This window comes from Aulonocara sp. 'chitande type north' Nkhata Bay, linkage group LG8 (assembly GCF_057382095.1).
Source record: "Aulonocara sp. 'chitande type north' Nkhata Bay isolate Kocher_YH1m ecotype deep benthic linkage group LG8, A_spYH_male_GT1.1, whole genome shotgun sequence".
In the NCBI taxonomy this organism is placed as follows: domain Eukaryota; kingdom Metazoa; phylum Chordata; class Actinopteri; order Cichliformes; family Cichlidae; genus Aulonocara; species Aulonocara sp. 'chitande type north' Nkhata Bay.
The window spans coordinates 16,868,631-17,004,647 of record NC_141351.1 but is presented as its reverse complement, the minus strand read 5'-3'; the positions used below and the strand labels follow the sequence as shown (position 1 = coordinate 17,004,647).

The 136,017-nt window shown below is 42.0% G+C and overlaps 4 protein-coding genes across 6 annotated transcripts; 3 read left to right on the top strand and 1 right to left on the bottom strand.

The window, feature by feature from the left end:
- The first annotated feature begins 41,937 nt into the window (after window positions 1–41,937).
- On the top strand, window positions 41,938–92,090 carry LOC147323531 (uncharacterized). 2 transcript variants are annotated; one of them, XM_086303934.1, is made up of 10 exons: window positions 41,938–43,762; window positions 67,938–68,092; window positions 71,810–71,954; window positions 74,451–74,657; window positions 80,485–80,699; window positions 83,702–83,832; window positions 85,468–85,595; window positions 86,043–86,160; window positions 86,462–86,536; window positions 87,851–87,988. In XM_086303934.1, the coding sequence occupies exons 1-9, from the start codon at window positions 41,938–41,940 to the stop codon at window positions 86,523–86,525; spliced, it is 2,988 nt and encodes a 995-aa protein (XP_086160060.1). In that variant the 3' UTR covers window positions 86,526–86,536; window positions 87,851–87,988. The 2 variants fall into 2 exon arrangements, with proteins under 2 accessions (XP_086160060.1, XP_086160059.1); XM_086303933.1 differs by lacking the exon at window positions 86,462–86,536 and having other exon boundaries at window positions 87,851–92,090.
- Window positions 91,847–107,374, bottom strand: zranb1a (zinc finger, RAN-binding domain containing 1a). The gene is made up of 10 exons (XM_086303935.1): window positions 107,044–107,374; window positions 105,735–106,587; window positions 100,316–100,503; window positions 99,163–99,316; window positions 98,203–98,274; window positions 97,319–97,517; window positions 96,519–96,639; window positions 94,942–95,071; window positions 93,780–94,009; window positions 91,847–92,753 (listed from the first exon to the last, which is right to left on the bottom strand). The coding sequence occupies exons 2-10, from the start codon at window positions 106,561–106,563 to the stop codon at window positions 92,538–92,540; spliced, it is 2,139 nt and encodes a 712-aa protein (XP_086160061.1). The 5' UTR covers window positions 106,564–106,587; window positions 107,044–107,374; the 3' UTR covers window positions 91,847–92,537.
- Window positions 107,375–107,502: 128 nt separating this feature from the next.
- On the top strand, window positions 107,503–111,029 carry hpdl (4-hydroxyphenylpyruvate dioxygenase-like). The gene is made up of 5 exons (XM_086303937.1): window positions 107,503–108,592; window positions 108,680–108,846; window positions 108,924–109,075; window positions 109,580–109,707; window positions 110,125–111,029. The coding sequence occupies exons 1-5, from the start codon at window positions 107,838–107,840 to the stop codon at window positions 110,327–110,329; spliced, it is 1,407 nt and encodes a 468-aa protein (XP_086160063.1). The 5' UTR covers window positions 107,503–107,837; the 3' UTR covers window positions 110,330–111,029.
- Window positions 111,030–113,537: 2,508 nt separating this feature from the next.
- fam53b (family with sequence similarity 53 member B) lies at window positions 113,538–130,808 on the top strand. 2 transcript variants are annotated; one of them, XM_086303932.1, is made up of 5 exons: window positions 113,538–113,706; window positions 121,702–121,933; window positions 122,619–122,673; window positions 125,680–126,443; window positions 129,714–130,808. In XM_086303932.1, the coding sequence occupies exons 2-5, from the start codon at window positions 121,844–121,846 to the stop codon at window positions 130,062–130,064; spliced, it is 1,260 nt and encodes a 419-aa protein (XP_086160058.1). In that variant the 5' UTR covers window positions 113,538–113,706; window positions 121,702–121,843; the 3' UTR covers window positions 130,065–130,808. The 2 variants fall into 2 exon arrangements, with proteins under 2 accessions (XP_086160058.1, XP_086160057.1); XM_086303931.1 differs by having other exon boundaries at window positions 122,619–122,679.
- Window positions 130,809–136,017: the final 5,209 nt, after the last annotated feature.

The following is a 136,017-nucleotide window of genomic DNA, read 5'->3' as shown; positions in this document are numbered from 1 at the left end:
TCTGTTATTGAAGGAAGTATTTTTTGTTACTTTTTTCTTGTATTTCCTCCAAATGTTTTGACCCTGAACAAACTGCAGGCTTTATGAAGATTGTCCAACCTCCCCATTTTGTTTAGTTTTGGTCAGTTGCTGAAAAGAAGCTTCAGCGATGTGTAATTACATGGTTATTATTATTTTTATTATGGGATTTGGGGAATTGTTTCTAAATATTTTCTTTTTTCTACTTTTCCTAAATGGCATGCAGTGCACATGTGCTTTTATACACATGTAAGACTTAGTCTCTGAGGGTAATCACATATTTTTCTGGGCTTCTAGCGTAGCCACTGGAGACTGGAGTCAAAACTGCCTTTTTGCCCCCCTATCATTGTTTCCAAAAAATTCGAATGAATTTTTAAAAAGTTAATAAAAAATAATAATACGATTCCGAGCCTTTAAAGGGCAAAGGTACCAAAATTCCAGATATTAAAAAGCCTTCCCTGGTGAGAAATTAGAAGTGGTTGACAAAGAGGACAAAAGACTCAGCTATTTTAATAATCTCTGCAAAAGACAGACCTCGGATCATTTTGTCTTATCATGTAGAAAAGTTACAAAAAAGAGAAATGCATATATTTCTATCACATAACACAGATTCATTGCAGGGCAAATACCACGTATAGTCACCCACCAAGGGCACATTGTGAGCCAGGAAAAACCCCGCTGGCCTGAGAAAAAAATAAATAAAATCCTAGTATTTTCTCAACTGTGACACAGAACGAGCACAAAACCCGAGCAATACTTGTAAAATGTGGAGTCAAGTGACTGTCAGATCAGTAGCTCTGTCCCATCCCTGCTCTGGTAACTCTGCGAGGAGTGAATTTGTGAATGCCCATAAATATGCATACGTACTTGAACTCTGCTGCTTCTTTTTTCTGTTGTTTTTTTTCTTTTTTTCTTGACAAAAGTTTCCGCGGGTCTGATTCTTGAAGGCCGTCATGGAGCTTGACGAAAACCTGACATTTGGAAAGGTCTGCGAGAGGGATTTGTTTGTGACAGCTTCAAATTACAGTGGCACGGAGGGAGCAGGAGAAAGGGGAGGGATGCAGAAATTGATGAAGAAAATGGCTCCTGCTTATTTAAATGTCAGTTCAGCAAGGTGAATGCCTAAGCTTCTTTTTTCCCCCGCAAGCATTACATGTGTATTCCTCACAATGGAAAAACATTTCTTGCCATCTTTTATTCTGTGTGTGTTTCTCACCGTCTTTCTGTTTGGCTCAGGCGGTGTTATTGGCAGGAGGCTTTATGCCTTGTGAAGCTTTGCCAGCATCTTGACAGTAACCACAAACCATTTAGTTGTTTGTTTTGTGTAGGTAGTGACTGAAGGACCAGTCACTCAGGTCCTATTTAGACTGGAGGTTTATTCTGGACCATATATGCAGCAGTATAAAATACATATTAATTTTCCGACTCTTGCGCTCTCTCTGCAAGTGCAGAAACAAAGCAAAAGTAAGAAAGACATCACTGCGAGTACAATCTGGGGGAAGAAAGCACACAAGGAAAATAACTGATAAGTATGCTGCAGTTTCTGTATATCCAGAGTGATTTCTGTTATGTAACAGCAGTTTTTTTCCCCCCAACAAAGGCTGTTACTTCTTGTCAGCCCTCAGCGCACTTACGAGTGCACAGGGAGCTCTGCCTGTCACTGACCTTTTTAATAAGGATGAGATGACGGAAATACACCAAGTGTCCCTCGGTGATGATAGCCAAATGTCACTCAAACTAAAGGACTGTAGCCAGACTTTCACATTGAGATTCCAACAATAGTACAGAGGAGGGAATGCAGAGCCCCCTATCTCTTTTCCTTGACAAATAGCTGATGACACTGTTGGATTAAGTCCTCACAAGTCATGCCAGCTGCTGGAATCAGATGACAAGTACCTCCATGTCTACGTGTCTTAATCTTTTTCAGACACTTCCAGCCGTCGTGTATAACTGGAATATTTATCACACAGGTTGCAAAAGCCAGTAAATTATGTGACTTAAGTAATGCCTGAGTTTGACAACTGCTTTCCTGAAAGGCATGTGCCCTTTTGCCTACTTTTTCATTGTGTCCTCCTGCCATGACACATTTTATTGAAGAGCTGTCTGCGGGCGTACCACAAGAACTCTATGCTGTCTCTAAACTGCAGCCTGCACAAGTTCCCACAGTAGAAAATAGACTTTTCGAATCAGCTACTGCAAACAGAACCTGTTTTAACAGAAGCATTGCCCATAATTAAACTAACGCATAGGAAAGTATGCTGGGGTGGCTCCCGTGATTAATGGAGCAATTACATAATCCATTACACTGAATTATGAATGTGCTAATGATGAGCTCATGTTGGGTAATGATTCCTGGAGTTTGCTTGTGTAAAATATGAAGAGGGAAGCAGAGAGGACTGTCGGTGTTTGCAGATGTTCCTCTAATCACTAGGAGGTAAGGCTAAGGAGGAAAAAGAAAATGTGCGACTTCCTACAGAGAGTGGCACCTCCACCATCACGGGTCATTGCTTCCTGTTCTAGAAAGAACGCCTCCTACTGTTCCCACTTGGATTAGATGGCGTAGATTTGAGTGTCTCCTGCTATGAAATACTAAGGCCATACTAATCTAAATTAGTGTTTTATGTAATTTTTATGATGGGAGCATGAAGTATGCAATTAAGGAGGCAAAAAGACAACATAAAGGATGACAGCTGGTGACTAAGCCCTGTCATAATTTTCTCGCCTAAAACAGTGACTGGCTGCAAAGCATTAATTTGTTGTTTACATTCTTGTGTCTTTGCTATGCTTGCTTTGGTGCAGGAAATGCCTCAAATATCTTGTATCATGTTAACAGAATTCTAGTTATATATTAAGTAAAATCAACAGTTTTTACTTTATTTGCGAATTCTGGTGTTTTTTGGTAAAGATGCACTGATCGACCGGCCAGGGGTCGGGATCGGCCGATTTTCCGTGTGCTTGGCCCAGATTGCCTGGTGAGTCTCACATATGTCCAATTATGAGCTGGTCTGTTTCATGCATGTCGTTTTCATGCAGAAAATAGCTGCTCACACAGTTACGGCTATATGCTAACATATTGTTTGTGTGCTGTAGCCATGAAGCAACCTTATTGAGAGACTTAAACACCCTCACCCAATTGAACATGCCCAGTTTGAACATGATAGCAAAAGGAAAGTGGCTAAATCTGAAGTAGCCAAAGCTCGATATGAGCCTTGGTATAAGCAGTGAAAAGACCAATGCAGTTGCAAGGAAAATTGCGGAGATGGGTCAAAACAGGGTCAATGTCAATGCAAATAACTGTTGTACCTGCTTTTGTTTGTTAAGCTAAAATATGTCAGGTAAAGTCGGGTGTACAGCTAGTTTTATTTTCAATTATGTAAGTGAGAGTAGATCCTGCAACTTACTGCAGTGTGTGGGAAATTGTAAAGTTGAATCATTTCTTTTATCATGAAAACCATTAGAACTGAAGAAAAGTTGGGTTTTCTTTGTATATGCTGTCAGTTATAGTGCTTCGAACTGAAAAGAAAATTGCAGCGGATAGATCTCTATCCTTCAGTCCAGCTGCTACAGGTGTATAAGATCAAGCACCGAGCCATTCAGTCTGCCTTTAGGAACATTTGTGAAAAAATAGTTTTGAAGAGCTTACTGAATTTAAGTGTGGTACTATAAAAGGATGCCATCGTTGTAATAAGTAAATATAAATAAGTCAACTGTGAGTGGTATTATTGCAAAGTCGAAGCCTTTAGCAACCACAGCAACTCAGACGCAAAGTGTCAGACCACATAAAGTTACAGATTGGGGTCTGTAAGCGCTGAAGGGTGTGGTGCGTCAAAGTTGCCAACACGCTGCTGACTGAATAACTGCAAGGTTTGAAACCTTTTCTGGTGTTAACATCAGCACAAAAACTGTGCACGGGGAACTTCATAGCATATGTTCCCATTGGTGATGAATAGTTGTGTCCAGATAGCGTAACTTTAATTTGCTAGCAATAGCCAGAATAAGCTCATATTGGACCAACTCTGAATAAAAGTGTACTAAATTGATAAAAGATGCAACAGTGAATGCAAGATGAAGGTTTTGCTGTTTTCCCTGGTATTAATTTTTAATGTATGAGTAAGAGCACTTTATCTATGCAAATTGCATTTACAATCAAACATAGTTCTTATGACACTGTGAATGAATGATTTGGTATTGTCAGAAGATTTGAAGACTTGTTTTGTTTTCTTTGTTTCTTAGTTATTTTTTCTGTGACCTTATTCAGCTTCACATCTTATTACTAGATAATCTTGAAAGTACATGCAGCGTATCTGATGTTGAAATTGTCATCTGGCATTTCTTGTGTTTAGTTTCTTTAAAGCACTTAAAGCAGTGTAGGAGGGTTTCAGTTTGTTTTTTCTATGTAATGCCTCATCCTTATTTTTCTTGTTAAATAAAAAGACTTCAATTAAGGGTTTGAATAATAGTGCATTTCAGACTTAACAGACATAACAGCTACTATTTAAATGCAATAACAACTTTAAATAATAATAACTTTAAACCCTCCTAATGACTTTTCATGAGGTTTATTTCTTATAGCTCCTTCAGGGTTTTTACAGACAGTGCAGATACCTCAGTAGTACATTCTTATGAATATACTTCATAACGTTCTCATGAATCTTAGCTTAGGTCACCTTCTTCTTTTGGTTCTGCAACAGCCTAACCACAGAGATACCACCAAATGCAAAAAGCACGTGTTTGGTCTTTGCATCTGGCAGACAACTCGCTGCAGATATGTATGTAAATATTGCATCTGAGATAATAAGAAACACATCACAAGACAATAAACTAAAAATGGATCTGAGTAAATATTTTAGTAGAACTATTGAATATCTCTCATCGATATGGATGAAACCATGGCTGATGGCTGGATTAACTTCACGATGGATGCCTGGTGATTCTGTCTGTGGATGCCAGTCTTTGTAATTGTCGGTTGAGGTCTTACAATTCTCTTACAAATAGCATTGCTGTGGAGTTTCTGTGTCTTATTTACTTGACAAGCAAATAAAAGTACTTTACTGTCTGAAAGTACACAGTTTATCTTGTTTAATTAATAAATGCTGTTAAACCATGAATTTACTATATATATTGTTGTGAACATTCATGAATCTTCACACAGCATCTCCAGAGAACAAAAGTTCATTGCAAAAACAAGTTTTAATGGGGCTTGTGTTTACCAAGCTATGACCTCCATGCCCTGAATCCACATAAATGGGCTTCCTTTTTTCCTCCAATTATATTCTTTTTATGTGTACAAATAACAGAATCTGTTTGTTGATGTAGCTCAACCTGCTTCAGCGTGTTAGTGGACCTCTTTAGCTGGGATGATTGACGTCCATTATTTTTCAGCATACCTTGTCTGTTATAAACTTGCTGTGGGTGCGTCTGCATTAGATCTGGTTCATTTGAAGTTCACCGTGAGTCCATTTTCTTAGGTAAACAAAACAGCCTGACTGTCAGCTTCCAGCTGAGGACAGTTATCTGCTTATCTGTGACTGAAAATTTATTTCTTCTTCCTAGTGGGAAATTCCTCTTTGCATTCTGTCAAGGTAACAGTGTTTGTCATCTTTGAGCGAGAAGTGTACTCCGTGCTATCTGCTGTAAGGGAGTCGCTTCGGCGTTGGAAGCTGGTAAATGAATTTTGTCTGTTAATTTTATGGGGAAACAATTGCTAGGCAAAAAGACGAAAAAAAAACTTTAATGGTTTCAAATATCGCAGTAAAAGTTTGTAACTGTTGAGAAGCGTGTCTCCTCTCCAGAAATTGCCTGTATTGTTTATTGCTATGGTCAGAATTGCAAAGAGGAAACATTATGAGAGTTTTGATGAGGTTGTTAGTTTGTGTATACTAGCACGTGTATGCGCAGGAGTCCATCCGAGCATCTGTTGGCTGTTTTCTCTCTGCGTGTGCTGCTGAGTGGAGCCACCTTTTTTATATATGCAATTATTATGTAAACATGCCATTTTGGTCTCAGAGCCACTTTGTCTCACATTGGCTCTGACTGTGTTGCAGCTCAAGACTGAATTGAATGCCACTGAATGCCATGATTTCTTATACTTAAAATACTTAAAATAAAATCATACACACATTGTGAGCTGTTACGGTTATATTTGTTTTTTCTGATTCAGTGTGTGTTTGTGTGTTTTTTTTCTTTGTTGTGTTGTGTTTGTTTTTTTGTCTGATTCTTAGCAGGATTATTAAAAAAGGTCCGGATGGATTTGCATGGAAAGTTTTCAGAGAGGTGTGGCATCGTCCAGCTTGGAAGAGATAAACAATTGGACCATTAAAAGATAGGGCAATGCTGAATATGTCATGTCATATCTTCAAATTTGTATTTTTATTAACCCGTTTTTCCCATGACAATACTCATGCATGACGTCTACGCAAAGGGCGTTTGGATACAGACACATTCAGTGACAGTTTATTTCTGCAAGCTGCAAAACTGTGACTTAAATGAATACTTAAAGCTAGTTACAGTGTCTGAAAGAGGTTTGTGTGCAGTTAGGGTCCCTTCCTGCCCTCCCTGCTCTCCAGGCCGCAGGCAGCACAGTGTCCTTTGGTCTTTATAGTGGGCCTCTGGGCTCTGGGCCACTAGCTCTGCCTTGTTCAGGTCCTTGTTCTGCTCTGCTGGTTGCATTGGCCCTGTTGTGAAATGTGATCAGTCAGCTCCATTAGGGCCTGGACTGGGTGCTTTTGGAAACCAAATGGCCCAATTCCTGGTTGTACCACCCAGGAGTTGATCTCAGGGATTGGTCGGAGCGAGTAGTGTCTGTTGCTTCGTAGTAAGTCTGCTGGGAATGCAGCCACACTGCCTTGTTGTTGTGGTATCGCGGGCTTGTTTACCACGTTCTGCCTTTGTTTGGACTCTTTTACATGTTAGGTAACAGTGGATTATGTATTTTCTTGTGGACACACAGTATGCCCAGATATGTTTCAGGTTAGTTTAATAACTTTTCTTATTAGTTATTTTAGGGCTGCTGTTGAAGTCAGTCGTAAGTACCCTGAACTCCCACCAGTATTTTTAAAGCCACCTTTCAAGTTTACAAAAGGTGAGTGTTAGACCCTTATTAGATATTTATAAGCTATATATTTGTTAAAAAATCATTTTAACCCATCACATCGTCTTTGTTGTTTCCATCTGTGTCAAAGATAGAGCAGCTTTGTTGACTTTTTGCCATTTGTTGTGCTGATTTGTGACTGTCTGACATGCTCAAGCTGAGTGACCCATTCCACTTTAACCTTCTTGTTCATGTTTTTCCAGCTGTGAAGTGAATGTCCCCGCCTTTTTTTATGTTCCTTGAAAACTTGAACATCAAATTTGTGGCTTTTGCTGAAAATATGAACAAATACAAACTCTAAATTTGGCATCCTGTTTATTAGACTGACATCCTCTAATGTGTGTTAGTAGTTCATTTGAGGAGGGTCACAAATGCACAGAAAAATCTGATACTTTACACGAGTCCTGACTTGGAGCGACCTGTTAGGTGGATACATGGGAAGTCTGACAAGCACGCTTTCACTGCAGCGCAACTTTTCTAAACCAGTCTGCTTTGCATAACATCAACTTGGCTGCCTGTCATTATTGCTTTGTAATTAACCTGCAGAGGCTCAAAACGGGCGCCCTCTGAATGGCTTAATTAACCTGTGCCTAAGAGGCGGCTATTGTCCTCTTTGCTTCCATGACCTGCACTAAGCAGCCTCAGTACCTCGTATTCTTTCTGCTCTCATGTAGAGCTATAATGGCTGAGAAAAAAGCGTGCCTGCATTTGTACTGAGATGATATAAAATCGTGCATGGATAACATTCGGGTCTTAGCTTTTAATTGGCGCCATCAAACACTTGATTTTTGGAGTCAATACTGATTTTAACAATAAAGCACAAATTAATATGAATATGCCAATTTACTTTATATACTTAGAAATGCTAAGGAGACTTTTAATTAGGTTTAATGCTAACAAACTATTTGGCATCTTATCATAAAGATAAAACAAACGCTGCATGCTACTGTCTGCTCAGCTGTGATACTACTCTGTCTACAAGACCTCTACTGGGCCACTGTTAATACTGCAGTAGTTTTGAAATTAAAGCATGCATCTGAGTTACAGTATGTTCTGTTTTTTATTGGGTCATTTCAGATGACAGATACAAATAATCTCCAATATACAAATCATCCTCCTTATGTATGGAGAAGGTCAGGAGAGAGAGATAGAATAGGGAGTGTCTACAGCCATAAAAACTGATGGAACACAGAAACGTACTGTCAAATTTTGGTCCATCTTCAATGTGTCTGACTGGCAACAGCTTAATTTTTCAGCATGACAATGAACCCAGACTCACTGCCTTTGTAGTAAAAGCATAATGGATAGACTTTCAAGCCCTCTAGAATTATACAAACTCTATTTCTGCCATATACGCTGTATTTCCATCTATGTTTGCACATGTTTCTATAAATTGCTGCTCCTATTTTTTCCAATAAAATATCTAAAAAAAAGAAAGGTGAGTCAAAACTTTTGCACGGTACTGTTTGTGGATGCTATGATAGGCTGATTTTCACCAGTGTTATCACTGAAAGTATTTACTATTCTGGCTTTTAATTACCAGGCAGGGGATTGGTCAAATGGCAGGAAAATAATTATCACTAGTTTGGCTGGTTGTTTGTTGTTTATGCTAACTGGCATTAAGGCAGTCTGTAAAGCTATTAGCGAGTTTACTGACTTTTTCAAGGCTGCTTCAGGGTTTTCAGTTTAGTCAGAGGATATATGATGGATATAAGCTGTTTTGTTCACAGTTTATTGTTGACAAAGGCAGATACATTAAAAAATGTTTTTTAAAAAAAGCTAATATGTGTATGTTAATACCAAATGCATTCTCATTTAAGCCCAAGAACAAGTACAAATTGCTTACTTTAATGTAAATAAAGACTGCTCAAGTGTGATTGGTCAGTACAACCCACACAGCAAGCATGCTGCAAATGGAAACCAGAAAGCCTCCGCTATTATAAATCGTCTCCCTTGTCTAAAGATTTGCATAATCATATGCAGATATCTGTTTATAGATATTAGCATTTAGCAAGCAAATGTGCCTAACACTTTGTTACTCTGCAAAAAGGGAAGATTTTCTGCTTCTTTTTAAATAATATGCATATTAATGTGCACTAGTGAAGCTTAAATAATAGTTTTCTTTTGTTGTCTACTTCTTATTGAATAATTAATGAGAGATTTGTTGATAATAAAAGCAGGCTAGTTGGTTTCATCCCTGGGCTCCCGCTTAGCTGAGGAAGCAAAAGTTGGGATAGCTTTGTCAGATAAGAGCATATAATTTCATGGCATCACCCTGTGGCATGGCACACCTTTTCTCATCCCACCTAAATTGAGTTGTCTCCTTGTTTAGTCAGCTTGATTTTTCTCAACATCAGCATGGAGCCCTGAAAACCCTTGGGATTTGAAATCTGTAGATGTGCGTTTGTATAAGGGAAAAAGAAAAAGGAAGAGGTAGACTGCAAGGCTTGTCTCTAGTCAGTTGGAGCAGTCTGTATGTGTGTCATCTCACGAGTGGAACACCAGCTTGGCCCACTTCTGCCTGACCGACTATACTCTACGGCTCATCTGGGCTCTTCTCTCCTGTCTCTTTTGTTTAATTTGCTCTCTCTTCTACACTCCGTCCGTCTCTTCCCTGCGTGGGGTCCACTTCTCATGTCTCTTCTCGATATTCAGAACAGACCAACCAAGGCTCGCAGAAGATGTAGAACGTCCCAGGTGAATCGGACAGAAAGTATTAGCTCACAGTCAGCGTGTACAACGAAATCAGACTGGACCACCCAGTGCAGATTCACACACATACAGTTCCACACCAGTGCATGCATACATACACATCTAGGTCAGACAGTGAAAGGGGAAGAAAGGGGGGAACCTTTAGCTTACATCATGCCAGCTCTGTTTTCACAGACAGCAGGGGCTCTGAGGCTGTGTGAGATGATATGGCCTCCCCGTCATCTATAACTAAAGCTCAGACACAAGTGGTACGTTAAGCCAGAGAAGCTGTAAATGATTCAACCTTTGTATTTGGCTCCATTTTATCTCACTACCAAGGATGGAGATTACATCAACAAGTAGAGTGAATACTTGACAGAATACCTGCTGTCAAATGTCAAGTAGGCCATTAGGCTGCTAAACGCTACACTAGGTTCAACATCTCTAATTGTGCACCTCTGTTTGGTCATATAATGTAACTCACATATTTAAAGCTGTATTCTTTACGGAAAATGACGATAAAACCAAAATAAAGTACTAACAGATATTTTCATTTGCCACGTTTCATTCTAAAAATTACAGTAAGTTAAATAAATGTGGCGAATGAATGTCAATGATTATGTATTCAGAGATTTCAATGCTGGTATTATTAATATTTGACATGTCAAAAACATGTGAAGGTTATTACAATGACAGCTCAGCAGGATACGATGTGTTCATTTTGAGCAGGTGCTAGAAGGGTTTGTGTTGATGTCTCAGTAAAGTAGAACACTTGTCAATCATTTATTGTACAGCAGAGCTGAGAATGAACCAGGTCCCAATAAAATGCACTTCAACTTTGAAAGGATGTTGAGCAAAGCAGCATTTTTTTTCTTTCGCTTTTGGTTTTGGCAGACTATATATTATCAGTCTCTTGCTGTCTACATTTTATCTCTTAGATCACAAAATTATATAAATGGTCTCCAATTAGGTGTAATTTAAATGCTTAATCTTAAGCTTTCTTGTAGATTTGACTTATATTATGAATTAAATCAATTTTATACAGATATTTACAGATCGTTTGTATCAGGGGTTACGTTTGGATTTCATTCCAGTTTCAGCTGTTTTGTGGTGAGGGTATCTATTTGACATCATAGCCAAGATGCAGATTCTTGGCTTTCTGTTATGAAAATTTGTAATATTTATCACGTTGGCACTCTGGATTGAAAGGCCAAAAAAAGCTTCTTTTTTTCATGCAGTCTTTATGTTCTGGCTCTTTCCCAGTTCGTTAGATACAAGCTTCAAAATAACTGCATCACCAAGACAGACAGGCTGAGCAAATCATCTCCAACCTGTGGTTTACTGTTTATACGTGAGAGTTGAGATGCCCTTCTCTTTTAACAAAATGTCAAAATATTCCCCTATTTACTAAATGACGGAAAATGTGAACATTTTTTATACTTGGAATTTTTTTTATTTTAATATCGTGGCTAAAGCTCTTCTATAAAACATGATAAAATTTTAAGCCTTGAGACCGAATTAGGAGTCAGCTAATACACTAGGAGAGTGCCAGAATGATGGATACTACAGACACGTCATCATCCTTTGTGTGCGTGTGTGTTTGCACACTCATTGCCTCCATCTAAGACCTTCTCGCCGCCCATGGCCAAAAATGTCACTCCAGGCTGCTGTGGGTTCATTATGCCATTATCTACCTCAGGCCACAGTCCATTTGCCGGGCAGAGAGTGATGAAGCTTTTTCACGGGGTCACCCCTCCTGCTGGAGGCCGGTCAGCTGAGGTGTGTGTGCGTGCATGTGATGAGAAAGACCAAAAGACAGATTGTTCACCTGTATTTGACACTAATCATGATTTAGCACAGGATGAGGAATGTGTTTTGTATTGTAACCACTCCATACATATGATTTGCTCTGATTCACATTGTCTGTAGCTGATAATATCTATCACTGACAATGTACAGCTCAAGATGATGGATTCATTATTGGCTTTGCTGCAAAGCAGTAAAAGCAGTAAGTACACTTTGTAAATGCAGCACAGCAAACAACCTAAATCAAATCTAATGGTGTATCTGTCTGTCATTTGGAGTTACGCACACTCAGTCCCAGCTAGGTAATTTTCAGACACTGCTTCATATCTCAGCGTGGGAAGGGTTAATCCATCAGAAGCGAGTGTTCTTGTGTAGCTGAACCATATTCCCTAGGCCTTTCACCCATCCGTTGCCTGAAGAGAACGGCCAGCTTATTTTCTCTGCATATTAAAAACTGCCTGGAGAGGTGGCAGGCAGGGCCTCAGGAGGATGCAGATAGCAGGGGAAAAATGAGTGGTAAGACAGAAACTGCATGGGCGAGAAGGGGTGGGGTCTTTTTTTTCCTTTCTTTTTTTTTTTTAAATCAAATAAATGATTAACTAAATACATCTCCCATTCCTGTCCAGGTCCAAAAAAAAAGGACCAGCTTTGATCTGCGTGGCCCTTTGAAATGATCTAAGGAATGAGGGAGAGGGATATGAGGGAGGGGCAGGGGTAAGTAGGTGAGACAGGGACAGGAAATGCCACGCCTCTCTGGGTTTAGAGGGGAGATATCACAGGTATACTTGCACAGAGTGCAGCAAAAGCAGAGCTGTAGAGAAGGGGGAAGTCTGCAGTGGTAAGCTTTTGGATAGTAACTGAGGTTGTGGGAGTTGTTCGGCAGCTACTGTGTAAAGTGAGCACAGCTTTAAAATGCCTTAGGATAGATTAGCCTCCCAGGATCCCCAGAGATCAATGGGGCAGCGTATGCCTCTTCCCCATTCAATAGTAAATTTGGCTTCACTTTCTCATCACAGGAGGCTGAAGTACTTCTAGATGTAAGTCTCATATCTGCCATGCTTGGCGGCCCCTGTAAAGAGCACGATGCCGACTTAGGCGGAAAGGTGCACCCTGACTTACTCCTGTAAATGTTTAAAGTACTTCTCTTCCCCTGCAGCTATTCAGCTTTCTTAACTTTCACAGCTGCGCTCTGTGACTAGTTGCATGGGCATTAAATCATCTGGTAGGTCTACTTAGTCTGTTTTGTTAGTTTTAAACCTCTCTTTAAATCACTTCAGACAGCAGGGTGCAGATTACATTCATTATCAGCAAGAATATTGCTATAAACAATGGCACAATAGTGTGTTTGTTTTATGCCATTGAGTGTACAGAAGAAGGGTAACTTTGTGTTGTGCTGCGGCAATTTAAAAAAAAGCTTTTGTTAATGCAGAATGTGTTGTAGCATTAAAGCCATCTGGAATTCCCAACTGCAGTGGTGGAGAGAGCAAGTGATGACTTGTACTTGTCTCTGTGACTGTGGACTGACTGTGCTGGAACGTAAGCTGTATAGCTATACCTCCATCCGTTTTCCTCAGCTTATCTAATTCAGGGTTTTAGGGGGTAAGAGCCTGTCACACCTATTACAGGGCAAGAAGTGGGGTAGACCACAGACAGAACACCAGTCTAACGCAGGGGTAACACACAGAAACAGGCACTGACTCAAACTCACATTCACACCTAAGGCCATCTTGGAATCTAACATGTATGTCTTTGGACTGTGTGAGGAAGCAGGAGTAACTGGAGAGAACCCAGGAATTCCTCCAGAGGGAAAACATCCAAACTCCACAGAGAAAGGACCCAGCCGGCTGGCAGATTTAAATCTTGTACCCTCTTGCTGTGAGGCGGTATTGATAACCACTGCACCACCATGCAATATATCGTTTTTTCCGAAATTTGAGAAATGTAGTCTCCTATGTTAAAATGCCCAACTAAAGCCAAAGAAACATCAGCTAACTTATATCAAATGCTTTCTTTGAGCATTTAATGCAACTACTTAGATATCTGTGTCTGTTAATTGCATCCATATAGTTATAGGATGTGCCTTGCTAACTGCTAATCAAGCTAGCTAGCATTACCTGAAAACATATCACTCCTATCGCTCTTTCAAACATGGTGACTTTCGATAAAAACAGGGAAAAAAGGTAGTCAAGGCTGACATCGGTCCATAAATAATAGGATGACATCACGGTAGTACTGGCCATTTTTATAAACAGTGTATATGCTGAAGCTGCACTTTATGCTAACTGCTAGTCTTGTAGCAGCTCTTTAGCTTATCTTCAAAAACATTTAGAATTCCAAAAGTTTGTAGTTGCTGTCTTTTTCACTCGTTCCTCCCTATGTTTGCTTCCTTATGTAACAACAAAATCGTGGGAGGAGTGGGTGGAGGCCTACATTTTTTTACATTTCCATATAACTCTACCACTTTATATAGCTTAGCACTCAGTAACTCTTAGAATCATCCAAATGTGATGGATATAATTTAAGTACCTCTCGTAAGTACGTCTTAGCTGCCTATTCTGTTTCATTATGGGTACTAAAGATGCATCAGCTGCAGTTTTTCTATGATTACAAGGAGTATATTTCCTTTTTTGCTAAGGAAATGCCTGAATAAGGTACATGTGTATATCAGCGTGTGTGCTACACAAAGAATGTTTTGTGATAATTTCACATTATTATGCAGAAATGTTTAACACACTTCACATTTATCTAATTATAAACGTGCAAAATAGCCAGGAGCCACGCTGAGTGAAACACAGGTGTTGAAAACAGAACAGCCACCATGTTTAAACAAGGATTGACGTTGATTACCTCATCTAGAGATGTTTATTATTGAGCCAGCCTAGCATTTCACTGAAAGGCTACTGCTTTGTATCAGTGACTCTGTCTGTCCTTGTTGTTTTTTCAAAGCCAGGAAACTTGGGTATTTTCCTGAAGTCACCTGATGCTTTTAATTTCGCAGTGCGTCGGTTATTCTGTAGGAGTTCTTTCTTAGCGCTTTTGTTCCCACGAGACCGCTGGATCCTCACTTTCATTAAAGTTGTTTGGAGAGTCTCTCAGCTTCGGTGCCTCGTAAAACAAACTATGATGAAAACAACTAAAAAAAGCCCCACACAAGCCAACGCTACCCCTCTGTTTTATTAGTACATGCACACAGAAGCAGACACACATACACAACAAAATACTGTTTGTTGAGGTTCTAATGAGTCCCAGTAGCAGTGGTTTGATTTTTTTTTTCCCTCTCTTCCTAATTTGACATGCTTCAATTGGGCTGGGTCCCTCTCGCTCCGCAGACCTCAAATCCTCCATGCAGAGGCCTAATGAATCTTCTCCATGTACACAAACAAAGGACAAACAAAACAAGCAGGAAACGCTCACTTCCTTAAGCTTGTAATTGTCCTAAACATGTCAGTCAATCACAGCAGCTTGCTCGAGTCTACTTTCTATGCAGACAAAAGGGTTATTAGTCACCCATGTGAACACACAAATCTTCTGATTTCCGAGAGGTATGCTCGTGTCTTGGGTTACAACTGGCGGAGTTTTCTTTCATTTCTCTTCAGCCGAGTTGGAGCATTCAGCATTGTACTTTCTGCTTAGGAAGGTGACACGAAGAACAATGAGTCGAGCCTCACCGGTCTCTTAGGGCTCTCCGTGTTGAGGTTCAGCAGTAATTGAATCGGGGCTTTTGCTGCCCACAGAAGACAGTGTGAGTGAATTGTCTCAGATAGTTTATAGGGTAATAAACTCCCTCCACACCAACACCTGCCAGCTGCGCTCAGCTTTGACCAGTTCTATTTAATACCTCTTGCTGTGCACCTGCAGCCCACCCATAACGGTCAACTCGGATCGCACCAATCGACACAGCCAGTAGGCGGTTGTCTCTTTTTGGATATTCCTGAAAGTTATGATTAGGGCAATTAAAATCTTGACTCAATTAGCCCTGCGCTGTTGACCTTGTTTGCAGGTTAGGATGCTGTACAGTATCTCTGGCCAAATGCAATTACTGCAATCTTTTTTATCTTATCTGATCCCCTCATTATCTTACCTCTTATAAATAGTGACATTTTTTTCTTTTTTTTTCCTGGACTTCCCTTGACATCTGCTCACAGCTAAATCAAATCCCTCTCTGTTAAGAGGAGCAGCTGAGTGGGTGAAGAGTAGGTGGGCAAATGGATGCAGCGCTGATGGCATCTAGAATTGTATTTGTCACAAAGGAGTCTTTCATACATTACACTCCGTGTTTACTTAAGCCAGTTTGAATTTTTGGTCAGTCTGCAGTGTTCAGATGTAAAAAACTAAATAAATGTTGCAGTGAATAATGCTAATTACATCCCTGACAAAACTGCACCTTTAAAATGCTATTACTGGGTGAGCATGAATCTTCTCTCTGCTTTTGCGGCCAGCTTTCGGTATTATTAAGGAATTGTGCATTAACAGGAGTCAGCAGTTTCCAGTGCTGCAATCTCATTACATTTACAAGGAAGGGATGAAGAGCAACAAAAAAAAAATTAATTGGAGGCTTGCGATAGTTAGGACAGGAGCCTGGGCAAGGGCAGAATAAATCAGAGATCCATTTGACAGCTTTATGGCACTGGAGAGGGAGAAGTGGTTGACTTTAATGGGTGGAGATAGAAATGTTGAGTTACTTTATTTTTTCCTCTTTCTCCCTATGACACGCACTCCCCTCCCCCCCTCATCAGCTTAGGCACACAGCCCCTCACCCCTGAACTATTTGGCCTGGCTTGATATATTGAGTTAATTCAACCCGCTCTGTGCAATAATTCATGCGTTTCATGCATTCACTGCGATGCAGATGCAGTGTGGGGTGGATTTGTTCATTTTCTCTGTAGAGATTGCGAGCCTCTTTCCTCACTCTCACACACACACACACACACACACACACACACACACACACACACACACACACACACACACACACACACACTTCTGTTCTGCCTGTCACCTACTCTACAAACTGTCCCCACCCCCAGCTCCTCTCCTCAGCTCTTTGGAAGTTAATTTAGGTGAAAGAGTGTCCGTCTTCAGCAAGTAATTCTTGCAGTTTCAACAGTTTGTGTCCCTTTTCAGCGAGGAAAAAAACCCACTAAGCTTGGTCGATGCCAGCACAACAGCCCAGTACGCTCAAACGCTCCATCTTTCTCCCTACCTCCATTCTAAAGTCTCCTGGTCCTCGCCCTGCGGTCACATCCTGCCATCACCCCCCATCACCAAGTTCACTAAGGTCATCCCCACAAGGGGCCAACCCCTCCCCAACCTCCCTGCTGACTTAAGCCTTGTGCTTTTATAATTCGGGGGGAAATGCTGGCTACTAAAGCAACCGGTGAAGTGGCTTCTGCAGGGCAATGGGGCCCTGCTCTGTGTGCACTTATTTATTCTGGGCAGACCTCTGTGTGTGGTGTGTGGGGGTGGCATGTGTTAGTGCTCTAGGATTGTTGTATGCTTTTGTGAGCAGATGGATAAGGTCACACCTCAGAAGGCATTGTTTGCATATTATACCACATAGTGTATACAGAAGTACCTGAAATGTAGAGCTGCAGTTAACATGTGAAATACGTTGAGCACAAGGTTGCAGAATAATGTAATGTGTTTAACTTGCATGTTTTGTCAGAGAAGATGTTCTCTGTGTTGGTAGGAAGTGAAAAGAAAATGACGAAAAGCAGCAAATGTTCACATTTGGGAAGCTGGAACCAATGAATGTTTGGTATGTGTGCTTGATAAATGACTGGAACAATTAAGTGAATAGCTGAACCCTGCTAAAATCATTTGATTATGAGCGTGTATGAAGAAAAACAACTGTAGTTAACAAACTACACTAACAGGCATTTTGCTCTGACATTTCAATTAAGTCATCTGAAATTACAAGTGCAGCTCAAGCAGAAAGGTCTAATTAATCTCAATCTGGTACAAAAACCCAAAACAAATGTTTTGCACATTTGTAACTCTGTGTTCAAAGGCATGCCATCACTTTGCAAGCTCTGCTTTGTTTTCCTTCAGGTTTGAGCAGTGGCAGCGTTGGGTTTCTGCAGTGTTTCAGAGGCCTTGGCTAAGACCAGCCAGCCAAAGATAAACACTGAAAAGCATTTCCCCCCAGGCCTTGAACACAACTCAATATAAAGTCGAAGCCGTCACCTTCACTCTTACATGGAAACTCTCGAGCTGGAGTTAGCAGAAAGAGAAAAAAAACCTACTTCTTTACGTGGTCTGGCAGAGTTGCAGAGCACATTGTTTTCATTTATTTTATTTCAGTTGGCAAGGTAGGGGTGAGTTAAGTTTTTTTTTTCTGTTTTACTTTAGCAGTGGGAGGGAAAAAGGAGGTCACATTTGTTGGCAGTGCTGTGGGAGTGCACTGATACGAGTGCGAGGGCTTTGTGTCAGGAGACATTTTGTGGCAGACAGGAGAGAAACCTAGCGCAGTGACAAGGGCTTTTCTGCACTTTAAAAGGCGTGACGACCCCCGTGACCCAGTGAGTTGAAATGGAGGCCACTGTCAACTCTCATGCCTGATTAAGAAAAAAAAATCTCTGACAGCAATGGTTTCCTTATAAAAAAAAATACCAACAAAAAACCCAAACATCTGTGGGATGGCGATTTAGATTTTAAACAGTGTAAAAATTGTTTTTGTGTATGTTTTCATGAGGTCTGTGTCACTGCTGCTCAGACAGCACAACTGACCTAAATGATGAGGTGGTCAGTGTGACTTTAGTGTAAATACAATGCCATGATTCGTGTCCTCGTCCGTTGTGTTAGGGACTGTGTACTCTCAGGAGATCTCATTGACTTTTTCCTGCACTAATACAGAGATATGCACATCTTTATGTACCCTTTTCATCCTACACTTGATGCGTTTAAAATGCGGAACACTAATACTAAATTTGTAGATAAAGCTTATGACATTATATTGATAATAATGGTTTACTGGCCGCCTTTGATGTGTTGATGGTTGATAAATTATGCTTTGATTGGTCTTTCAAAGGCGACTCTTAACTGTAACAGATGGCAGCTTGCAGTGTAAAGTTTGCCAAACTTCTCTTCAGTTTATGTTAGTGCCTAGAAAATTAGTCAAGTAGCTGAAGCATCTATGAATAAGCCTTTATTTGTCACTTGTAGTTGTCCGCAGCGAAATAATTGTGAGTGGTTTAGAGAGTGGTGTACAACATTTTAATATATTATAGAAACTAGTAGACTGACAAGTTCCTTGAAAGGATTCCTCTGGTTATATAAATACATTCATATTTTTTATACATGTGTTTAAATATATTGTGTAATAGCAGCATGTAGAGCCCCTGCCCTGGCATTGTAGTAGTGTTCATTGCCCCAACTTTAGTCTTGTGGCTGCTTATTCTTTAGCATTTACCCCTAGATTTAAACTTATATTTATTTATTGGGTTGAATAAATTGAAGCTTGTGCAAGTGCTTTGGATCTCCTTCACAAAGACGGGACGTACTAGTTCTTTTCTACAAGGTTGACTTGAAGCATTTACCACTTTGATTAAGCTCTCTCTCTAGCTGTTTCAGCTGAGTGGCTGGCCTGCTTTTCCATCAAGCACTTGCTTGTTATCTGTCTTTGTTATTTCTCTTTATTTTAGAGGTGGTTATATGGATTGAGGTTAAGGTTTGGTGTTTGGTTATGGAATATATGATTTAAGTTTCTCACATGTCAGCTTCAGAGAAATGCAGGAACAGCAGAAACGCGACAACACCGTAGAGATTGCATTTGTTCGTGAGAGCTCCTACAATGCAGCCACATGTTTGATGATTCCTAAAAGCAGTCACACAAAGTAAAAAAAACCAAATCCCACACTATCTATTAAATGCATTTTAACTGATTTCTCGCACTTTAGTATTGAGGAGATGCAGAGACATGCTCCATCTTTGGAAAGAGTGGATGCTTCTGCACTCTAATCAATTCAGGTAGGGCAGCTTTATCTGTGGAGCTGCCACCAGAGCCACGCTGTACAATAACTCAAGGCGGGCATTTGAGAAGTGTGTGAGTTTGATCCTGTGCCAGGGTGATGAATAGCTGTTTTTTCTCTTTTGTTGCCCATCAGCACTTTTATTCTGCAGTTAATCCGCCAGGCCATGCGTACCTCCCCGCTGTAATTTTTCACCTTGCTGCGTGAGATTGTGTTTGTGCATTTGTGTGTGTTTCCCTATCCTGCTGTCAGTGGTTGGACTCATGCTCCCACACAAACACAACACCTGCATGTGCTCCGCCCTGCTGGGATTGGAGGTTGATTTAAAAGTGTGTGTGTGTGTGTGTGTGTGTGTGTGTGTGTGTGTGTGTGTGTGTGTGTGTGCATTGATAGGATTGGCATCTTGTGAAAAGTTAGTGGGGAGTGAGAGCCATATATAACATGTCAGCATGCACTAGTTGGGGGGAAACGCCTGTTACTGAGATGGGTCGGGTCTTAAAAGGATTGTAATCTTGTTACAGATAATGCAGCTTATCCACCTGTTTTACTACATCAGTGGATACTGGACTTTCTGCTCAGGCTCACCTCCCACTGAGACCATGTCCGCACTAAAATAATTACAGCTAACAACCCATTTTTTCCATTTATCGTGCCCTTCTGCATGCACCAATCGTTCTTCTCATTCAGACATGGATATTTTACCAAACATTCTGCAGATTGGATACATTGAAAAACTTTTTTTTCCATCTGGCTCCAGCTTGGCTGCTTGAGACAATCTCCTGCTGTTATTCCCAACACGAACGTCTCCAGTGGGTCCATGGAAAGCTCAGAAGCTTGAATTTCACATGAGAATTTAGGAAGTCCTGTAGTCTGTGGTCACCTGTGTTTTTGAAAGTCAACACACATGGTGTTCCTATTGTCACATGTTTGAGCTATTGTGATTGGTAATATTTAAACATTCCTGTGACTCCATCTGACTGCAGAGCTCCCTTTCAAGGTTGTCTCTTTGTGCACTTCTGGACCACTTCCAGCATAGCTGTTATTTTTAAATCTCTCTGTTCTTACCACTTGCATATGTGAATCTGTGGATTTATCTCTGACCTTGCACAGAGAGACAACATTAACTTTCATGCCAGCCAACCAGACAGCACTGTTCAGTGTCCCAGCCCTAAAGAGGCACGAACAGGAGATCAGGGTCGTGCATCATGAATGTGTCTGTCAACACAGACTTCTGCTGTAACATCGGCAGCCTCTAAGGGAAAATTGCACACCTGTTAACAACACAACATTAAGTCACAACTTGCCAAATTTGGCTTCTTGGACCTTCTTCCTTAAACGAAATTCAATGTCAGCATTTGACATAATGGAGGAGATCCAGTATGTGTTGGAGATGCACAAATGTGGTGGTCAGAACTGTACTTTAAAGGAATGTCTGAAAAATGGCAGCCATCGTTAACGAGGAATGGTGGCAGGGGGTTATTCATAATACTAACAAAGTCTTATCTTTTGCTTGCCTTCCACTCATTCAGTTTACAGTTTACATAAGGTTCATTATTCTCCATCAAGACTTTGATATTTACGCAGATATAGAAGTTTGTCTTTTTCCTGTCCACAACTGCATAACATTTGAACTGGTTATTTTAATGCATCTTTAATCCTTGACACTCCATTCCTCTGATTGGTTGATTACCATGTTTGGGACCCTTAGTCCGCCTTTTACACAGGAAGAGTTTTTTGGCTTCACTGGCCAGATGTTGCCTTCTTCTAGAATGAAAGTCTTCTAATCCTACTTCTGTAGCTCACTGGATTAAGGACACTGTTTTTTTCTTAAACACAAAAAATGAAATACACATTAGGGGCATGTATTGACAAATTTTGTGCAGAAATGGCAATCTTTATTTCTTATTTGAGAGTCCTTCTGGACTGAGTGCTGCTATGAAGATTTGTGTATGTGGTTGAGCCGGGGTGAGAAAGGTGTTTGTGTATAGAAAAAAAAGAATGATAAAATTGATCAAATGATGTCAGCAGTTTTGAAATGCCCAAGAAATAATTTTAAATGGGGGATCAACCACTCAAAAGTGCTATGGTTTTTTAATGAGCTGACTAAAACTTGCTATGACCACAGCTCAAAACGGGCATCTGTAAGCAGTAGCTGTGGTGTGAGATCAGCTATGTTAAAATGATCTGATGACATAAAGCCTGTTGGAAATTTTCAATGGTAAAGTGTGGCTACTGAAGAACAGATGATCCCCACCTGATAGTTTCAAGATTACACCGAAACTGTGGTGGAGCTTTCAGTTAGATGAAGCTGGACCCCACAGACTTCACATTTCTTCAAGACAGGAAAAGCGGATTTTCCTGTCCTCACTGAAGAAAATCGTAAATCTGATGTTTGATTGATGCAATGCAGCAGAGCAGGGACAGCTTTTACGAACCCTTAATAAACTTACAATTTTATTCTCGATGAGCTCTCGCTACAGAAGATGGGAATATATGTAAATGAGAACAATGAGATGAGGAGAGCAGAATTTCTTTACTAGATGATGGCTGGGATTTGTGTATTTACTAAAAAAAAGAACAAATGTAGATGTTACCTTGTTTGCATGCGTTATGTGGACAAAAAACCCACTATTACACACGCTAAACAGCATTTTCAGATTTAGCTGGCTCAGTGTAAATGCAGTCTGAGTTGCCGTCTTCATCCCCACTCCACCCCCCAAAAAACATCTTGGTCACTTACATTAGATCTCTTGCAGTAGACGGGTTATAAGCATACTGCACATAAAAATGGTTAATGAGGTGTAAGTGGAATGACCTGAAATTCTGTACAGAGCTTTACACCCCAACAGAAAACCTCACCACCTCTAATTTCTCTAGCTTTTCAGACTAGCTCTGATTAGGGAGTTCAGAATCCTTGTGGTCATATATTAATACAAGCCTGAGCACTTTGAGGCCCTCCTCAGCCTTGCGCTTGCCGCATCGCTTCATGGCGTTGCGGCTAGCCTGCCTCCAGAGAGCTGTTCTACATACGGCGGACAAGGAGCACAGCTTCACGCAAAAGCCTGCTGAGACTCTACACCATTTATCTCTCAGCTGCAAGGTTGGGCCAGTACTAATTGACTGAGCCGTGTGTGTCTGTATGTGTGTCTGTCAGTCTTGGTCCCTTGAAGCATGGCATATTAGTAGAGCTTGAAATGATAGGATGTGGTGGTAAAGAGAGAGGTAGGCCAACCTTGTGTTGCAAGCCCTTCCAAGGGGGCTCGGATGAAAAGCTCTCCTGTTAGTCAATTATTGGCTGTGGTTCTCCAAAATGTAGCCAGTAAAACTGCTGTGGGAGCAGACAAACCACACTGCTGATGCTGCATTTAAAGGAAAATATCCGTTAATTACAATGCATGAGTTTTTTTGTAGTTATGAGCATCACTGATGTTAGTTATATAACGTATAACATCAGTCAGATGATATAATAAATGGCAAGCAAACCCACTTAATCAGTGGGTGAAAACTGTGTGCGCCAAATACATCAGATGGCAGGTGAACTAGGGAGTCAGTATTTATACAGTGGTGGATGTTTGCAGTGCACAGGGTTTGTAGTAATGTTACAGTTAGCGTGAATGACTGAGTTGATTTAAAACATGAATTTCCTGGCCACACATATCACGTTACCACGTTTCAGCAATTAGGTTTTCCTTTTTCTTTGAACACATTACCAAACAAATTGATTGTCAAAACTACAAAAAGTTCGACAATCTGGAATCATCCGTAAATGTTCATGGCAGTGTGAATCTCATGTCTGCTGCAGCACACCCTTCACTCTCTTTCTCTGTGTTCCTCTCACCACTCTGCTCTGGACTTTATCAACATGTTGTTTGACTTGGCTTCCACCCAATGTAAGCCCAAGAACAGCACGGAGTTGGCCGTTTCATCGTCCACAGGGAGAAGGGTGTGTGTGTGTGTGTGTGTGGGTGTGTGGCGTGTTCATGGGCACGTTCTTGGGGGAGTGGAAGAACCTCGTTCTCCTGGATCAGGAAGCTCTGAATCATGCTGGCTCTTCCTGGAAGGACCCAGAGGGAGCCAGGCTGAGCTGGACTCTGGCAGGCTGTCTGAGCCGGAGCCTGGCCTCTCACTGACACCAGGCTGGTGGTGAGTGCAGTTCTTACCTCACCCTCACAAGGCAGGCCACACCTTCCCTCTGCTCACCAGGTTGGCACGCTGCAGGCGTTTTCCTGTACTGGGAAGTGTTTTCAGCTTTGGCTCTGGCTGTGCTGTGTGCTGATAACCCCAGCCTTTGGAACACTGAGAAACAAGATTTTATTGATTGGACGTAAATAGCACAAGGTGGGCTACAGTGGAATACATTTTGAGACTAAATTTTCATTACTGATAGCAGTAGTTCAACAATTCTGGAGTCTGAAGGCATTCACTTTAGCATGCTTACCAAGCTAAATATAAGTGTGTCAAGCTGTCACCTGCCTACGCTGTCACAGGCCTTGTTTGGTTCATGGAAATCACACTCTCCACAGCCTGAGGTGCTGAGGATAGGCATGAAAGTTGATATTAATAGTTGAGCCGGGTTGGTGCTGGAGGGTGTCCACACCTTCCTGTTTTCTCTTTCTTTGTTTTGGCCCACTGCTGACAGATTTACCTCTAGAGGAACTCCAGCATTTGAAAGGGAAAAATGGTCTCCATTGTTCAAAGGGGGCTCTAGTGGAAGGAAAACACAGGCCTTTTTTGAAGAAAATAACAAGGGGGTAATAATGGTTTGAGATTTCAATAGTAAACAACCTTGTCATTGAGACTAGTGTTTGTTATTTCTAAAGGAAATTGAGAGGATAGAGGTATTTTTCCAAGTGAAGTGTGCCTCTTTGGCTGGAAGTGTGAACTTTAGCTCGCTTTGAGGAGGTTTTCATTTCGGAGTCTCTGAAGAGGCTTGCTGAGCTTCAGCTTTTGATAGGAATCAGCAGTAAGAGGGATGGATATTGCTGTGCGTTTTCCTGCTGCACACTGTCAGATAACCTGAACCGGTTGTCTCGTCTCACAATTTTCCTGTCAAACTCCACAGGGAAATTAAGTCAGGAGAAGTAACTGGATAAGTTGTCCAACTCTATCTTAAAGCTGCTATTTTGTGCTTTTACTGTTTTGGCAAAGATCCTCGCAGAGCTCAAATTGAGACATTGCATTGAAATTGTAGCGTCAGCTGGGAAAGAAACTAAGATAAATACAGACTTTAAATTGTATTTGACATGTCTTTTGAAAGATCACATAAAGCTTTTCTGTATGAGACATAATTTGGCAACTTACTAAAAATAACCAGTTAGATAATCTAACTTTCTAACCATCCTTTCAATACAGATAAAATACACTGTCTCTCACTGCTGTTTTTTTTTACTCAGAAACTCATTCATCATCAAAAGTAAATCAATACCCCATTGTCCGGATTCATTCCATTTGAAGATTGATAAAATCCTTGTTGTTTCACTGTGGTTTCTGTGTTTTTGCCAGATACTGAAAATGTGTATCGATTGACTATAAAAGATTGCCAAACAGTGGATGGGTTCGTAGTTACATAATGCAATTCAAACAACTCTAAATCAAGAGACTATTCCCATCTAATCCTGTAGTACCTCATTTTAATCATTGAAGATCTGCACCACGCGTCTTATTATTTTATATTTTAAAAAAACCGCAGCAGCTGTTGAAGATTTTTCGTCATAATTACTAAACAAATATTGAAATCAGCTCAAACTAGAAAGAGCTACGAGCGTGTACCTGTGCCAAGCCTCAGCAGTCTCCACATTTGTTTTTCCTAATAGAAAATGTTCACAAGTTTGTAATCTGGATCTTTATCGGATTAGACATGATAAACAATTGTGGGATGTATGTGCCAGGCTCATTTCTTGTTTCAATCAAGTAAGTGCAGTAGCTCGTGTGAGAAAACGAGTGCCATATGAAGGGAATCCTTTTAAAGCAATTACAAATACTATGAGCTGCGATCTCCATTTGTTTTCATTATCAGAAGATTTGAATTAATATTCTGTTCCTGTTTGTCATTCATTTTTATTTAATAATGGTTTCAGGTCTAATAGATAAGCACCGAAAACTAATCGCTGATTGGTTTGTTACTAGAGCAACTTTTTGTTATAATTCTGACATATGCAATACCACACATTGCTAGTTCTGGCCTGGAGCTCCTTTTCCCTTCAGAGCTGTCTTAATCCTTCATTGCAGAGATTCAGCAAGTTGCTGGAGTTTTTGGTCCATATTGACATGATAGCATCACATGCTCTATTGAGATCTGGTGACTGGGGAGGCCATTTGAAAACAGTGACCTCATTGTCATATTCAGTTAGCCATTTTGAAATGATTGGAGTTTTGTGACATGGTGTGTTATCTTGTTGGAAGCAGCCATCAGAGGATGGGTACTGTGTGGTCATGTTCAGCAGCGATACTTAGGAAGGCTGTTGCAGTTATATGTTGATTGATTGATAGTAAGGAGGCTGTGGTTTCCCAAGAAATGATCCCCCACAACATTACACGCTCGTCTGCATAGTCTGGTTGTAGCGAATGATTATTTGAGTAGCTGTTTCCTTCATGTTAGCTTGAAGCAGTCTGGGTATTCTTCCCAATCTGATGCTCAGTTTGAACTAAAGCATGTCATCTTTGTCATGTCTACATGCGTAAAGCCATCAAGCTGCTGCCATTGATTGGCTGATTAGATAATCTGCATTAACAAACAGTTAAACAGGTACAACTGTTATATCTGAAGTAGGGCTGTGCGATATGACCAAAATCTCATATCCCGATATAAGAATTCTATCATCCCGATAACGATATAAAAATGTAACATTTTCTGTAAATTATGTGAATCTCGGGCAGCTCGTCTTGTGGGAAGTGTTTCCAGCTGCGCGTCATGTAGCTGGAGTAGAGTGTTTTAACCGATGCATGAAACTATACATTTTTAGACATAAGTTGTAACAGCCGCGGTTTTCTTTGTGAGTATTTATTACACGGCGTGCTGCGGGGAAAAGCCTGTTCTAACGTTTGAGTCTAAGGTTTATTTTTTAGCACCTGACGGCTCTTTTTTTTTACTTCTTATCCATAAATAATCTGCTCTTTCACGTGATTCAGTTTATTTTGAAAAGTCTCAACAGGATCTTGAGCTTTATTGTGAAAGGTTTATGTGGTACATAAACAAGCGGACGCGATGGTGTTACCGTCGTTGTTGCTAACGACAAAACATAAAAACAGGTGCTTGTCCATCCATAGTGTGGTTATAATAAATATAAGAGAAATAGAGAACTTTAAGAAATTAATATAGCCACTACAGTGACCATCAAAACTGAGAAAAAATATTGCCGTAAACAGTTTATTTTGAGACACCGCGAAACAAACGATATATCATTATAACAGCCCTAATCTGAAGCATCCAGTGAGTTATATTGACCGACAAATTAGACAAAAAGTGCAACTTGTTGTTTTAGAATAATCAAGCAGAAGTCTCAGCAGCTATCATATTTTAGTCTAAGCATTAAGAGTCAGTGTATGCAATTGTCAGTGGCTGAAAACTCTCATGTTTTGACCCTGAGAAATAAAACCTAGGCCTGTTTGCTTTTGATGTGGATTGGAAACATGCTGAGTGTGGATTTTCTGGATTTATCTATCACTTAAATGTTTCATTGAGAAAATCCCCAATAAATGAATCCCCACGCTGTCGGGCATTAACTGACGTTTGTGGAAATGTATCACCGTTAGATATATAAATGTCAGAACCTGTCTGGTGAAGAAAAAAGAGACTCCCCCTTCAGCAGCAAGCCCAGGGCTTCACTAGCACTTGCTCAAATCCTTAGAAAGTAAAGCCTTACTGGAGCAGACCCCAAGGCTTAATGTCAGCAAATTAATTATGGATTCACCCAATTAGTTCACAAACTGCACTGTGTTCTAGGGAAAATGATCATTCCCCCAAATGATGTCTCTCTTCAGTCTTTGTCCTACTGTGCGTTGCGTCTCTCTTAGAACCGCGAGTGTGCATGCCGGCGTGTGTGAAGCGACACGCAGCAGGCAGGTAGCCTGACCTTTTTAATTATTCAATCTCCCAAACTCATCCTCAGACACTCTCATACCGTCCAACCTTCAGTTTAGCTTTCAGTTTAGCTTTTTAACTACTCCCGCCTGTCTAAATATATTTCTGTCTTTCTTAAAATAAAACATCCTGTGTGCTCTGTTTTTAAAGCTTTTCTAATCACACTGATCTGTGTCAACACATGAAGTGATGCTGTAACTCGAGTGACTCATTTGACAGTGTGAGATTGCCTTTGCTCAGTCTGTACACCCCCACCCTGTCTGATAAAGCATGTAATTATTGCTATCTAATGAAAGTCGGTCAGGGACGTTGCTCATATCTATTTACCAAAGCAAAATTATTTTCTTATTTCATCATCATTAAATTTCATCGCATTACAAGATGATGCTGCAACAAATAAATTTAATTTGGATTATTATTATTTTTTCACATCCTCCTATGGTTAAAATCACAATGTTGGGTGGAGAATAACCAGGACAGAATAGAATTAATGCTTTCATTATTGATGACTGTATACGTTGGGTTTTTGATGTGTTAATTAATTGTTCGGTGAATAAAAGATCAAAGTAGAGCGCAAAATGCCAATCACAAGATCACCTAACAGTTTCTTCTGCCTTAAAAAAAGGTCAAACAAAGCCACAAAACCAAATGATGTCATTTACTTTATGTCTCAGCCTTGTGGTCTTCCTCAGTACATTAAAGGAAATAGAGGTCATATGTTTGGCAGACGATTGGCTTAGAGAGTCACATGGCTATTGACTTCCTGATCTGATATACATCTTTCTGATAACTAAAACCAGAATTGCACAGATCCGAATCTCCATTATACCACCTGCATTATTGCTCAATTCAATGACTTGTCATCAGCAACATGCGGTGTCTATAAACTGTTCACCTGCTCTCTGTTGTAACCTCACATATGCCTCCATATAAATGTGAAGGTTAATAGCCACACGAGGACCAAAGAGTCCTTCTAGGAAGATGATCAGAGTTATTGACTTCACATGTCTGTGTCTTTAACGTTGTGCTTGATCGCTGCACCGCTGCACATAGATTAAGCTTAGACACGCCCCCTATGTCAGTGCCAACTCAGGAAGTTAAATGGTATTAAAACCACTAAACATATCTATGGCAGCATATGTGTTACTTTTTTATTCACATATGTGTGATAAAAACACGTAACCTTTAACTTTGTTAAACCGATACATTAATAAATTAATATAACATGAGCCAGATAAAAGAATAACATTGAATAAAAATTTTAATTTAAGTCGAGAAAATAATAATGGATTATAGGTTAAAACTTCAAAAGTTCAGCACCCAGCAGCTGCATAAAACTTTAAAAATATGCTTAAGCTTAGCAAACAATCTCCCTATTTCAGTTGTAATAATACTAGGAGGTGTGAAAAAATGAAGGGGTCCTGAGACGGCCTTTTCTTATTGATTTGTTGGTGTTTTCTTCTGTCATAAATCACTTTACAACGAGATCAGTCATTTGAGACTGTTTGTCTTTGTGCTGTATTCGAAACCCCCGCTAACTGACTGCCCTTCCCCCACATCTGCGTACCATACATACTCTGACAGGGATCTCTGTGTGCCCCTGACATTGAGCAGAGTTTGCAGACTGTGATTGTGCTCACGGGTGAAGCCATCCTTGGGAGACAGAGCCGGCTGTCACAGATATGGATTCGTTCATTTAATGTTTTGGTGTCTCGCGCGCAAATGTTTCCCTTTCAGTGAGCTGTGGCCACGCAAGCGGGGGAGTTTTATCGATCATCTGATTTTTAATAGCTCTTAAATATTAAGATTCATGTATATGACCTTTGTGTTTGAATTGAGTGTGCAAAATTCCTGCCTAAATACCCTCTCATGCACTGCTGGCTGCACTGTCAGGCTTGTTTCACTTTTTCTTTTATAGTATTGAGAAATTGAACTCTTGATTCATGTGAGTTTTTCTTCTTTTTTTTTTTTGGAAAATGAAACAGTTCTCAAACCACAGCTTATAGTTGATTGTCTAACAGAAAAGAAACAGGCATATAGATGGGGAAGGTTTGGCCTCTGTGCGGGTCTTGTTAGCTTCTGTGAATCCTCCTCTTCTCAACTTCCCACCCTCTCTGTCGCTCTCACTCTTTATGTCACACACACACACAAGTGGATGGCCCTGGAACAAGGGCCGGTGATTGATAACTCTGTGCGAGAGACCTCAGAGGCAGCGGCACTACAGAGAGATGGACAGATGAAAGGGGAGAGGGAGGAGAGACTGAGAGGAGACTGAAATGAAGTAACAGGGTGAGGCCTTCCAGCAGCAGTTAACATACTCCAGCCGGGGTACCATATTGTTAAAAAGGCACCCTGGAAGTAACCTTGTGTGCGGCTTCCTCTCGTCAAAATCATTCTTTTCTCTGCCATGACAGTAACTTAAAGATTACTCAGCTGAACAGGAAAATGATTAGCCTTTTCCACCTCTGCAGGGATTATTTTTAATGGACCCTTCTTTATCCAGGTTGTATGTTGTTGCATTTATGACCTGCTAAAGATCTTTAAGCATTTAGGTTTCCCATAAGTCCATAAAGGGAAAGAACTGAAATCATTAAAGGAGGCTTATAAACAGAAAACGGTTTTAGAGGGGACAAAATGGTGTGGCAATGTACGCTTAAATAGGAACATGTGGAGGATTTTTTCCTCAAGGAAAGGCTGCATACAAGTCTTTATACCTCCTGGTGTGATAGCTCTGCATGGTCCCATATGTGCAGAGGTGTCCTGATAATGTCACATTTCAGCACCACCCACAGTAGCATGTAGTTTCACATTTGAATAGCCAGTTCTGATGAATAGCACAGGTCGGCTCAGATCCACAACATATGAAATCTTTACCTTCTCACCCTTCTCGTGTTTTTTACCCTCGATATTTGACCACACAGGACCGATGAAGACTTTGTGTAATGACTTTGCTGTGATGCTTTCTGACACAAAGAGATATTTCAGTGATCTCAGCACTTTGTGAGAGCAAAGGCGCCTCAGGCTCTGGTCCTGGATGAGCACAATGTGGGATATGAGTGTTTTGAGAGAGAGAACGTTTAATCCCTGTTGTGCTGCAATAATTTAGTTCCATTTGACTCAGATGCTTTTCCCCGCTTTCCTTTGTAACAAAGATGCAATTGTACAAATAATTGCCTGCATGTCTGTGAGTGATAGCGAATTAAAAAGGCTTTGTCGGGTTACATTTTCAGACAGCTCAAAGTTACAAACTTCTCTTTATCTGAAATGGCAACTGTGATTATGTGTGCAAGGCCAAATCGTGGCCAAGCTAAAGTTATTTGAAGTTCAGTAATCATCTGGCTTCATATTGTGTGGATGTGAACATGTGTTTCTCTCTGGGTAGATTCTAACTACCCTCTATTGGTCTGAACGTGTCATTACATGACAGTCCATCTTCAGGTTCGACACATCACTTTATCAGATGATAAATTTCCCCTCTCCAGTCTTATCAGCTTCCTTCACATCGACTGTCGTCAGACTGAGCATTTCTGCGCTTGCTTTGTTTTGAAAAACTTTCACGGCAAAAAAAGGGAAGAAGTAGACTGAGTTGAGATACCTCAAATGTCACAGTGATCAATAAGAAATGTGATGAGTGACAAGTTAGATGGAGCTTCACATGAGTATTTGTCAAGGAAAGAAAACACACTTCAAACAGGGGAAAAGTGGAGCTTTTAGAGCACTGAAGTTTTGTCACTTTTTAGAGCAAATGGAGCACTTTGTCACCAGCAGTGTCTGAGTGCATGTGTGTGAAGCTGTGTGATTCACTGATTTCCTGTATATCTATTGCCTGCAGCTTCCCAGACTCTTTGTGAAGAAGACTGTGGGACTTTGTAGTCAAGGCCTCTTTAATGCATTCCTGTGTCAGAGATTTTTTTGGTGCTTTTACATCAATGATGTGTGTATATACAGTAACTACGTGTGTGTGTGTGTCTGTGTGCGCCCGCGTTGCTTTAAGCCAAGTTTCTTTGTGTTTGTGCCTTTTGTGTAGGTGTATGTGCCGAGGCGGTATGCCCCGGGGAGTAGTGCTGACAGTGCACTAGGAGTCTGAACCTTGTCAGTATTGGTGGCTCAGGAGGAGAGATACCCTGCTGTGCGGAGCAGAGCCCTGCCGTCCTGTGCTGTGCCGCGTTTGACGCCATGTCCCTGACTGACAAACACAAAGTGAAGAGACAGCGACTGGACCGAATCTGTGAAGGTAAAGTTTTGTGTATGTACCCATCTTAAACTTTTTTTGCACTCCCGACTCACATTTTCCTGCACTGCTCTTCTCTCTACCTTCGCGCCAGTTTTTGTTGTTTCAAGAGCTACTTTCAGTACGTACAAGCAGGCCTCCAGATTTTGCTGTAAATTAACTTTGACTGGGTGTCAACTGGGTGTGATGATGATTCTTTATATTTGGAGCTGCGCTGAACCAAAATCCTGGTTTGATGGTCTACATATTGAGGTTTAAAGTGACCTCAATTTGGTCAAAAGTGAGCATTTTTAGAATACAGGTTTAGCCTGGGTTTAACCTCAAAATCTGCATTTCTTTTGACCTGCAGAGAAGGGAATTCTTGCTAAGTGCATCTCCTTGTTGTTTTCCTTTGGAAAATAAATCCTCACTTTTATGTTTTTCCTTCTGTCTTCATTGACCGCCTATTCTTGCTGTTCTTAGCAAAACCCTAGCACCTATCGGCGATCAGTGCCTATTGATTGCTATAATTTTCTGCTGGCACGCCGCACATGTCAGATACTACAGTAACCAGTCTATGAATGTTGACCTCAGCAGCAAACATTCATCTAGTGGATGTAAATGAAATTACTGCTTTACTCTGGCCTCTCTGCGAGCTGTGGTTGGTTTGTGTAGGAGTGTCTGTTATGTGACTTATGGTTAAGGAGAATCTCTAAACATCTGAACTCAAGTTAGATTACCGCAGGGGATTGAATGGTTTCCATCCTGTCACGCCTGTTAAAAAGCAGCCAATTTTACAGCATGAACTGCAGTGATTATTAAGCTTTAGGTGGTGGATTATAGAGCTGTGGTGTTGTATTGAAAGGCCTGAACATACAAGAGGAACCCCCTGCTGCACGCATAGCTACAAAGTAAGCCTAGGCAACAAGGAATATGAGTTTTTGTGTGGGTGTATAAACTGTATCTGAAGCCTTGTGAATGTGCATTTTTAAATCCACTTGTTTGACTGCCCAGCGTGTGTTTTGTGTTGTGTGTATGTGTGTGTGCATGCGTGTTTGTGCGTATGGGTCTGTCAGACTGTGTCCTGAGGTAAAATCATCTCCTCTCTGCTGTCTGGGTCCCCAAGAGGCTTGTTAAGCTGCTAGGCCCTCCTGGAGCCAGCGCAGAGAGAGGCAGACATGACTGCAGTGCTGGAAAATGAAGCTAGACGCACCATTACCCCCAGTGCCAGTATATTTGTTTTGCAGCATGATGTAACCACCTCAGCTTTATGCACATGAAATGAAGGACATATGCCACACTTCCAGCATATAGTCAGGACCAAGAAACCTTGTCTGTGATGTAGCATTTGGAAATATATACTGGCATTAGGAAATTACCTTACAACCCTGAACCAATAAAAGCAAATCTTTAAGTTCAGCATTTCTCGAGTGTAATCAAGCTTTTTTTGGGAAAAAAAAGTTGTCTGAATAACTAGTCATCACGAAATCAACCCCTTCATTATTTATTTAGTCAGTTTTACAAGTTTAATAATAATAGTATTGTTTTTATAGCTTTGACTACACTAACAGGTATGCAGTTCTGTATTATCTTGACAGCTAAAATTTAATGAGAGAGAAAGAAATAGGGAGAACCTGAGTTTTAAAACAACATTTTAAATGCCATGAGGTGCAATCATAACGTTTTTTGACTACACAACACCTGACTTAAATTTGGCTAATTGCTCTTAGGGCAGTGCTTGCCCACTTCCACTACAGCTGCTGACCACTCGCACTCTGGACCTCCTTTAGCGTGTTAAAACCTGGGGCGTCAAACTTGAATTTTTATTTTTGGGAAAAGACAGTCACAGGGAGGCATATCTGATATATAGGGCAGCTGATGAGCAAAGGTATTTTTTGGCTACAATACTGTGTTTTTCAAAGCACCCAATAGAAAATAACTCAGTCCTTTGGGTAGAACTCCATATTGACCGTTTGACCCTGGGGGATGAAATAACAGTGCATGTCTTAATAAGCACGCTCCCGGCTGTGCTTTTAATCTTATGCACCAGATATCCGGCTTTTCTAGTAAAGAAGTCTGCTGTTTGGTCTCATGGTTGTAGCAGGAGAACCAGCGCTGATCACCAGTGATGATCCCTGACGTGACAGGTGGGTTAGTTTTACCCAGACGTTGATGTCTGTTGTGTTGTGCGCAAGTTGTAGATCCATGATGAAATCCCTGACAGAGAAGTGAAAAGTGTTTAATAGGGGACTTTCACAGGGAGATCTGAAAATAGCAGGGTAAAATGGTAAATGCCTGTATTTATATAGCGCTTTTCTAGTCCCTAAGGACCCCAAAGCGCTTTACACATCCAGTCATCCACCCATACATTCACACACTGGTGATTGTACATTGTAGCCACAGCCACCCTGAGGTGCACTGACAGAGGCGAGGCTGCCAGACACTGGCGCCACCGGGCCCTCTGACCACCACCAGTAGGCAACGGGTGAAGTGTCTCGCCCAGGGACACAACGACCGAGACTGTCCAAGCCGGGGCTCGAACCGGCAGCCTTCCAATTACAAGGCGAACTCCCAACTCTTGAGCCACGATCACCCCGAAAGCATCAACGTTATACATGGTGCAGTGCTGCCCAAGAAGATGACCTTGAATTGGAGAACAGGCAAATCATTTTAATTAATTTATATTTTTGTTTTTTTGGTGGGGGGGAGGTGTCAATAGCAAGTTTATTCCCTTTGCACTCAGAGTTACATGAGAAGATTCATACCACATGCTACATGCTTTACCACATGCTTTATTTAAACAGCAGAACCAAGCTCAACGGGGCCATCATCTGCCATGGCTGAATGGGGGGTTAAGCAGAAAGAGAAGTGGGGGGAAAGGGAGAACAAATGGAGACTGAGACAAAAAAAACTAACTTTAGGAGAGAGAAGACAAAATGTAATGACAAGCAGTGGTGGCATATAAATACATGCCTGAAGCAGCATTCTTAAGGGATAAGGGAAGGTGGAGAGGGAGTCTCTGCCTTCCAAAATCCAAACTGGGAAGCTGCCCCCAGAAGCTGGATAGCTTAGCTAAGCATAAAGATTGGAAAGGGGGGAAAGCTGCTTTTGCTTTGCCCAAATCAACTTTCACCACCTGTAAAACTTGCGGAGATTTCTTGGCCAGGACTATTTGCCAGTCAACATGCAAAGACTCCAGGAAGTCACTTATCCCAGCCAAGAAACAATACAGTACATAACCCCCTGCTGAACTGTTGTTTTAACATGGAGGTTTTTCACTACCTAGGATTGCTGCTGATCACAAGCTGTTTCCTTTGGACAAAGCAGTGATAGCAGTTTTCTTAGTGCTGCTCAGCAAACCAACATGACAGCCTTATGAATCTTTTTTTTAACTAATAAATGAATGAAGCAATGAAATTTCCAAGATTTCCTTAAAGTTTTTTTTATGGGCTATAATTACAAATAAATTTTATAATACACAGCACAACAAGGAGATTTCCTTATAAAAGTTCTCTCTCCCCCCCCCCCCCCCCAAAAAAAATAAATAAAATTGAACAATAGTTCTTTAATAATCACCTGACCTTAAAGGTGAGTCGTAAGTAACAGGAGGATTTTTTCTATTGGTTGAAATAACTTCCTGATTACCATTGCAGTCCAGATCCAGCTGCTGAATTTGCATGAATCAGACAGCTGAGGTAGTTAGTCATTCCTGAGGGAACAACAGTTTGTCTGCTTGGCTTGAGCGCAAAGCCCACAGGAGACGCATAGAGAGACGGTAACAGGTGTTGCTGTGATGCATGCAGAGCTGCTTCATGGTGAGCTTACCTGCCGACGTTCCTTCTCGCACACTCGCAAACACAAGCACGCCGGCGTGAAAACTCACACAAGATCTCCAGATGGCCGTCATACAGGATCAGTGCATCAGTCCCCTGGTTGCTATTGTGAGGGCATAAAGGGGGGGGGGGGGAGACAGCTTGTGATTTGTTCACGAGCCAGTGACCAGGCCGAGTTGTCCCACTGATTGCATGTAGTGGAGTGATAAGGCTGCTATGGCGATTGTCTCTGAGCAAGGAGAAAGCGTACATGAAGCGATCTGCTGCTTTTGGTTTCACACGCAGGTAAAAGCCTCACAGGACCTATTTGGCTACTGTCTGGAGTAACTCATCTTAATCCAGGTTCACACTTCAACCAGACTCGCAGTTGGCAAACAGATACAGACCAGATGAAGCCATGATTTGCGCTGTCTCTTCTCAATCTCTTTCAAGTGAAAATCTGGAACGTCCTCTTTGGAAAACGTCTGCTGAGACTACACTCTCTCTGCACTGTCCAACAGAGCCTTTGCCTTTGTTTCCATTGTTTTCCCAACATTAAAATACACCTCTTGTCATATCCAAGTCAGCTCTCGTTGCCACGCAAGGTGCAAATTGTAATTTTTTTTATATTATAGCATTTCCCAAATTGTTCATCCTGGCTGTCTTATATTTATATTTATGGCAGTGGGATCACATATGCTGTATCTCTGAAAACCCGGTGGCTAGATGACAAGGCTGATTAAGCCATTAAAGTCCTTGATATGTATTTAGCATAATCTGGCCTGTCTGCAAATAAGAAGGCAGGGAGCTGGTTGCAAATGTTTTATCAAAAGCTGCTAGTTAGCTCAATCAAAGCAGCTGCTGGGAAGCATCAGCCTTAATTCGGCTTTATGAGAAATAGAGAGATGCTTTCTATCTCTCTTTCTCACTCTTTCTCTTGTTCTGTTTCTTTCTCTCTCAGGGGTGGAGAGATTCATTTCTGTCATCTGAAGAGATGAGGAGTGATCTGCCACGGCCCATGTTCCTCCCAGCCTCAGGTCCTTTCATGTTCTCGGCTTAATTTGAGCTGAACCAATGTTTATCATTCTGCAGCAACTGGGCCGAGTGGCTGGGAGGGAGGACAGTTTTGCTCCTGATCCATTTTTTTTTCTTTGCAAAGATTGTTGTTTTTCTTGTAGACTGCATTACTCTTTTCCCTCTGGGTTAGATTAGTGCCGCTCTAATCTAGTCAGATAATGTTTTTATCAGCATCTGCATTTTATTCATGTTGTGCAACATGATGGCACTTTATGGTGGAATAATTAGGAATATAATTTATCCTTATTAGATGCAAAACAAAAGTAGTACTGCAGACACAGAAGCAGAATTGTTCTTTCTAGTTTCTGATTGCATTTGCTCATAACTGTTATAGTGAATCTGTTTAGTGTGAACTTTGAACTGGATTGAGCACTTGAGGAAAAATAACGTGAGTCATGTAACTAGCTGTTTGGGTGTTCTTACCAGCTTTACTGATTCAGAGAAGCTTAGAGTCACCAGTTAAGAAAACTATATTTTTGGTGATCTTTTATTTAACTGATTATTCAATGAAGCTTATTTTGTGGCCGTTTTCTTTAAACTAGAACCCGATCGATACAGCTTGAATGAAAGGTTTAAAAATATATCTGTTGGCTGATTCATAATGAATGAATCAATGAATTTATAGCATTGAGGATTGAGGACTGCCATCCCAGGAATGGTGTCAAAATCGTTTCTTATATTTTATTGCCAGTTTATTGCCAGTTGATTACTCTAAATTAATTTTGAACTTAGAATATGTTTCCTTTTAGACTACAGCTGTGGCATGCTTTCAAGTAGTACAGTATATATGCTATATAGTTTCTCACTTAGTACATTAATTGAACAGGATAGTCCATATTTATTACCCATTATCCAGTTCAGGGTTAAGATAAGATAAGATAAGATAACCTTTATTAGTCCCACACGTGGGAAATTTGTTTTGTCACAGCAGGAAGTGGACAGTGCAAGGCTGTTGTAGCGAGGCTGGAGCCTGTCAGTGGATTTATATTTGTTAAATGTTGAATTTACACTGTAGGTACATCGCAGACATCTCTGAAATCCTACATGGTAGCATGCACCTCCCTGGAAATGTAAGTACATGTTGCTTCGACTGGCCTGTTCAGTACCGTCGATTCATTCTGTGCATTTCCAAGTAATTTTTTGCTGCAGTTTTTGAATTTGTCAGTGAGAGAACAGGAATGATTATCTCAATATAAGGACTCAAATATGTCCTGGAGAAGGATTGCAGAAATTGCAATTATTGGAATGTACGTAAGGGAATGACCCCCCAAAAAAGAGTGGTGGACCCAGGAGGGAAAAGCATCTTATTTGTTCCTATTGTGGCTGGTACCACATATAAAACACTGTGACACAACCATGAGGTAATTAACAGATTAAAAACCACACAAAGTCCTGAATGCCGGTAATGGTGTCGTGAACTGTTGGTGCTATAGGCTCGACAAAGATTTACCGCAGAAGTCTCTTTTAGCTAGCACTGGCATCACTTGCAGCACTGACAACACATCCACTGGCTGAAAATTGCTGTAATTCTTATGTCCTTCTCCTTTTGCTTTATAGCTAAAATTTTAATCACTAAGGGTAAGAAATCTGTTGCATTATATTTCTTTATAGGTGTTTTATCAGGATTACGTGCAGCTGCTTGTCTAAGACACTGATGAATGAGTAGTCTAGCTTATCTTGGGAGATGAAACATAGATTGCGGCTATTCTTAAATAAAAAGTGCCAGAAGACGTACTGACCTTTATACACTATGCATTAACACTACAGAAAATAAATAACGTTCGCCTTCTATAGCGTTCAGCGCATACGAATATTGCCACCCTTCCCCCACATCTCTGCTTTTAACTACAAAAAGCGCTCTTTCATTTAGCCGAACTCCAAATCATTTTTCACCAACGGCTTAGAGAAAAATTACATTTTCTCTCCTTTCCTCTCTCTCTTGCTCTCTCCTTCCCTCCCTCTTCTTTCACTCAGCTGCAGCTCCAAAATGCAAGCGGGCTGTCGTCTCTCCCTTCTGTCTGCCCCATCTGTGATGCAGTATGGGCCACTGGCTTGATAATGATAGGCAGGCGGAGCGTGGGGCTGTGCACAAGGCAAAGATGGAAAATACCAACCTGCTAAAATGGAAGACAAAACTCTAATCAGTTGCTTCACCAAGTCTACTTGAGGTCTTGCCCTGTAGCGGCTCTCTCTCTGCCCTGCGTTCCTCCCATCCTTGAAATCTGTAACATGCTGAGCCGTGCACTGCAGAGATGCGAGGTGGTAAAGAGGCAGAGGACAGCGTCTTGATAACACAGCAGATGTAAACCCTCTGAAAGCCATCAGACCAGAATTGGTACCATGTGTTTTTCTTTCCTCATCGCCCCTCCTTCCTGCCTGCACTTGTGTTTGAGTGAGAAAAGGCCCAGAGGCTCGTTAAAACTTTAATATACTGTACAATCACAGTAATTGAGTAGAATTTTCAAGTTCTTCCAGTCATGGTTTTAATTTATGAAGTCCCTATGAAAGTTTAATGGATCAGCAGTTGTAGAGTCGCAGCTATCTAAATCATTCTGCAGCTATCTCTGCCTGCACTGCCTGCCAAGTCCCGCCGTTAGCGTCCTGTGCCCTAGAAAGATGGCCAGATTGCTCCAAAGGCACGACTGTTGCTGGACGTCTGTTCAACACATTGTACCTAGAGATCTTTCACAGAGCCGCATGACTGGCTGTGAGCTAGCAAGCCGAGGTTTTGGCATTAATTTTGATGCCGTTCACCACATATCCAGTGTTTAAATTTGGAGTTTCCCTTTATTGTATTATTCATACAAGCAAACACAGGATCCCTGTTGCTTGATGAGTGCAGTGTAGTATGCTCACTTAATTATGGAGCAACTCTCGTGAGAGAAAGGCTTGTCAGGGAAAATGCACAAGATGAATTTGCTACCACAGCTTCTTTTGCTAATAGATTGCGGGAGATATGATAAGCCACGTCCTTGTTTCGTTGTAAGCAACACCAGTCCGACCGTACTTGAGATGTTTATTATTGTTATTAATATTTTGTCAGGAAGCGGGAACTGAGTGACACACAGCCCTGAAAGGGGCTTATTAAAAGAAGTTATTGTCTGCGATCGCCGCAGAGAGATACAACACAGTGATTAATGGTGTGTTTTACAGTTGACAAAAAGGCGCAGGGAGACTCAGACCTGAGAGTACAGGACTGAGAAATCACTGCACGGAAATTGCTAGGTATGGGTTACCTCTAATAAAAGAAAGCATTCTTCAGATGTGCGACATCATGCGCTGCACAGAGCTGCAGGCAGAAACAAAACTGTTCTGATTTCTTCTTTGTTTGACCTACTTAATGCTCTCTGATTCAGATGTTCCATAATTAAAAATTCTCTTGTTGTTTTTTTGGTTTTGTTTAGATATTTTATCACTATTGCATCATTTAAGCCTGGAGTCGAAAACAAGGCGGTTCTAGCATTTGGCTCTGCGGTTTGACAGGTAGTGGGACAACATAAAGAGACACAGCATTATAGCAGTTTCTTGTTAGTCTTAAACTGGAATAAATTTAGCCCGTCTCAGTCACGCTGTCTCAGTGTCTTAGCTTCAGAAGCATCCAGATGATGTCACTAGAGACTTGCAGCAAAAGGTATTCCTTTAAACCCGAGGTGTCTATTTCATTGATGGGTAAAACGCAGAACAGAAACAATCCTATAGACATTTAGATGTGACAATCTATTCGGTATAGTCCAGTCATTTTCCCTTCCTTTCCTTCCTTGTCCTATTTCACATTATCTGTTTTCGAGGTAAAGTCAAAACTGGCAGCCTCTCACTTTATCGGCCTTTTTTCCTATCAGACACTTATCAAAGCTCCTTTCTTCTCCTCCTGCCACTGTTTGCATTGCTCTTATCACAGCAAGTAAACACTGGCAGTTATCTCGCATCTGGTGTGCAGTAGCAAAGTGTAAGTTCTGTGAGTGGATAAAAATGACGCGCACAGATGATATTGTGATGGCTCACATTGACCAGAATGCCTGCTGACAAACTGATAGATATAGTGGCTTAGTACCATGTAATAATGCACTAATTCAGTTCACACGTATTTAGATTTCTGCTACACACCTGTAATGTTCTTTCAGTGCCTTGTGCACAGTTGAGATACTATTATGTTGACACACCAGCCTACTGCAGTAGGTGTCTCTAGGATCATGCATTACAAGGACCATATAGACACTACTCATCGTAGTATAAATCAGTCATGACGAAAACAATCATTAGAACACGGCTGATTATAGGCATTCATATATGTCAACTTGCCCAGTGGTTTCCTGTCGTTTTCTACCAGTCACTAAATAAAATGTGGCCCACAGTAGTACTTGTGTGACTGGACACTGTAACCATCTCCTCCCCCTCTCTTAAGGGAAATACACCATGTCAATCCCCAACCTCCTCTGTCCCTTTGGGAAGATCCATTAATGCCCAGAGGGATACCGGCTGCAAGCCAATGGAGAGGTGAGCGGTAAACACTCGAGCTTTACTCTCTATAAACACATCCAGAGGTATCAGCAGTATGTTGGCTGTGTATACTATCTAGTTCAAGTGATGTCACAAGGGGCAGTGGATTTAAGCAGGTTTTAGTTTGATGCTAATCCCCTTGTGGCAAACGCAGTGGACAAGAAGACTACGCCTGCCAATGGCGTGCATCAACCCCCAGTGGATTAGTTCGCCTTGTCCCCTCCTCCATTCTGCTGCCATTGTCCAGCATGTGTTTTTTAACCCCAATTTCTCACCCTCAGTCTTAGCTTGGAAAGTAACCGTGATACCCAGCACAAGCATGACCTCTGCAGTAGAATGGAGCAGAGCTGCAACCTAAAGGTGTGTTAATTTTCTGTGTGTTTGTATTCTTTCTGTGTTTTTATCATGTTGGGCCTCTCTCCCCACAGATTTCTCATGTTTCCAGGACTGAATTATTTAAATAGGTTGCCAGCAGGGAGCTACATGATAGCATAGACTGAGAAGTGAGGGGAGGGGAGGGGGGCTTTCGGTTGCACATCAGGTAAAAGGGTACCTCCTGCTTCACCTTTCCTTTTTTCCTCTCTGTTCCTCTCTTTTGATTGGGGCTGAGTGTAACTGGAGAGTTGAAATACAACACCTGGCTCTATTTTCCGCCTTAATAGCTGCCCTCTTTATTGTCTTCACTGATGCCTAACTCAAGTGAACAGTCGTATTTTGGTGGCTCTCTGAGCCAGCGTGGTCCTGAATGGAGTGAAGGCCAGAACGATAGGGCTGCAAGTCGCTGTCACTACTGCGGTAACATTGCAGGGTGTAGAAATTCTTCTGCACTGTGTGGGGAAGACGGAGACGTTTGGTTTCACGGTCACCTAGATCTTGGGGAAAAACGGGATCCAGTCCTCCACTCCTCTCTATACAGACAGATCCAGCAGGACCAGCATGGGCAGCCACCACTGAAGAAAACCTCTGTACCTGACCTAAGCAGCAGTCTCTACCTCAAGGAGCTAATGGCAGGCCGGGCCTCAGCACCACCTCAGGATTATTACCTCACTGACGCCACCTTATCTGGTCATCCACCTAAGGAGTCTGGGTTTTACAGGGATAACCAGCACTTGCTCACCAGATCAGCCTTGCATTATGGGCCCAGCGTTGGGGGGGTTAGGTCTTCCTGGGATCAAGGACAAGCAAGAGCCACACCCTCTTTACTGGCCTCTGCTTCTACACCTACACCCGCGCCTCTTCCTCCTCCCCCTCCTCCCCCGCCTCCTCCGCCACCACCTCCCCCTCCGCTTCATGAGCTGAGCCGTTTGTACAGGGAAACTCTGGGATCTAAGATGATCCCAGACGTCCAGCGTATTGGTGGCAGCTCTCCCGCTACTGCGATCTTCGGGGCTCAGCCCCCGCTTCCTGTTTACGCTGCTGAACCGCTGTCTGCTCGTCAAACTTACAACAGTATCAACAGCTTGCACCTGGATCCCCTTCAGCCAGCTGCCACCAGTTCATTGGTGGATCCAGCTTCTCAGGGAATGGACGCAGCTTTCCCCAGGGCTTACGGAGCTGTAGCCTCCCAGAGGCTGCCTTATGATCCAAACTATGACCCCAGCTCAGCCATGGTGGCTGCCACAGCTGGAATGGTCTCCACCTTGCCTCCTCACCAACCCAGTGCTGCAGACCCTAAGAAGATGGTGGACCCTGCTTTCTTGGCTTTCTTAAGAGGGGAAGGCTTGGCTGAAAGCACAATTACACTTCTGCTGCAACATGGCTTTGATTCCCTTTCCACACTGGGGATGATGGAGGACCATGATGTTAGGTCTGTGGCCCCTAATTTGGCCCAGGCCCGTGTTCTGTCACGAGTGGTGCTCAGTTGCAAGACAGTTGGGACGGCAACACGTGCCCGATCTAATAGCTTCAGCCATCGCAATGACCTCTACGTGCAGCCCCAGGGTTTGACTATGGACCCCAACCTGATGCAGCAACCTCCCACCACTGTCCAGACAGTTTCCCCTAGAATGGGAGAATTTCTGGGTACAAGACCGAGCAGCGCACCCTCCCAACATCTCCTGGAAACCACCACCTACCCAGGAGCACGGCCGCTGGCACCTGGAGCTTTTCCAGTCAGCCCTGGAGGATATAGCAGTGCTGTGACTCAGGGAAGACCCTTCTCCATGTATAATGCCCACACCGGTCTTGCCATGTCTGCTCTCGGAAACCAGCCTCCACCTGCTCCAGGCACCCCTGGAGCTGCACCTAAAACCTTCTCTGGCTCCTATTCCCCGATGGAACTGATGAAGAGAGCCCCCAACTTTCCCCCAGCATCACCTGTAGGAGCAGCAAGCCCCCTTCACAGCCCACAACTTCTCCGCAAGGGGATCAATGCTGCTCCTGAGAGTACCATAGTTCCCGTCAGCTCTGCCACCACTCTTCAAGCGCAAAACCTTAACAACAACAAGATGGTGGGACGCCGCACCGGTCCACCTGTCATAGTCTCAACCATGGTCACTACGCCTGACACAAGTAATGTCCAACCTCACTTTTCTCATTAATTTATGCAAACCTTCCATCCTTATTGCTGAATAACCTTTTTTTTTTGTAAGTTGGTAATAATTTTCTTCTGTATATTAGTTCTACATATTTTGACATGGATTTTGGCATACTAGGAAAAAAATCACACTGACAGTGTTTTTGAATGGAGGAGTAGCATGCAAGATGCATCTGACAAGTTAAGTAGCTATGCTCGGAGGGGTCTATTTATACATGTATTGCAAGAGAGTTGTGTCATTTGCCAGAGGGGATCCTGTCTCATCATCAAGTTGAAATATTTCTTTTGAGCAGCACTGCTTTTATTGAGGTCAACATTTTTTCCATCTATTTCTTTTTAAAATTGTTGGTCAGAATTATTTTCAGGCACGAATGTGCTTTTGGAGTGGTTTGCAGCTCCGTTTTGCTTTTCAAGGTTGCCTGCACTTGATTTGGTGAAGTTAGAAAGCACATTTTAAACACTTTTGATTATTTAAGTGTAAGATATTAGACAGAGTGAGTTAAGTGACAGAATTGCATCAATGTTAAGCTTGTCTTATATGTAAAAGTTTATTTCCTTGATACAGAGCTACTGTCATTCTATTTTACGCTGCACTCTCTCCTAATCTGGGGCTTAACCGCCTCAAATCCAATTACACTAATTGGATGTATATTTGCGTCGACTATAGGAGGTAACTGTTTTTATAGACTCCACGCTTCCACTCAAATCCTGCTTCCAGTGCAGCGCAACTAAAAGAGTGTTTCTTTTGTTATAAACTCAAATTTAACTAATATATTGAGTTTATTAAGTAAATGTCCACTGATCTGCATTGTACACGTTTTCCAACATGCTCCAAGAAGCAGTATACAGTTTAGATTGTAAAATCACTGCTAATAAACAGCAGTTGATGTTCATTTCGAAATTTCATTATAGCTTTTTTCATAGTGACAGAGCCATTAAGGAAATAACTACTAAATTAATATGTTTTTGGAGCTTTCCTAAGTGTGCTTTTATATTTAGATCTGCGGAAATACAGTTATTAATGGGCCTCAAAGGCCCATTAATAACAAAGGCTAACACAAGTAGTGAGGTAGCGTTTTATGTCCAGATACTGCAAGTGAATTCTCCAATGAGGCATCATCTCAGCTTATTTTGATTTCTCCTTCTAACTAGTTGATATATTTCCCGGCTGATGAGAGCTGATGAGCTTAGGGAGGAATTAAATCTTTTAACCTTGTTTTCAGCCGTGTAACCCTGTATCTTGCCGGCCTCTCTAATGGGTCCGTGGGCCGCTGCACTTGTTATAGAGTAATGACTTTTATGAAGTGGCTTCCCTTCATGTGTTGTCAAGGAAATAAGAAGCGAGGTGTGAGAATCAGAAGAGGGAGAAGGAGATGTGGGGGAGGCAGGAGGGTTCCTCTCGCAGTTTCGCGGAAATGTACGCGTCTCTCCAAGGTCACGGCGACGGCCGAACGTACCCATAACACTTTTAGCAAACAAACTCATTTGCATGGCGCTGACATTTGTTGCTTCACTAATTTCATCTGATAATGGGCGGCCCTTGCTGCTGATCGGAAAGCGTACTTCTTAATTGTGTGTTGCCAGGCAACATAGGTTTCAGTGGTAATCAGAGGCAGATACACATTTAGTTTTTTTTAAACTTGTTACTTTTTTGCAGAGATAATTGAGTGAAAACAATAAGACGGTGTAGGCCATTTCTTTTACCCACCCGCTCCCCCTGAGCAGTGTACATCTCAAGAAATTGCTAGTCACTTTTCTGCAGAGGCGCTTGTATATCTGTGAAGAGCCTCTCGCATTACATGCATGGCGTTTTATGTTAAAACATGCATATTGATGAAAAGTTGACACGTAATTCCTTTTACACGTCCTGAATAAATCCTCCCAATACGAAGCACTGTCCTTTTCATCGTCTCACATTAAAGTGGACGTTCACACATAGCGTGAAGGCATCTACATTATCGTACCATTAAATTTAAATTTATTCTCCAAGGAGAGTTGTAAAAACAAAGACGTGAGCAGAAGTGAAATCGGTGCTTTCTTAAAATATTTATGTAGATGTAGGTGCAGGTGGGAGGGCCCTGCCTCCTCTCCGCTGGGCGCTGTCTTGGTTGGCTAAAGCTGTAAGTAGTGTTAATAATGGCATTAAACGGTTGAGTCAAGCTCTGTTGCACCATTTCCTTCAACCTTAAGTAGGGAGAGGGCCTCGAAGCACTTGCATTGGCCATGGAGTTGTCCGTCAGTGGCATCCCACAGAGCGGCACAGGTGGGTGAAACTTTCAGTGTCACGTGAAGCAGAAGAGCCATTTCCCTGGCTGTATGTGCGATTGGCTTGTAGCCTGAATTGTGTGCGTGCTCAGTAGATTAACAAAGGTGGACACTTGCACGTGGTTTCCTTGTGGAGATAATCCGCAGAACATCTTCAGCTGTACTTTTCTGGGCTGGAGAATTAGCAGGCAGTGTGGGGAGGAGATGGGGTATATTTTGGGAGCAGAGCTTGTAACTTACAGGGAGGAGTGAGACCAGAACTTGGCAGCAGCGCCTCATAGCCATATGGGATGTGTCAGTTGATGTGTTTACCTGAATAAGTCTGTTCTCTTGGTGACACACTCGGTGCCCAGGTTGTAGTCAAAACACAGCAGATCACCTTTTTTTTTGCCTCTGAGAGGAAACCATTGCTGTTTGTGGCTGACAGTTATGCAACCTTCCAGTGCATGGTTCCCATGGGGGGCCTGAATGGGATTTTAATTTCCCTGCCTGTGTTTGGAAGGACATTCACGAGGATGCATGCCTAATGTGCACTCAGCTGTCCTTGGCTAAACGTTGATTTCACTGTGCACTCGTACATGTTTTTCCCCCTAGCTAGGTGGAAAGAAACAACTCCCTGTGTGTCATTTTGGCCCTAGACTAGTACTTGCAAATGCTTTAGCAACAAGGTAGCGTCTGTCTTCCTGCGTAGCCACTCTGGTTTTGATTCTATGGGAGCAAAGCGCTTTGATTTATAGCTAACATGGTCACACATGCATAACTCCAGATATTCATGCATTACGATATATGGCTGTGTGTGTGCGCGCTGGTGGAACAATGAACGAGGTTGGCACAATCCACCATGCTGCCACACATGCACACAGACAACAGATGCCCGTCTCTCAACAGCAGGAAGTGCTCATTTTCATCAGGATGGCTGAATGTGATGAAGCTGACAGCAGGACACAGAGACAAGACCTTAAGTTTCCTCTATTTGTCTCTCTCTTCCTTTTACTAGCACTATCTACTATACATATAAAGTGCCGTCAGGAAGTGTTGCAGTAGAATTGTTTTAGCTCTGCTTTAAAAAAAATATCAGCTAACTTAAAAACTAGGCACATCACGAGCTACTGGAGCACAGCTGAAAACGTCTGTTTTTCTGATGTGTATGTGTATGTGCAAACATGTATGATCCAGGCTCCGTTTTCTTTAAATTCAAATGCCCTGCGGTGTTAAGGCAACACAAAAATAACTTTCCTAATACTTCCTGGCTGAACTGCATGTTTACCCTTTCCTTACTTGTTCTTAATGCAATTATGGGTTACACATTATTATTGTGGAGGGCTAATAGCTTAAGGCAGGAATAGGCGCAGAATTAGAGAGGTGGAAGCCTGCTGTCCACATGTATGTGTTTGTGCATGCTACTATACAAGCATCACGTGTTGCTGACAGTGTGTCATCCTCGCTAATCCCACTGATATGAATGAAGGGAGACAGACAAGAAGGTTCAGCTCACACATCGTCGGTACGGAGTTATTATGTGGAGCTGTAATAAGCATCTATATGTGCTTTTGTATTAACGCCTTATAATCACGCACATGCAAAACCCTCACTACTTTAAAGCTGCAGAGCAATTTATTCAGTGCTAACTCTTCGTTTTTTCCCTTTTTTGTTCACATAAAAGAGTAAATGTGTAGTAATTGTAGCCTTTGTGCTTATTACCTGTAATTTTATTGAAAATAATTGTGCAACAAACTGAATGAACTCATAACATTTGGACAATTTGTTCTGTAGTAAGTAAAACACATGATCGGTGGTAATCGGTAAGAAACTTTCCTACCCCGTGTGCTTCACAGTAACTTTGGGATTCTTAGACACTTGCCTGTTTGCAGTCTCTCTGTCATGTATCTCCAGTTTCCTTTAAAACCTGGTAGATGTTACATGAACTGTCTGCTGCTCCATCTCCATTAAAAATCCGTATTGTTTGTATCCCCGAGGAAATACGACAAATCTATTTTTCCACTTCAGTATTTATTTCAGAGAGAAAAAAAAATTGAAGGAAAAAAAAAGTGTTTTCGAGCCCCATCCTCACTCACCCCTCCCTCTGTGTTTTCTCATGGTTGATCTTTCCAAACCATCGGTTGCGTTCACAGAGGGATTAATGGTTTCTGCAAAGCCAGCCAACCCGTGGAGGGAATGGAGCCTTCGAGCGAATGAGGAACAGCTGGTCTCCCCCTGCTTGTGACAGCTTGAGTGTTTGAGTGTGTGTTTGTGCGTATATGTGCGATAGTTGCAGCTGACCTCTGCGCAGGGTCAGAGGTGTTCCTGCTCCGAAATAACACAAAGTTTATGTTGCCGCTCTTCTGCATTGCTGATAAATGCCAGTCAGTACTGTCAATAGGCCTATTTAAGTATTACGGGTTTGCAACACAAGTTTTTGTTTATACTCTGCAATTACCCTGTAATTACCCTTCAAGTTTGTGTGTTTTTCATTATTGAGAGAATTTTCTGTTATTTTGTGGTGATCAATTTGCTGTCGTCCTCAGTGCTAAAGGTAACTGCGATGGTGCGATGCATACAGTGTGAGTATGTGCGGGGGGTTTTCTCCAGCTTTTGTGGGTCTTCGTCTGATGACTTGTTATGATTGGTGGGAAGAATAATTTGGCTATTTCGAGAGACTGCATTGTCATGTTTATTCTACTAGTCTCCCCATCCCATGGCAGTTTTGTTTACAGGATAGCAACGGCGTGCGCTTGCTGCTCGTGCTGCAAGAATGGCAGCGCTTTGATATAATCTCCCCAATTATCTGTCGTCAATTCCGCTGTATATTATTCCTCTCTCCACAGCAGCTGGGGAGGAGACTGGTTTTGTGCTTGTCACAGAAGAACAGCTGCATCCACTAAAGCAGACAACTACCTCTGCATACCTCCCCAGTTATTCTCTCCTTTTTTCTTTTTTTCTTTTTTTTTTATCCCTCCCCCTCTTTCTCTCTCACTCAGTGGTGGGCAGGTCACCCTGAATTATTCATCAGTGTGAAATGAAAAAGCTCATGGATATTGAATATCCCCTCTGAAGTGGTGGCCAACATTGTGTTTTTTTTTCTCCTCTTCTTCGATTTTTTTTTTTTTTTGCAACTGAAAAGAGTAAAGAGAGGCAGATCTCATTGCCAGGGTATTTCAAAGGTTAACCGATTGCTTTACCTCGTGCACATATTTACTTCTTTCATGGTCTGTGGTCAGGGAGGAGGGAGGAGGAGAGACACTGAGAAATACAGAGGATGAAGAATAAAACCTAGGAAGACAGATGAAAGCAACAGGATTTTTTTAAAGGTGTAACAGTAATCTCTGTTCTTTTTTTTCCTGGAAGAACTTGTTTCTCTGACCACCATATAGTGGGTGATCTCATTGCCTAGCTGATGTACTAACCTTTTTTGTTGTGAGGCCTATTTTCTTCCAGTAAAAATTGCACTTCGGCCGGTTGTGGTCATCCTGATCGATCAGTTGTCATTCGTTCCCCATGTGGTCCTCTGTGCTTCTCTATTGTCTTCCGGGCTAGTCTTTTGTCCTGTGGTTTGATCTCCTGCCCGTGTTGCAAATCCATGTTACCGGTTGCCATTCATCCAGCACAATTGCCAGTAAACACAGCAGAGGCTCTCAGAACATTTCCCATGTGAGTTTATTTGTAATGGGCAGGGATAATGGGTAGAAATTAAAAATTCGGTCGAATATTTTTGTTTCCCATTTGCCGTCCTAAAAAGTAAGTGAATACTGATTTTCCAGAGGACAAAGATGTGAAACATCCTCCTTACTGCCATAGAGCAAATGCTAAAATAACAAATAAACCAAAATAATCTGCTCAGCAGCGAATCCCTCATCCCTTGTTTCCTATGTTGTACACACTAATAGGAGATGGAGTGCTTTATTTGTTCAATAATACCTGAGAGAACAGGCAGCGCTGACCCTGCATTGCTCCCATTGGCTGCTACCTTTGCTTCCTTTCATTTTGGTCCATTTTCCTCCATTCCTGATTTCTACTGCAGCACAGACAATTACGCAGGAATGCTTTTAAAGGTATTCTCAAGCTTTACAAATGTTCCTACAGGAAACAGCCAGGGGTTCAAACGGCTTTTATTTATTTATTTATTTTTTATGAGCAACAGTTCTTAACAGAGTCATAATGACTGACAACTGGAGAGAAGAAAGATATTTTATTTTCCCATGAAAAAAAGAGAAAGTCAAATTGTTTGTCTTCCAGGAAAGCCTCTTTTTTTTTTTTTTTTTTGCTTTAAACTCATATTTGGGAACACGCCGTTACCTCTGGGTAATTGTGTTTTAGCTTGAGTGAAATGCATCAATTGTGACGGCGTACAAGTTGCGTGGGAACGTCGTTGTGGCTTTAAGGTGTCAGGTTTTCCAGGTGTCAAATTGTGCGCCCAAAATGCGAACTCCGGTTACAGTAGGTTTCAGGGTATTATATTTTGTGGGGAAGAGGTCTGTGCTGCCACAGGAAGTGTAAAATATCATTTGCCATGGTAGAGGGAGGTGGATGAGTAGGTGGGTGGGAGTTTCTTTTCAGAGGGTGTAGTGCGATGAAGCGGGGGGGGGGGGGCTATGATGATGAAAATGGCTGTAACTCTTTAGCAAAGTGAGCTTTAAAAGGCTGTAAGTGGACACCTCATAGTATCTGATGGCTGACTCCTGGTTGACAGGACCCCCATGACCCCAGTGTATTTATCGTAATGGAGCACAGCTGGGCTGCAGCTTCGATGGGTTAATAGCCATGTGACAGCTTTTGGGGGTTGGGGGGAGGTAGGCAGGAGGTATTTTGTGCACGTATGTGCATGCATTTTATTTACTCGTGCACTCCGTTGAGTGGCACACAGGGGCCACACTTGGGAGGGTTGGGACTTTGTGCTCCACTCTCTCTGCCAGGCCAGATGGCTCCTGTCACTGAAAGGGGAGGAGGAGCGATGGAAGGAAAAAGGGGAAGGATGGAGCTCTGAGTCGCCCTTAACAGCGCTAGAGTGGCCTGTCCCCAGAGCCACCACATCTGGAGACCACCTGCTGCTGGCTCAGCCTGCTTCCTCCATCCTCATCGCTCTTGCACACGCTCACTTTTCTCACTCTGTTTTTCCAGATGGGGGAGGTGGCGGTGGTGGCAGTGGTGTGTTTGGTCAGGCTGCGTGCCTATATTTCAGCAACTTTAGTGTCTGTGCTTTGGGTGGAGGAGGTGCAGGAAGGAGTGAGCTGAGGAGGGATGGGAAGAGGAGGTGGCGTGAGAGCATAGAAAAATATCATTTTATTTTATGACTGCACCAGCCTCTGAGAGTTGTGGGTTTTGTATTTGTTGTATTTCTTCTTTTATTCCTCCCCAAGTAAAGAGACAGAGTGAGAATGTTCGTTTTTCTTCTCTTAGCCGTTGCTGCAACTGATCCACAGGCCACGGGGGGGCTGTTCCTGCCTGGAAAATAAAGCCTGCTTGCCCTCGTTGGCTCCCCCCAAATAAAATACACTCATTTGCATTCCCATGCTGTAATTTAGCCCTTCTCTCTCACACATACACTCTCTCTCTGCCTTTGCTCTCTCTTTCACTATCTCTGTCCCTCATCCCTGCACCTTTTCAGCCCCGGTCCTTGCAGTTCCGCAGGGACTTGAACGTGGGAGGGGAAGAGAGGAAGGGAGGCAGAGAAAACAAAGGCGAAGAGGCAGTGTTGACTCGGGGTTGTTATCTGGACCGCCGGTGAGGGGGTGGGGGGTCTTGTGGGTATCTGTGTGTCTGCATACATGCCTGGGGGGTTATTTACCCTGGCTGCCACTGTCACGGCAGGTGCCTCCCAGTGGATAAACCTGGGCCTCCTAAATAAATATTCACTGCAGTGAAATTAGACTTGCATCACCAAAAATTAAACTAATACTGCCCTCTTTCCCTCCCTCTGAAGAATGTCCAGACCGCTAAAGATCACCCATATATTGATGTTGCATGGTGACTGGCTTTACGATCATCCTGATATTTTGGTTGGGTGGGATCAGAGGTTTCAGCTCTCATTTTAAGTTGTGAAGTGAACAAACATGATCTTTGGCTAAAGTTATTTTGCATTGCTGATTCCCTGTGAATGAGGGTTGAAATTGTTTTATTGGTCTGAACGGAAGACTTAGTTTGTTTGCTTTGGTCTTTTTCCCCCACATAATAAATTCAAGCAGACAATGCGTTCATAAGGGACAGATTTACTAAAGGTTTGTGGCAGTGCCAGCTCATTTCTGGAATAAAAAAACATGTTGGGATTTACTAAAGACATGCAGTGTAAAGTTAGCAATGGAAAGGTGTGGACTTTTTTTTAAGCCATGTTTGTAGGGCTTCGTTTTTCAGATTTACAATTTTGGGAAGTGGAGTCTGCTGAGGTTTGCAGTAGTCAGTTTACTGCCAAAAACATTCCTGATGCACTGAGAGTGTATGCTAGAAGGAAGAGCATTTTATTCGCTTGTGCTAATTTATTTTGAATGTGTTATCAGAACATATTAATTGCCAAGGCACGCTGTTCTTGCTGGAGGAACTCAAAGACTGCCCAACTAGAAAAAGTCACACAATTCCCGCTGCACCAAAAATCTTGCAACCCGTAATTCTCTTTTTTTTCCTTTTGTCCTCTTGTTATTTAAGTCAAGCAGGGCTTTATAATAAAACTTTTACTTTCACAAAACTGCCTTCAGCCTTTATTTCACTGAGTCTTTCCAAGTGAAAAAGTAATGACACAAAAAATTCGCATAGTTTTTCATGTTTCGGGACAAAACTGCATACAATGTTGCCACTTGTTAGACTATAACAGCCTAGCAGTCATTTATTCTATAGGTAGAATCAATCAGAATGTAGTGCTGTTGTAGCCTACACATGTGAGTTCTCATTTGTGTGTCTTCCTTACTCCATGAAGAACACCTTTCCCTACTATTGCAGTTACCTTGGCCACAAAGCTGTTCCAGATGTTCATTTTGGAAACATATTGAATATTGTGATTTGGAGGTATTTTATAATAACGATTGCATTCCTCCACTGGTCCCCAGAAGATTTCTTCTTCCACTGTTTGTGTAACTAATAGATTCTCTTGCTTATTAGATCTTTTTTTTAGGTGGATTTTCTGATTATTGGAATGAATTGGCTACATCTGAACTCACGAATGTGCACAGTGACTGTAATTACCTGCAGAGCTTGTAGTTGTAGTTGAACCTGTAGCTGAAATGAAAAGAAAAAAAGGTCTTGTCTGCTTCATTAACATTGCATTCCAGCGAGAATCAAGATATGCAATTTGTAAACTTAAAAGTCACAGTGTTTTTGGGATACTCGTGGCTATATTAGTACAGATTTTGAAATAAATCTCTTCACCCCACTGGTATGGTAAATTAAATTTGTGATGCTCAGCACTCTGTGGTAGGGCTGCTCGATTATGGCAAAAATGATAATCACAATTATTTTCACTGAAATTGAGATCTCGATTATTTGACGATATTTATTTAACCCTTTAAGACCTACCATAGAACCAAGTCCGCCAGAGCTTATATTATTTTTTTACATGTTGTAGTGCCATTTGTGGGAGCATTTCAAGTTGCTATACATCAATACAACTGTTATATCCCATATTTTAATAATATAGTTTTATTTTGGAGATACAGCAATTTTTATATACTGCAGGAAAAACGAAAAACAATCCTATGATGCAAATTTGCAAAGAAAACAGCAGGTGCATCAAAATAAACTATTTCCAGCAGTGCAATTCGAGTTCTAAGTATCCCAGAAACTATTCAGAAAAGTCAAACATGACTTATAAAAACACCAGTATAGGCTTTTAAGGCCTACAAGTAAAAAAACTACATTTTCTGCGAAAATGACGTCACTTCCGGTTTCGGGCAGGAAATGGCGGACATGCAATGCTGACTCTGTTTCAATGTGGGAAGTGTTACGAACAGCTGATCGGATGGCAGCGTGTTTCTGGAATATTATGTTTTTGTTGCTGCAAGCGCTTTTTATGCAATTTTTGCAAAGCTATATGTGGAAGGAAACCGTGACCCAGGACAAGCTGATGGCATAAGATGTAAGTACAACTCCTCCGGTTTCATATGCAAAAAATTTTATTGCGCTAGCTTACAGGGTTCAGGTTCTACAGGGATTTAAAAATAGTTCTGCTCTGACCGGCTTTAAAGGGTTAACAATAACAATGTATTGAATAATGACTTTAAAAAATAATATAAAATAGTGTGCAAATACTGATAACAGTGCAAATGTTTGCAATATAAGAAATAAATGAAAAATGTCAACATCTATGTTTAGTGAACTTTGCAGTGTTGCTCTGTGGTGCAGCTACTTGATCCACGTCTGACTCCGCAAACCCATAATGTTTCCACACCACTGAAGTTTTTTTTTTTTTTTTTTACCTCTTTTCAACCAACGGCAGTCACTCTCCTCTCCAAATAACTTCTGCTTAGCTTTCCGAGCATCCCTCGGGTCCTCTTAATTGTTGTGACTCGTGTTCGAAATGCAGAGAGGTGCGCTCGATTTGCCACACGGAGCAGCACGAGAGTAAAGCAAGAGGGAGGAGCTGATAATCGGCTCAGTCATTTTTAATGATCGTTGAAAGCCCAGATCGTAATCGTGATTAAAATTCGATTAATTGAGCAGCCCTACTCTGTGGAAGCCAGCAGTATTCATTGGGAAAACTGTTCCGTAAAGTCTGCGGACATTTTTTGAGCAGATCAAGCATAAGTAGAAGTACAGTACAGGAGAAAATCATGGTCTTACAGTGTGCTAGAAAAAAATTGCATTAAAGAATGCACAAACTCTTGATACCACTAAAACTAAAATAAAAAATAGAACACCAACACTTAGCTCTTAAAAAGGAGAAAAAAATCAAAGCAAGAAAAACGTACTGTAAAAGCTGTCTGGTGATATTCTCTGGGGTTTAACTGCTGTGGAGCTGAACCTCTTTTTGACCCAAGTCCAGCATCTGAAATGAACCCCTGAACCTCTGGTCATAATGTGGTCAGCTCAAGCCTCGTCTCCAAGCGGCAGGTTGGCTCGCTCTACCACTTAATTTCTTAAAATCCCTTTAACTGCTTTAGGGGGATTTAACGGGCCTCTACATCCACTGTGCTCTCAGAAGCCAAGTTCTAGCGCTTACATTAAAAGGGCGCACACAGTATAATTAGGCTGGTTAAAGAAGAAGGCTCCCTCTCATGGACTGTAAGAAGGCTTGGAACATTTGTTGGGTCTTCCAGAGCGTGAACGCTGCCCTTGATGTCTTACTATGCTAAAGGTTGGCGCTCAGAGAAACCATGCAGCAGGAAGGAGTGTAGACTGAAAACCTCAAGTATTATTATGCATCCCAGGAAAAGCAGCACTATTGCTTTTCTTGTAAGTGTGGTTGATTTAAAATTTAACAGATTTCTTTTTTTTTTTTCCGTAGAAAGCCACACTAATTTTTTAAAGAGGCAGCTAATATAAAAACCCAGATTTACATCCTTGTGCAACTCAAAGCACCTGAGAGTAGGTTGATCACTTATGTTTACACAAAGACTGTGTTTACTATGTGTAAAGTGAAGAGAAAAATGAAAGGCTAAAATAAAGATCGGTAGACATTAGAGCTGGGCGATAGAACGATAACGATATGTATCGCGATATAACTTTTACTCGATAGAGAAATTACGCTATCGCGATAGACCTCGCCGCTCTTGTCCTCAAAAAAAAAAAAAAAAAAAAGGTCAGCCAATCCAAATTAAGTAGCGCAGAGCCGAACCAATCACAGCCGCAGCGTCACGTAGCGTGACTTGTACAGCACAAGTGCCAAGCCGCACGTGTGTTTGTTTGGGAAGCAGCCAGCGGGTAATGGAGGAAATGAGTGTGCCGACTAGAAAAATCAACCGAGCGTGACCGAAGAGAAAACAGATGATGGTTCCAGTGCCGGAGAGATTGTCAAACGGAAGAGCCATAGAAGTTCCGTAGTGTGAAGGTATTTCGGCTATTTCAAGTCTGACAAAAAACAGAGTAGCGTGCACTGTAAATTGTGCCGAAAACAAGTCTGGAAATACAATAAACTGGTGCATGCGTCACACTGTGCGCCACGTTATTGTTTCGGTGAAATGAATTTCTACAATACTGTTACTGTTAATTCTACTCTCTGCAGTGTTTAAATGCTTACATATACACACAGTTACTGTCCCTCCACACATACGACTCGGTTCTGCTTCTATGCCCCAGCTTTGTTTACTTTTTCCCACCGAGGCTTCTAGACTTCTGATTGGCCAACATTTCGGCACGGTTAGGAATCTAGCGCCACCTGCTGCTTTGGCATGTTCATAGCAGCGTTTTCCTTCATTTCTGCCTTTATGTGTGGACGGGATTTTTTTTTAAAACGAAAACGGAAAATCTCCGTTTTCAAAAATACCCGTGTACGTGTGGACGTAGCCTCAGTCTCTGACTGGAAGCGCTAATTCGTCATTCGGCTTTTGTCAGACTAAAGTAACTGTTAAAACTGTTTGAAAAGCTCAGCTATACAACAAGGAGAGATTGAGAATTTCCTTTTAGTTCTCAGTTTATTTGATATTGACAAAAGTTAGTCAGTTTTGTCTGTTCTTCTGTAAAACAAACTAAGATTTATTTTTAGAATTAATATTTTGTTTCTAAGTGGAATTGACAATTTAGTCTGTTTCGTTTGTTCTATTTTGAAACTTAAACGCTTTAGCGGCTGCCTTGTGTGTAGTTTGCAATATTTGCCTTTATTTATCTGAAAAAGTCTCATGTTCCTTAAGTACATCTACCCTGTTGAACTTATTATGGGAAATAAATATTTAAATAAAAACAAGCTGCTGATTATTTCACATTTTACTTGTGAGCAACGGCACATTTAAATCTTACAAATAGTTATTTGGCTCATATCGTGATAGATATCGTTATCGCCTGAAATGAAAAAAACATATCGTGATATGAAAAAATCTCATATCGCCCAGCTCTAGTAGACATTAAAAAAATTGGATTTCAAATGGAATTGATTAAATCTGACTTTAAGATTTTTATCGCACTGAATATTTCAGAAATTCAGCGCTAAGGTTTTTTTTGGTCAGAATTTCAATTAAATACATTTTGGGCAGCAAAACTGAAATGGTGTGGGGAGCAGGGATGGGATGCTGCAGTGCCAATCTGTCGTCACTAGTCTTCACTCGCCTCTTCCAAATAAGCATGTCGTTACATGCTCGTCAGCTTTTGGACGAGTGCTGGAGCACATCTCGCTTTCTTTGAACTGGGCCAGTGGTTCCCCATGCATAGCCTATTGCTTCTGTGCAGCTGCATCTTCCCTGCTTTAACCCAAAATTTTCTGCACAGAAAAATCGAATGAGAATTTTTGACCTTTGCGAGAATGAATGTAAATTCATCCACGTTTTCATTCACTAAAAACCAGGGGAGCTCAATGCAATTATTAGCATTCTGTCTTGGGGTGTTATTCTTAAAATACCCCCCTCACAGAATGCCTGCATCTTCTGGGATTCTGTGATATTCTTGTGTTAATATACTGCTGTCAGACAGACAACCCCCACCCCAGCTTTTTTAATATTATTAAAGAGAGAAAGATCAGAGGGGCAGCCATATCCCCACACTTTATAAGGAGTGTGAGCATGTCTGGCCGGCTGGCAGGAAGTGGGTTGCTACTGCCTTTGATGGTCAAACTCTCTCAGATGTGTCATTGCTGCAGACTGTAGCTCGGATGACAGGTCATGTCTCCGCTTGTTGGGCTCTTGCAGCTGAGATACAACAGCCCCAATAATTACCTGAGCAAGCACACACACTTTAAGCGGATATACATCATGGTCCTACACACAGACAAAAAAAGAGAAGTAGCTTTACACTTAGATGGACACTGCTTGTGCTGTTTCACCTTTCTGCTTTCACTGTGAGTGATGATCAGTTCTGGCGCGTGACCGTGCCGGACTCTTGCTGTATTGGTCACGCTTGTCACGCAGCTGACGGTGTGCGTGCACGTGTGTTTATGTGTATGTTCGTCGCCGTGCTCTGGCGAGTAGCAGGGAGGCTCCGATTGCTTTGTTATTCCAAACAGGGTGTTTACAGCCACTCATCCTCACAGTCATTCAGCAAGGCGATCTGTCAGCTCTCCCCTACAGGGACCAAACTGTGAACTTAACACGCTCGGCTCTGATGACTTCCCTGATGGTGTGAAGAACAGCAAAGTCTACAGCTGTAATGTTGTTGCTGGAGTGGCTTGAATGTTGCATTGTTCTTGCAGTTTGTGTGTGTGTGTGTGTGTGTGTGTGTGTGTGTGTGTGTGTGTGTGTGTGTGTGTGTGTGCATTTTCAAAGGGAGGTAGGCGGTATGAGTGTGTATGTCACTTCCCCAATGTTTTTCCAGTAAGCCCCCAAAATATCAGGGTGGAGTGAGTTTGTGTGCATGTTCAGTATTTTTGGTGGGGAGTGGGGAGAAGGTCTAGATGAAAGTAGAAAAGAAGAAAAGGAAACCAAATAATCAGCAGGGAAAGGGAGGTGAGGCTTAGGCTGGGAGCAAACCAGTGTGTGTGTCTGTGCGTGTGAGGGGGGGGAAAAGGGGCAGGCATTCTCAAAACACCATGGAGTCCAGATCAGAAATAAAACATAAAAAAGTGGAGAGGCAGGAGGAGGGAAAAAAGGGAGGAGGAATTGTGCTTGAGTGTGTTATGCGTGTGGATCCTGTGAAGTGAACTGAACACAGCCGTAAATTGTGCAAGCCCAGAGAGTCCAGCTCTGTATGTCCAAGCTGGCACGTCTGATTTAGACAGATCTTTTTTTTTTTCCTCTCTTTTCCCCGATGCAAGGTCTTTTTTTCTGCAGCTTCTGGTTTATTATCTGCTAAGACAAAGGCAGGAGAAAAAAAGCTAAGGAGAGAGAGCGATAGAGAGACACGCAAAGCGAATAAATGTTGCGCAGCTGACAGCAGAGGAAGCAGCGAGAGAGTTTCCAGCTACTGCGTTCCCCGACCGCAGCAGCCTTTTCTTCCTGGGAGATTTAAAAAAGGAAAAGAGAAAAGGACAAAAGCTCCTGCCCCCGTCTTTCTCCGTCCTGCTACCATCCGATCATCAGCTCTGACCTCAGCGTGTGTGAGTAAGCGTGCATATAAGGACGCCGCGGGTGTATGGTGCTTTTCTCCCTGCCCTCAAAGGCATGGACTAAAGATGATGCAGCCAGGGGCTTAGTGAGAGCCCGCACCGCAGAGACCCCTTCCCCTCACCAACAGGGCCAGACCGAGAGGAGCAACTCCAGGGGAAGGGGGAGGGGGGTTAGAGGAGTGGAGGAGGAGGAGAAGAGGAAGAAGTGGAGGGGGGGGGGGGGTACCCTCCATGGATGATTGCAGAGGGTCCTTCACTTTCCTTTTTTTGTGTTTTTTGTTTTTTCCACTCCCTACTCGCCTCAGTCATCTCCTGCTTTCGCTGTGATGCATAGCCTTTAAAAACGAATAATGTGGAGACAACATTTTCCAGGCAAGCAGCATGTTTCCTGTTTTCTCTTCTGGATGTCTAATAAAGTCTGGCATGTGGGAGGTGGGAGGGAAGTAGGTGAATGGGGAGGGGTAGAGGGAGTATGGGTAAGAGGAGAGGAGGGGAGCAGTGTTTTAGAGTGTGTGTGTATGTGTGTGGATGCATTGCGTGCCCGGTAAGGAGTAGTCATTTCGGGGTCTGTTACTTGTGCTGCTGAACTGGGCTTACTAGGTTTTTGCTGCCTCTGCAGTCTTGGGCTCAGAGTTGCACTTTGTAGCTCAGGGCAACGCCGAAGAATAAAAGAGCGGGAAAAAGAGAGAGGAAGGGGAGGTAATGGGAGGTCCGGCGTGGTTCTGCCATGGATGCTGTTGACACTCGCTTTTGTCCCGCAGTGGAGTGCGAGCTCCGGCCCGCCAGTGCACACAGAGGGTACCATTTAAAACAGCCGTGCGCTCATTTTCTTGGCAGGGGATGGATTGGTGTGGCGGGCAGCCGGGTGGTGACAGGGGTGGGGCACTGGCAGCGGAGGACAAGTGGCCTTTGTGTGCTACTTTTGGGGAAGTGAAGGGAGGGAAGGGCAGGGAGGAGGCTGCCAACAAAGGGTGCTTATGCCCGCCCTCCACACCCGCTCTCTTCAACTACTACAACTCATGCAATGACCTCGTGCTGTCACGGGCAGACTTTGGGTCTGCGTGTGTTCTAGACAGGTTTTATGTGCACACGTAAGTAAAAGTACAAGCGCCATGTGAAATGGAGGGAAACTTAAGTGAGGAACACAAAGTGTTGTTTGACCTAACAGCACTGTAACCTGTGCACAGCAAGCTTCTCCTTTACCTCGCAGCAACCTCCTGGCTGTTCACCAAGGTTTGCTGTCCCATTCATTACCTCCCAGTTACATACTATCGACCCTCATGTCAACGTTTTCATAAAAATCTCACTTTGCCTTTGCAACCTTTTCCTCTACAAGAACATTTACAGCATGGAAATGTGGTTTGAAGGCCTTTTGTTGAACATGAATGTGGTTTAGAATCTTCTTCCTAATTAATTTGTTACCAATTAAAGTGCATCTGGTACACAGCAGACCATCCTATGTGCTCTGGCTTTCCTCTGTAGAGTTTTCTCATGTGACATCACATTGCTCAAGAATTGCCCACCTTAACTATCAGTCATGAGGGAAAAATGTGTATTGCCCAACTGGCTGCAACTGCAACCTCCTTTTAGTTGCTTTGGTTTCTAGCAGATCACCTCAGTTGCTTGTATAAATGCAGAGTGGTATAAAAGTGAAAAGAGGTGAGTGAAGAAGAAAGGCTCAGTTCATCATAGGAAGCACTCAGCAGCCTAGGTCTATTACAGTGTAACTGAGGGGTAAGCATCACCTGATCCAGCCATAACTATAAGATTTATCAAAAAGAAAAGTAGTATTTATAGTCAGGTATAGGGTATACATGCTGGCCTCTCGGTGCCTGTAAAACATTTGTAACATAAAGTTGGCCTACATAGTGTGTGCACCACTGTAGGCCTCTATTTTGGTTGATGCTGTTTTGCACTCTGTGGGTGATTTGGCATGTACTGTTAGGAAATGCAAGCAGCGGGGTTGTGACTAAAGTCAGGTTATGTAGGGAATCAGTAAATTATTAATATGATTTGCATGAAAATTTTAACCGGAACGTCAAACCTGAGAGACAATCGTGACAAGATTGTTCCACTAATATAAAAAAAAAAAAAGATTCAACTTTCTTCTCAGAGTTGTCTAAAACTTTTTCATTTTTTCCCTAACTCACAGTAGAGATGCCAATTTGCAGTGAGGACGTGAGATTTAGTACAGCAGTAGGCTTTTGTTTGGCCTTTTTGGCAAGTTTCTGGGAGAATTATCTTTAATTAAGAACAGCTGAAGCAATCCACTGCGAGTGACATGTTTCTTTTATAATAGCCAAAAAAGGCATTCAGTCTTGATTTATTGTGTGGCGCATGTGACCTGAATGATTTGTAGAATCGTTTTTGCCAAGAAAATCAGCAATGATTTGATTGTAATTTGAATTTAAATCAAAACGAAATCCTTGTCAAAATGGCTCCATATTTTCTTTAGAGTGTTTAAATTATTTAAACGGCAACTGTTTCCGCTAAACGTAAAGGTAGATTGTCAACTATTTTGCCAGCCTGGGAAAGTCCAAATGAAACCACATGTTCATATGGTTTGGAACTGAATTTCCCGGAGGAACCCACCCGAGGGATTAATAAAGTTTCATCTAATCTCTAATATCAAAGCGCGCATGTAAAGCAGGCGTTACGTGACCATTTTATAACCCTTCTCTCGCCACCATCGACATGCCCCACCTCTCACACGCAGCCTGCTCCTTTTGGGCTTAGCAGGGAAAGTATATGGGTCATGTGTTAGCTCAGGGTGGCACAGTAAATGGCTGTAACAGTTAGCGGTCAGCAGCAACCCCCACCCAACCTTGTTGTTGAGATGGAGCCACCTGCAAACAGCAGCTTGGGGTTGCTAGGTAACCTGTGGCAGAAGATGATTATAGTATGGCGGAGGGCTTGTCTCTCATTAGCACTAAAGTGACTTCTGTTTCTCTGCTCTTCTCTTGATTTTAATTTCTCATTTCCCCGTTGCCCCTCTAGTCCCCCTTCCCCTCACTGGAGGCAACATAGCACCAGCAGCAGAGGCCAGTGGTAGGATAAGACTCCTAGCTCCCTTCACCACATAATGGAAACACTGGCCTCATCTCCCGGTACGCCGCTCTGCTACTTCCTGCTGCCAGACTCTGACTAAGTGTTTCTGGCTCAGAAACCGCAGCCTTCAGCCCGGACTGAGTTAGGGTTGTATTTGTCTAAAGGAATGATTAGAATTTAAATACAGATTTAAATACTGAGTAAGATTACTGGAAAAAAAGAAAGAGGAAAAACACTGATCTTATGAAGTTTGGTAATCTACATCAAGTGGTTTTAAGCTTTTTTACTGGAGGCCTAGATTTCCAAAATAATTTCCATTGTGACCCAGTTCTCATTTTCCACAACTGGTGTGCAATCTAATTGAGAAAAATGTTCTGTTTTTAGACCGCTAACTGAGCCCCCACATTTTATTACAGGGAATTAAAAAGACTTTAGTAACATAATATCTAGCAGCCATGGATGTCTTTAAAAAAAAATCATTTCAAGGCTCGTCTTTCAGCGTCTTGGAGCCCTCATGATAAATATGTCTGTGCTTTTAGCAGGGAGAATTATTTTAGATGTGTTTGTGTGTTAGTTTCATTCCAAAAGTATAGTAATCACAAAGCAGAGGTATTTAATTGAATAATATAACCAGCAGATAAACCATGGATACCTGTACAGAACAGTGTCGTATCTATCAGGCTGTAAATTAAATGTTTTTAGATTAGTGGTTAAATTAAATAAGAAAATGTCACTTATGTCGCTAATTTTTGACATGTCGAAGATTTGCAATTAATTAAATAGTTGAAGAAAATCAAATAATTAATCACCAATGAAGAAAATCATTAGTTACAGCCCCAAATCTATCATTACACATATTACACCACAGCAGGAGGTGTGTATGCGTGTGAACATGCATCACATGCATTATTTCCTTTGGCAGGTAAACCCACAACAGCAGCTGCCCCCCTCAAAGAAAATTAATTCATCCCTAAACATCTCACGCGCATGCATTTGCAGCCTGGCAACAGTTAAGCGGCAAGCAGAGGACGCAAGAACTAGGAGGAAAGGAAATGAGGGAGATTAATTAATGGAGGAGTGAGTGAAATTAAGAGCACTCTGCCTCCTGCGGCTCTGACATTACCTCCAATACTCCACAATCCCCTGCCCTTCACTTAACACATTTGTTGAGATTTGGTGCACCGTATGAAAGTCTGTGCTCATGCTTCAGTTCAAATCCTCTGGCTGTTTGCAGTCAGGTGGCCAGCGGCCGCGTTTGACAAGGCGCCAGGATGTAAACCTGCAGAGAACATGGTAGACCTGCTGAAAATGCTGTTTTACTCCTGCCTGTTGCCTCTGAAAAGGTGTTGCACAGCTGTTAAAACAAGTGAGCTTAGAGAGTGCTTGTCACAGTGGAGGTTAAAGCTTGTTTCCAAGGCTTGCAGTGCCTCTCACTGAGATTGTCTTGTTCCAAAGAGTTAAATTCATGCTGAGATAAAAGATAAATTGGAGGTTGACAGTAAATCGTAATCTTGAGAAAACTGCTGGTGGCTTCAAAGCACAAAATTATTCTAGTTTATGGCACTTTAGAGGGGATTTTTACTACCTTTTCACCCATAATTTGCAAGCCAAAAAGCCTTTAGATCGATGTTAAGTTTTTTAAACCCCGACTATTTGCATAGTTTGTATATAAATGATAGTCACTCCATTCCATCCCTCATTGGTTGATGAAATCCCATTATGAATTCTCAGGACCAGACTTCTTGAATGTACTTTCAAATGTACATTAACTGAAAAATAAGAAGGTTACATGAAAAATACCCCGTAAGGCACCACTCAGGCAGTAAAAAGAGACCCTTTACAAACTGCCGCCACCAGGTGGCGATACCTGTAGATTGAGTAAAAAATTATTCCTATTTTGAACATCTTTTTCATGTCACATTTCAAAATGGCATGAAACCACATTGGCTATCATCTTGTCAATCCCACGTCGGTAGCTAATGGGTGCCAGACCCGTCCCTCCTCATCACATCCATTTTTTGCAACCAAGATGGCGAAACAGAAACCCTCATATCAAGGATGTTACGAAGGAGAAAATTAACTATTGACGTGAAAACTGTCTTTTGAAACAGCCTGTGAACATGTTTATTTTAACACGAGAGTTTATTAGCGCTTTTGAAGCCAGCCTCGAGTGGACACTCGAGGAAGTGGATACTTTCAGGCACTTCTGCGTTGCCCTCATTTTCTAGCCCCGGGCGTTGTTGCCTGGTTACGAGACTATTACTCCCCATCCATTATTGTGACTTAAATATGAAGCTTTAAATTGTCAGATGTATGAACACATCTAAACACACACAATTCTATATTCTACTTAATTTAGATTGGTACAGACTTGTTATAGATGCACAGAGCACAGGGATGCTGTTGAGTATCACCACGGAGAAAAGAGGTGGTGAGAAAGGTGTCATGAACGCATCACCTATCAGAAACGGGTGTTGTGGTGTTGTGCAGCTGACAAACCCAGCGGTTCCGGTTGAGACTGGTTTGATGTACTTGCTGTCAATTTAACACAGAGGGAGTGTTGCCTGTCACCTCCCTGCTTTCCCTGCCTGAATATATCATATCCTCTCCATCAAAATCAACAGTGTAAGAATCAATCTGTCACACAGGAGGACATGCGCGCTTCGGCTTATAGACAGACAGACCAACTGGAATTGAGGGTCGGAATAGAAAATGGAGGAAAAGAAATGACAGTTGAGGTGAAAGAATGACAGAGAAAGGAGGGGCAGTGATTACTGAAAGACAGCTGAGGAATGATAGCAGAGGTCGGGGAGGAATTTATGTGAAAAGGGAGAAAAAGAAAATGAGATGCGCAGTGAGCAAACAGTCACTCAGGGCTAGACATCGGCAGCAAAGAGGAGCTGTCAGAAGATGCTATCATACAGGGAGAGATCTGCGAAAATACAACAGTGCCAACGATACTTTAAAATGTAGCAGAGGAAGAAGTCGACAAGAGGGAGATTAAGAGACTGAGTAAGAGACTGAAAGGTCAGAGGAACCCGGTGGATGATTCATGGAGTTCAGCCTATCTAACTTCTGCCTAAGGGTTTCACACAGCCTGTCAACCACTCCTCTCTCCTACTGCTTCATCTACAGCTTCTCTAACGTGCACACACACTGTGCGCCAATAATTGTTAGATACAAGTACACACTGGTAGGATGAAGCAGGGAGAAGCCATAATCAGTATTTTTCTTCATATCTCTGAATCAGTGACAAGTAACAAGTGGCATTTAGTTTTTAGCCTGTTTTAGGTTATTGTTTTTACTTTAGTGCACATTTGCACCTTGACTCTGAGCAAGAATAAAAGCTCATCAGCAACTAAATACATCTGCTGAATCCTAATGTTGCCACCTATGATAGACTATTTGTTAACAACTTTTATTGATAGTTGTGAGATGTTTTCTTCTGCCCTCTAGTGGACATGTAAGAAAATCTTGAATAGAATAAGCTTGAATAGAGTTTGTGTGATTTTTGGGAAGAAAAATAAGCCAAAGTATTTGGAAATGACTTATTACTGGCCTCTTACATAACTTTCAACAGTCCAAAACCCAGACGTGTTCAGTTTACAATGACATTACAAACAATCCAGTCATTTGTTTCACTCGATCGATCAACCACCATTCGTGGAGTGTTTCTGACACACCCTCGCCAGTTTGGTGTTGATGTTTTTGACCACTGCTGCCCAGTCTTTACCAGCTGCCTCTATTAATATTCAACAAGCTGTCACATACAGATGCGACAGCCAAGCTGGTAAGCCTCACCTTTCCCACCGTCATGTCAGCTGTCTTGAACAGGGAACCTGATAAGGAGGTAGGAAGCAACGGAGGCGTTTGATGGAAGGCTTGAGATGAGGAGGCGGAGGGAGAGGGGAGGAGGCGGCTGTCTGTATGTCAGGGGAGAAAACATCTCCTCCGCCCTTTGCACCGCAAGAGTGGGGTGGATACGGCCGTTTGCGCCTCCGACCCCAACTCATGGCGCAGATGCCGGCGGTGCCAAAAATAAAGTGCATTAAAACTGGCAGCCAAAGCCTGTTAAGTGATCACCATGACAACAGGCGGAAGGCGCACGGAGACGACATCTTCGCTACAATCCTCCCCCCCTGCCCTAAGAGGCTACACTGCTGGACTGCTCGCTTTCTGTCAGCTGGGCTTTCTCTGCGTCTCTGCTGTCGTTTATGTGCTCCTTCTCCTTTCATCCTCCTTCTCCCCTGATAAGTCTCCTGGGAGCTCTTTAAGCTAACAGGCAGTGTTTAGTCTGTTTTTATGCTTCCTTGTTTTACATTTTAATTTCACTCTTCTCTGAATCGCTCCTCTTTTTCTTCCCCCCTCCTCCCCTCCCACCTGTTGTTTTTCTCACTGTGCATTTTAACTTGTTTGTGCACACACACATCTCATCTTAAATCTCCTTATCTCACCTATATCGGTCCCAATGCTGTGTGCTGTAATCCCAAAGAGCACTGCCCTAATGAGACCTCCTCCACCTTTGCTCTCCTTTCCCTTTCTCCACCCTGCTCCTTATCGCATGGCGTCATTGTAATCTTCAGGATAACTTTGAGAGCTATGCATACACTAGTGCGTGCACAGAGTGAGGTCATGCATGAGCATCCCGATACAGATCTTAGCAGCAAACCTAGATAAGAAACGTGATGTCGTGAAGTCACAGGGAAACATCCGCAGGGGATCTTGTTGTCGGGGTGAATATGGTGACCTGTGCAGTGTTGCGATGCTGTTTCTTAGCAAGGAGCAGTTTTGCTTCTTCTAAAGTCTCTCCGTCCACAGGCCAGCATCTGAGGGAAGCATGAATATTGATGCTCCTCACTTGTTAACATTGTATGAAGCAGGGGCTGGTAATTGTCTGTCTTCGAAGCGCGACACGTCCTCTTCAGTGGGATGTGTGAGAAGGTCGATCCCGCTGGGGGGTTCGGCTTCTCTTGACTCATTTTACTTCAAGTGAGAAAAGTAGCGAGTAAGGAGAGGAGAAAGAGCCGAGCGGCGACAGAAACCCGAGTTACGACACGCACTTTGTCAAGTGTGCCGAAGTGCAGCTGCGAGTCGCTTCCGAGTTTGTTTCAGGCTTGTAGCGTTTTGTCCAATGCTCTTCATTTCAATGATGCATTGCTCTTATGAGGCATTTCTAAAGGTGTCCTCACAGTGTTTCTCTTTTCTTCTTCTTTTTTTTCACCCCTGTTCCACAGCAGCTGGTTCCACTCACACTGCCGTTTTTTAACTGGTAAAAGAGAACGACCAAAGTGTGCGTGTCAGTATGCACACAGGGGAATTTGTTCCCCTTCATATGATTGTGTGAAACTCTGTCTGCTTGCATTCGCCTATCTGTGTCAGTGTATGTAAATGTTTCTGTGTGCGTTTGAGAGCCAGACCCAGAGGATTCCTGCAAGTGAGCCCGTCTTCTAATCCAGTCTTGAGTAGGCGCATTGATTTATTGAGCAACTTTTGTTAGTTCGGAGAAGCCCCGCTTCCTGCTACATCCTAATCAGCACACACAAGTGCACACATGCATACACACAGCAGATGATTGTTATCTGAGTGTTGATTAACTGAGTGAAGACTGCAATTTAGTGATAGTTACATTTTATATTTTATTTGGATTTCATCTTTCCTGATTTTGAAAGCTACTTTCTTAATACCTTTTCTGTTTAAAATAATCTTTCCTCTTCTTGAATGTATCTCTCCAGGTATTCGGCCTCAAATCATGAACGGGCCCATGCATCCCCGCCCGTTGGTGGCCCTGCTGGACGGGCGTGATTGCACCGTGGAGATGCCCATCCTTAAAGACTTAGCAACCGTTGCCTTCTGTGATGCTCAGTCCACGCAGGAGATCCACGAGAAGGTAGGAAGACGCACGCACCGTAGTTCACTTTCAGTGTCTTCCACATCGCAGCTGAACCTTGATGGAGAGACGGAATTTACCCGTCACTCATATCTCCCTCTTCCTTTTTCTATAGCGCTGATATGTGAAGTGCGTTATATTGGCCTCATACACACCTGCCAGTTAAAATATAGTGGCTTCATTATGATTTAATGTCACTTTGTAGCACTGACTGTAACGCCTATATCAGTGCCATTGTTCTAATAGAGAATCTCGTACAGCGGGGATGCGGTGTAATTACATTGGCTTGTAGAGGCTCTTTATTGCTTTTTATGCAGCGCCGTGGTTACAAAACAATATATGGCCACAGAAATGGGTATCACCCAAGTGCTATCTCTTCATCTGCAGACAGAGTGAGGGCTGCTATATCTTCCATCGCGCTGTTTTTATGAAAATGGGACATATTAAAAAAGAAGCATTTGCATAGAGATCAATTCAATCAAAGACCTTGGGCGGTGAGGAGAAGGGGGGAAAGTGGGTAGCTTTTTGTTTGTTTTAACACTGCCTTATCAGGAAAAACATGATTGTAATGTTCACCTCGCAAGCATATTCAGCAGTTTGCAATAATAACTTGCAGTCTAGATACCCAGAGGGGCGGTATAGATTGAAAATGTCCAATCTCTGCTTTCTGCAGCATGGATGCGAAGATGCAGTGTTGATAACTCTGGGAGTTTCAGTTCAATGTTGTCAGGGCGGACAGCAGCTGCCACACTCCCGTACATATACACTAGACAACAATAAAAAAAAAAAAAATCTTATGGAAAAGATTGGCCGAGGATTGAATATGAAAGTTGCCTAAGGTTATGTGAAGTCTTCTACCTGGTAATCCTCTTTTTTCTCAAGTGATAGGGATACAATAAAGCACACAGGCAAATACCAATCAAGATCAAGTTACAATACCACTTCAGTGAGACCAAATCCTGTATGCAGCACCTGCGCTCCAGCATCATAATCCAAGGTCTCTGATCCCTCGTCTTTGTCACAGTCGTCGCGCCTCATAACCACATGTGGCTTGTAAAAGTTGGATGAGAGCCCATATGGCAGGGAGTCAATATTGGCCTATTACTTTGTGCGCCGCCTGACTGTGATCATCCAAAAGAGGTGTTAAGCTTGGGGCTTGCAGCTAATGACTCTTAATGTAACTAAAAGATGATAGATGGAAAAATTATGATACTGTGTTCAGTTAACAGTTCAATCTCTAAAATGCAGGGGGGGGGGGAGCCATACATTGCGTGTTGTCGTCTCGCGTCATTAGTTAAACTGTGAATAGAAAGTCTTCACAATATCAGCAAATGTTTACTATTTTCCATTTATAAGAAACAATAAATTTTCAAAGCAGTAAATCCTTTAATAAACCCTAAATGGGGTTATATAGATATTTATAGCACTTTTCTGTTGTTAAAGTACTTCACCCATTCACATTCACATATTAAATGCTGTGCTTTATCTGTTACACACACACACAAGGATGAATGGGGGCATTTAGGAGGTTCAGGCTCTTGCACGAAAACAGTTTAAGGTGCATACTGGAGGAACCAGGTGTCAGACTAGTTTAGTGGACATACTGGTTAACATCTGTTTATTCTTTGGCACTAAGACATAACTTTTTTTGCTTTCTTGCTGCTATTTCACTATTTAGGTGGGGGACTGGGGTAAATGTGCAAGAAGCCACGTTGCTTTAGATAAGCACTGAGGCTGCAACCAGGAAAACTGGTAACCTCCCTCTGACCTAAGCGGCTGGACCTGGCATGTAGTCTTCTGTAAAATCAGCACATCTCGTGTGGACGGATTTGTTTTAGAAGTATTGAAAGATTTTGTGGAATTGATGCACTGCTAAAGTGGATTTTGAAGGTACAATGGCCAGTGGGGTCAGAGCTTGTTGTGTTATGACATATTTCACAGTATTTTGTGACGCTGTCCTGCAAAATGCTAAGCCACCTTCGTTGTAAGAAGTTTTAAGTAGTCTGTAGTTTTATGAAGCAACAGTTTGAGCAGCACAACATCCCTGCGGATCACTCACGGGATGACTTCATTGCCATAAAGTCCCCCTCCTAGAAGCTAGGAGTGTGCACTACAGTGTGCACATCACCAAATCAAAACTCCCTTGAAACAGTCTATCTTTTGCTCAGCCAGGCTAAATGTGAAGCACGGGCTTTGTGCCTTGTCAGAAAAGTCCAGGCGTCATAAGAAATGATAGATCCTTAAAGCGATAAGGGTTTGGTTACAGTGGAGAGGGGGATGTAGCTGAGGTCAGAGTTTCCATTAACATCAACTACAATCAGGCTAGAAGATTCCTTCCCCCAGCTCAAAAACAACACAAGACCTTCAGGATCAGCGCAGAGGGAGACAATTATGTATGTGTGCATTTTGGCCGGTCGCGCATGTGCGTGTAAGGAGTGTTTTAACCTTGAACTAATATCTGGAAGGCCTGTCCAGGACACTGCTCTAATAAAAGCAGTATGGAAATTCAGAGCTAATCTACTAATCACAGGAAAGCTAATGCAGCTTGGCTGGAGGTGAATGTAGAGCTGTTATTTAGGCGCTGACAGGGGCCGGGGCTGATACGGAAGGGGAATAGTTTAGATCCACATCACAGGCCAGGTCACCTTGTCCACGTTAAGTGGCAGAGGAGCAGCATGAGCAGCATTTCACAGTGATTGTCCCCCCCCCCCGTCCAAGGTGACAGAATTCAGACTTTTTTGGGAAATGTTTCACTTGGTACATCTTAAGATTGTTTTTATTTATTCTTTTTTATTTAACTTGAATGGATTGTCTTTGGGTAGGTAGATTCAACAACGCCACCATGTGGTTGTTTAAAAGCACAGTTAGTTTTGACCTTTACCTGCTTTAAAATAAGTAACAACCACTTTCACTTACACTTAGCTGACATGCATCTTTAAGCTGGAGTTTGCGCAGCCTAAAATTTTACTCAATGCATGAGTACAGCAGGTAAGAACACCACAAGCTACTAGTCTTGATGCATTCTCAATCATCCAAGTAAGTAAATCTCCAAAAGTTGATTCTGTTCATCTTCTCCCACTGAAAACGCTACATCCAGATGAATAGAATCAACTTTTGGAGACACAAGCTACTAGGGCAAATGCGGGATACATTCCCAGGAATCGGGAAATTTTGAAGCCTGAAATACAGAGCGGTACAGTCTGGGTAGTAAATTAGTTACTTTCTTTGTAATGGGGCTATTTTAATTCTATTATTCTATTTAATTTATAAGGCTTATCCTGCAATCAGTACCTCTCTATCCAGTCACTTATCCAGATCTTGTGTCCGTAAACGCTCTTGGTGCAATTGTGAATACCGTGCAGAACTGAGCCCCCGCAAAACAATATAATGACTGTTTCTACTTCCAGTGCAGGTCTGTTAAATGGACAATGTGTCAGTGTTGCTCGCGGCCATGTGATGTCTGTAGTTCCCCCTCGATGTGAAATCTATAATGTTCACAAATGTCGGAAGTCACGGCAGGCGTGTGATTTTCACAGCATCTCTGAAAGGAATGCGACAGTGTGATTGTCATGAGCTCTTGTATCCCCAAGTGGATTTAATAGCCGTGTTTTGCATGAGCAAACGAGTAAACTGGCCAACGGAAGACACAGATTAAGGAGGGAAAAGCATTTCATTCAGTTGTGTCATGCAAAATTTTATGAATACATGTGTCTGCAGGTGCTTAATGAGGCAGTGGGTGCCATGATGTACCACACCATCACCCTGACCAGAGAGGACCTGGAAAAGTTCAAAGCTCTACGCATCATCATCCGCATCGGCAGCGGCTACGACAACATTGACATAAAGGCTGCTGGAGAGCTGGGTATGAACTCTTTAAATAGCGGCTACTAAATCATAATCATTTTCTTCTCCACATCTGTGCTCGTGTAACAGCCTCTTTTTCTACATCTGAGCAAAGCTCCAATGTGTTTTGTGCTCCTTTGATACGACTATCCCGCGTCGCATTGATTTCTTGTGAGGGAGCAGGTCTGCTGATTTGCTTGTTTGATCGTTTGTTTGCCTGTTAATGACAAACGATACCTCAGGTGCCTGTAATCAGATTTAGGTGAATCTTGAAGGGAAGATTCATCACATCGCAGCGTTAAAATTGGACTGACCATCTAAAAGAAAAGCAGCGATGAAATAGAGCTAATAGTCGTTGTCCCTAAAGCGGACTACTTCGAATACCACGTATACCGTTTCCTTGTTTTTACTGTATGGATTTTTTCTGAATAGTATCAAAGGCTGAATAAATAGTCAGATGAAGTGCAGACATCCCGCTGTGAGCCAGAATGTTCAAAGAGACAGAGTAAAAGACACACGGGGAAGGAGAAGAGTTCAGTTTTCTCCCTGAAACACCACCCAGGCTTATATCAGCAGGCTGGTGGCTCAAAAAGCTCTTACAGTTGACAAAGCTGCCATTTCCCTGCCAATATGAGATACTGTGTCTAACTGCCACCCACTCACCGAAGGCGCTCTGCCTTGCAACACAGGAGTCAAAAGCTATCGTGCCTGGAGAAGGCGGCGCTGATATGACGGCTGTTCTCGGGGAGAAGAAAAAAGGGGCCATTGATTGAGCAGGCTCGGTCTATTTTTTGCTGTCTAGAGACGACTGCGCTGTTATTCCGAGATACAGAGTGAGATGAGGACATTAGGAGGAGAATGAGGGCAGGCAGAAGTGCTTAAGTGTTAGAACAGAGAAAAAAAAGTAGTCTGTGTTGTTGGAGGAAACGGCAAGGTAATACCACAAGGTCAGGCCTGTATATCGGCTGAAAGGAACAAAATTATGAACACTGCACTGGATAAGATCTTGACTTTACATATTTACGTGTGTATCTTCATATTATTATTGACGTTTAGCAGGTGATGTTTGGAATACTGATTACGTTGCCCAAATATAGACCTAATTAAAGATAACCCAAGTTATTAAGGGATCAGTTCACACCATTATCAACTTTTCATGTTTTTCCTCTGGCCTGTCGCGGGGGCAGCAGCCTAAGCAAAGAGGCCCAGACCTCCCTCTCCCCAGCCACCTCCTCCAGCTTATCCGGGGGAATACCAAGGCGTTCCCAGGCCAGCCGAGAGATATAATCTCTCCAGCGTGTCCTGGGTCTGCCCCGGGGCCTCCTCCCGGTGGGACATGCCTGGAACACCTCACCCAGGAGGCGCCCAGGGGGCATCCTTGTCAGATGCCCGAACCACCTCAGCTGGCTCCTTTCGATGTGGAGCAGCAGCTGCTCTACTCTGAGCCCCTCCCGGATGGCCAAACTTCTCACCCTATCTCTAAGGGAGAGGCCAGCCACCCTTCGGAGGAAGCTCATTTCTGCCGCTTGTATCCGCGATCTCGTTCTTTCGGTCACTACCCACAGCTCGTCGGCATAGGTGAGGGTAGGGACGTAGATCGACCGGTAAATTGAGAGCTTCGCTTTTGCACTCAGCTCCCTCTTCACCACGACGGACCGGTGCAGCGTCTGCATTACTGCAGCTGCAGCCCCAATCCGTCTGTCGATCTCCGGCTCCCTTCTCCCATCACTCGCGAACAAGACCCCGAGATACTTGAACTCCTCCACTTGGGGCAGGAACTCATCCCCGACCCAGAAGATCTACAGAAGATATCACCCCTATATGGGTAAATATAATAAAATATACTTTTGGACCAAAAGCTTCCTTTGAAGTTTTTATAATATATGACCTGTGTTATAGTACATAATATCCATTCACGTATCCATCATCTTCTACTTGTCTAAAGTGAGGTTAGGGGTGGCAGCTGCCTAAGCAGAGTATTCTAGTCGTCCTTATCTCCAGCAACACGTTTCAGTTACTCCTGTGGGATCCTGAGATTCCCAGACTAGGCTAGATGTATAATCTCTCTAGCAGGTTCTGTATGTCCAAGGTCCTCACTCTATCTCCAAGACTGATCCCAGCCACCCTACAAAAGAAACTATTTTCATCTGCTTTTATTCGTGACCTTACTCTTTTGGTCATGACCCAGATCTCATGACCGTAAGCGAGTGTTGGAATGTAGACTGACTGGTACATGAAAAACATCAATCCGGCACACCAAATCCACCGGTCTGTTTCATCCTCGGCTGCAATGCGTGCTGGAGGTCACGCTCCAATGAAGCCGACATATTCTGATGTCATTTTCACACTCCCTTGAGATGCTGACCATGAATATCAGAAATCATAGTGAGCCATGTTGGTTTTTTCGCCCTGGACAATAAAATCTCCCTCTGTACTCATATTTCACGTGTCACATACGTCTTTAATGTGCTTTTCAACCCTTCTGCCTTGTGTGTGTTTACTGTTCTATCTTTAGGCATTGCCGTGTGCAACATTCCCTCGGCAGCTGTGGAGGAGACGGCAGACTCGACCTTGTGCCACATCCTCAACCTTTACCGGCGGAACACCTGGCTCTACCAGGCTCTGCGGGAGGGCACGCGAGTCCAGAGCGTGGAGCAAATCCGGGAGGTGGCATCCGGTGCCGCCCGCATACGTGGCGAAACCCTGGGTCTCATCGGTTTTGGTGAATATTCAGTTATTCGCTTTCCTCTTTTAGCCTTTTTCTGGCTCCTTCTCTTGCTTTTTCCTCTTATTTTCATCATGTTTTTTTTTAATTTACTCCCCCTTCCGTTGCTTCCACTTTTGTGCTTTCATATCCTCTCACCACTCAGTGTGCCTTCTGTTTTCCTGCTCTGATAAGGTTATTTTTCACCCTCTGCCCGTCCCACAGATTATCTCAAGGTTGTCTGTTTCGCCTCCCTGCGGGCTGACTTCCTCTCTCTGCCTCACTGTTCTCATCCCACTGCTCTAATGCTCACCATTATATCTCTATTATACTCTCTTCTTCTGTTTTCAACTCTTCTTCTCTGTCACCACGGTCCCTCGACATCTTGCCCTGCCATGATCAGGCCTCATGGCAGACTAGATTCTTCCTCTGTGTGTTTGTGTGTGTGTGTTCTGACTTGATTCCCTCTCTGCACCTGTTTTAGTGGTGATTGTGTGTGTTTGTGCGTCACTCTGCCCTGTCACAACATCACCGGGCCGACAGATGCTCTGTCTTCTCACAAGCCTTTCCTGAGTGCCACCTTATCTCTCTGTCCACATACACCTCCCCCCCCCCCCCACCCCCACCCCCACACACACACACACACAAACACACAACCTCCTTCCTCCTCTACAGGTCCCAGACAGCTGCCTGGACTAACTGTGCCTGAACAGCGGGTCCTGGCAGGGAAGATTTCTCCCCCCTGTCTCTCCCTTCCTCATCCAGTCCTCCCATTTCCAGCCTCCTCTGCTGGTCTTTCTGGCTCAAGCTGTCTCCAAAACAATATCCATTGTCAGTGGGAGGTTGGGGACATCGAAGGCCTCTTGGCGTTGGTTTCTAGGACTCTGCATATTCAGCCAGCTGCACAACTGTCGGCAAATACACAGACTGAAAAAAAACCCTCTAGCTCTGGGGTGACAGTAGACTCGAGGACTTGAAGTACCAAACAACCAACCATTTGATCTTCTTCTCAAAAATAAGTTCAAGCCTTTTAGTTGTGAATTATTCTGTTATTTCTCATATGTAAATGTAACCAAGTAGCTGTGGTCTGCCTATCTACCTCCAGTAAATATCCAGGATAATCCTATCAACTAAATTTGATCTGATAAAAAACTCATTTTCAACTTTGGAATTTGGGGAATATGTTAGTCTGGGAAGAGACATCTAAGATACCTTTAATCAGCATTTTTATATGAATGAAGGCTTAAATGATCATCAGGGTTGAGTGTGATAAGCTTGAAATGCCATTTTAGTTACTAAATGCAAAACAACATTTTTAACACATTATATTCCCCTAAAAATGATATTTTTAAATGTTGCATCTTATACTAAAAGTGATTGCAGACAAGTATAATTACTTTCTCTTGAAACGTCTCAAAGCAAATTCAAAACAAAGAAAATTCCACTTGCATATTTAGCATTTCCAGTTGGTCAAATCAAATTAGCCGTGCAAAGACAGTGTTGATACTGCAGCAGATGCAGATGAGGACCGATGAAAAAATGTTGGAATTCATTACCCAAGTCTAATCCTTCCCACATATTTCTGCAACATTAGCCGATTATGTGTCAAGGAAACATAAAAACTGAATATCCAACCGCCAAAGTTATGCTTCCATGTTTTAAGAGACACAATCGCAAGGTAAATAAGGACTTTTTGACAGCCTCTGGTAATTGCACATTTTTCTATGCTAACTGTACTCACTTAAATTTTTAATTAACAGAATCCCATTACATCCATCTTGAAGTTGCTCACAGTGAAAAGTCTAATCACTCAAACCAGTTTATTTGAGTGATTAGGTTTAGTTCACTCTCACCACTATGATCAGTATCATCTCCACATGAAGCAGGCAGCTGTTTTCAGACGATTGCGCACTACCCGCCTGCGCCGAATTGCACACAGACACAACTGACAAGTATTTGAAAGCTAAAGAGAACAAATAACCGTATTGCACGTTATTGGATTTTGCACTTGTTGCATCTCTTTGCAGAATATGGAAAATATCTCCAGTGATATTGTGATGTCGCCTGGTTCCTTTTGTAAAAACAGAGATAATCTGCCTGCTGTGCACAAGGACTTTTGAAACAATGTTTTTTAAAAAAAAACGTTGACCTCTTGGCCAATTGCCACCATGTTTGCCTCTTCACTGTTGGGTGAGACAGGGCTGATTTCAAGAATTGGTGCTTCAGCCTCGTGTTTTACTGCAGAATCTGAAACCTTTGTCAGCAGAAAAATTTGCAATGCAAAGCAAACATCTGCTGCCGAGTCGAGAGTGAAATGACAGAGATCAAAATGTTCAGATCCACCTGAGTGGGTGGCAGACCCCCTGGTTTTCGTTGCATGTGGCATTGATAAGTGTGGGACGGGAGGGCGAGGCTTAGAAATAGAGACGACAGAGGAGCTGACATATTAAAGGAAAAATCCGCACAAAAAAAATACAAATTCTTTTTTTCCCAGTGCAACAAAGTTAGAGGTATTTTTAGATGCCAAAAACTTCAGCTGTTAACTGATCTCATTGTAAATCAAGATTGTGTAGATCTAGTTTCTCTTTAAACCCAGTTCTTTGCAGACATTTTCCAACAATCAGAGAGGCAGAAGAAATCATTGCAGAAGAAGTGATGATCCAACTTTCCACAGCTGCTCCAAAAGGTTTAGTAAATCACATCGTACTGCAGCTGCAGGATGACCTGGTCTGTTTCAAACTGACAAGAAAAATCTTTTTAAAAAATTGATTCCTTTACTGCTGCTGTCTGCATCGCTTTTTTAGCTTGCACTTACAGCAGCTCACACCCACGCTCTGTGTTGTGTCAAACGTGGCCTGTGAAAATTAGGAAAAGTAACGTTAGCAGAAAGAAATGGACAGATGAATCACTCGAAGAAAAGTAAAGTGCGCAACTGTGATCATCGCAAAATTTGTAGTTTTATTGTGCGATAGCTGCAGCTATATCTGGGTCTTTAGCATTGCACGTCTCTTATCGGCTGACATTGAAGGAGAAGAAGAGAAGGAGTGATTCTCTTCAGCTGTGGAGTGTAAGAGCAGGATATAATGCTCGATCACAAAGAGGGGACCTTGAGAGTGTAAAGGACCTTATCGATCCTTTTTACGAGCAGCAACATCCACCTCTCCATTACTCTGTCCCTCTCTCTCTCTCAGCTGCTGCTGCAGAGCAGAAACTGGCGTCTCCAGCCAACAGAGTGGAGACTCGCATCCTACACAACAAATGGCTGTGAGAGACAGAGGGAGAGGCTCGAATGCTGCACATTCAGTTTCTGATTCACTGTCTCACAACTTCACCTCACATTGGGCCTCATTCACAAACAGTGTGTTTGCACAAACGTGTGCCTAATCAGCACAAACAAATGTTTTACTCACAAATCCGGGATCCATCCGTGTTTTCGTGCCTGAAGTGGTTGGTGCACGGCAAACGAACGTAGAGCTGCCTCAGACTTAGAAAATATAAACATACATGTTTTAACTAAATGCTTAGCAGGTTAAAACTGACTTAAAACACTTAAAAAACCTTTAATTTATTAAGGCAGTGGCCAATTACATAAAATAAACACAAATCCGTTGCCTTTCATCCTTGCTGGACGTCATCGCCGTCACCTCGCCACTGTTTCAACAATGTCCTACTTACGGATGTTTGTATAATCTGGTCGGTTATTCCTTTTTCCATAAACTTGTATCTTAAGCTTTTTTCTTATATCTAAGTCACGGTCTGTGCGTCAAGGATTCAGTATTTACCGCTTCAGTGATTGCAACCCGAGTCTCTTGGTGTGTCTTTCCAGTTTCCACCTTAGACATTATGTTTCCTCAGTCCACAACTTTTTTTTTGCTTAAGTGACCTTTTTTCTCTTAGAACAGCTTCACAGCTTTCTCTGTGATCCGCCTCTAGGCAAACACGTTTCCTTATATAGAGAAAAATGGGGCCACGGAAGTATGCTGACTGCAAGTAACGTGCGTGCACCTGCTGATTTACAGTGATTCTCTAACGTGCACACGATAGTAAGAGTAAAATTGGCTGCTTTTGCACGATCCACAAACCTGACTTTTGTTTGAGTGCTTATTTTGTGCACAAATTAAAAAGCACACACGGTGAATGAGGCCCTTTGTTTGTTTGTTCTTGTTGTTTTTTAATTTTTTCATCATAGCTCCTTGTCTTCATCGTAAGCCTTTTTTCCCTTAGTGATATTAAAAGTAGCCTTTTTCACAACTTTAATATAATAAAGCCGACATGAAAAGGCTGTTGCAACATGAAAGATGTTCAAGTGACATCCTGTTACTATTAGAAGAATGAAAGGTTTATTTTTTGTGAAGTTTTTTTTAGACATTGGCTTCTTTTTCGCTCATTTTCAGGTCAGAACTTGTACTTGATTATTTTCTCTTTTTTTATCGTTCAAGCATAAAAAAGCACTCAAATCAGGGGATGAGCCAGTGCTCAATTTAGCAAAGAACTCATTTTAAATTGTATCTTTAGGCAGTTTGTCAATAGTATTCTATCACAATAATAAAACCTATTCCCCCCTTTTTTTGGATTGGCAAGGTGGTTTCTGAAGAGCTATAAGACAAAAACTTATATCTCTGCATTGTTTGCAGTGTGTCTTCAAAGGGTTAGAGTGGTGGATGGCTGTGGCTTAGAAGGTTGTGGAGTTCCCATACTAATTGGAAGATTCGTGGTTCAATCCCTGGTTCTCCTCTGCATGATGATATTGTGAGTGCAAGATACTGAACCCAATGAGTTCACTGGAGTGTGAATGTTAGATAGAAAACACTGCGGACGCAATTCTACGTCCTACATCTTTTTGATACATGTCTACAAACTAGTAGATGGTCTAATACGTCTTGATGCATGCTCAATCATCCAAGTAAGTAAATCCCAATCTGGATGTAGTGTTTTCAGTGGGAGAAACATTTCGTCACTCATCCAAGTGACTTCTTCAGTCTCAGCTGACTGCAGGTTTCCCCAACCTTATAAACAGTGCATTGCACAATGACTGAAACTAACATCACTGAATGAACGATGGGCTGGGAGGTCAGTTCCTTGATCATTAATGTGCAAATTCTCATGACCATTGATCAACAACTGACCTCCCAGCCCATTGTTCAGTGGTGCTAGTTTCAGTCATCGTGCACTCACCCACTGAAAACGCTACATCCAGATGATCAGAATCAACCTTTTGGGATGGTCTCAATGGAAGGGGTGGTTGTCAAGAAGACTTAAGCAAGGGAAACAGAAAAGGCTGAGATATGACAAATTACACAAGAACTGGAAACAGGTCTTATGGTATGATGAACCAAGATGAACCAGTGGTGTTGGGGATCTTGTCAAAATTGATGGTATTATGAACACAGAAATGTACCGTCAAATTTTGGCTACTATGCAATACCATCTGGAAGGCATCTGAGCAGTTTAATTTTGTGACATGACAGTGATCCCGAAACACACTGCCAATTCAGTAAAAGCATACCTGGATAGAAAACACACACAAACCATGGAGCGGTCGGACCTCAACATTACTGAAGCAGTGTGGGATTATTTTGACAGCGAACAGAACAAAAGGCAGCCAACATCCAAAGAAGAGCTTTGAATGTCCTTTAAGAAGCCTGGAGAACTATTTCGGAAGACTACTTAAAGAGTTAATAGTTAACAAGACATGTAAATGATCAGTGAACTGGTATTTAACAGTGCAACTTTTGAACTTGCCTGGCTTTTTCTGGAGAAGACACGCTCTGTTAACGTACGAGAAATCCCTCTGTGTCTTTGAGCACGTTGACAAACTTTATAAACTCTTTGTTTGTGTCCCCAGGTCGTTCGGGCCAGGCGGTTGCAGTGCGAGCCAAGGTTTTCGGCTTCAACGTCATCTTCTACGACCCCTATCTGCAGGACGGCCTGGAGCGCTCGCTGGGCGTCCAGCGCGTCTACACCCTGCAGGACCTGCTCTACCAGAGCGACTGCGTCTCCCTGCACTGCAACCTGAACGAACACAACCATCACCTCATCAACGACTTCACCATCAAACAGGTGCATTACTCAAAACCAGAGGTGTGGACTCGAGTCACATGACTTGGACTCGAGTCAGACTCGAGTCATTAATTTTATGACTTTAGACTTGACTTGAAAAAATGTTCTAAGACTTGTGACTTGACTTGGACTTTTACACCAATGACTTGGGACTTGAATTGGACTTGAACCGGTTTACTTGAAAAGACTTGATATTTTACCCCAAATATAAAATTTAACATGCATATTATATAGAGATTGAAAATGTGACGTCATTCACGGGTAGAACCGCAAAGGATTCTGGGAACTCGTGGCAAGCGGTACTAGCGCACGCAGGCTTTCAATTAAAATCAGTTATACAGCGATAAAAAGAAACACAAAAATGTCAAGAAGCTGTTGTATTATTAACTGCAATAGCCGGTCGAATGACAGCCACGGGAAGCCGACGGGTAAAGAGATCGGTTGTTATCGGATTACGTCGTTGAAGAGAAATTGTTCGAGCCATGTTTCCGAAGTAACAAAGAGGCGACGGGTGGCCTGGATTGCAGCCATTCAAAGACCAATTATAACGTCCCAGAACACTCCAGCTCACAGGTTAGTCTGCTCCAAGCATTTACACGAAGGTCAGTCTGCTGTTGTAGTTAATGCGTCATTTTTCTTAACATAATTGGTGATATAGGTTACAAGCAAGTCTGGCGCTGAACAGAAATTGTCGCGCTATGCTCCTTTATTTATTGTGCATAAATAGTGAATTGTCCTGACACAATATTGCGTTTCGCTTCTGTTATTATGGTACACTGACAAAAACATATACTTTTATTCACAGGATAAAACAGTTGTTTTGTATCACTAATTGCCCAGTACGATTACAGCATACAATATTGTTGTCACTGCTACATTTCTGTGATGCTACCAGAAATTATTTCCACTACTAATTAATTACCGTTGAGCTCAAAGGTCCTATTAATAAACGGTTAATGAATGTGTATTTATGACGACAATTTGTGAGACTGGTAAACTTATGATATGTACGATGGTCTTTCGTTCTACACGGTGCGTTTCAAGGTCCTGCACCCATCCGTCGGTAAACTGTACCTGGGCTTGTTGCAGTGACCGGAAGTTACTAAACTTCATGAGTGTGTGCACTCACTCCAAGAACCGTATGATTATAAATATGCATATAAATATGCTACGATGAGATAGCTGACTTCATCTAACTAGCAAATGTTGTCCAGGCTACGTTGGTGATGCAGTTTTTTTTAATATGTATGATATTTTTGTCATGCGATTTTAAAGCTGGTCCTACAACCGCATCCAAGAATAACATGCAGCTTATCTCAGAACCGTCAGTGAAAATTATTCTTGGAGCTAGGTTTAATTGAGCTGCATTTTAAAGAGGTGCAATTTTACAATTTGTGTATATTTTCTAAGTTCACTATTTTGTCATGTGTTGAGAAAAACACAGATTTTAAAATTACATGGTCTAATATTTACATTTAGCATAACTGCAACATGCTTTTTTTTTTTTTTTTTTAAAGACTCGAAAGGACTTGAAATTCAAAGTTTCAGACTTGAGACTTGACTCGGACTTTTACACCAGTGACTTGAGACTCGACTCTGACTTGCCTGACATTACTTGAGACTTGACTTGAGACTTGAGGATAAAGACTTGAGACTTACTTGAGACTTGCAAAACAATGACTTGGTCCCACCTCTGCTCAAAACAAACACAGACACGCGTCGCCCGCACACGTGTCACCCAGACAGAGCTGAACATCCCATTGAACAGCTGTGACCTGATGTGGGCTTAATGCGGTGCTATCTAGCAGGTAGACAAGTCGAGATGCTGGTATATTATTACTCTGTCAGCCTAGTGTCTGTCCTAAAGAGCATTATATCTGGCAGAAAGAGAAAGCAGGAAGAAGAAAAAAAGGACTGGAAACAGCAGCAGCCTTCCTGCCTGTACATTCCCTGCTCTTTATCTTAAGCTGGACACAAATTCATTCCTTTGCTCTGTCAAATGCAATTAGTGCCAGCCCACGGCTACAGCAAATATATCGACTAGGCTGCACAGTGTGAGGGGAAAGTGCTGCTCTCTGAGTCAATAACTGCACTCTGAGGCACTGCCTGGGGTGACACCTGCAGGGCAGCTGAGGAACTGCACAAGCTGGGGACGCATCTTCCTTCTGTCAATATCACCCCGCACTGTGACACACTCTCTCTCTCTCTTTGTCTTGTCCCTCGCGCTCCATTCTTCCTGAGTTACAGTATGTGAGGAGATGAAGAGGAGTGGGTGTAGGGTAACCCAGTTAACTCTGTGTCTTTTCCAAAGCACAAGATTCTCAGCTTCCTCCTAAGTGCTGCAATGAAAGAACACTTTTCTGTCTTTCCTCACCCAGAATTTGGCAGTGGCTCTTAGCGTTTAAAGTGGAAACGTGTGTGTGCATGTTTGTGTATTTTCTGTGTGTCAAAACCACCAAGGCCTAATAAAAGACTGCCTGCCAGCGTAAAGGCTTTTCATGCCCCTGGATTTCAGCTTTTGTCAACATTAAGGGATTACTTTCTTCTGAGCATATTCATTTGATTTTTTTCTTCTTCCTCCCTCATACACTTTTTGTTGTGCCTTATTTTCTCCCCCCCCCCGGTAAGCAGCAAGGGGTGGCGGTGCTACTTCATCTTTCAGCTCATCCCTCGTCCTTCATTTCATCTCCTTGGTTTGAACAAAGCCTGCTCTATATCCCACATCTGACAGCATTTGTCCCAGTTGCCTTTCTGTCTCCTAGATCTTTCAGGTGTCAGGTGAAACAGAGATGTCACCATTTTATTCCTTCTTCTCAATTTATGTCCTGTTTAATATGTCTTAAGACATATAATCCAGATTGATGCTCTCTTTTAGATCAAACACATTCATTTGCCTGCCAGGCTGGCATACACACAAAAGTCCATACATGAGCTGTAAAAAAGCTGGCTTCATCTGTGCCTAGTGTTGACTTGTTTGTGTTTGCATGCCTTTTGCACTACAGATGCGTCAGGGTGCATTCTTGGTCAATACTGCACGGGGAGGTCTGGTGGATGAGAAAGCTCTGGCCCAGGCGTTAAAGGAGGGAAGGATACGCGGAGCTGCCTTAGACGTCCATGAGACCGAGCCCTTCAGGTAAATGCACACATGTGCCAAATCCTGGACAGATATAGGCAAGCAAAGTGATGGGTGTGTAGGAAGGGAAAGACAAAGAAACAGAAAACCTTTAAGAGATAGACAGACAGGCAGGAACAATGGCAGATATAGTTATAATGAGATAAAAGAGAAATCATGTGCTTCTAAAAGGATCCTTCAGGGCCCTGTGTGTAATAGAACTGAGGAGATGGAGAGCTGGATTTATTCTTGTCAGAGCAAGTTAAAAACATTTAAAGGTACAGGTGTATGCTTGAGTTTGAATAGAGGTGCAAAAAGAGGTGAATAATCTCCATTTTTTGGTATCCAAACACAACGATAACCCAAGAAAAGACCATATTTATACAGGATTATTAAAACAGACCTTCTTGGACATTTTTCCTTACGCTTTATTCGTGAGAAAGTGCCGGGGGCAAAGCGGTGAAAGGCCAAAACTAGGTGAAAAGGCATCAGTAAGTGTGTCATAACATGCAATCAGCTAATTAAGAGTGAAAGTGTACAGCTTAATTTGAAGTATAATCAATAAATCTATAATTTCTTCATTTTGGCAAATGAATGAATGAGTTACAAGTACTGCTGAATTGATTTAATAACTATTCAAATGACATCTTGACACTTGTTGCCTTTGTTGTCAATTATAAACAAATTAATTCAGTTAAGTACTGGTGATATGAATAATTGGAAAATCTGGTAACAGCTTCATCATGAACTATACTGGTAACACTGGGTAACCAGTCTGAAATAATTGTAAATGAAATAATTTCAGATTTATTTCCCAAAGCTCACCTGTTCCCCTTATGATTTGACACCGTGTTTTAGCTTTGAGCTATGAACTGCTTTCATCAGAAGGCAAACAGCTTGGTACGCGTCCCACTTCTCCACCATCCTAAGATCCGTGTTTTCCGTCTCAGCGGGTAACTGGTGTTGTGTTGTTCACGCGTCGGGGGCAGTCAGAGAGTTTGGAGGCTGATTATTTCTGGACAGCTGCTCAGCTGAGTGGCTGCTCAAGAAGGCTGAAACTGAACCCGATGAATCTGGAACTCATGCTCCGCTAACCCAGCATGTCAACGGGGGAGCGTTTCATAACTTTGGACCTCCATCCCACGCGGCATGACACCGATTTCAGGATGCTGCTGACGCGTTGCAAAGCTTACACGCAGAGAACCAGGCTAGGTGTTACAAGGATGATGGAGGGGGAGGAGGGAGTTGATGCTGATCTGTTTTTGTGAGTCTCCTGAGAGGAAAGAGGCTGACAGAAAGGAAGTATCAAAGCAGCAGGAAGAGAAAATGGTGGCATCTGTGAATAACAGGATCTGACATTTTACCCCGCTGGCCATATTTCCAGACAACTGTCATGTAAACTGTACACAAATAGTTTTTAAAGGAAAAGAAATAGTTACAGTATCAGATGGTTTTGATATACAAGAATATGTTTTGTCATTGGCCTCAAAATAAAAATAATTAATTCTACATTTGTATTTCTTTATAAGTTAATTAGTGAAGCCCTCCACAACATCCGGTACAGCCTGTTATTGATGTTAGTTTTAATATAATTCTGTCATCATGTGCTTGTTGGAGAAAATGTGCATACTGTATTAATTTGACTGTGTGCTGTAGTTTTGCTCAGGGCCCACTGAAAGATGCTCCAAACCTGATCTGCACGCCACACACAGCCTGGTACAGCGAGCAGGCCTCACTGGAAATGAGGGAGGCCGCAGCTACCGAGATCCGAAGAGCCATCACCGGTAAGCCGCCGCGTTTCAATTTTGTTGTCCAACATCCATCGAAACTAAACATCCACGGCTTCATTATGGAGGCCCGCGCCTCGGTGCAGTCTCCCGCGTGACCTGTTGCACGTCTTTTCTTTCCCAGATGTCACATTTCCACTTCAATAGACCCTCGGCAGCCTTTATTAGATCTGGACCTCTTAATTGATGTTATCCTTAGCTTCACGACACAGAGTGGCTCTCGCGGGCTGGCCTTGCCGCCACCCTGGCCAAAAAAAAGAATTTAAAAAACTGATTGTTAAATGGTCCTAATTTGCATTTGTGTATCTAAGCCTGATATGTTTGTCAGTCTGAACTCATTAACACTTTGCATAGCCTGGCCGCTCATGCCCTGTAACAAGTCGTAGCCTTCGAGTGTGTTAGATTTATGCAGCTCTTTTAAGCTGAACGCGTGTCTCGTGACAGGCCGTATCCCTGACAGCCTACGAAACTGCGTCAACAAGGAGTTCTTTGTCACTACGGCACCGTGGGCGGTCATGGATCAGCCAGGCGTTCACCCTGAGCATAATGGCGCTGCCTACAGGTAAGGACTGAAAATACAGCCATTATTTTCATTTTAAGAACAACAGTTTTATCACCTGTGAGCTACAATAAAGTATCATAAACTAGAGCAATTTCCTTCGTTTGCTCCGCCTTTATACAGTTGTAAAAGATGTCTTGATAGATCGGTGGTTTTTATAGGTTAGTTCACCACTCCTGTAGAGCCTAGCATCTCATCCGCTAACGCTTCCCCTTAGCAGCAGAAATAAATTCTGTCCACATTGTCCCACTCTTCGCCATTCTTGATCTCAGCATTTCCACCTCCATGTGCTTCTTTCACGCAGCCAAGTGAACCAAACTCTTCCAGGCGTAACAACCGGCATCCCCCAAGACAAAATTAATGCCTAGATCAGGACCAGGTAAATACGATCATCTGGGGCCAACAGCCTCCGGTTGGAGGTCCTGGATATAAGACCCTCTCACCTCCTGAGCTCACCTGATGTGTGTCCCTCCTGTAGTTCCCCTTCAGCACTTACCTGTTTGAATGAACACAGAATAGAGATGGGTAGCAGTGAATGTGGGTTTTTGAGTGTCACAGAAAGCATGACATGAAACCACTGAGGTGCACTTCCATGGATGGAGTCCTGCTTCGTGGTTTCCTTCTTATAGGTATTTGGGAATGTTCTTTCCAGCTATTTTCTCCTTCTCTGGTTGATGGATTTTACTGTGATTTCCACACCCATTTCCCCCCCTAACTAATGTGACATATTAGCTCTTTTCCACCAAACAGTCTCAGGAAGTCTGTGTTTCAGGAAGTATTAAGATAACTGCATAACTGCATTTTTTTAAAACAATAAAAGAAAAATGATGGGAAAGAAAAATATGTGGCTCATTGATAAATAGAACATGTGCTGCTTCTTTCATGAGAGGATTGTGTTTTCTCCTTTTTATATCAAATTATGACCCAATCATCTTTAAATTAGGCACTAAAACTTTACGAGCTATGAGCAGATTATGTGCATTTATAGACCAAACAGTATCTTGCCTTTTTATTTTAATTACCATAATGAAACTGAAACAGTTTCATATTTAATCTAAGCTGAAGAAACAAATCAATAAGCAAGGCAAGAAATACTTTCCAAAGTATGTTGATTAATGTAATCTCTATAAACAGGAAGATCGCCTGGAGAGTTCATGCTCCACCAATGCCCACGTCCTGTTTTAAGGAATGTGATCCAGATGTACGCCAAAGTTTAATGGATTCTTCTCTACCTCCGCTCCCTCGTTGCTTCTAGCTTTATGAAATTAAAGCCTGGTAGCTTCCGCAACTTGGTTCTGATCTTAGAGAAGTAATTAATGTCTTTTTTAAATTGTTTGATGTGTAAAAAGTTAGTAAACAGCAAAAACTCTTTTTGTCTGGCCATCTGTTGAGTCTCCCTCTCTTTCCCCATCTTGCACCTGTTTCATGTTTAGTCTAATCTGGCTGCATATTTTTCTGGACATATTAAAACGACAAGAAATTCCAATTTTATTCACATTAATTTGGACCTTTCTGAATCTGAAAATTCAGCCTGAAAGCTAAGTAACTCTTAAACACGTTCCTGAAAAGGTGGAAAAGAAGCAGCAGTTTCACTAGATGATGAGGTCTTTGCACAGAATCCTGTCTTTCACGGTTGTACGTGGGGGTTAGGCTCGTGTCGGCACCACTAACCTCTGACCTTTTCCCTCCCCAGATACCCGCCAGGTGTGGTTGGAGTGGCTCCGGGCGGCATCCCAGGGGCTTTAGAGGGCATGGTGCCTGGTGGGGTGCCCATCGCCCACACCTTGCCCTCTGGTACACACCCCTCCCAGGCCCCATCGCCCAACCAGCCCTCTAAACACGGCGACACTAGAGAGCACCTCACCGAGCAATAGCAGCAGAAAGGATACATACGGCAGCATCTCATCCGGCCTGTTGACACTCAGAAACAACCAATCAAAGCAACTGACCAACTGGGACCAAGAGACAGTGAAACGACACAAGCGGCTGCCTGCTAAAAATCCAGCCAGCAACTGGGAACAAAAGAAGTGTTCCGGGAAATTTGTACTTTTAACCCTTTTAGTTTTTACTCTCTGTCTCTTTGGGTTCAGTTACCGACTTTACTCTTTGATGATGATGTATTTTTGTCTTTCTTTGGGACATGCCTATGATTGTGGACACAGAGTCCAGTGTTTTTAGTGCTCCGGGATTACCCGATGAGACTCTGTTCAGCTTCCCCCACCGTACCACCCACCTCAGAGCTCATGGGAAATGTAAGCCCACTTCTAAACACACCAACTGAACAAGAGAAAAAAAAGAAAAAAAAGAAAAAGAAAAACCTTTGGCATCATACGTTACTGGATCGTATGACCCCTGACAGCGCTCCTAATCTTCCCCGCCTCTTCTTCACCCAGCTCCAATCCTCATTGTGTAACAAGTGTGTGTTATTTAGGCCCCCAATTATGCCTCAGAAGAGAATTATTATTAATATTGTTTTTTTCTTTTTATCATCAGTGTGAATGACTAAAAATGGATTATCAGCTTATATATATTTATCAAATTAAAGAAAAAGATTGTTCATCAATTATAGTAATCAAAAGTGGGCTTTAACCCTTTCCTGGCAGTGGTACATTTGACACCTGTCACAGCTGGAGTTCCAGCTTTTCACCACTAGAGGGCACTTGTACACAGTGTGAGAATTTTTGAGTTTTAAGTGTCTCCAACTTACTACTTTTTAAAGCAGTTGGTGATTAACGTAAAGCCATTCATTAAACACGTAACTGCAGCTGAAGCTTTTGAAAAGAAGTTATTTTGTACTTTTAGTTCCTAAAAGCTCAGCGATGCATCCAGTTCTCTCCAGAGAAGCGTCTGATGGCTAACTAATCATAATGGCAGTCTTGTTAGACATGGTGACCCAGTCCCTTCTGTGAGCACATTTCACACTGAAGACAGGAAAGGGTTAAATTCAGCATGGTTTCTTAATGACTCAGGAATAACACTTTTTTTTTGCAGATATTGTTTCTCCTCCCGCCCCTCCCCCCCGCAAAATAATTGTCTATAAAAGGAAAAAAAGAAAACACAAAGACTGATCTGGTTCGTCTGAATATTGAATATTTCTCTCCATCATCCTCTCCATCGTGGTATTTTTATAAAAAGGACACATTCACACATTTTTTTGGTGTTAAAGAGTTTTGAGGAGTCCTGTTAGATTCGTATTGCCTAGTTAAATGTTCCTATAACCATAGTCCTATGTGATCCCCCCTCTCTACCTGCTCCTTAATATTTCCTTTGTTCTAATGAAGGCCAGGTTCTTTGGGGCATCCTGTACTCTGTAAGAGCAATAGCTGAAACTCTTATTTAGTGTCCCAACAATAGCAGAAGAGGCAGCCAGCAGTATGTTTTTGTTTTTAGTGTGAGTATTTGTATTTGTTTCTTGTACAAGGTGAACATTTAGCATTCAGTGCAGTTCAAATAAAAAAAAAAAAAAAAGAAAGAGAAAAAAAAAAAGATAAAGATACGATTCTGAGAACCAGCCGTCTGTACTGACTTCTTGATTTTCATGTAAAACAAGTTTACTCCCTTATGTACATGCACTGGCCGCTTCATTAGGTACACCTGTTTGTTAACTCAGCAAATGTCACAGCAAGAAAATAATCACATTTAGCCATGTACAGTCAAGATTGGCCTTCAAAGGCCCAGCAGAATGCAGAAGAAAGGTGATTTTAGTAAGTATATCAGTAACTACTGATCTACTGGGAATTTCCCCGTACAGTAGAGAAGAAAGGTGAGTGGCACTTCTCTGGGTGAAAGTGCATTAATCGCGCACGGAGCATGCAGGAGAGCATCTCTGAAAGCGCAACGCATCGAACCTTGAAGCAAGTGGCGTACAACAGCAGAAGATCACATGCGTGCTGTGTCTGTCTGATAAGAACAGGAAGCTGAAGCTACAATTTGAAGATTTGTCAAATTGGACAACAGAAGAAGAAGACTGGAAAAATGTTGCCTGGTTTGCATGTCTTGATTTCTGCTGCAACATTTAGATGATAACACCAAATTCCTAGCATGGATCCATCGTTCCTTGTATCAGTGATGGAGTGATGGGATATTTTCTTGGTACTTTTTGATCCTGTTGGTACCAATTTATTATTGAGTAATGCTGCTGATCATCTCAATCCCTTTCTGACCACAGTATACCCATCTTCTGATGGCCGCTTCCAGCAGGATAACACTATATCACAAAGCTCAAGTCTTCTCAGACTTGTTTCTCAATGTGACAATCTGCTGTGCTTGTCACCAGATCTCACTGCGCACCTTTTCAGATGTGGTAGAATGGGAGAGTCACATCATGGATTAGCATGAACGTGCAGCCAACAAATCTGCAGCAACTGTGTGATGCTATTATGTCAATATGATCAAAATCTCAGAGCACTGTTTCTAATACAATTTTAATTGTATGCTATGAAAAATGAAGGTCATTCTGAAGGCAGAAAAAGAGTCCACACGGTATTAGCATGGTGTACTTCATAAAGTGATCAGCAAGTGTATATTTCATAATTATGAAAAAAAAATAAAATAAAATAAAAATCACAATATCAGGGCTTTATCACAAGTGTAAAGCCCCAATACTTGGTGGTGGTGGGGGGGGATGAAGACAATACTGAAATAGAATGAAATCCAGTATTTGGGGCTACAAGAAATAACTTCTTATTGAATGAAAAACAAAAACAATCTCACATTGTTTAGTCCCAGAACAATTAATTTAAAGGGGAGGGGGGGGAAAAAAAGGTCTGTTTTTATAAACCTCTCTTGATCTAGTAATTCTGTAAGTTTTAAACAAAATCCTGCTGAGGGGGTAAAATAACAGACTGCATATAAAAGATGAATGTATGGAACATAAGTGAAAAGTACCTTAAACCTGCAGTTCTTCATATTGCCAGCAGGGGGAAACTCTTTGGCTACAAAAAGAACCCTGCAGGTTAATTAATATTAAAAGTCTTATTCAGAAATTTAAACTTTAATAAAAATTTGTATTTAATTTTGTCTAAACTGTTGTTTTGCACGTTGCAAATTACGGCCCACGTCCGAGTTAAAAATGATGATAAAGCTAATGTGGGGCCCATCTTGTCCTGAATGTGTAATTTTCTTGGCCAAATTAGCCCCACTATCAAGCACCATGATGGCCAAGATGTAAATATTCAATTTGAGCCTTTACAACATAACTTTACTAACCAATAAGTGATGGTACCGAGGCTAAAGCCATCTTTTATATACAGTTTATGACATGCTTCTAAAACTAACTGTGATTTGCACTATAGAGAACTCCATACTGCAGTGATCCTACTTATATTTAGATGATGTGGGTGCACAATGTGAACATTATTGGCTGTGTCCTTGTGTGCGATCAAACATTCCCGATCCACCATCACCCAGTGACTTCAGCTATAACAGGAAGGAAAAGCAATCGTGCGTGTGTGGCGTCACCAATTCAAACAACGAATTTAACAGTGGGAATTAATGAACAATGCAAGTAAGTAAGTAGGTGCAAGTGAGTCAAATTTAATATTAACGCTGTCCACTGAAAGAGGCGGGGCGTTTGGTTTTCTTTCCCCCACCAGCATCATCACCACCCCCCACTCAAACACAAACTGTGTCACACATAGAAATGTCAGTAAGCCTGTATGTCCTCCCCCCCCCCCCCCTCACAGAATTTATGTATAATCTGTGCAAAATAAAATACTTCAATACTTCAACTGAAAAGATCAAAAAAAAAAAAAAAAAAAAAAAAAAAGCAACCAAAAAACAGATAAAACGGGGCAGAACAAAGGGTATCGCCTCCGCGTGCCAACTCTTCTGAACAAATAAATAAATTCAACATCAAATGGGGCTTTGTAGAGGGGATCAGCAATCAGGAAAACAAGTGCTCTGTAAACCTTAAACATACACACACACACACACACACACAAAAAGGATTATCATCCTCTCAGTTTGAAGCAAAAATTTCTGTCAGGCAATTCTGTATAAATGAACTTTGCCATCTAGTGCAGCTTCAGGATTTCCTTAAATACAGTATATTTTTCCTATATGAGCTATTACTTCTCTCACGGTGAGATAATTACCTTGACAGGAAGCATCAAGATAACCGGTAAGGACTATAGGGAAGCAAACCAAGTGGACTTGCATTCATGGGAGCAGTAATCAGGATTCTGTTTGATGGTGCTGGTATCTTCTCTACCACAGAGCTCACAGAACACATGCATTATTACAAGTTAAAGATTTACATTTTTGGAGAAACGAGGGAGGGGAAGGGGAAATGTAGATAGCAAGGTAGTCTCTCCCAGACCCTATAATGTCCATTCCACAGATTTAAGAGCTCTTTTCTCTCTTCTCTACTTCCCCCTCACTCACTCATCTTCATCGTCCTCTTCCTCGCCATCGGAGAGAGAGGCACAGGGGTGGATCTGGCGGTATCTGTCCAACCACTTCTCCACCATCTGGGTGACCAAGGGGTGGTTACGGCGGCGAGAGCTCTTCTGCATGGCAGCCAGCATGCCTCCTTCTGTCACGCAGCAGTCCAGCCATTCCCTCAGCAGCTTTTCCTGCTGCTCCTCGTTGCCCATCTGAAGTCACACACAAAACATGCTATTAGTAATGTTCAGATACACGCTTTCACCTCACAATAGCACATGTTAAAAGCTTTCCTGCATCAAGACTAATTTGCAAAAAACAAAGCTAAAACTGGTCTACAGCCAAAATCACTGAAACTAATGCTAAAGATTGTTAATCGTTTCACGAGGCACTGCTACCAAAACTGGAATTTTTATTACAAAGGCCGCTCCATCCAAACTGTAGATTCAGTTTTGATGAAATGCAACAAGTATTAAATACAACTGGTAGATTTTTCATATTTTAAGATTAATGCAGTTTTAAGTACTGTGACTCAGAAATGGTACAGGTGAAAGGCTTATAACATCTGGTAGTGCGCTACATTATTACATGGTCACATGGTGAAACCAGCTTGTCTACAAGTCAAAATACACTGGGTAATTGATCCAACTGCTGTTTCTTCACATCCCAACATCCCACCTGCACATAATATTTTAACCTAGCCTTGTAGACTGGGCTTTAAATGCAGTCAGCACAGTTCTGTTTGGAAATTGAGCTGGCATAACCCTGCTAGGCTTTCTAATATTCTTCATTAGCCGCTACAGTGGATCAGCCGCCTCCATAATCACACTATCCCTAGCATCCTCGTCTTTCATGCCACCCCTCTTTTTATCCTCCTTCACTACATCCATGAATCCTCCTTCCCAGTAGCTCAAATCAAACACCATCCCTCCTCTGCACATCTCCAAACCACTATACCTAAGCTGTCCCCGTGATGTACTAAATCTTAATCTTGTCCATCCTGGTCACTCCCAATAAGAAAATAAAAATTAGGACCTTTGTCTCCTCTGCCACCTCCAGCTCCGCCCCTCTGTCAGTTCCACCCCCCGCCCCCCCAAAAAAAGCAGTAAAGTTCAAAAATATTTACAGTAATACCAAAATACACTTCTCAAAATTACCCAATTACCTGCTTTTTAAAGTTAAATTTAAAAAAAATAATTAACAAATCTGCAGTTTTACAGCACAACCACAGTTCCTACCTCTTGTGCAGACAGGAAGTGAATATGCAGCAGCTTCCTTTCGCTGTCCACCAATGGCAGGAAAGTGACTGTGACATCGTCGTCAGTATTGAGGTTGGCGCCCGCACCGCGATTGTCGTAGCCGTCGTTCTCCATAGCCACCAGGGCCGAGAAGTGACCCCGTGTGTAGCCCAGGGCAATGGGGCTCTTCCAGCAGAAGCTCTGCTCCCATAACAGAGGCAGGTACACACCTGAAGACACACAAACTAGTCAAAAGGTGCTGCACGCCACAGCACTCGAGGCATCGGCCAGGAACAGGCTCGGCAACTGTTCGCTCAAATTGTGTGCAAATGTCAGCCGAGGCCGAGCGCACTCTCAGATTTGACCTGACGCTAGAGGCAGCTGCTTTTTAGCCCGCTGAAAACAACCGGTTCTTTGTGAGCAGAGACGAGCTCCGCGGTGCAGCCTGATGCTCTGCTTTTTCAGAAGTGCACCCGCCCTCACCCCTCTGGCTTCTGACAGGCCAGCTTCCAGCTCCAAAAGCACACCAGCAATCACTAAACACTTAGCGTGCAATGTACACAAAAGCTATGGTTTCAGTCTACACACATAATTACCGTAATTGAGGCAGGCCATCATAACCAGGCTGCACCCTAAACGGAACAGATACACAGCGAGGCATCACAGACCATTTTATTTATTCAAATTATCAGTGCAGCACACCGAATGAGGTCAAGATATTCTGGCAGCCACGCACTCCAGCTGTGCTCACTCTGCATCTCATACACAATAGCCTGTCTGTATGAGTAATTCTAATGGCCTTGTTTCATGTGGTGTTGCTGCAGGTGTTTAAAGCTGGCTCACGCCATGATAAATGTTAGAAATAAACAGCGAAGCTCACCGGGGTCAGTTTATCACAAATTCCACTCAATTTTAAAAAGTTCTTTCTGCTTAAATTAAATATTAGCAGAGCTGTAACATAAGTGACTACTACACCCTCTACAGTGCACACACGAGGGTCCAAAGCTTCACCTTTGATAGTCACATCAATAAATATTAAGAAACATACTGATCAGCAAGTGTCAGTACTCTGTTTCCATTTTCCCCAAGATCTGACACCCTTTACAAGTTCAGGATCTGAGTTGAGAACACCGTTTTGTATTACAGCCACACGATGCCTCACCTTGAAAACGAGTGTATCCTAACGTTTCCCCACGGAAACTTTTGTAGTATTTCACTCCGTAGACTATGATGGGTCTTCGAAGAATATGTGCAAGAACAAAAATGTGGGTCTGCTCTAGGCTGGCCCCGGGCTAAAAAGGAGGAGAAAAAGAAAAAGCATAAGAATAGTTAGGCATTGTGATCATACTGCAAAGAGAAAAGTATCTTATGCGCGAGTATGAACGCTTTTCTTTCCTTCTCATTGGGCACATTACATAAGCACTTTTAAATATTCTACTGCTGCAATGATCTATCGCATAAAAAGGGGTTTCAAAGTTTCAGCCTTGTGGGATGGGATTTAAAAAGCTTGGTTTTTATCCTTCGGCTCTCATCTCTCCGTTGCTGTCAAAGCCTGAGACGAGGTCATCGCTTGGTAGCTTTTGCTGTGTTTGTTTGTGCTGCTGGTAGAGTGGCTCTAAGCTAAATGCCTGTAAATCCCAAGGTCACATGCTGGGGAGAGAGAGTGCTGCTTCAGCAGGCGTGCCGGTAGATCAGCTGTCTACAACTTCATCTTAGGGGATCAGCAGTAAATTGCTTATGTCCTATCTGTCATTCACACATGATCCACCATGCACAGTGCGACCCTTCCGACTGTCTTTTCCCATTTAGACTAATGCACATATATGACAATAGTTCATAGTTTCAGTAGCTTGTGCTTTATGCAGACCTTTATTTCCTCAAATAGAGTTGTTTAAAAAAAAAAAAACCGTGGTCGAGGTCACTGCAGCAACAGAATCTGACAAAACAGCAAATCAATAGCTACACTAACATATGTTTTGCACTTCTGGTGGTGTCGTGAAGTTGGCAAGCACAATTAATCTACTTGCAACTGCGGTGTCAGCCTGTTGAATTATATAACCGCACGCCCGTACTGACGAGATAACCTATCGGCCTGTTTGAGGCGGCGGAGTGAGCGTTGTGCACGTAACACGACTACCCAGTGTTAGAGACCAGATGGAAGAGGCTCCACGAACAGACTGATTGTGTTCATGTCAAGATATTAAGCAGATCAGCTTCTAGCTTTGAAAAGACTGTTTCAAATGATTTCAATGTAAAAGGGCTTATTTAATTGATATTTGTTCAACTGTATTAATTGTGCATATTGAGTTTCTTTGAGGATAGCTGTTTGTAAATGGCAGTTTTTGAGTTGAGTGAGCAAAATATAAATGCATCCAACTATCTTATGAGTTGCCTTTCCTTGATCAAATACAGGCGATACATTGCAATTTTGATGTTTTCCCACAATTATTGCAATATGACTCACACGCTTTTGCTGACTGGAGTGCTGCAAGAGTCTAATGAATATGCAAACAATGCAAGAGAGGAAAGGGACTATTGTTATGTAAATATTTTGGAGACAGACGTTTTGGGTCATAAACCTTCCCGTTTTGCCTTTGTTAGTGCATCAATTTATACATCATTTTCCAGCTTTTATTTCTTTTGTAGACCAAAAAATAAAAAACATTTAAAATGTACCACTGTCTTTAAACTCAATGGAAGTGAAGGTAGGCTGTAAACCAGAGACAACAACATAATTACCTGGCTGGCCAAAGACAGAATGAAGGCCCAGTCTTCCTGCCACTGCTCCTCTCTGAGGGAGAAATGTAAACCAAAGCTCTGCGAGTACCATGACTCCCACTCCTTCCAGCGTGTGTAAAACCTATTTTAAAAAAAAAAAAAGAATATTATTATACTATTTTCAAAGCTTATTGAATTAAAGGTGACCTCGAGCTCAGCCTGCTTGTATAGAATGGATTACTTTATGTATCCATTTACAGAGCTTCAAAAGAGCTACACTTTAAGTGCCAGAGGTCTTAATTATACATAAACAGAACAATCCACACACCTGCAATGCTCATTAAAAGGACTTCTACCCATGTTTTTTGTCTTGTATGAGTGTAGTCTATAGGCATGTCCTCTAGAAAGAATATTCTGTTATACACCAGTTTGAAAATCTGGATTTACAGTCACTCGTATTCCAAGAATATAGCAAAAACTTTAGAATAAATATAATTATGATGTAAACAGGTCATAAATTCACAAAGAAAAAAAAACAAAGTGCTTGTGTTAAAGTGAATCGAATCAATACAATAAAGTCTAATTAAATAAAATAGCATAACTTGGTAGAGGGGGAAATGATGAATGACTTTTTGTTGTTGTTTTAATGTGTCCAGTCTTGTTTGCAGTTTATTTCTTTCAGTTCGTCTGCTCTCGCTTTGTTTTTATGCAGATAACACGAGGCCATTTTTGAATATGCAACATGAACTGAGAGCAGCCTGTGAAAATTTTCAAGTGTCAAGTATCAGACTACAGGAACTGTGTAGGGCTGAGCCTCTCACCAGTGGGAGCAGTCGTGCAGGCTGTCGTGGAGAGCCTTGCGGAGGACAGAGTCCTTGTCGTAGATGCCCCAGGTGGCCTGCAGAACAGAGTCCAACAGGCAGTCTCCGGCAGTGCGGTTCCACAAGGCGTAGAGGCGACTGTCCAGGCGTGTCCCCAGCTCCAGAGACCAGTTGATAACAGGAGATTCCTCTTCCAGTTCTACAAACAGATATAAATGTGCGATTGGGTGTTGAGGACTCCAAGACAATAACTAATCAAGTTCCGTGTTGTTGCAGTGAAAACACAAAAGAGGAACTTGTGGCTGCATTTATTTTCTCCGCTAATATATTTGATAGTTTAATGAAAAGAATCAAAACAAAAAATTGTGTTTCCAAAAACTCAGCATAGGATTGCATAGATGCTGCGTTAAGTGTTTCAGATGTGCAGCTGCTGCAGCCGCTATTTCCGCAGGGACAAAATGCAAAATGCAAAACCTGCTTTTCTCTTCCCATCGTGAAATATTATTAAACACATCTCCCTGAATATGCAATCATATTCTGCACCAGAAACTCAAGGCAGCTCTATCCAGTAGCCCACTTTAAGGTGGCTTAAATGGGTCATAACACTCCTTTTATATCTTCGTTGAAACACAAAACACACACACAGCTGCACTGGGAGAGTGTCATTAGATAAGTATGTGGGAGGGAAACTAGTGAGCTCAATTAACCTAATTAGAAAAGGAAAAGACGACGAAGCAGGAGGTGGGGAGCTGATTGAAGACAAACACAGGCAGGGAAGATGCTAGTTTAAAGTCCCTTCTATTGCAGGACGTGAATGGCTGAAAACATGCAACTGGACAGATTGAGAATATGACACAGGATATAAAGAATGACATCTTCAGTACCTTTCTGCACATCTCGATCTAACACCTCATCAAACAACTTCTCCTGGACAGCAGGCGGCAAGTCTTCTATATCTGCAGAGAAACATGGGAAAGATAGGTTTTCATGCTCGTTATAACCTAATGGTAGACGAGGCCGAGGGCAACATAAATGCTACAGTAATGACACACAGAGGGGATGTTCTTCACTGGATGGCATTTTGTCAATGGCACACTGTAAATACAAGCTCTGTGTATTGAACTGTGCACACACAAAGCCAGAACACTGGTGGCTGTTCTCTGGTTCAATAGTGAATGGCACTGGCTTTGTCTGAGAGCAAGAGAGACACAAACAGACAAAGCGAGAGAGCGAGTGCCCTGCAGCTGGCCTCGGGCCAAATTCACTCTGTAGTGAAATGCTTGGCATTAGATGCACACACACAAAAATTCGAATTTATATGCAAAGGCTTCATAATCTTTGCTCCCAGGGGCAGCAGCAGGACTAGATCAGAACAGTGGGTGTTCTTAAAAGTAAAGTGCATGTCATTTCAGTGAAGACATAATGCCACAGGGACGAGCTGATGTTTCTCTGAGCAATGCGGCGGGGTCCTATTCTTACACTCAAGTTCACACATTGACAATTTAGACATTTATACTGTGTAGAAGAAAATTCTACAAAGAAGCCATGAATAGAATCCCAAAGAGCACAAAAGTAATTATTTCCCCGTTGCTTGCTTCCAGAGTAAATGGAGCCAGTAATATTCAGTGTCAGACATGACAAATATTAAGACTGGTTGTTGGGGTGGGAGTTTAATCTGAGCTGTTTATTGAGGCTACAGGAAAAATTATATATTTCTGCGAGCACAGGCCCATAAAGCAAAACTGATAAAGGGATAAACAGGAAGAGAGGTTAGATTACACGCACAAACACACACCAATAAAAAAAAAAAAAAAAAAGTGGTATAAGCATTAAGACCCAAGTACCTGCGGGCAGAGTAAAAGTGACCAAGTCGGTGAGGAAGTAACAGGTGAAGTCTCCTTTACGTTGACGTAGTGAAGATGCAATCTCTCTGCGGATCTGCTCCGTCAGCTCGGGACACACCATGGAAGGGATGCACTTGGCTGCTTGCTGGCTCACCTTATAGACATGCACACAGATTAAAAAATTTTATTTTACAATGAAATTAAAAGATTAAATGAATATGTGAACTTTGGACTATATAACTAAAACTAAGCTAACTTATCTACACTTAAGATACGTCTGCAAATGTACTACCCCAAAAGATTTGTTATGCTAAATGCTTGCCCTCCCAAACTGAAAATTCAAAACCGCAAGCTCCACCCACGACATTATGGTAGCGCGCCAGATGTTGTCCATCAGCTGCAGCACGCCAGGAGGGTTAGCATCAAAAGCTGGGCAGGCACAGTGCCAATTCTATTAAACAGAAGCATTGTAGTCACCCACACTGCATGCCGAGAGTGAATGCGCTGCCATCCTGTGCACTCAGATACACTGTCTTCTCTTGCTCACAATTTTGTTTGAATTGTCAATTCCAGTTTTAGTAGTATTAGTGAATCTTCTCAAACAGAGACGAGATCCTTGACACATACTCATACGCCGTCGAGACATGGTTCCCATGCATTTCACGCAGCACAAAAGAGGAAGTTGGTCCACCTTACCCACCCAAGCGTTTTTCATTCTGGGGATCAAACTCTCCCATGCATAGTAAAGACCTGCCTTTCTATGCTTGCCAACATGCTTCCTGTGCCTTTTCCTAATCACTGTTTGCTCTCCGAAATCACATCAACTCTTATCATGCCCCATAAGAAACAATGACAGAATAGCAGCAATTCTAATACCCCCCTAATTCTAAAAAAGTGCTTTTCTGCTGTAATTCTATGCATTAAGAGCATCTATTTTTCATTATATAGCACACTTGGTAAGGAGCAATTATAAGCGGTTGTGGCTGATAATGAGAAATACAAAAAAGCACTTAAAAATGAAAAGTTTCTGTAACATAAAGACTTTACAGGCATGTTAGAATTTTTAGGATCTTTTTATAAAAACTGACATAAATCCTCTTAAGATTAAAAACTTATAGCAAATTTTTGCTCAAAGATTCAAGACTATGCTTACCTCTGTTAGCAGAATGGCGAGCATGTCCTGCCTTTGAAAGCGAATAGCCAGATGTACCAGAGTGAAGCCTACATCAAAAGCTGAGGACCGATTAAGGAGCTGCACCTCGTCTGCAGTGAGCTGTCGGGCAATGTCGCCACCGGATGACTTATAAGCTTCTACTGCCGCCAGGTCTCCCTCCACAACGCCTGCAGGAGAGGAAGGAAGGAAGGAAGGTTTTAAAAAAAAAAAAAAAAAAAAAAAATCAGAAGGAAAAATAATGGAAAACAACTGTTAAAAGTGATGAATCAGTGCCTAAATATTGCTGACACAGCTTCTTTTCTAGGATTGTGTGTAGCGAGGCTACCAAACTTTAATAGAGTGACTCATGTCAACATAGTCGGCCATTTATGTCATCACATGACATACACATTCAAGTGCGGTGCATCGATATAGGGAAGACTAAATGATACAACACAAGCCATTTAACAGCACTACAAGTCCAACCTCAGAGCTGACCATAAAAGGTTCAACACCTTTGTAAACATCATAACCCATCTGCAATGTAGCCTTTATTACTTTGGATTAGTATTACTTAGGCATACTGAAACAAGCAAGTGTATTCAAAAGATAATCAAAAGAACATACATGTATCAGCAAAAAAAAAAAAAAACAACATTAAAATCCATTTTAAAAATGGTTTAGATATATTTTTTGGAGCAGCTTCAATCCCCATGTCTGTTCTTGTAGAAGCAAGATGTAACAGACAGCTTTAAATGTGCTAACACAACATCGCAAATCACAATTTATTAATATTAAAACCTGGGAGAAATTTGTAAAACAAATTCAACTAGAGGAAAAAATTAAATAGGGCCTTGATGTCATTCGACAGCTCTGATGACCTTTAGATGTAGCCACGAGCTAACCGAGTGCAAGAACAGTTATCACACTGTCGGGCTACTACATAGCAGAACAGACAGAGCAGTGTAGCTGTAATGTGGCGCTATCAGAGAGCTGTGTAACACATAGGACAGTGTGTTGAACCTACTAGTCTCAACATCTGTTATGAGTGAAACAGCCAGGTAGCAAACAGGACACTGGAAGAGCTGCTTTATTTAAACTGGCTGCCTTACATCAGGATGTTCTCTCAGGCAGGGAAGAGGACAGTTGAGTGAATCTGGACTAAAACATTCCAAGCATGACCCTTCTCATTTTACACATACTGGGTGACATTTTGCAAACAGATCTATAAATACATGCAGAATGATTTGAGTTGCAATAGCTGTTGCTATGCGGGAGACCTCAAAGGAACTCAAGAATGCGGTGACCCGTTTTCAGTGAATACAGGCAGTTTTGCTAAATTTAGACTTAGATAAACAAACCGTAAACCTTTGTCAGCGTCAAGCTGAAGCTGTTGATTTACTGGTCGATCTATGTTCCTACCCTTCCCTGTGGCCGTGAGCTCTGGGTAGTGACCCAAAGGAACGGATTGCTCATTTCCGCTGCTTTTATCAGCAATCTGCAACTAGTGTACCCTTAGAGATAGGATGACGAGGATGACGAGAATGGCAGTTCGAAAGAGGGTCAGTGTTCAGGCAGTTGACTATGATACCTCCTGGATGGCTCTTAGTTGAGGGGATTCTAGCATATCCAACTGGGAGGAGACCCAGTGCAATCCTAAAACATGCAGGAGAGATTACGTTTCTCACCTGGCTGTCTCCCATGACATCACTGATTAGACTGCTGCATCAAGTCCCTGATAAACGGGAATGGATAGATGGAGAGATATCCTACTGGTTAAGGCAGCTAGGTTTGCAAAAAAACAAAAAAAAACAAAAAAAAACCCAGACCTTTCTTGTGTGACTCATACCAATCTTTGTAATATAAAACAAAAGCAATAAAAGAGAAGTTATGAAGACTTTCTAAAAACCGAGAAACAAGTAATTGGATGGTCAAGTAATGTGCATTGGCATGGTGAGCAAGCATTAGTGCAAACCAGATTTCTCGACCAGTATTAGGGCTGCCACGATTAGTCGACTAGTCACGATTACGTCGACTATCAAAATCATCGACGACTGATTTAATAGTCGACGCGTCGTTTGAAGCTTTGTAAGATCACAAAAGACGCAGGAATAAGTAGTAGAATTTAAGAGTGCAATAACGGACTGAAACAGAAGATGGCAGCACTGCATGTACAAGGATGCCAGCTGCTGTTAAACCCCGAAGAAGAAGAAGCAGCTGTGTCCCAGAATTCATAGCGTAGCCCAGCTCAGTTTCCAACAATGGTGGCAGCTAGTTAGCTTTAATATTACTCTTATTATTCTTTCTGGGTCACAAAATAAACGTTTAACATATTTTCAGGCGAGAATGTAACTGTATAAACCTCAAATATCTGCTCAGTTTATCAAGACACCACATATTTTCAAAAGCGCTTTTCGGAGACGTCTGTTACCCACTAGCTCGATAGCTAGCCGGGGGCAAGGCTCACTAGAGCCCGTGAGAACACCGGACTCCCAGCAAATAGTTTTCAAACCCACTGCCGTCTTTCGCTACTCAGGTTAAATATATATATAAGGCTACGTTCACACTGCAGGCAAAAGCGCATCAAATCCGATTTTTTTGACCCTATGCGACCCATATCCGATCATGGTATGACAGTGTGAATGGCACAAATCCGATATTTTCAAATCTGATCTGGGTCACTTTCGTATGTGGTACTGAATCCGATACATATCCGATGTTTTAGAAAGCGACTGCTGTTTGAACGGTCAGGTCGCATTAAATCCGTCTTTTACGTCACCGACACAAGACAGACGCCAATTATCAGCTCCGGAGAAGCACCCGAGAAGACATCGTGAACGCTTCCTGGCCATCCAGTGTAGATGTCAGTGAAACTGTTGGGAAGACATCGTTGGAGAAACGTGAACATTTTATTTGTACTGTATAATCTGCAGATTCTGACAGAAATCTGCAACTATCCTTTGAAGCACCGCTCCTCTAAAACAGCAATAAGGATAATTATTAGGTTATTTACATTATTATGTAAATAACAAAATAACTTAAAGCAAAAATTGGGAAACGTAAAGTCCGAAGTCTTTATATTAACGGCCATCTGTCAAACAATACTGTTTGGTCTGGGTCTAAACAGAGCGCGTTGTGTGTGAAGTCTTCTTTTGCGCATGCGGGCCACTTTGAGCGTTCACACTAGAGCGCGTTTGCTGTCGCATTTTATTTGTAGTGTGAACACGCAGACACAAAAAAAAAAAAAAAAAAAAAAAAATCGGAATGAGCAATAAGACCTGCAGTGTGAACGTATCTGCAAATTTCATTCAAATTTAATAAACTATCATCTTGTCTTTATTTTTAGTTAGCATGTACCATAAACACTTAAAGCTGTAAGCTAATGATAGTTATATAAGAGCAGATGCATGCTAGTGCAATAAGCTGTACGTTTTACGTCCAATAAATGCATGATCTGATTAGTTGACTAATCGCAAAAATAATCGGTGACTAGTCGACTATCAAAATAATGGTTTGTGGCAGCCCTAACCAGTATTTTATCTTTCGGAGCGCTGTATGGGTCCTTTCATTTAATGTAAATGAAAACATTTAAGTTTTAGCAACTGCAACCCATTAAAAGATTAGGCTATGTAATATTCGTCCCCATAATGACCCAATCACCCAGAGATGGGTCATAGAGGTTTTTAGGCATGATGGTTTGTGGTTTTATCCCAACTAGAACGCCTCATTACGCCCTCAGTGAACTAACATGTCAGAATATTTTGCCTTTGCATGCTTGACAAGGTCAGCTTCATGAGAGCATGTCTGATCCCAGCAGTGCCTACAGTCTGATCAATGCACATCATGCAGGTTGTGAAAGACTTTGAGCTAATATTGGTCTGCGCTTAACAAATACACAGTCTGACATTGTTTCTCAATCAGCTGCTCCACAGTAACCTATGGTTATCTAAAAGTAATGTGCTGGAACAAATTAAATCAATGTCTGTTTGTGTTTGTTTCTCGATATCTCTCACCATAAGTACTACAAAGTGGTGGGCTTGCATTTTTTTTGAATCATCTGAAAAATTCAGTTCATCGTCGAGATTAATTTAATCTTCTGAAAGCAAAACAAACAGAGGTCCTTGATAATGTTTTTTTCTCCCACACCACATTATCAGGAACCGCATCGAAATATAAACAGAGCGGCAACAGCAAGAGACACCAGTTAGGTTTTTCACTGAAACAAAAGAACCATAATACAAAAACATGTCCGCTTCCTTTTGTGGGAAAGCACAATCAATGGGAATCATCTGATTTTGGCTCTTGTACGGAGCACAAAAAACATTAAAGTAGAACTGCAGGAACACAGTAAAGTGAAGTGAGATCGTGTTTTCAGACCTGAGGAAGTGCTTGGCCATAACATACTCGACTCAGGCACTTCCTCCACTGACAAACACTTTGAAGAGCACATGCGGTATAACCGTAAAGAGTCAGAGACATGGTATGAAGAAGAAGAAAAAAAGGCTCAGCCATATTTAAAGTTAATACATGAGTCTTCCCATGTCTTTAAGGACAGCGGTAGGGAGAGGGGGAAAAAAGAAAACGACCAAAAAAAAAAAAAAAAAAAAAAAATACTGCCAAGTTCAATCAGTGCAAAGGTCAAGGGGGCGTTGATCATGTGCTGCACTCATGTTTTTTTTTCCCTTCTGTTTTTTGTTGACTGTTTTTTACCTCTTGGGGGGCTCTGTTCAGCACATACGCGTCACTGTTTACAGGGTCTATTGACTGTGAGCCAGGAGACTCTCTGCTCCATGGGCTGCACTTGCACTACGCTGCCCAGACGGCCCATTCATCCCCACCAGCTGGGAAGCACTCACACCCTCTCAGTTGCTCAAAGATGCTCTCAGAGCCCAAGTAAAAGCACTGGGAACATCAGTGGTGAGTTGGACCAAATTCCTACTTTCCCTTTTACCACATTTTATGGTTTTTTTCATTGCAGTCAGCAGTATTTACCTGATGGCACCGCCCTATGAAATAACACAGCAGGAATTTCTTCTGTACTCTAATATTTGGAGACTAAACAATGAGTCATGCCGTCACTCATTTATAAAATACAAAGTGGCTCTTAGTGCTGTGCAACCTTGGCACTTTGCAGAGTGATGCACCATCTGCAATGTAATAACACAGAAAATGTGTTGCATTGGGGACAATAACTGCCACCTCTGTCTGGAGTACAATGCTTTGCTGTCGCTTAGCATGACATCACAGACACACAAAAAAAGTGTTGTTATAAGAAAAACATGACATAGGAGAGTGTATTCTTTTTAAACAAAATTAAGAAACAAGCACATTTTCACATCATTCATTTGCTATGAACCAACTGATCTCCTAATCCATGCAGAAATTACATGTAACGTAGAAAGGAGGAAAAAAAACTCACCAGCACATGCACTAAGAAACAGCCAGTCAGTTTTCTTCATTCGGTTCCTAATCTGCTTTAACCTCTTGAAGTCGACTTCTTGTTCCTCTTTGCTCATGGCTCCAGCTGCAAGCTCTATCCTCTGGAAATCCATAGTGACATGATCTTCCCTCTTGGGCATAGGAGGGGATCTCCTTTGCCCCTGGCCTTCGCTGCAACTGCCCCTCCACCGAGCCCTGTCTTGCTCGTTGATTACGGGCGAGGGCTCCGCAGACTCGGCCAGCTCTATGGCTTCTTGGTTGTTGGGCCTGGGGAGGGCACACACCACACATTTTGTAGTTCTGGGCCAGTTCTGGTAAGTGCAGGCGGTACATGTCCAGTGCTGCTGGTGGGTGTTGAGTCTGTTTCTGTCATTATACTCCTCACAGGTATCCACAGGAGAGTGGAGAGCAGGGCGGCAACCTGCATTGGAGCCTGACGTCTGTGGGGACTCAGTGGGGCTGCTGGTCCTCGGGCGCTGACAGAGGCACTGTGTGCAACGGATGGCACGAGGCCAGTTCAGATAGGTGCACATCTGGCAGGACCACTTATTGGCAATCTCAGCCATACTGGGTGACCTGACTCTAGGCCTGGCACTGGAATCAGGACAGATGAGGAGGCTGCTGCCACTTTCACTTCTAGAAGGCTCCCACTCCAGCCCGGGGTCCAGATCAGGACTGTTTTTGTAAGGTTCCTCTGTAATAATGGGTCCCCTCAACCTCGGTGCACGGCACATAGTACATTTGATTGCAGATGGCCAGTTTTCATAGGTGCAGTAGTCACAGGCCCACTTTATCCTCTGCTCCGTCATTGTGGACTACTTTAGTTGGATGCACTGTTGTGAAAAATCCCGTTAGAGTTGAGACATAAACAATAGCTCTGCGAATAATCTCGAATAAGCAGGTGTTACAAACCATTGTGTTTAGATATAAGAATTCCGTCCAGCATATGCTCCAGCAGTTTGTAAACTAACCTGCATCTGATCGGGCACATTCAATGACACACTGGCAAGATTACATTTTAGAGTGTTTGATTTGAATCCTTAATAATCCGTAACTCTAAGAAGAATGGTTAACAGCGCGGTTTTAACTCATCTGACTAAAGACACTATTGCGTTACTCTGCAGTTTTGTTTTTAGTCTTTAGCTTTAGCTTGCTAGCTACTGAGCTAACCTCCTAGCATATATAGAGCTAACTGCCATCAAATCCAACGATTAACGCGCACGACGGAGCATACAGTCATGGAAAAGGTCATAATTTCATTCATGTGAAGAAAAATGTGATAATCTTACCGTTTCGTGACTGCGCTGCGCCGCCGAAAACCACAACAAACCCTTCTCGTTCACTCCCCCTCCTCCCCTCCTCTCCTCCTCCTCCGGCTCAATCAAACCTTTCCCAATCCGAATGATTTCGACTCCTCTGCCCTCTCACATGTTTACCTTCGTGGACTCGTTAACCACTGGCGGAACAAAGCAATCCCCGGCAAAGCCTGGAACACCTCGAATCATCGTTTAAATCCGCGACTCTCCGTGGTTTACATTGCCTCCGTGTTGTTTAATGGCGGCGACAGCAGACAAATGAGTAGCAGAGCCAAAATAAACGCTGGCCTGCCTCCGTCACCAATCATCTGGCTGAGTTCTCAACGTGATTGGACAAAGGTAAAGTACTGTGTTGCCTTCAGGAACGTCCGGAACAGTCAAAACGCCCTGGGGGGTTTAATTTTTAGGACGCAGAAAGAGTTGATAACCACGTCGCTGAAATACTTTGCATATTTTGTCGATTTTTAGGCACATTGCACTAGACAAAAACATGTTGATGTTAGTCATGCTAAGACATTTGCGATTGGATAGTTTACACATCCCCAAAGATTGGGATAGAAAACTGGATTACATAAATATGACATTATCCGTATGGATATTAAATCCGATATTTATAAGCAGCATAGAAACCATGGTGAGTCTGTAAATTGTTTAATTTCTTAAATTATATTTTGAATACATTCCAATTAAATTCTGAACTAGCTGTGAAGAATAGCAAAAGCGTTAAGTATATGCTGATGTAACTGAAAAAAATAGGCTTTTCGGTTATGAATCAAGGGTTCCGCTTTCTCTGGACACGCCCCTTTCAAAACGTCACTGAAAACATGGCTGTTTTCTTGAGCCGGTTACACCACGTTTCGCTCCACGTTTCTAACGCGGAGAAAATAGCTAATGACCTTGTCTCTAAATTCAAGTTTGATTTATTTGCTGCCAGATTAACTGACAAGTCCAAGCAGTTTGCTTTCAGGAAAGGAGCAGCAGTTTTCGTCGTAAATGAGAGACCCAGTAAAAGCAGCGTGGGACTGAATGAAGGGATACTGGGATTAGCTGACAGATACTCCATTGATCCACAGCGGGCTGACTTGGAGAAGTACAAGCAGGGTAATAATTCTTTGGGATGTCTTTATGATTTAAGCCCTCTTCATCCGGTGGATACTGTAAACAACGTGTGTTTCGAGGTAGAGGATGTCCAAAGGTCATTCAAGGTTCTTCGCGATCTGGGCTGTAATTTCTTGGTGCCTCCCACCACCGTTGAGGACGTGAATGGTCCTGTCACCTACTCGGTAGTAAAATCAATTGTGGGAAACGTGTGTCACACGCTAATTGAGAAGACAAACTATGAGGGAGTCTTTTTGCCAGGGTTTGATGTCATTGAAAAGGACTGGAGCTTGGGAGAAGAGGACATGTCTTGTCCTGTCACACACTTTGATCACATAACTTATGCCTGCCCCAGGAAGACAACCCACCAGGTCATGGGGTGGTATGAGAAGGTCTTTGGTTTTCAGAGGTTTTTCATTGATAGGTGAGAAATTGCTCCGAGGCATTTGTTGCCATATCTTTTCCCCAGCGTGGTGTCAGTAATCTCAAGGCTGTTTGTTCTCCTGAATAGTAATGAAGACGTGGATGAAGGTTTTGTGATAAACCAGGAGGGCATTGGGCTTCGACTTACTGCCATGGAGTACTGGAAGTGCAGCAAAGCAGGCATCGCTCTTCCTTTTGCTGGCAAAAAGGAGCCTGACTGCAAGTTTGTCATTGCAGAATCACTGCCCGAACAAGGTAATAGAAACCCCTAGTTTCTCATTTAAGCCACTATTTATGATCTCCGCCATCATTGTTTGCATTTGCTTTGTCAGGCCGGAACCAGGTTGACACCTTCTTGGAGCAGCATAGGGCCCCAGGGATCCAGCACATTGGGCTGTACACTAAAAACATTGTTTCTACTGCGCACACGATGGCTGAAGCTGGCGTACAATTTTCCTCCCCTCCTCCAGCCTATTACACTCAGGTTTGAATGATTTTGAACTATAATCACTGCAAGAAGCGACCTGTGTTTTATTCATATTTTCACATTATAGTTCTGTTTAATTTATATAGTTGGCCTGGATTTTGAAATTTTGGGAATTTGGGAGAAGCTTGTCCTCATACTTCCTGCAAGGCAGGCTTTCAGAGATTTTTCAGATCTTGTTAAAAGGGTACATTTTGATCCAAACCATGATATATTACCACACTTGACAAAGTAGTTATGCCTAAAACCTAGCTGAACTGTGACTTAAGGCTGAAAACGATATCAAAGAAAAGAGGGCTTTGAAGGCAAACTTCTCCCACTAGAACACATAATCCAAGTCATTATCACACTTTTCAAGGTTATGCCATCACCACACAGAAGGAGAACAGGGTCTGCTTTGTACCAGTAATCACAGGAGCAAACACTATAATTACAGACTTTGTAACAAGTTCAAAAATAAAGGAATTTTCCATCTTTTTAAACCCATCCCATTCGCTGTGGCAGCTGGGAAAACAGCAGGAAATAGAGGAAGCAGGTCACAGCCCCCAGATGCTAGCACAGCATGGGATTCTCCTGGATACAGACCTGCACCAGGATCCTTTATCACAGAGAGCATCCAGTGAAAGTAAAAGGTAAGAGCCAATCAAGAGTTGTAATCTCTCACAGCCTTCAAAGAATGCCTCTCTTGTAAATTGTTTTAGTCAATGGTTTCTTTTAACTATCTTTGGCATTATCTTATTAAATAAGTGAAACACTGTGAAAGTTTTGTGTGATGTATGGCTGCTCAATGTCAGCAAACAATCTTATCAGTCATCTCTATTAAAATGAGGACATGTTCCTGTTTTACTATTCAGTACAATTACAGAAGCCCGTTTGGCTTGCAACATGCATGTGAAAACTGCTTGACTTCGTTTAAAATTGCTGCAATAATGATGAAAGACACGAACCACAATTTTTTTTTTTTTTTTTTTTTGTATTCACCAATGAAAAGTTGTGGAAACAGTCCCGAGGCTGAAAGTGAATCTACTGTGCTGCTTTTCCCCTTTCAGACATCTTCTACAGGTGTTTACCAAGCCCATATTTGCTGAGAATACCTTCTTTCTCGAGCTGATTGAGCGAAGAGGGGCAACGGGATTTGGCGAGGGGAACATCAAGGCGCTGTGGCAGTCAGTGCAGGCGTACATGGAAAATGAGAGGGTGGATCGTCAAGAACCTCAGGGATCCTCAAAAACTGCACAAACTGCTCTTAGTTAGCCACTCCAAACATTTCTATAACAGGTTATGTTATTTCATGTGGCTGCACTATTTACTGAAAAACATATGAAATATTTAAATTAGTCTCTAAAAAGTCCCTCGTTGCACTGATGACACATTACTTATTATATAATGTATTCATATCTGTTGAAATGGGTGCTGTGTTCTGTACTTGAAATGATACAACAAAAGACACTTGCTGTAGGAGTAAAATAATGTCTTTGTTTTCACTGTCTCAAAGTAAACCACATTGCTCCAGAGTAACCTCAATAAACTTGACTCACAGTAAACTGTGAAAATCAATTGCTGGCTTCAAAATATTGTGCTCCGTTTTTCTTCTTGTGTGGGCCAAACTTCAGAATAAGCACACTTAAAACCTCTTAGACCTTCCTAGACAAAGACTGACAATGGCCAGTGCATTTTAGTAATTGTCAAAGATACTGGAACTTACAGTTACTTACATTATATAGTAGCACTTGCATGCGGTACTTTTACTTTGCAATGCTTTTGGGTGCAGTGGCTTGTTCTTCATTGTTAATGCAGCATATGTATGTAAAGTGTCTGAACACCACTTCCACATATACTCAATGAAGTATGCACAACAAGCTCAAGCTGCTAGAAGACTGAAAGCTTGCTAATGCATCAATGATAGTGTGCTTTTTTTAATGTATACTGTGCTATAATAACACTGTATATTAAAGTATTTTCACTTAAAACATTTAAGTGCATTTGCTTACTATAATGCTCATAGTTATGAATGCAGGAAAAGTGAGAAATGTTTATTTATTTTTTTACATTTTATACTAAGGTATTATTAATTGATTTAATGCATTAGCATCACTTAGTCAAAGTCACTGTCCATATGAGAAAAAGTGACCACTTCATTGGCTCGTAATGTAGAAATGTATCCCAAACTATTATTTGCTGTTCACTTCATTATGTAAGCATTATGTTGGTGGAAAATTAAACTAGGCTCTTTGGCCCTTTTTTTCCCTAAATAACCCACCCACACAGTCACTTGAAGAACTGTTACTGGTCAAACAGCTGCACCTCTTTCAGAAGCCGTAGTGGTTTTAGCAATGTGCATGCTTTGGCAAAAAAAAGTGGCTTTAGAACCTCTTAGAAGGGATCTCCAATCCCACAGAGATGTGCCAGTTCAATTAACTTGGCTATAAACATTATGGATGAGGATTAGTGGGATAGATGAGAAGCAGTGAAGTTTAATGGACTTCCATGAAAGCCATATGTTCTTTTTATGCCCTGTCTGTAGTTACAGTATCCTACTGAGTACACAAGAGAGTCACTGTAAAAACAAAACATAAAAACTCAGCAACAGGCAATTTATGAAATGAATGTACTTCTGCATTTTGACAAATGGTGTCAGTGTTTTTCCTTTAATCAGGGGTCACCTGCTCAGGCAAACTGCATTTTAAAAATGTTGATTCTGTATTAAGGATTTATGTTTTTCGATTACATAACAAGCAAACCGAAGCAGCACATACAAAATAGATGCACTCCCCTTTCTTCATTCACCACTGGAACTGGGCTGTGCTATGGCACGAGTTTCTAAAGTTTAATTTTAATTGCATTTGCTTCGAATTATCTGATATAATAGGAAATTATGCTGTGTGATAGAGAGGATTAACTGTTCATTAAAGTTGAGAAGGGATGGCTCCTGTAACAGGAGTCTTTTAGCCATCTGTCTCCAGCCACAGTGTGAACCCCAGATGGTGTATAGCATTCTGCATGGGGTCTCAGTAAATGGAGCTGGAAGATAACTCCCTATTTACTGTTAACCATACGCTAGCTACAGATTTATTAACAAAAATCATAAAGAAATATGCAAAAACATCATAATTTGTAGCTACATCAGCAAACACACTCCAGGTTACTTTTTGTAGCATTTTCCTACACTATAATTGGTGCACACTGCCCCCTGGTTGTGATAGTCACAACACACACTAGCAAACCTGTTGAACAGGAAGACTTCCACCCCTGTTCTGCAAGGTACTTTCTTCCTAAAGAGTGACTTTTAATGCTATGAAACAGAAAAGCCAAAAGTTTGTCTTATTATCTGTTTGCTAAATACCTTCTCTATAGGGATTTTGTGAAAAACCCCAAAACTCTAGCCCGGATAGTAGAAGAGACAAATCCTGGGTGCCCTTTAACACAAAAGGCAGACAGTCTAAAACCGAGGAGGACAGCCTGACAGTCTGGGGGAGATTAGAGGCACACAACAGATGTTACTCCTTGATTAACAATAGTGTCTGCCAGGGGTGAGTCTCAGCTCCCCACCCTTCTGAGGCCCACTATATTAATTCCAGCTCCTAGGAAATATATTGATTTACTGTACATAATGTTATGGGACAGGGATGATAATTTGCAGTCCTTTAACAATGCATAGAAAAAGCATGGACTTCATGAATTGAATTGCCACTGGCTCATCCAGTGGACCCATATTTAAACAAACAGTGAGCTAAACCAACTTTAAGGTGAGATACCCACCTCTTGTAAAAATACTTGTTTAAATAAACTGATAAAAGTGTACAACGACCACAAGCACACGTCTGTTTTATATGTTTAAGAAGTTAGAAGGCAAGCAAATATTGTGTGCAGGTTACCACATATACACCAGCTGCACAGCGTTTGTGTGTGCATGTATGAAAAGCTAAACTTGTATGGCTTTGCTGCTGTAGGTCATGATAAAGACTGAATTTAGTTCCTGGAAGAACATCTGCTTGCAATAAATCTATTTATTCAGGATTGGCCTGTGCTGTACTGGAACTGATAATGTAAGGTGGAACAAGCTATGTATATAGAACATGCATTTTACTCCCTCACCCTGTCTGTAAGTCACACGCACTCGGTAGGTTATCATGTTACACTGCTGTGTATTGTGAAAGTACCCTGTCTATATGCTCAGATCAAAACTGTGATTACTTTTCATTACAACAGGGTTGCTCACACCATTAGTTGTAGGCGCGGGGTGGTCTCTTTTACAAAAAACATCAGAGGATAATATTTTCATTTCTACCATAACAAGCTTCGACTGAATTGTGTATGAGGTATAAATAAACTAAAGAAACGCAAAGAATATGAGAAAACTAAAAAAGATTGTAGCATAAATAACTCGTGGGACACCCCTCGCCCCTACCCAAAGTGGTACGGCTCGCGTATGTTGTCACAGGCTCATTAGCGTGCAGTCTTGTTGGACAGTAGAGCACTGGGTTAATGTTGTAGTCTGCAGGAGCTGCCTTGAGCTGAAGTAAGCTTCCTGTTCTTTTTTTTCTTTAGTAAAACAAAACTCAACACGGTCAACCGAAACTAACCAGTTGCCCGGTGGTTGTTGAAGATACGAGACGCTCACCGTGATGATTGTGAGTGGCAGTTTTTAGTCTAAAAAAAAAACTTTCTGGCTTAGCTAACTTTGAATCTGTTACTACTATGTCATAAAGAGTGAGGTGCGATGTTCCTCTGTGTTTTGAAAGTGCGTGGTTTCTGTTAATGTAATATTTATGGTGACACATTAGAAGTAACTCCCAGCAAAGTGTTGTCGGTGAAAACAAAACATAGCTAAAAGTTAGTTAGCTTAGCAACTTTTCCTCTTGTGTACTGCCTTAGCCATGCCCTTTTTGTGTTTTGCCTAGGTTATTACTTGCATAAATTCTACTGTAAATGATTTTGTCTTCTGCCGCTTATTATATTTATGTTTTGTCACTATAATTTGTGATTTAATATTGTAGGGACTTATAATAATTATATATAAAAAAGATATAATAGTAAGTTTGTCCATTCATCCACTCAGCATTTTTGACAGTAAGTATAAATTCATCCACATACATTTGTAAAGTGACTTTGAAGTCCAGACATTCGGATCTCATACTGGATTTTCCCTCACGCATTGCAAAAGAAGTCAGTGTTGGTTAGTTAGTGACAAATGTATAAGACTTTTAAAATACATTTTACAGGTATTTATTTGCTGGTGGGACATTGGTGGCCCATCTATTTCTCAGATCCGTGTGTAGTTACACTCTATGCTGTTTTTCTTATCTTTATCTTACCAACCTTACCCTCGGGTATGAAGTCAGGACTGGCTGATACACAGTCCAACAGATTCTGCAATTTAAGTGGATGTTGGGATCATAAACACAAGAACTTGTTAACTTGTTAAACCTGAACTACTGGCTGTGTCCCATAGCTATAATTGGGTCTGATAAAATTTATAGGTGGCTTGTATCATTTATTAGGGTTACATTAGGTGACTTGTCCTTGAAGTACAGATGTATTTATTTTTTACTTTCTGTACATGCATGTGTAATATCTATTTTTCACAATTAGCAGCTTGTGGCCTTTCTGTCATAATCCTGTTTGCTTCTGTGAGCTCCCATCACAGTAATTTCTTTGCCAGACTCATTTCCCTTTCATAAAGGATTTTAGAAAAGGGGTTTAAGGGAGTGTTTGTGTTGGTAACTTGGACTAGCTTAGTTTTCAGGGCCTTTTCTTCTAAAATTAAGAGGCATCCACCTGGATGGTTGGCAAGCTCCTCTGAAAAACTGTTAAACAGTTTTAGCTCAAGGACACGAGTGACTGCCTATCAGAACTTGCCTTAAACAATATGTAAATATCCTGTGTACTGTAATACCATTGTTGCAGCATTGTTCACTTCCATGAGACAATGTTGGGACTACATGGTATGTAGTCAGAGGGAAGGCAGTGTTTAGGTTGGATAAATTCCTGCATGTAAACCCCAGGAGTAGTCTCTCCCCTGCATTATAATGTCCACTCAATGTGCCTTATTCTTATTTCGGTCCATTAACATGCAATGCTATTCCAATGTCGTTGTTGTGTCTTCAAGCCTCTGTAATTAAGTGACTTGGCTAGATTTAGAATTCAAGTGGACAGCATTTCTCTCCAACTTGGACAAGTTTGTTGAAAGCCTTGATTACAGAGATCCACAAAGCCGTTGTTCTGGACAAATGTATACAGTGCAAGTGATTATGTATGAGAAAATTAAACAGCAGGCCTGCTTTAAAACGTAGGCCTCCTTGGCTGCCATGCATAGCCATGCTGAGCCTTTGTGTTTATGGTAAGTGGGCAGCTGCATGCTTGTGAGACCTTGGCTGTACCCCAGGCCCTCAACTGAGTCTGATAACTGCTATTGAAGCCTCCCAGCCATGCTCATTTCTGACTATTCACTCACTGCTTTAAATGTAGTGCACCTCCTGTTTGACATAGCCTAATTTCTGTGAACATGCAGACAGCTGTGGGCTAGCCTGCCTCCTACAATGAGTTTCATAAATTTCATTTCAGTCAGTCAGCCGTGACAGTACTTAGTAGCACCTGCCCTTTGTGAGACCAGCTTATGAGAGTACCAACAAAGAAAGTTTCAGGTTTCAAAATCTTGAATTTCATAGTAAGAATTCTGCATGTTGATATTGTTTTAAATTTGGATGTATGTTCCAGCATATCCACAGATACAAAAGCGCAACACTAGTTTGACACTATGTCATTCACATATCTGGTCTATGATGTAGTATCACTAGCTATATTAATTCAAACACCACCATGTCATTAGAGACTGTTCAAATGCGAGTCCAAATATGGGGCCTGCATGCAGCTCAAAGATGAACAACATCAGTGCCAACAGCTTGGGGAAACAAGCTTTTTAGGAACATGCATATTCTTTCCAAGGGAGTGTTTCTGCAGAGAGCCACAGCCAGGCATTTACCCAGCATTCCTTTCACAAGTGGTGCAGTCATGAAGAGCAGCATAAATCCCTCAGTTCGTTTTTAAGTCTGGCCATCTCAGGTGCTCAGCAGATGCTCAGATTATTGAGATGGCCACAATCCTGGGATTGTTGAGGGCAGGACACAGCTCCAGCTGCCATTCTTTTGTGCACATCAAAAGAGGATGCGTGGAAATTTAGCTTGACATCCTCGCCATCACAAGATGTTTGTGTATCAGTGTACCCAGACGAGAGCTTTAAATTTAAGCACTGCGATATCTTTCAAATGGGTACATAATAATCTTATAAGTAGTTTAGAAGTGTATTATACACTTGATTTGGGGCTAAAACAATCATATGTTGTTTTCCACCAGCTGTCCAAGTGCTATATAGATGGATTAGTATTAGCTCTGATTGCCCATCAGACACAAAGCTGCTAAATCCTTATATAATGGTGGCCCAACCCATGGGATTACACCGTAAGTCATGTATGGCAAAGCTGTTCAAATTGACGAAACAGGGGTGCACTTATTATAGATGTGCAAACCCAGTTTAAGTAAAAAAAAAAGTGTCATTTCTTTTCTTTTTTCATAGAAAAAACAGTAGGGTATCTGGAGGTTTTGAGACCTTGGCTGACTTTAAAGCAGACATTTGCTTTAACTTGACCCAATCAATTCTGTGGTTTCCTGTCGTGTCCTATCTCATTTACGCTGTGCCATAGCTTTCTGTTTCTGACAACCTAAAGCTGCGATGGTTGAAAGCCTTCTAGTGACCACAAAGGAAGCGTGGAGTCCCATCAGCTTGCCCAAGGCGGCTTATTGTTGTGTTTCAGAAGGGCTGCTGTCACTGCAGACTTGGCTGCTGTCACTGCAGACTTTGCTGCAGTCAGTCAGCAGCCTGTTTGCATGTGATGGAAGGCCACGTCTGAGGAGCACGTCCTGCAACGTTGTTCCCCTTTTATAGAGATTAGACTTCTCAGTTGTCATAGTGTCAGCTGCCCTGGCTCAGATAAAGCGTTATCGCGCTGCAGAACCATAGAGACTCCCACTGATTCCCGATAATGCCAGCATCGTTAATGGAGGTGATTCGAGTTTTGACATCAGAAGGGGAGTGGCACCCCTTGGGCAGAAATTCTAGATACCTCATTTGGCAGATTACACCGTCTATGAGCACAGCTGTGCATGCAGTATTAGGTGAGTGGGTTGGGTGTAACCATTAAGCACTAGTCATGCTATGGTATGGCTTCCACATTTGTTTTACAGGTTTGTCTGTACAAGAAAAGGCAGACCAAGCTAGCCTTTGCCAGAACTTATTCACACACTGACACAAGTTTAAATGGCTTTTAAAGGCTGCAAGGTTAGGCTTTTATAATTGTGTATTCAACTCATGTCATGGAGCCGAGGAATGTTTATAATTATGTCATAAACCTCACCCATTTAAAGCACTCAGTTCAGATTTATGGGAGATGGGATTTGTGGGATAAAAATGAAATGCCCAAGCATGAGAAAGATGATTAAGCCGCTGCTACAGCGGTGGTTGTTTACAATTTTAGAATCAAGAATGTAGGACTCGATTTTGTCTTTTTCCATCCTTCTAGGGAAGGGAGACGTAATTTAATTATCTCTTTGTTCAAATAAATGTCAGAACTTTTCTCATGTTTGGGCAAACTTTCTTTTCTCTTTGTTAATGTCGCTTACGTATGTCACCAAGTCATTCAGTGTAATATATAAACAACTGTTTCCTCTGTCCAAGCACATCCATAGCTATCTCTGCAGTGAAACAGATCTCTGAGGTTAATACTCATGCACAGTGTAATCGGCCTGACCCACTCCAGCTTCAGGCTTTTATGTGTCCTTTTCTCAACACACAGGCCACAAGTTAAAACTGCCAGACATCCTTGAGTGGTGTTGATCTTGTTTTATATAACTCTGCTAAAAACGTCCTTCTAGTTAAGTTGTTTTCTTCATGTGGTAAGTGCTTGTAATGGAAATTATATGCCGAATGCAAATGCCACCTTCAGCATGTCAGCTCCTGCAGGGTCTTGTGATGCTCTTCCCCCAACATCCCTCACGCACACACACTTTACCCCACCGCCGGCAACCTCAGATGTCGCCTTTATTGTTTCCCACGGTGTCTCATCTTCTGCACAAAGCACTCTTTTGTTTTGCATGCACCATCTCCCCCCCCCCCCCCCCCTTTTTTTTACTCCACTTGCAGTTGTTCTGTCATTTAAGTGCACACCCTCTGACCTTGCATGCAACGTACGAAGATCTTGTGTCCACTTCACTTTATTTCAGTCGCCTATCTTACTTGGCTTCGTGTGGTACTGATCTAGTGGTTGTAAAATTCTTCATGATGATTATATAGATTTATATCTGTGACTAATCAGCAGTTTTACTGTAATCATGGCGCAGCATTAATACGAAGAAGGTTGTTTTAATAACCGCAAGGTCAGCTATTCCCAGCCAGCCCCTGAGGATTCAATTACACAACTTTGACTTTGCTCTATTCCTTGCTGTGTGCTTAATGGAACACTTTTGAGGAAACTTGCTCTCTGTACTATAAAAACAGGCAAAAATAAAACAAGGTATAGAGTTCCACTTTTGTTGTTAGGTTGGAGAGAACATTGAAGTGAAACACCTTGTAATATTAATCTATCGATGGCAGCATGACGAAATAGGTGACGCCTTGTCAATCAAAGCGAGTGTTTGCTGGGAATGTTTACTCCATTGAGAATAATAAACAGAGCTTGTCGAGCCATTGACCTCCTTGAAATTTCCACTATCTATCTTCCAGATGTTGAACAGGATGCTCCTGTGTAGAGTGACGGGCGAGTTGGAGAATTTATCAGTATTAAATGCTCATCTCTGCACATGCAAGTTAGATCTAAAAAGTTAAAAGCTTGCTCATTCGTGAAAGAATGTGTTATTTGTGGTTTCATGGTTGTCATAAGTGTGCGTGCCTGTGCAACGTTAACAGGCCAGTGATTGAAATCATTTGATAGACTTAAACTAAGCATGCATTATCTACCCAGGGTATAATTTAATCTGATCAAACCATCCTAACTAGCTTTGTACTGTTTAGTTTGACCTAATGGTAGGGCTGAACGATTATGGAAAATAATCTAATTGCGATTTTTTGCCCCAATATTGCGATTGCGATGCGATATGCGATTATTTTTTAAGGTCTTTGTCTTCTGTATTATTAAACAAAGACAAGCAATACATCATATAGTATGGCCAATACTATATTACATTAATTTTAAACTGTTCTTTCCTGGAAGACAGACCTCTGTTATGATGACATGAGGTGATGCATGAATTGATGACTGACATTTTTATTTAACTTCTTCAATCACAACAGTATATTTGAACATACACAATAGTTTATTTTTAGCTTACAAACATCTGAGCATAAAGTGCTGACAAGGAACCCTGGTGTAAACATTAAAATGAAAGTCAGTACAATGTGCAGATTGCAGAAATATACATAAACAAAATCAGTGGCTTTACCACACTCAGTTTTTCGACATCTGTGAACTACTAGACAGTCATTCAATTAAAAAATAATATTAAATAAATAAAACTAATAAATAAAAAATACACACATCTTACTGATCTCTGCAGTCAGTAACATTACACATAAAGTGCAAACATAATAGCAATTGTATAAACACACACACACAAACACGCCTTTAAAATTTAAAGGCGTGAAATTGGACGGTCTAGCCTTCTGATTAGCGTCACCGCTGTCTCGGTGGAGTTTAATAAACTCGGCCGTCTGCTTCTTGCTATCTAAAATATAACCAGACACTGGTGTAAATTCTCGACTGTCTCATACTTCTGTTTAATAAGTTTTCTGTTTGACGTTTAGTCAGCTGTGTGAAAACCAAGGAGGAACCCACCCGGGGGATTAATAAAGTTTTATTTTATCTAATCTAATAACTTTAATCTCAGCCAAACCGATTTACTCACGAACAAACAAAAAACTGAAAAAAGCCCAACAATAACATTTTTAGGTTGTCTAAGTGACTTATATATTACGTTTAACCCGAGCAGCGAAACTCCGCGGTGATCTGAAAATGATGTGCCGGGAGTTGTGCCGTTCTCGGCCGCATCAGTAACCCTCGAGCTCCCGGCTAGCTGTCGAGCTGGTGGGTAGCAGACGCCTCTGAAAACGTCGAAGCACTTTTGCAAATATGGGATATCTTGATAAACCGAGCAGATATTTGATGTTTACACAACTACTTTCTCGCCTGAAAATATGTTAAAAGTTTATTTTGTGACCCAGAAAGATTAGTATGAGTAATTTTAAAACTTAGTAGCGGCCGCCATTGCTGGAAACTGGAGTTTGGCTGGGCCGCGCTATGAATTCTGGGATATGGTAGTAATTTGGACAGCCTTCGGCGCGTCGCTGTGACGTAATCGGTCTACAAATGCGGCCTCAGGAGGATGCAGCCCATGAATTTGGACATGTACAGAGTATAATCGCAGCCTTTGCGGTTAGAAAATTGCGCTTGATCATGTCGCGATATTATCGCAAATGCGATATATCGTTCAGCCCTACCTAATGGTGACAGGTTATCCCATGTAGTCCTTATTACAGTACTTGCTAATAAGCATTGTTAAAAAAATAAATAAATACAAGTATTAGTAAGTATTAATTGAAGTAGACTATGAAACCTGTTTAGATTTAGCTGTGAAACTTTTTTTTACCTAATTCTCTCCCTTGATGCATGCTATTTGTGCCATCCAAATGACCAATGAAGGGGTTGACTTACAAGTTGGCTTTTATAGTAGCAAGATGAAACCTTATAAAGAATGTGACATTTGCACATTTTCCCATTTTATACAGCTACAGTAAGAGTGAGAATGTATTTCAGTGTTTAAGCAGTGACACAAATCCCCCTTTGGGGATGGATGAGAAAGGGCATCCGGCGTAAAACTGCCAAATCAAACGTGGAGCTACCTGCTGTGGTGACTCCTTGTAACAAGGCAGATGTATGCAACAGTTGAATTGTCTCCTGATGATTTGAAGAGCAAATGTACTGGTGATCAGGTGGGGAAAGCCCTGACCCACTTTTTAAGTTTTGCTTCTTGGTGTGGTAGAATTAGAATTATTGGGTTTTTACAAAATGTTATGGGATTGGTTTAGATCACTGGGTAGAGCAGGAGACCTATGTGCTGTAAGACTAATGCAGAGGTTTGGGTTTGAATCTGACACGAGGACATTTACTTGTGTTATAGTTTGATTACTTAGCTGAATACATCGTGTAAATTTTTGTAAAATTGTTGGAAAGCTACAACTGGAACATGACAAATGGGTAATGTTTTACATAGCATAAGCATGTTATTATTTTCATTGCATGCCCACATTAGCATATAGCTCAAAGCATACAGCCTGACAGCTGCTAATGTGACTGTAGCTCTAACTATTCTCAAGGAGAGAGATTTCCTGTAAGACTTTTAAGATTAACTTTTGATATCATTAGGAGTTTAGTAGTTGAAGCTGAGATGATGATAGTGTCCCTCCATAAAAAGGAGTTTGTCTTCTCCTCCTGCTTGATGGCTCTCTGCTTATATGGTCGACAGAATGTCAGAAATGTACTGAATTATAATCCTGGGCTCATCTTTGTGTGTCTGCTCAGGATTGGACCGAGGAGTGAAGCACATTCTGGGAGGAGCCGAGGGTGGGCGTCTTTAATTTATGAGAAATCAGTCTGCTAACGCCGTGCTCATCGAGATGTCCTCCAGCTTAACTTGGCATTACCGTAACGACGTGGGACAAGCATGTGCGTTGCCATGGTGATCATTTACCCCAAAACACTGGAAAAGAAGGGTGCCGATGATGTAACAACCAAACGCACAAATTTTGTCCCGGTAAGAGGTTATTTTTTATTCATGTGAGCAGATGTTTTGTGAGTGTGTGTCTCTGTGTGTTATTTCACATGTTTACATAAAATGACACAACCTAACCACGAGACTTCACCCAATGAGGAAGAGGACAATGTTCTGCTCAGGTTTAGGAAGTTATTGCTGGCCACTCATTACTCCATAGCACTTTTATGATTCTGCATTTTATTTTTCTAATTTGCCAACTTTAACCAGAGCTACAAAATCTTAGTCAGTAATAATCCACTCTATTGAACCCCCCCACCCCCCATTTTTTTACCAAAATGATATTCACAGATTCACTAGAAACGAGTATTATAGTGCTCTATCTACTAGGATAAGCAGCTCTGACTCAGCACAGAGTAAAAATTCCCCCACTAATATGGACTGACTTTGCCCTCTTAGTCCCATGAAATGAAGTCATCATGTTCACGGGCTGAGCATCCATCAGAGGAATTTATGGTGGAATGCTTTCTCTCTCTCTTTCTCTGCGTTGCCGAGTTGCACGTAGGACCAGTAACGCATACACAGAATCTGTCTTTCCAGTAGTTGTTGTTTTTGCTTCTTTTTATTTGTTGGTTTACTGACTTGTAATTATTAAAGCCTGTTCTACATTTTATTTTTGTGGCTTTCCTGTAAGCTGAAAATTTTCTTTTTTTTTCTTTTTCTACAGTTCCAGGCACAGACCATGAGCCAGGGGACAGCACTTTTCTCTTGCGGACTCATGGGTAAAGGTTTGCATTATGTGACATGGATAAAATCTTAGATCTTTAACTTATTTACATGTTGCACATTTCATACAATAACAAACAGGACAGGAAGTGTTGTTATAAAGTAGTTACAGTGGGGCAAAAAAGTATTTAGTCAGCCACCGATTGTGCAAGTTCCCCCACTTAAAATGATGACAGAGGTCAGTAATTTGCACCAGAGGTACACTTCAACTGTGAGAGACAGAATGTGAAAAAAAAAATCCATGAATCCACATGGTAGGATTTGTAAAGAATTTATTCGTAAATCAGGGTGGAAAATAAGTATTTGGTCATCTCAAACAAGGAAAATCTCTGGCTCTCACAGACCTGTAACGTCTTCTGTAAGAAGCTTTTCTGTCCCCCACTCGTTACCCGTATGAATGGCACCTGTTTGAACTCATCATCTGTATAAAAGACACCTGTCCACAGCCTCAAACAGTCAGACTCCAAACCCCGCCATGGCCAAGACCAAAGAGCTTTCGAAGGACACCAGGAAAAGTATTGTAGACCTGCACCAGACTGGGAAGAGTGAATCTACAATAGGCAAGCAGCTTGGTGTGAAAAAATCAACTGTGGGAGCAATCATCAGAAAATGGAAGACGTACAAGACCACTGATAATCTCCCTCGATCTGGGGCTCCACGCAAGATCTCATCCCGTGGGGTCAAAATGATCATGAGAACGGTGAGCAAAGATCCCAGAACCACACGGGGGGACCTGGTGAATGACCTGCAGAGAGCTGGGACCAAAGTAACAAAGGTCACCATCAGTAACACACTACAACGGCAGGGAATCAAATCCCGCAGTGCCAGACGTGTTCCGCTGCTGAAGCCAGTGCATGTCCAGGCCCGTCTGAAGTTTGCCAGAGAGCACATGGATGATACAGCAGAGGATTGGGAGAATGTCATGTGGTCAGATGAAACCAAAGTAGAACTTTTTGGTATAAACTCAACTCGTCGTGTTTGGAGGAAGAAGAATACTGAGTTGCATCCCAAGAACACCATACCTACTGTGAAGCATGGGGGTGGAAACATCATGCTATGGGGCTGTTTTTCTGCCAAGGGGACAGGACGACTGATCCGTGTTAAGGACAGAATGAATGGGGCCATGTATCGTGAGATTTTGAGCCAAAACCTCCTTCCATCAGTGAGAACTTTGAAGATGAAACGAGGCTGGGTCTTCCAACATGACAATGATCCAAAACACACCGCCCGGGCAACAAAGGAGTGGCTCCGTAAGAAGCATTTGAAAGTCCTGGAGTGGCCTAGCCAGTCTCCAGACCTCAACCCCATAGAAAATCTGTGGCGGGAGTTGAAAGTCCGTGTTGCTCGGCGACAGCCCCAAAACATCACTGCTCTCGAGAAGATCTGCATGGAGGAATGGGCCAAAATACCAGCTACTGTGTGTGCAAACCTGGTAAAGACCTATAGTAAACGTTTGACCTCTGTTATTGCCAACAAAGGTTATGTTACAAAGTATTGAGTTGTATTTTTGTTATTGACCAAATACTTATTTTCCACCCAGATTTACGAATAAATTCTTTACAAATCCTACCATGTGGATTCATGGATTTTTTTTTCACATTCTGTCTCTCACAGTTGAAGTGTACCTCTGGTGCAAATTACTGACCTCTGTCATCATTTTAAGTGGGGGAACTTGCACAATCGGTGGCTGACTAAATACTTTTTTGCCCCACTGTATGTTCTAGATGGTCTATGATTAAAGTCTAGTGCATTTTGTTCATTGTAGCTTTATGTTTGGTGAAACATGTCTGGCAGGTGTTTTTGCCAACAGAAATAATACAGTAACGACTTTGTGTTGGGGGTTTAGCATTAATTTAAATTTTGCGGCACTCCTTGATGCTTCAATACTCCAGACATGCTGCAAAAGAGTCATATCTTTAGTTTTCTTCTAGCGGTAGGACATACTTTACAGTCTCTGTTTTGTATAATTGGATGTATTATGTCCTTGCAGTTACTTGGCATTGAGTGTGTAAGAATTGAAAATGTCCTGGCATAGAACAGAGCTATACCAGAAGGCCTTTTGTTCTTTGTCCTACCCGTGTATTGTGGATGGCATTTTGGGGAATTTTATCTCCAGTGGAGAAGAATAGACCTTTTGCATACCAGAAGTGGGCAGTGGCCTCGATGTTTAGTATCTGACTCAGAGTTGACCAACCAGTTCATTTGGCATATCTGTTCTGTGGTTTACGAGTGTTGTTTCTATGACAATAACAGGTGTTTGCATGGTAGCTTTGGTTTCGGAGAATATCTGACCATTGACTGCAAATACCGAGCTGGTCTGATGCATCGCTCTTGTAAATCTCAACGAAGAGATGAAAAGCTGTAGTTAGAAGCTTATTGACATTTGCTCAGGCATGTTGAGTCAGTTGGACGTTGAGCTCCATTCCCTTTTCCAATCAGCTGTACTTACAGACGGTGACGCTAAAGCAGTGGCTGCAGGGCAGTATTTATTTTTAGTGCCAATTAAACAAAGCAGTGAGTAGTGTCAACACAAAGTACACATGGTGACACCCATGCTTATGCATTGCATAAGTTGCGGGTACTAAACAATTGTAGTACCTAGGACTAAAAGCAATTTTCTTTGTTTGAGATTCATCTCCTAAAGGAGTTTGCACAGTGCTGCAGGGGTGTATAATGGTGGATTTTTAATTGTATCTTAATATATTTTTAAAATCTTTGTGTAAATTTGACACTAGGGAGTAAATTTGCAGTCCTGCATGAGTATGGAGCTGTTGTTGAAAACTGCTGAAGAGACTGAAGTGAAAAAAGAGGGAAAGTAACAGATTAGCACTGGAGTTTGAACACTGCATTAAGATCTGTGGGCAGCTGTTGATTGATCAACACACTTTCAGTTCAAGTTTAGCCCTTACATTGTTTCCCATATTGTAGGTGGGATTGTGTTTGGGTGTCTTTTGTTTTTTAAAGGCAGTTTCATTCATATAAATGTGGTCTGTCTGTTGCAGACACAAGCCGGTGGAGGGACATGGGTCACAGGTGTGCCATCCAGCGGAGGCCAGTTGGAACCAGCCTGGAGAGCCTGTGGGATGTTCTGCCAGAAGTGCACACAAGTTCTGCCCACTGGGACTGGGATGTTGGCTCCACTTCAAGCACAATCACTAACTTGTTGCAGGACCTAAGCCTAACTGAGGCCTCGCACTCCACCGCTCCCCCCAGCAAACGACAGTGCCGGTCCCTGTCTTGCTCAGACGAGCTCAGTGGTTGTCGCTCTTCCTGGCGTCCTCAGGGCTCTCGCGTGTGGACAGCTGTGGAAAAACGGAGGTGCCACAGTGGAGGAAGCGTCCAACGCAGCAGTATTGGAAACATGCAGAGTGGCTTTGCGGGCATGCAGCGCAGCTCCAGTTTCAGCCTGCCTGCCCGATCCAACACCCTTGAGCTGCCGTCTTTCACCCAGCGCCCTCCATGGTCTTCTGCGTTCACCAGCCTGACTCCCTCCTCCTCTTCCTCAGTGCCCCTGTCCTCCGACCCTTCATCGCAGCCCCTCTACCTCTCTCATGAACAAATTTGTCTCCCTGAGCCTCGTGGACCGTCACCTCCCAGCTCCCCCGACTCCACTCCAGAACTGGAACGCCGTGGAGGACAGGGGGGTCTTCCCCGTAGTCGCTCACAACCATGCGTCCTCAATGAGAAGAAGACTGGTGTGAAGCGCAGGAGACCAGATGACACACACAAACAGAGGCCTTCACTGGATCTGGCAAAAATGACACAGGTTGGTATTTAACATGTAGATCAGATGATAATATAATATTTTTCTTTATTTAGACAGAAGAAACATTAAATACTGAAAACCTGCCAGTTTACCTCTTCCATTTAACAACACGTTGCACTCAAGATGCTGTCTGTTAATACACTGTATTAACTTTGAAACTGAGCCAGTCATAATTTATTAGGAGCTTTTTCCATTGGCGTTTTTATGTGGCATTTATTTATCGGTTAAACTCGCCACAACCCCATGACTTCAAGGAGGAGGATTACAGGAAATGGTCATACCAGCTGGAAGCTTTGCGAGGTCAATCAGTGTCAGTCACAAGCATTTTTCTCCTTATGTGTCGGATAAACAAAACACTTATGGTTAAGGTCACTCCATTGTTTCCCTCAGGCGTTGTCATTAAAGGCAATTGTTAATTCATGCAAGCCTATTCAGGGTCACATTCGATTATCTGAGCTTGTACTCACAGAGTTTGAAGAAAAGTAGCCCCATTAAATGTGCTACTGAATAAAGATAATTTGATCAAAGCAGGAATTACTAGAGGAATGATTAGCTTCGGTTGGTCGCTTCTGAAATTTGGATTTATCTGGACATCCTGGCAGGCGTTTGTCTGTTTGCCCCTCGAGCTCACACACACACACACGCACACACACGGTGCAGTTTCACACATTCACTGGCTGGATCATAAACTTGGAGCTGGACTTGGCCCCTGTGAGAAAGTCACCCAGAGTTCAGCAGTGTCTTAACAACAACGCTGCTGTGACACGACAAACAGACGCCGCACGCGCTCCAAGCAGGAACGAGGTCAGCGTGGCGAAAACAACCTTAGATGAGGCAGAGAAATTTCAGGGTGCTTAGATTTGGATCTTCCCTGCTGCTCTTTGTCTCTGTTAAAAAGGCACAACTCTGACAGGTAGAAAAAAAACAAAAAACACTTCCAGTGATCGGTAAATTTTGTTGCTTCACTTTCTTTTGAATTGAAGTGACTGGCGTAAGGCAAACCCTGGAGGAAATGACTTCCAAATGACTAGCATGAGAGGGATAAAATATCATTTGACTTTTAGCCTAGTTACGCAGATGAACTTTCTTCAGTCTTTTCTAAATGATTCATTACAGCAGTAGAATATAGAGTTTGACACATAGGTTTATCACTCAAGCTGCTTACAGGTGGATGTTGAGGTGGTGGACGGGTGGAAACAGCAGGCATCCACACAAGGAACTGCAACTGGAATTTCAGAGGGAAAAATGGGAAATGTTCAAGTTTCCAGCCTGAATTAACTGCAACAATCCCATTATTCATAAACCCTTAATTGTCGTTATTGCTCTAATTGGTTCTGAGGAACAAGCTTTCACTTAAACCTATTTACATTTTATAGGTTAAGTGATTTCATTGAAAAAAGGACTAAATATGTTATATTTAAAGTATGAAGTGTGTAGTTGCCTTAGATTCAACAGAAATGACATTCACGTTTGATGATAGAGTAAGTCTGTTTGGCACTCAGCTCAAGGGCTTATATCGCTTCACACCCGTCGCCCTATCCGCATTCAAAGTCACCTTACTATTCAAAGATCGGTCTCAGTGCTGAGTGCGTCTCTAAAGTGTCCTCTCATCCACACGCCTCACTGGTGTGATTTACTCTCTGCGTGGTTCACTGTGACTGCAAGTGGAGCAGCTGTGGCAGAGGTTATAGATCGTCTCACAGGGGGGGATATGTGTCGGGTAAAGAGATATTGATTTCTGTAAATTCAGCTCAGTGCGTAGATCGCTCCCACTACCAGGCCTCATGAGCTATTGATCAGCTTTTATTGACGGAGAGTCAAGGTCAGTATGGATGAGGAGACTTTCTGCTCTCCTCTTCGTTTCATTCAGTGGGTGGGTGGGAACGAGGGAGCGTGACAGTAACAGACAACGCAGGCAGTACTTACTCATTAGCCTCATTTTTATTGGTGCAGTAAGTTATGTGAGGATACGCTGTCAAAGAAGATTTTGTGTGCATAACAAGTCTGCTACTCTAAATTAGAATTGTATTTGGTTAAGTTAACATCCGTGCCACTGTTTTTTTCCATATCCCAGACTAATTGTGACCTTATCAGTTTAGTCTCATGGTCTCTCAGGCGAGAAGTCTGAGAGACCTAATGCTGAAGGCAGCAATGTGACACTGGCCTGCTGCTGACAAATGCACCCGCTTGACTAGAGCCAAGAAAAACAGCAGCGCCCTTTTGATCTAGTAGAGACTTTACTCACTCATGCATAGATCTGACCACGATGCTCTCTATGTTTGCAACTCTTAGTGGGTGATAAATCCTGAAAAAGTGAGGTTATTTGTGAACTGACATTGAATCAGCTAGATTTGAAATCACATTTTTATCTATGCTGAGAGTAAAGAGGTGTGATTTGTCGAGTCATAATTAGGGAACTATCATTACGAATTGTTATGAGTTAAAACCTACAAATATTTCCCTCTAAAGGTTTTATGTATCTCATGTTACTATAAACTGTCCTTTCCTTTGTGGTCTTAAAACTTACATTTGATTTATCTCTTATCTATTTATTAATCGCAACTCACTTGGCTGTGAGCTGCATGTCTAACAGTCCCATGCTTGTTTCATGTTATATAAGCACACAAGTGACAGCAGGTTTCACAGAGCTCCTATTCTCCCGTGTCCCTCTGCCCTAACACCGTAACAGTCAGGCATGAGGCAGCTGTCCTGCCTTCTACACATTAGCTGTACAGATTGGAAAAGCCTCAGTTGTAAAGCTTCTCGTTCCAGCGTGCACAGCTGTCACAGGACTTGCCCACAGCAGTGCTGGCACACATGTATTTGCCTACAAAAGGTTCTGGGTTTCCCAGATGTATGTGGGTGTTGTGCAGAGTCAAAAGGCCAACATGAGTGATGTCTGCCTCCTGGGTATCTGGCTACTTGCTGTTTTCCAATCTCTCCCATCGGCCTTCAGATCACAGTTAACAGTCTCACATGCTGTCTGTAATGGAAGCTAAATTTGTATCCTTCAAATCTTGTTATATTTTTATATTATAGAGTTTCTTGACCAGTGTCCAGCACTGACCTCACTCAGTCACCCACATGCTGTTTGAGTACAGTAGTGGGATTGTTTTCATAAGACGTCTGTGTGCCTTTAGCCATGCTTGTGTCCTCTTTAGGATATGGGTCATACTCCAGGAAGGGAAATGTTTTGTGGTTTAAGTGCAAGTCTGCTTCCTTGAGAGCATGAATTCAAGGCCTCTAAAAAAATTCATTGGCTCTCCACAGAAACTTCGGAATTTCCACAGTCTGAGCTGCCCAGGATTCACAGGCGAGGACGGCCGCGAGTCCAGCCAGGCTACCCCCACCCTCAGGAGCACCACTCAGCGCGATACTGACGACTCAAACGAGCACAGCTTCAAGGACATTCAGCCTCAGACCAAAGAGGGCGAGATCACCAGCACCGTGTCGTCAGACACCGCTACAGAGGATGCAGACTGGAACTCCACCGATTGTGACGACATGACACCAGGAACGACCAATGGGAAAGACAGTGAGCCTTTCTGGGCAGGTCTGTGTAGCATGAGGAAGGATCAGCTTGGAGGCGAGCTAGATATTGAACAAATTGAGAGGAACTGAGCGGGACTGCCTTCCTCCTGGGGGAAGCTAATTTAGAGGACTGAAAGAAGAACAGTGCTGATAGTCTTAAGGAAAAAGCAAGTGGAAAGCTAATACAATGAGTGTTCTAGCACTTGTCTTTATTTTTTCCCTTGTGGAGAATTTTGAACAGGAGCTTTGTGTGCTAAACGCCTATTTTTGTGGACTTTGTGTAGTCAGAAGCTACTCCCCCACTGTGTGGTATCTTAAACGTGTCTCAGGAGAACAAGAAAGTCAGGGAGGATGGATGTGGGTGAAAATAGAACTGATAAATATAAAAATGATTATGTTGGCTCACAGACTGGGGTCTTTAACATTTCTCTGTAACCCTGATTACCCTAATTGTACTAGATATGGAGAGAATTCACAGCGGGTTTGTAAAAATTCTCTGCTCCAGGAAGAGGGTCTTTTCCTTTGACGTTCTTCAGTAGTACGTGGGTACATGATGGAGAAAAATGGAGACTACTTCATGAGTTACTGTTAGTAAAACCCCTTTCACTTTTACTGAGCAACAGGCTGCACGCACACACCATAAAGTATACTGAAGAGCTTAACATTTCACACAGTAACATCGGGCTTATCTCTGGATCTCTGCTCCTGTATGTTTGAAGAAACGTGATGCTAATAGCGTTAATATTCTTTCTTTTTACGATTTGTAACTACAGAGTTATGTAAAACATGAGCATATTTCTATACGAATAAACACACTTTTTAAAGTGTCATTTGTAACTTCATTATTTAAGTGTTTTTTTCTTGTCATGACATATGGGATCTCTGGACTATGTTTAAAGCAGATTTTAAACTCAGCTAAATTATTTACCATTGGAGCAATTAAAGGATTCTGTGACTGCCAAATCCCTTTCTGGCCACTTGCACGTCTGCTATTTCACCATGGACTGCAAATTTAAACAGACAGAGGGGGAAAAAAGATAAATAATTATACTTTTGTGCAGCCGATTAACAAAGGTGATTAAAGCTAGATCAGCAGCTGCATCCAAGCAGTTTTCATCAGAGTGTCCAAAAATTTTGTGTGCGCGGAAATCAACTTTTACATCCTGAGGCATCTGAGGGGGAGCCATAAATTCAGCCTCGTAACCCTTATCCAATTCAGCGTTGCTGGAGTCTGACCCAGCTGTTGTAGTGTAAGAGAGGTGGGCTACACCCTGGACAGGTGGCCCGTCTATTGCAGGGCTAACACAGAGAGGCAGTCATTCATGCTGACATTAACATTCACAGATAATTTAGAATTGGCAAGTTAATATTCACGTTTTTGAGCTGTGGGAAGAATCCAGAGTACCTGGAGAGAGAACATGCAAATTATACACAACAAGGACCAGCCTGCCAATGAACCACTAACCACTGCACTGCTCAAGGAGAGCAATTAGTGCAAACTGCCTAAACTGACCGATGCCTTGCTGGTGAAAATCTACCATGTGTAGGTGATGCACAGGATTTAAACAGCGTAATCTTAAAATACAAGTTGTCCTAAAAAAGGTGCAGTTTGTCATTGGCAAAATCACACAACTCTTAAGTCAAATGCTGGAACAAATCAGTTTAAAAAGACTAAAATCTTCACAGTAGAAGGCCATCGAGATACACTGAATAAAAGTACTTTCATGCTTAAACTTAACTTGAATGTTGGATTTTATTTATTTGAGGAAAATATAATACTTTTTCCATAAACTAGCACATGCTTTTATATTAATACATCTGATATTTTAAGATAAAAAAGGTAATACAATCAAATACATAATAATATTACATGATTGTGGGGTATAATTGTGCATAACTAGATCTACTTTTGATGATTTTAAGGATATTTTGCAGAGGAAAGTTGCACAGTACATTTTAATGCAGGGATTCTTTGCTATCTTATAAGTGTTACACACTAGCAATGTTACTTTTGGTCAAGTAAAGCAGCTGAAAGACCTCTTTCATTAATAGCAGCAGTGCACAGGACAGCAAGGTCATTGTTGGCGACGTCTTTAATGCAACGATGCAGACTGACCCAATTAAGTTGCAGGAAAAGACAATCACAACCGTAGTAGTGGTACTACTGATGAGCCTGTGTTTGTGTGCTGAGGCGGCGAGTAAGTATGGAGGACGCCAGGCAGAGTTGGGAAGTCCGGTCCCTTTTTCTTTCTCTCTCTTTTCCTTTGATGGCGGGTGGAGTAGTGGAGCTGAGCGACGGTTCACCCCAGAGACCTTCCTCCCTCCCTGCTTTGGGAAACAAAAGGGGCTTTTTCTCTGAGGAGCACAGTGACGTGGGAGGCGGCTGTGAATATGGGCCATGTGTCAGGGCTGCTGCTGCTCCGTTTGTCTGTTTCCCCTCCCCATCTCTGGTGCCTGTGCAAATCTACAAAAATTTATGCCGTCGTTACATTTTTGATTCACTTCTCCCTGACGGCCGCACGCTCCTGCAAGTTTGTTCACACTTGCAATGATGCTTGTCATTCTTTGAAAGCAATGATGTGCCACTGAGGGAAGAAAGACTCCTCATTAAAGACTAGCTGAGTAATTTGAAGATTGCTTGACATGCTATACTCAAGGCTCAAATTTCAAACGAAGCATATCTGCAGGTCGCCTGCAATGCCTTGTAAAGTGCTGACTTGTGGCTGTTGCACGAGAAACCTTTGAGGCCATATTTATGCTCAGAGTCACCAGTGGTACACACAGCTCACTAAACCTTTCTCATGTACTGAGTTGAGAAGGAAAAGGGTAAACACGAGCCTTTTTAAACGTGCCGTGCAGCAGCCCAACACACTCAGGGCCCCCGGCCTTTAATCAGTAGAGCGACAGAAGTGAAGCGAGACGATAGATACAGCAGGAGGGGTGCATGACACTTGCTCAAAACCCTCCACCACACATAAGAGAAAGGTGGTCACTTTTGAGGGGCTTTTGGAGGTTAATGACACTTCACTTCATACGGCATACTTCAGCTTTAAGACAACAGACGTCCCACACTTTTCACCGCATTCGTTTGCTTCTCTATTATGAAAGGGTTGCGCTGACAGTTTTCCGTCCACATGTACATAAATAAATCATTTTATTTAATATTCAAATATGATGCGTGCTTTACAGAATTTTTTTTACGCCATTTTTCCGGGTGGAAAAGTCAAACCATATGTGAAATGAGCCGAATATTGGCAGGAGTCTCGGGTTAGTTGCCAACCACAGCTTGGCAGCTCAAATGTGGTAGAGGTGAAAAGCAATTTAGCAGTACCACCCAACCACAAAACATTTCCAGTAGAGCAAATGCTTTTTTTGTTTGTTTGTGTGTGTGTGTTTAAGTAAAATTGCGAGGAGCTTAATTTTGAAAAGTCAAACCAAAATATCAGCTCAAACCTCCAGTTACTGACTGGTCATGTTGACTACACTTTGCAGGATTCACTCTGAAGTACTTCTGGGAAAAACTGTATTCATTGTCGTGTCTTAAAAGCAGACGTCTGGTCTTACACAAAGAATGAATCAGAAAAGTCATAAATTCTTATTTTTTTTGTCAATACCTTCTGAGTTCAGTCCAGTGTCACTTCACAAGACAACTGCAGGGTCTAAAATGTGAGTCCTCACCTCACCGACCAGTAAAGTTGTAGTTTTTACCTGTTTTGCCTATTAATGAGACTTGTTCCCCATCCACACCAAGGGTCTAGGAATAGAACAGGTTATTTATACTTTCTTTCTAAAGCTGTATTCACATGAGACAAATTCAATAATAGTCGCTTTATGTACAACTATGAAGACTGTTGGGTAGAAAATCGGGGTGGGGTTGGGGACAGCACAGAGAGGGAGGAAATTTAGGGTTTGGCTCCAGACCTAACATCTTCAGACGTTTCAAATCCCTCCTGCACCACCAAGAGCTGTTGGCACAGCTGCCCACAAGGGAAGGAGAGTGATGAAATGTGGGGAAACCGCGTGTCTTGGCGAGCAAAATCAAGAGGCCTCTTTTAGACCAGCTTGCTACACGCAGAAGGGAGGGGATAAATAACTGGCTGCTGTAAAAACAAGTGCACGTTTCTGTGGATAATGGTGCATTTAGAGCTGCAGGTGTGCGACGTTGTCTGGTCAGCTGACCCTCCATTTCCTGTCAAACAGGAAGAACCGAATGAGCAGAGATGAAAGTTCAAGGTAGCACACAGCTGGCAGTTGTTAAGGTGGGTAACTGCAGGTGCATTACAAAAGCGGCTGTGTGCACGCTGTGTAAGAGGAGCCTAACCCAAATAGATGACATACAAATGTAGTGTATGTGAATATAGTCTGAGAGACACACTGCAGCAGGGAGCACTCTGCAAATATGCACAGTGTGTGTGTAATGAGCTGGGGAAAATCACTTATAAAAGTATCTGACCATAAGTTCGATTTACATTAAAATAATTTCAACAAATAGAAAAAAGTATCAAAACTTTGACTGGGATTCTGTTGCAAACGCAAACACTGTTGAAATCATACCCCTCACAAGAATGTTAGTACTGAATGCCAGAAAGTGGCAGGATACTTTCAGCATACAGCCACATTCTGTTCTTGATCCTCAGACTCATGTTAAAGGGATTTGCATCCCTAAGGTGTCCGTCAACATAAGATGAAAATGAGATCATCAGCTCAATGAGCTGAGGTTGTAGGAGAGGAGGGCGGGAGGGGTGAGGATACTCTTGTGGTCGTAATCATATTCTGCTATGACCAGAGAAGATGATACTTCAAGACAGACATGTAATGAACTCTGCCTTGAATCAAGTGCACTAAACGGGAAATGACATTTACAGGTAAAATGCAGAAAAGGCTATAAAAGGGAATTCTTCTGCCACTTTGACAAGTTGTATTTGATATCCAGTCTCGACACGAGTAGTCAAAACTCTGAATAGGTGGAAAACAAAGGTTAGTATCATATAACTGATCACTTGTGAAACATGGTCACAATCTCTGCTATTCCAGGTATTCCTGAAATATTGCATTCACAGGATTGGCACAGATGGAGTGTCACTGTGACTTCGGACACTGAATTCTAATCAGTTTAACCTAATGTAGCCCCTTAGTGGAGATCTCTATGTAGGTACAGGGGAAATTCCAGATTCAATTCTCTGTGCATATATATATATATATATATATATATATATATATATATATATATATATATATATATATATATATATATATATATATATATATATATATATATATATATATATATATATATATATATATATATATATATATATATATATGAGACACAGGCGTCTCCCAAAAGATAATAAGATGATGTACAAGAGGCATCATTGTGGAAAAAAAATATTTCTCAGCTTTTATTTACATTTAAGCAAACGGAGGAAATAGTTTTCCTATTTGTTAAGTCACTTAACACTACCTTTGAATCATTCAAGCATTTAAAAAGCACCTAGCTCAAAGGATAAACCAGTGTTGCATCGTCACATAACTGAAAAATTAGCAAAGAACAAATTTAAATCGTATCTTTAGTCACTTTGTTACTAGCAGCCTGTCACAAAAACAGATGAATCTAGAAAGAAATGCCCCTAATAACTGTTTGACAGGCATAGATAGTATTTTTGCACCAACAAGGTGTGGTGTGTCTTTTAACAGCTGAAGAAGTGGAGGACAAAAGAAAAAGGGGGAGGCTTAAAAAACTTTTCTGTTAAGTTTTTTAGGTCACGACTAAGAAACAGGAAAAATAAATCTAACAAAAAGGAAGGAAAGTTAGGAAGGAAAATAGGGGAAAGGCAGAGGTATGCCAAATTACACAAGAACTGGACTGAAAAATCGGTGGCAGAAAAAACATCTTTGCAAATCAATTATGGAGTAATGAATCCAAATTTGAAATATTTGTTTCAAATCGTTAGCAGTATGTACGAAAAGGTCAGGCAACAGTTACTGCCTATGGCCATCTGTGAAACACTGTGGAGACTCTGTCAGGGTTTGGATGCATTTC

Coding starts and splice junctions, on each gene's coding strand:
- LOC147323531 (XM_086303933.1), top strand. CDS start 41,938: ATGCCTAACTCAAGTGAACAGTCGTATTTTGGTGGCTCTCTGAGCCAG. Junction 83,833..85,467: donor CATGAGACCGAGCCCTTCAG/GTAAATGCACAC, acceptor TGTGTGCTGTAG/TTTTGCTCAGGGCCCACTGA. Junction 86,161..87,850: donor CATAATGGCGCTGCCTACAG/GTAAGGACTGAA, acceptor TTCCCTCCCCAG/ATACCCGCCAGGTGTGGTTG.
- zranb1a (XM_086303935.1), bottom strand. CDS start 106,563: ATGACGGAGCAGAGGATAAAGTGGGCCTGTGACTACTGCACCTATGAA. Junction 99,317..100,315: donor TCGCCATTCTGCTAACAGAG/GTAAGCATAGTC, acceptor CATGTCTATAAG/GTGAGCCAGCAAGCAGCCAA. Junction 94,010..94,941: donor AGGATACACTCGTTTTCAAG/GTGAGGCATCGT, acceptor GTGTGTCTTCAG/GTGTGTACCTGCCTCTGTTA.
- hpdl (XM_086303937.1), top strand. CDS start 107,838: ATGAATCAAGGGTTCCGCTTTCTCTGGACACGCCCCTTTCAAAACGTC. Junction 108,593..108,679: donor CAGAGGTTTTTCATTGATAG/GTGAGAAATTGC, acceptor TCTCCTGAATAG/TAATGAAGACGTGGATGAAG. Junction 108,847..108,923: donor AGAATCACTGCCCGAACAAG/GTAATAGAAACC, acceptor TTGCTTTGTCAG/GCCGGAACCAGGTTGACACC.
- fam53b (XM_086303931.1), top strand. CDS start 121,844: ATGTGCGTTGCCATGGTGATCATTTACCCCAAAACACTGGAAAAGAAG. Junction 121,934..122,618: donor AACGCACAAATTTTGTCCCG/GTAAGAGGTTAT, acceptor CTTTTTCTACAG/TTCCAGGCACAGACCATGAG. Junction 126,444..129,713: donor ATCTGGCAAAAATGACACAG/GTTGGTATTTAA, acceptor GGCTCTCCACAG/AAACTTCGGAATTTCCACAG.